Source organism: Cetorhinus maximus, chromosome 14 (assembly GCF_964194155.1).
Source record: "Cetorhinus maximus chromosome 14, sCetMax3.hap1.1, whole genome shotgun sequence".
Taxonomy (NCBI): domain Eukaryota; kingdom Metazoa; phylum Chordata; class Chondrichthyes; order Lamniformes; family Cetorhinidae; genus Cetorhinus; species Cetorhinus maximus.
The window spans coordinates 1,486,455-1,630,633 of record NC_135892.1 but is presented as its reverse complement, the minus strand read 5'-3'; the positions used below and the strand labels follow the sequence as shown (position 1 = coordinate 1,630,633).

The 144,179-nt window shown below is 40.8% G+C and overlaps 2 protein-coding genes across 2 annotated transcripts; one reads left to right on the top strand and one right to left on the bottom strand.

Moving 5' to 3' along the window:
- Positions 1 to 35,232: 35,232 nt before the first annotated feature.
- On the top strand, positions 35,233 to 36,867 carry nkx2.4b (NK2 homeobox 4b). The gene is made up of 2 exons (XM_078557567.1): positions 35,233 to 35,602; positions 36,203 to 36,867. Exons 1-2 carry the CDS (start codon positions 35,233 to 35,235, stop codon positions 36,865 to 36,867), a joined length of 1,035 nt encoding a protein of 344 aa, XP_078413693.1.
- Positions 36,868 to 56,605: 19,738 nt separating this feature from the next.
- Positions 56,606 to 143,135, bottom strand: xrn2 (5'-3' exoribonuclease 2). The gene is made up of 30 exons (XM_078556387.1): positions 142,906 to 143,135; positions 134,751 to 134,878; positions 134,556 to 134,667; positions 130,814 to 130,925; positions 130,500 to 130,558; positions 130,303 to 130,392; positions 127,814 to 127,886; positions 127,682 to 127,732; positions 127,350 to 127,507; positions 125,700 to 125,777; positions 125,479 to 125,612; positions 124,276 to 124,333; positions 124,082 to 124,189; positions 123,462 to 123,506; positions 118,123 to 118,269; positions 103,784 to 103,896; positions 98,822 to 98,957; positions 98,068 to 98,175; positions 95,767 to 95,856; positions 94,429 to 94,501; positions 90,322 to 90,405; positions 89,869 to 89,963; positions 89,705 to 89,784; positions 88,452 to 88,508; positions 88,260 to 88,328; positions 86,784 to 86,915; positions 85,310 to 85,446; positions 73,270 to 73,333; positions 60,219 to 60,360; positions 56,606 to 57,031 (listed from the first exon to the last, which is right to left on the bottom strand). The coding sequence occupies exons 1-30, from the start codon at positions 142,978 to 142,980 to the stop codon at positions 56,972 to 56,974; spliced, it is 2,868 nt and encodes a 955-aa protein (XP_078412513.1). The 5' UTR covers positions 142,981 to 143,135; the 3' UTR covers positions 56,606 to 56,971.
- Between the last annotated feature and the right edge of the window lie 1,044 nt (positions 143,136 to 144,179).

The window sequence follows — 144,179 nt, the reverse complement described above, 5'->3', positions numbered from 1 at the left end:
CCAGAGAGGTTCAGCAATTATCATGATTTATCACACCATTAAAAGCTCATTTAACCTCGAATGCACCAGCCCTAAATTTTTTCTTCCACCTTTAGTGGAGAATTAGTGGGCAAATACAACATTTCAAGTCGTTGCTGTGATTTCAATGCCAAGTCTATCAGCAAGGTCTGTAACAGCATAGCCTCTGGTGAAGTGGTGTATCTCTGACAGCAATCTCTGGATTTCCATGTTTAACTGCACATGTGTGGACACCAGAAGTTGCAGTCTGATTTTTTTCCCTTAATAATGGTGAGTGTTGTTAACCTCACCATTATTATTGCAACAAAACCCAGGCCATTTATTGAGGACAATGTTGTGCACTGTGTCAGCACGCTGTGCTCTTCCTTTGGAATTTTAATCCACTCCAGAATGATGGATTGCAATGTTTTGTGAAATTAACTTGGTTAGTCTTGGGCCAGTGCCCAGTGGGGGTAGAGCCGCAGCACAAAACTACCCTTACTTAGTGACTGACAATTTCACTCAGTAAAGGCTACAAGGGTGACTGGTGAGGGAAGAGGAAAGTGTTGCAGTGAGATCCTGCAGATTGGATTCTTCTGACAGAGACACTGAAATATTTCTGGAACAGAGAAATCTTTACTCTGTATACAACCTTGCTAAACTTGCCTTGTGTGTTCAAGATGACAAGTGCTCTATATAACAGCACTAATGTTCTCGATGATTAAAATTTACAAAAATGTTTATTTTAAAAACCGGTTGTTTAAAAAAAGCAATGATCACCACAAATTAATAACACCTGCAATTGTAACCACAAACATTTATGTATGGCACGGCAGAAAATGTGCTTTAAACTGTTATTTTCTGGCTCTCATTTAGTTCAATTGGTTAAATAGAAACTGATTATATAAACCCAAAAATATATTAAGAATTTAAACTTACACATTGATCCTTTCCTTTTCAAAATTCAGAACTAAACAGCAAATCCCAGCTGAAACCTCATTCTGAAAGACCCAAGGACAAGTAGAAGACTCCATTGTAAAGTCTTGAGAAGGAGACAAGGATCTTTAAGTACTGAACAACAAGGGCATCTTCTGCTTAAGGACCAGACAATTCTGAAGCCATAGCCAGTGACTAATCAAATAAGCTTTCAAGATGTAAAGCCACAATGGAGCGGAGTCCAGCCCTCCTCTTTACTTAAGGTGGCTTAGAGCTGAAATGCAGTAAATTCAATGAGATATCCTGTCTGAAACAGTTGAGACAAAAAAACCACATTCATTCAAGAGATTGGCAATTGTGGCATAACTGTACAAGTATAAAATATAGAATGCACAAGTTATAGGAATGTTAGGTCAGCTGAAAATACATGTTGTTAAGTAAGTACAAAATATATTGAACACCATTTAATAAATATTATTAAGGCAATAGAGGTCTGTAACATGTTCTCTGTCCTTGAATCACACACATCTAAAGCATACTATCCCACACTCCACATCCTGAAGTAAGCTGGTTTCACATGGTTGGCAAACTTCAAACATCGTTGATAATTCCAGACTCACAAGTACGCAACTACAAGATGAATGATATCTTTATTCACTAATAGCAGTGACGTTTTGTGTTAAAGCGTTAATTTGTTTAGTAGTGTACCCCAGTAAATAATGCATTCATTGAATATTTAAACCTATGTTTAAATCTCTTGGGGTTTCTTTCCATTGTTGTTGCCAAATCTGGCGTGTGCTTGTGAGGGAAAACCACCTAAAGAATAGGTGAGTCAGCCACAATCTGCAAACGAGAAAACATTTTAAAATTCTGAGATAATTCACAAAAGCTTTTGATGTTGCTTATCTTATCAAGGACAAGGATCCATTACATGATTTTCCTCTATTGTACAAATCGCTTATTGGTGGTGTCATGCTTTTGCTATAAATAGATGTGGCTGGGCTGATTTTAGTCCTCACCATTGTCAGATAAATTGTAAAATGGGCTGTCACTTTCCTACTCCTGGAATTTAAAAACTGCAGCATTTCAAAAAATAAACTAAAAATATTTTTTTGATGGCACAATGTAAATACTGCATCCATGTATTGTCTAATGCCTTCCTCTATGTCTCAGTGTTAATTTTTTGTCTGATTATGTGCCTATGGCAGTAAAGCTGCTCTATAATTGTGGATCGGTGTTGTATTGTAAAGGACGAAAACAATTCAATGCTGCAGGCCTCACTGATACATCTGAAAAACTGGTCTCACTATCCCTGAGGATCCACTGTTGGTCTTTCTGTGGGCTCCACAGAGATGACTAATCTCTCCAAAGGTGGATATGTTTAGATGTTAGCAGCTATAGGACTGGGCTGTTCTCATTCACTGAATGAATATGACCTGCATCTTTCCACAGGATTGATTAATCTCTTCATCTGTCCTTGCTGACTAAAACAAAACTTTGAAAATTCCATGGGGAATCAAGATCCTTTTTTTATAAGCACTGACTTCCTTTTTTTAATCATTTTATTAACAGTTTATACATTTCAGCATGAACTGGAAAAATTATGCCAAGGGCCATTAGCCTTCCAAAGGTAGCACATTTGTGTGAAATGCCTCTCTTCTATCTATTTCCAATAAATGGATGAACTGATCAACTGAAATTGAAGCACGGCAATTTCAGAACAGGGAATTAAAAGTCATCATGTGCTGGTATCCCAAGACAAAATTTCAGAGCTGATGTGTTTCCTCAGCACCCGCAATAGTTAATTCACCTTTAGATGACCCCATGATTGAATGTTAAGAATATCAAATGTCCCGGGCCATTTCTAGCATATTACTTCTTTAATGGCCTGATATCAATAATTTTATGCAGGCAACTTTATTAAAAACCTGTATAGCAAAGAAGTACACAAACTCCTGACTCCTGACTGGATACAGGATGCCTGCAAACTAAATGTTGAATTTTTAACGCAACTTGCTGATGACTTAATTCAGCAATAAGTTTATAAAGGTAAAATATTAAGTGTAGTATAACCACTTTGACATGATTAATTCTTCATTGAATGCCCTTCCTACCATTACAAGGCTATATACAATATCCATCAGTACCTCATTTTGTAAATATGACACTAATGGGTTAACACCACTGAAGAACAGCATTGACAGAGAAGTACCTAAAGGGCACTATTGGATATAATACCCTCCATGGAGTTCAACAATATGAGGATAAAGCCTCAGCAAAATGATGAGTAGTGCAGTGGTTCCCTATCCAGTAGCTTACGCAATTTCAGTAAAACATTTTAAAACTATTTTTACACAGCCAGATACTTATGGCACAAATAAATTGTGTACAGTTTAATAGCTGATACACTATTTACAGAGACATTGAAAATATTTAAAGAGCTTGCATCAATTCAGTAATCAGCAACAACATTTAATAGTTTTTGTATTATTGTTGCCCTTGAATAATATATTAATTTGCTGGCTCACAGATTTCTCTGGTTCCACTTTTAAACTGGTTGCAAAGAGGTGGCACATGACCAACACTGGCTGAGTTGTACTGCCTTCTAGTAATTCACTTAGAGTGCTGCTACCATCTGAAAACAGGCAGGTTGAGAGTCCAAGTCTTAGCAGTTTGTTCACCAGTGCACAGGGCAGTAATGTGCTCCACACTGCACATTGAAAAACATTTATTTTTCAAACTGTTCTATGAGTCAACAGCAAAGAAAAATCAAAGAATGCCTTCACCAGGACACAAATATCATCATTCTGAGGTGGTCAGATCCACTGGCAAATCGATATTTAGGAAATAGACCTTCTGTGAGCACAATGTTTGTGTTCAGGGGTTAAAAACAAATTATTTGCTTTCAGACATTAACCTACAAACAGATGAATCCACCCTTGAATCATCAGTTCCAGCAAGAATTCATCAACCTGAATGATTAGCTCTGTTCCTATCTCCACAAATGCTGCCTGACCTGCTGACTGCTTTCCTGCATTATCTATTTTCCTTTCAGTTTTCAGCATTTGCAGCATTTTGCTTTTGATTAAATCATTGTTATTTAATAAATTCCTCCATCTGATTACATAACAGGGAAATATATGTGCATGCATAGTGCAAGACATTGCATTCCTGAATGGAAAAAAATTGTTATGTTATAGTGCTTGTCTCATGGCTAGTTAATCTTCAATTTGCCAGCTTATCGGTACAGTTTACCAGATTTAAAGATTGACTCCAGGAGATAGCTAGACTTAACTTATTGTATTGGTCTGGTCAGATTTTAAAGTATTTTGAGGTACTGGTTCTTTGCTTTTCTAAAAGCTGCTTTTAAAATGTTTGTAATTGGAGTCAGGTGCATGCCTAAAAATAGAATCATGGAATGACATAGCACAGGAGGCCATATGGCTTGTCATGGACCTTTGAAAAAGTTAGCCAATTAGTCCCATTTCCCTGCCTTTTCCCAATTGACCTGCAAGTTTTTTCCCCTTCAAGTCTTTTTCCAATTCCCTTTTGAAAGTTACTGTTGAATCTTTTTCAGCCAATCTTTCAGGCAATACAATCCTGGTCATAACAATTCACTGCATAAAAGTGATTTTCCTCAAGACGTCTCTAGTTCTTTTCCCAGTTGTATACAGATGTCTGCTTACTAAGCACAGTTTTGTTTTACAACATAGTAACAGATCTATGGCACTGAATTAAATGCCAGGGCTCTGGTGATGACCACCAATGTTTGTTTTGTTCCCATGGTTGATAATATCCTCAGAATGTCTCCACTAAATTAGAGAAGCCTTGAAATTACATTGTGCGAGTATCAGTCAACTTTTAATGCATTTATATGAAGTTCCTTTGGCCATCATTTTAATGGAGTATTAATTTGTTTCTATTTCAATAGTTAATGCCTCCTCCAAACTAAAGGACAAATGAATTTCATATGACCATGTTAAGTATTTATTCCTTCCTTTTCTATAAAGTTTTTAAATCTTTAACATAATCACATAATTCAGATCTTTATGAGCAACCTTTTATTATAACATTTCCAATTTCTGAAACCAAATCACCACTATTTGTTAACACAATGGCATGTTTCTGATGGTCTACAACACATTTTTTAAATCTGTCTTGTTGCAGAACAGCTGGTGTTTATGTTAATGATATGTCTGCTATGTGCAAAATTGGCAGCTGCGTTTACTACATTACAACAATGACTACACTTCAACAAACATGTAACTGGCTGTAAAGCACATTGGGGAGGTCTGGTGGTTGTGAAAGGCGCTATGCAATTACAAGTCTTTCTTTCTGTTTTAGGAGATACTTACAAAATGTACACTTATTTGACTAAAACCCAAATTATTTGTTAAAGAATTTTTCTGTTGGATGCAACGAAGATGTCCTTTCTTGTAAATACAGTTCTTAGAGCTGCAGATATAGAAACATATCACTGATGCTGCCACATCTGCTGAGTATTTCCGGCACTTTCTGTTTTTATTTCAAAGAGAATCTGTGGGCAGAACCTTTCCTATGGCGGGTCTGGCTGGGCAGGAGCAGGCGGGGGTGGAGGGGGTCGCTGAGCCCATCGTCACCCGCGATTGGCTGCGAGCCGCCATTTTACGCGGGCGGGCCAATTAAGGCCTGCCCGAAGTAACGCATGGCCGGTAGCGCTCAGCACTACCTGTGCGGGCAGGGGGAGGAGGGAGAGTCCCCCCATCCAGCCTGCCCATGGATGAGGTTTCCTGAAAAACGCAAAGGTCGCTTGGGCTCTTCTCCTGCCCCCCAACCTTAAGGTTGGACAGGCAGTGTTGTTAACAACTTTAATTACTTTTTTAACGGCTTTAATAGGCCATTGACAGTTCGGTGGGCGGCAGCCATCTCCGGTGCGTACCCACTGAATGAAGTATTGAAATGACGCGGGATGACATTTGGACACACGCCGGACGTCATCGCACATCATTTTACACGTCCGCATGCCGGGCCTACCCCAGTACGCCAACGGCAACATCCTGTCCTGTGTTACCTCTGAATAAGAATAAATGAAATTGCCCACATCTAGCGCAATCAAACTGTTCTCTCAGGTCAATTTGCTAAACATTTAAGGTGAACTATCACATTAAATTTGCGGATGGATTATCAGCTGACAATGCCCAGATTTTTTAAAATCCTTCACTAGACTCAGCCATGGCTCAGTCAGTAGCACACCTACCTCTGAATCACAATGTTCTGGGCCCGCTCCAGGACTTTAGCACAGCAATCAAGGTTGGCACTCCAGTGCAGTACTGAGGGGATATTGCACTCTTGGAGGTGCCATCTGTTGGATGAGACATTAAACTCTTGCCTGCTCGGGTGGATGTAAAAGGTCCCGTAGCACTACTTTGAAAAAGTAATTAGCCATAGTCCACAAAGGGCCACAGGCATTTCTCTTCATTAGAGAAAGGAAATTGGATATATACAACTTGAGGGAAGAGGGGGGAGTTATCCTTGGATCCTAGACAATATTTATCCCTCAATCAACATTGCAAAAAACAGCTTAACCGATTGTTATCAACTTGCTGTTTGTGGGAGTTTGCTAAGCGTAAGTTAGCTGCTGCATTTCCTACATTTCAACAGTGACTACACTTCAAAGATGCTTCATTGGCTGGAAAGCATTTGGAGCATTCAGTCATTGTGAAAAGCAGTATATAAACACAAGTCTTTCTTTTCTGTTTTACTATTACAAAAAGAAACCTTAGAACTTTCCAGATCATTTCCCAATTGCTCTTAAACATTTTCCCATAAGTTAGCACCAAGTTATCCTCCCAATCACTTCTACCACTTCCAACAGAATATTAGTTCCTTAAGAAATGTTGTGTCTCTGCTACTCTTCAAACGATACCTCAAAGAACTGATACTTGGGATTAATGTGCTACATCCTAAGTTCCTTTCCCTGTTGCTGACCTACACAGTACTTTCACATCAGGAATAACCATTCAGAGACAATCTCTAAAAGAATAGTACTGCTTAGCATTGCCACAGTATAATGTAAAATCAACTACAAATCAACTCTGCATCATAACAAAATGCCAAGACCTGTGTATTTTATAATCTAACTAAGAATCAATTCAGGGGGAGATGGTGGTGTCGTGGTAATGTCACTGGACCAAAAACCCAGGCTAATGTTCTGGAAGATATGGGTTTAAATCCCACCATGGCAGCTAGTGGAATTTCAAATCAATTAATAAAATCTGGAATGGGCAGCTAATCTGAGTAATGGTGGCTATGACAGCTTTCATTGATTGATTGTTGTAAAAACCCACTTGGTTCATAAATGTCCCTTAGAGAAGGAAATCTGCCATCCTTACCCAGTCTGGCCTACATTTGACTCCAGACCCACAGCAATGTGGTTGACTCTTAACTGCCTTCCGAAATGGCTTAGTTTCCAAACTAAAATGTTTGTTTGCTGTTCTACCATAACCAATGTGGTGCCCGATTAAGGTGAGACTATTTCTTGTTGGTAAACTGAACACCATTTGCCACCACTTACTCAAAGGCAATTAGTCATGGGCAACAAACACTGGCTTTGCCAGCGATGCCCAGACCCCATGAAAGAATAAAAAAAGACTTGCCAACCATCAGCACTCTCTTCTCATGTAGTACAAATTGTTGTTCCCTTTACATTTGGTATTCTTGCAAATTGTCCTGATGAGTGCAAGATGAAAAGCTTCAACAAAAAAAGTCTAATTTTTCAGCAATAATAAAAAAAGAGAGCACTTGCTGCCTCATAATATAATAATAATCTATTGAATAGATTATCATCAACAATGGGCTAAATGATATAACTAGATCCAGACGATCGATCAGAAAGCATAACACTACATGTGGATCATTACACATATTCACAGATATTGACCAATATTTAAATGCTGGTGAAGGGACAATCATCCTGTCCACTCTTTACTAACTTTAGAAAACTGAAAGCAGTCTGTGGGATCTTTCTAAGCTTTAAACTTAAAATTTTAAAAGATTGTTTGCTTGTGATTGCTGTCCTACCTTGACCCATGTGACATCCAAGTGGGACAAGTCCATTTCTTGTTGGTGAACTAAACCTCATTTAGCACCAATTATATTGCAGATTTTACAGCATTGGAAAATCAAAAATAATGTTGTACTGTCGCTAAGTTGTCAAAGAAAATAGTGATACCTGCAAACCAAGGACCGCACCAAGCTGTTGTAGCAGGACCATCAATCACCATGCATTGAGTGTCAGCCATGTCTCAGTTGTTAGGACTGTTGTATTTGAGTCACAAGATTCAGGGTTCAAGTCCCACTCTAGAGCTGAAGCACAAAAATTGAATGAAAGTCACTGTAGTCCCATAGGCTGCTCTCTCATTAGAGGGAGATGACTGGTGGTGAGTTTAACCCAAGAGTCACCACACCTCAGGCAAGGGGCAAGGTTGAGAAGGCAGGGCCTTCATGGATGGCCTCAGCCAATATGGGTATTGAACCCATACTGTTGGTGCCATTCTGCATCATAAGCTAGCCATCCAGCTAACAGAGCTAACTGATCCCTGAAGAGTAAGGCTAACACTTCAGTGCTGCACTGTCAGAGATGCTATCTTTTGAATGTGACATTAAATTGAGGCCCCATCTGCCTGTTCACATGAATTTAAAAGATCATGTGGCACGATTTCGAAGAAGAGCAAGGGAGTTATCCCGAGGTCCATGGACCAATATTTATCCCTCAATCAACATCGCCAAAGCAGATTGCCTGGTCATCAACACGTTGTCATTTGTGGGAATTTGATATGTGCAAATTCACTGCTGCATTTCCTACATTATAGTAGTGTACACTTCAACAGTACTTCATTGACTGCTTCGAGGTATCCAGTGGTCTTGAAAAGGGCTGTATAAATGCAAGTTCTCTTTCCTTTGAAATGCTCTATCTTTTTTTTATTCATCCATGGAATATACGCGTTGCTGGCTGGGCCAGCATTCATTGCCCATCCCTAATCGCCCTCGAGAAGGTGGTGGTGAGCTGCCTTCTTGAATCACTGCAGTCCATGTGGTGTAGGTACACCCGCAGTGCTGTTAGGAAGGGAGTTCCAGAGTTTTGACCCAGTGATAGTGAAGGAATGGCGATATATTTCCAAGTCAGGTTGGTGAGTGGCTTTGAAGGGATCTTCAGGCAGGTGGTGGTGTTCCCATACATCTGCTGCCCTTGTCCTTCTAGGTGGTAGAGGTCACAGGTTTGGAATGGCAAATCTTCAATTGTTTTCTTTACATATTATCATAAATAATGTTTCAGAACTTCCACCCGGACAAAAACAAACCAGAGACATTGTACACTGGGGCCAAGGGAACATTACAGCACTAGTGAAAGATTAGAACCATATTCATGTGTGGATGAAAGTCTGTGATTCACAGATGCTATTGAGTAATATCAGTTAATGCAGCACGGGTAGGATTTTCCCCCCATTGGGGGGGAAGCTGAAGAGCGGGCGTGCACTGGTACGCCTCCGATTGGTGCCCCCAATCGGGGACACGGCACCATTTTACATGGGCGGGCCAATTAAGGTCTGGCGGGAAGCACTGTGCGCTCCCTGTGCGGGAGGGGGGGAGTCCCTAAATCCAAGAGTGCGCTCTGTCACGCATGCGCACGGAAGAGCGCACTCATCTCCCTGAGGCTAAGTGCTGCCTCAGGGCGATCGCCTCTACTGTCAGAAATATTAAAAATAGAAAAAAATTCCCTGACATGTCCCCTCATGTGACAATGTCACATGAGTTGGGACATGTCCATAATTTTTTTTTAAACTTTAATAAAATTCTTTAAAACCAACATGAAACCTCATCCCGCCGGTGGATGAGGTTTCATGTTTTTTCTATTTGCCGCTCGGGCTCCTGGCTGACCTGCTAACCTTAAGGTTGGACAGGCAGGTCCATTAATTAGCTAAATGACTCTGTCAATAGCCCCAAGTGGCCATTGACAGGTCAGCGGGCCCACAGCTGATTTTGCTGAGCCCCCGCCTACCTGAAAATTTAAATGGGGCGCGGTGACATCGGGAGTTCCGCCCAAAGTCACTGCGCATCATTTTATGTGTCAGTGAGTGGGCCCCGCACCGCCCCCAACTCGCCGACGGGAAAATCCTGTCCCATGACTTTCATTTCAATGTATTCCTTAGTATTGCCAATAATAAAGTGATGCTGCAGCTGTAAAAATCATTACAGGACAAGGGGGGGAAATTTCCATTATTCACTATTGTCAGGTTTAGAGATTTTAAGCAAAAACAAAACTTGCTGGATAAACTCCGCAGGCCTGACAGCATCCGTGGAGAGGGAGACAGAGTTAACGTTTCGAGTCCGTATGACTGGAGAATCAGATGGAGAGCAATTTTTATTTTTTTTTCAGATTTCCAGCATCCGCAGTATTTTGCTTTTATTTGAGATTTTAAATCTCTTTTTCCTTCACGGAAAAGGGTTTAGGGTTGAATTATGCTGAAGGATTGTGTTTTAAAGCAAAATGAAGTTTCAGGGGTTTAAAGGCTGCACTGATTGGAGAATATGTATTAAAGGATATCACAGACTCAAGTTTATTTCAAACTGATACAATGATGATATATTGTCTCATCCCCAGCATTGTAGCCAGGACAGCCAGCTCACAATCAGCTCACAATCAGCTCATTCAGCTCACAATCAGCTCATTCAGCTCACAATCAGCTCATTCAACTCACAATCAGCTCACAATCAGCTCATTCAGCTCACAATCAGCTCACAATCAGCTCATTCAGCTCACAATCAGCTCATTACAGGTATCAAAACATATTCACACCCATTGTGACAAGGACAATTCTATTCATGTGAGCACAGCTTGAGGTGTCAGTGGAGAAAATATCCCTGGGAGAGGTGGTAGTCAGTCTGTTGGACAGGTCTACTGCTGAATTCTTGCACAGGAACATATCAAGTTACCACCCATCTGGGGTCAGAATTAACAGAAAAGCAGGGAAAACTCATGGTATTGAGGCAGTTAGAATGAAGGACTGCACAACACAGTTCTTGACCCTGAGCTTGAAGCTAAAGATGCAGGAAATAAGGGCTTGGGATTAATATTAATATAAATTGTCTAAGGTCAAAGACATACCAAAAATATGAAAGCCAGTCCAAGACAAAAACAGGCTTATCCTTTTGTCCGATATTTTGAGAAGTAGGATTAATTGAATTAAATTGGGTATTAAATTTGACTGTTGCTCTATATGTCCACTTGCTGTCTGAAATAAAGCAGCTCAATGATTCACACCGGAGCTCAGAGGAGCTCAGCTGCCCAGTGCAGGAAGAGGGTGAATGATCTTATCCGTTCTGTCAGGGTAAGTCAACCACCTCATTACTCCCAACTCACAAACCCATCCACAGGGATCTCACACCTCGAGGGACAACACCACTAACTCTCACACACACCCTCACATCTCCATCAGGCTCAAATCCTCTGGAGCTCACGTCCTCATCCTGTCCATGGCTCCACCCACCACACAAACATTCCACACAGTGCCATGTGTCCTGCTCACACTCTCTCCATCTGTTTCCATGCAGGAGAAGCTGGTTCAGAACCTACTCTCTGATGAAGTGATGTCCAAATGTGGGCGTATGGAGGTCTCCATGGGTAGGATGGCAGACACCATGGAGACCCTGGTCCAGCAGAACATGGAGATGTGCGCAGACCTGCACTCCTTTGCTGGAGCCATGGGTGAGTTCCTGCAGTGGCAACGCAAGAGGGAAAAGGGGGGCAACAACATCCCTCCAGGTGCTCCTTCCCATCAAGGAGTCAGGCCAGGACCCCCGGGCACCCGCAGAGAGGAGCAGCAGCAGCTGAACACCCCTGGGTCACTCACTCAGGAATCTCAGAGGCTGTCCTCTCCCTCCGAGTCCCCTTTGCCTGTGACCCCCTCAGCCTCGTCCTCTGTCACCGCAGAGGGAGCAGCTGGCCCACAGGAGGACAACCAAAACAAGCTGGGACCCTCAAGGCCTCGGCTCTCCAGAGGGCTCAGGCCGAAGTCATCAGAGGCAACAGGGCCGACCATTGCACAGGCTGTCTCTACCCCTGCTGTGGATGTCAAGGCAGCACCTAGAAGAAGTGGTAGGCCTAAAGAAGTTAAGAAATTCTGATCAGAAGTGTTTGCACGGGTGAACATTTTGTCACTTTATAATCTGAAAATATATTCACTTTCACTGAATAATTTGTAATGGTGTCTTTCAGCTTCACTGACAGGCTCCGCGGGTCCTCCCCCTGCATCTCCAGCCACCCCCCCACCGCCGACTAGTTCTCATGCACGCAGCCAGACCACGAGTGATTCTGGAGGGAGAAGTGTGTGCACAGCAGGGCCTTTTGGAGCCTCGCACGAGCTTTCTCACATGCATCCGGAACCTTCCTCCATCACACTCACCTCACTGTGCTGAGCATTTTCAATGCTGCCTGCTGGAGCTCTCTTTCAGTTGTCCACCTGAGCTGACCCGCATCTCCACCCACCCACTGACTGCACTCCCACTCAGCAGCTGTGCTCATCCAGTATGAGGCTCTGCTCACTTTCGATTTGACAGACATGGACATGGTAAAGTTTTTGATCAGCTTCCTCGCCCTTTCCCCTCCCCCATGTACTTTCCTCCATCACTGTGGGCCCCCTGGCATCACCTTCCACCACCCACCATCACATACCAACTCGAACCCTTGTCATCCCAGGATGTCCAGGTGAACGTGCACATTCCCTACCTTCCTGAAAATCCTGCCCCCATCCATATTGACCTCCCCAACCTCCTCCATCCCAACCCCAGGATCCATGTCTGCCTCCAAGTCCCCATGAATGCACCCTCGCCATCCCACCCTACCGGCTCCCTCTGCCCCCTCTCACACTCACCATTCCTACTGTGCCCACCCTCAGTTCGGTCCCCAGGAGCAGTCATTGATTCCACCAACTCCTCCCTTGCACATTCACCTGGACATACTCCCAGCACCCCCTCTTACACCCTTCACCACTCTTACTCCCTTCACCACCCTTACTCCCAGCACCCCCTCTTACACCCTTCACCACTCTTTCACCCTTCACCACCCTTACACCCTTCACCACCCTTACTCCCTTCACCACCCTTACTCCCTCCTTCACTTTACTCCCTCCTCCCCTCCAGACACCTTCTGCACTCTGAACTTCTGCCCCCGCCCCCCTGGACACCTTCCCCTCTCTGAACTCCCCCCTCCCATGGACACCTTCCTCTCTTTGAACTCCCTCCCTTACGCCTTCCTCCCCCCCCTTGCATCTATCTCCCCAATTGCAGCATATTCCCCTGTTACACAGTCCTACCCCCATACACCCTCCTTCTCCCAGACACCCTCTTTCCCCCTCCCAACCTCACCCCCCTGACACCTTCGTTACCCCACTCCCAACCTCACCCACCCCCCCACAACACCTTCATGTCCCACGTACAACTAGACCATCCTCTCCCCCCGCTTTGCCGATCATCTATAGTAGCCTATGGCCAAGACCATGATGTTCTGAAGCAAGCCCGAGATATCAGGGGAGACCTCCCACCTTCCGTGAGCCGCTTCACAGCAGAGCCATGTCTGTGAGAATCCACCTAGCATGTGATGCACGTGTTCCTCCAGGGTCCAGTAGCTGTAGGGCTCCAGCATCTTCTTCCCCTCAGAAGTCTGCGATCTGAGCAAGGCCCTAACATTAAGTCCTGATTTCTGCACATCACACTTGTCCAGATGTGTTCTGGGCCCGTGTGTTTTCCCACCGGCGTAACTGTAAATCAGGTGGAGGGGGACGATTCTGGTCATGCCTTACTTTGCATCCCATTAGCCAGATACAAATCATGATCGTGTCGGCCTCCAGAGGATTCACGTTCCGGCATGGCGATCACCATCGGATGATACCGCTGAGATTTCACACCTGCGTGAAACCAATTTCTGCCCCTCCTGCCGAATTGTCCCCTCCCCACCCACCATGACACCCACCACCAATGGGAGCAGACGATTCCAACCCTCATGTCACCAGGCATCTTCAAAATGATCGGGGGAGTGAATATGATGACATGCAAAATATAATACCCAATTCGGGTAACAAGGAGCTCTTCTGATACAGCCTTGGGTTACACTATCATAATGTGGGCAGCGTGGCCGATTACTTAAACATTCAGACCAATCATGGAGTGACCAGCACTTCTGTATCCAAGAGAATATTTAATGCTATCTATAACATCAACAACTAATATTTATATAGAGCCTTTAATGAAATGAAATGCTCTAAAGCACTTCACAGGAGCATTAGAAAATGAAGTATGACACCGAGACACTAAAGGAGATATTAGGTCAGATGATCAAAAACTTGCTAAAAGAGATAGGTTTTAATAAGTTTCTTAAAGGAAGTGCAGGGAGGGTATTCCGGAGATTCTGCCAAGGCAAATGAAGACACAGCCACCAATGGTGGAGCAATTATAATTAGCGATTCACAAGAGGTCAGAATGAGAGGAGCGCAGATATCTTGGGGAGTTATGTAGTTGGAGCAAATTACAGTGAGGGCGAGGGTATGGAGGGGTTTGGAAACAAGGATGAGAGTTTTAAAATGTAGGTCAGTGAGCACAGGGGTGATAGGACTACTAACTTGCTATGGACACACACGAGCAGCGGAGTTTTAGCTGACCTCAAGTTTACGGGGGGTTAAACTTGCGAGAGCAGCCAGGAGCACATTGCAATAGTCCAGTCTAGAGGAAATAAAGGCATGGATGAGGATTTCAACAGCAGATGAGCTGAGACGAGGCAAAGTCAAGTGACATTACTTAGGTGGAAATTGACAGTCTTCGTGATGGTGCAAATATGAGGTCGGTAGCTCATCTCAGGATCAAATGTGACACCGAGGTTGCAAACAGCCTGACTTAATTTCAGATAAAAGCAAAATACTGTGGATGCTGGAAATCTGAACTAAAAACAGAAAATGCTGGAAAATCTCGGCAGGTCTGACAGCATCTGTGGAGAGAAAAACAGAGTTAACATTTCAAGTCCGTATGACTCTTCTTCAGAGCTAAAGAGAAGTAGAAATGTGATGGAATTTATACTGTTTAAGTGGGGTGGAGCAGGTGAAGCTGGATAGAAGGCCAGCGATAGGTGGGGGCTAAGGAGAGATTGACAAAGACGTCATGGACATAAGACAAAGGGAGCATTAATGGTAGTGGTAAGGGCTGAAGAAGGTGCTGAAAGTGGCATAAAGGTAAGAAAGCAGAATGTGTGAATAGCAAAACAGATTTAATGTCAGACTGTAGTCAGGAAGACGGATGGAGATGGTAGCTGTAAGTAAGTCATAACTGCACATGTAGAGAGAATATTTACAATTCAGCTATCAGTAGCAGCAACCTTGCCCCAAGGTAGATTAATATAGTTGTTTCATATTGCTTTACTTTTATGTTCTTATTTTCCATGCACATTTAATAACACTATTCCCAAATGACTTTGTTGTCACAAGAACACAAGAAAAAGGAGCTGGAGTAGACCATATGGCCTGTCGAGCGTGCTCCACCATTCAATACAATCATGGCTGATCTTGGGCTTCAACTCCATTTTCCTGCCCACTCCCACGTCCCTTAATTTCCTAAGAGACCAAAAATCTGCCTATCCCAGCCTTAAATATGTTCAACAATGGAGCATTCACAACCCTCTGGGGTAGAAAATTCCAAAGATTCACAACCCTTTAAGTGAAGTAATTTCTTCTGATCTCAATCCTAAATGATTGAATCCTCATCCTGAGACTGTGCCCACCACCCCCACACCATGTTTTAGGCTCCCTGACCAGTGGAAACAATCTCTCAGCATCCACCCTATCAAGCCCTTCAGAATTTTGTAGGTTTCAATGAGATCATTCTTCTAAACCCCAGAGGATATAAGCCCAATATACTTAGCCTCTTATCATAGGTCAATACCCTCATCACCAATTTTGTGAACCTTCGCTGTACAGCCTCCAATGCAAGTTTATCCTTTCTTAAATGTGAAGACCAAAACTGCACACAGTATTCCAGATGCGGTCTCACCAAAACCCTGTACAACTGTTGCAAGACTCCCTTATTCTTGCACTCCAATCCCCTTGTAAAAAAAAGAGGCCAACATGCCATTTGCCTTCCTAATTGCTTGCTGTACCTGCATGCTAACTTTCTGTGTTCCTTGTACAAGCACACCCAAGTCTCTTTGAACATTGACACTTACAATTTTCACACCTTTTTAAAAAATATCCTGCTTCTCTATTCTTAAGACAAAGTGAATAACTTCACACTCCTCTACATTAAATTCTATCTGCCATCCTGTTGCCCACTCACTTAACCTGTCTATATTTCTTTGCAGCCTTTGTGTCCTCCCCACAGCTTACCTGCCCACCTAGCTTGGTATCATCAGCAAATTTTGATATATTACTCTGTTTCTTCATCCAAGTCATTAATATAAATTTTAAATGGCTGAGGCCCCTGCATTGATGCTTGCGGCTCTCCACTATTCCCTGCCTGCCAACTTGAAAAAGCCCAATTAATTCCCACTCTCTTCTTTCTATCTGTTAATCAATCCTCTATCCATGGTAAAATATTATCCCCAATTCCATGAGCCCTTATTTTGCCTATTAAGCTTTTGTGTGGCACCTTTTGGAAATCCAGGTATACTATATCTACTGGTTCCCCTTTATCTACACTAATAGTTACATCCTCAAAAAACTCTAATAAATTTGTCAAACAGGATTTCCCTTTAGTAAAACCATGTTGACTTGTTCTAATCATGCTATGCTTTTCTAAGTGCATTGTTAAGACTTCCTTAATAATAGATTCAGAATTTTCCCAACAGCTGACGTTAGGTGAACTGGCATGTAGTTCATGGTTTTCTCTCTTCCTCCTTTCTTGATAAGTGGTGTAACATTTGCCAACTTCCAATATAAATGGGGCTGTTTCAGAATTTGAGGAATTTTGGAAAATCATAGCTGGCACATCTACTATCTCTGCAGTTTTCTCTTTAAGAACTCGAGGGTATAGGTCATCAGGTTCCAGTCATCCATCAGATTTTAGTCTCTTAAGTTTCGCCAATGCTTTTTCTGTGCTTTTATTAATTTTCTTAATTCCTTCACTCTTTTTAGCCCCTAAGTTACCTTCTATTACTGGTATGAAACTTGTGTCTTCTACTATGAAGAAAGAGACAAAGTATCTGTTCAATGTCTCTGCTGTTTCCTGTTAATTTCTCCTGTCTATGCTTCTACCGGACCAATGTTTACTTTAGTTACTCTCTTCCTTTTGATTCACTTATAAAAGCTCTTACAATCTGTTTTATATCCCTGGTTAGTTTATTCTCATTCTACTTTTTTCTCTTTTTATCAACTTTTTGGTGGCCCTCTGCTGGTTTTTAAAACATTCCAAACCCTCAGGCTTGCTACTATTTTTTGCAACATTGCAAGCCTCTTCTTTCAATCTAATACTATCCTTAACTTCTTGAGTGAACCACAGATGGATCTTTCTTGCTGAGTTTTTAGTTTTCAATGGAATGTATTTTTGTTGAAGATTTTGAATTGTTTCTTTAAATGTTTCCCACTATTCATTTACCTCCATACCTTTTAGTCTATTTACTCAATTAACATAATTCTTCCCTCGTACCCATGTAATTGGCTTTGTTTAAGTTTAAGATTCTTGCTTTTGATTGGAGTATGTCACTTTCAAACTTAAGATGGAATTCAATGGTATTATGATCACTATTTCCCAGTGGATCTTTTACTACAACATTACTAATTAACCTGCTTCATTACACAATATTAGATCTAAGATAGCTTTATCCGAAATAGGTTCCACAATGTATTGCTCCAAGAAACTGCCATGAAAACATTCTACAACCTCATCTTCTAGACCACTCTTGCCAATTTGATTGTCCCAGTCGATATGAAGTTTAAAGTCCCACACAATTAAATCCTTTCCTTTGTCACAAGCTCCAGTTATTACATTTCCTTTGTTAAAAGCTCTGCTCAACAGTATAACTACTGTTAGGGGGCCCATAAGCTACTCCCGCCAGTGTTTTCTTATTCTTGCTATTGCTAATTTCCACCCATACTGATTCTACTTCATGATCTTCGGAGGTCAGATCCTTTCTCACTAATGTCTTCATATCATCTTTTACTGTCAGTGCTAACCCTCCTCATTTGCATTCTGTCTTTCCGAAATATTGTGTACCCTGGAATATTTATTTCCCATTCTTGATCACCTTGTAACCATTTCTCTGTAAGAGTGATTAATTCTAAATCATTTACCTCTTTGTACTGTTAGTTCATCTATCTTATTGCAGATGCTTCATGCATTCAGTTAAAGAAGCTTTAATTTCAATGTTTTACTTCTATTCCATACAATGTCCTTATTTGCTGATGTACAATTTTTGTTAAACTCTCTGTCCCTTCCTATCCCACTCTGCTTGCCTTTACCCACATTGCTTTACTGTTCTGATGCCTCGACCTTTCTCTTTGGATTTCCAAATCTCCCTTCACCCCAACCCTTCCCCCCCCACCCCCACCTTTTTTAGTTTAAAGCCCTGTCCACGGCCGTAGATATGCAATGGCCAGGACACTGATCCCAGCCGGGTAGAAGTGGAGCCTATTTCACTCTTCCCTGAGTACTGATGCCAGTCCCTTACTCTATGTGGTTTGAAAAACCTGACTGCTTATATAAAGCTTCTGATGAATCACAAGCTAACTTAGCTCCTGCTACAGTAATTAACACCCATTGAACCAACTAGTTTCAGCTGATTGACAGATAACTGCCACTGCCATCAGCTCCCTGCTTAAAAAGACTATTTAACTCGCTTGAAGGTTAAAGTTCTATGTCAGAGCCTGATTCTTAATCTAAATTTAAACCTGCAAAAAAGGCTCCCCGGAAGTTACCATCTGAACCAAATTGCCAATTACACACTCTGTCTATGTTTCACTCCAGTGTAGTCTCCTCTCCGTGCATCTCTTACTCAGTGGAGTGTGTCCCTTCCTGTTGATGCAGTTAATATGGTTGCACCTAACAAAATGCAAGCATAAAGAGGAAGTACCACCGCCAGTACCCTTTTAAAAATAAAATTCTTTGAAAATCGATGATTAATTTTCACCTTTTGCTTTTACTGTGTGCTCAAACAGTGACTGCTGATGACACCATTAAGGAAATTGGCTGAGCAACACGAAAGACCTAAATTAACATGAACAATTCATGGCATAGTATCAATGCGTATGTTGACTAAGTGAATCTAGAAGATAATTTAGTTCTTCACAATGCTTGACTCGGTAACTCATCCAAGCAACCATCAATGCTGATGTCACTATTTTTAAAATTTAAAAATTCTATTGAAATAGATGGATGAGGAATTTGATCAAGATTAGCTTAACCAACTCAGATTTGAATTAGTATTATATTTTACTCTGAAGTGCAACTGTGGAAATTAATTGCCAACAATTATGCAGTAAATTTCCATTGAAGCAACTATCCATTTAGAACTAATATGAATTTGCAATGATGCTGCAAATAGGGACAGTGCCTGAGATGCTTAGTCACTTATATGGGTAATAATGCTGTTTTAATCAAATATTAGCATTCTGGATGGCATAGAAACTCAGGTAGAAATTGACCACTAGAGGATGTGACTGACATTCGATCTCAGCAACCTTCATTGAATAAGTTATAGCTATTCTTGGCCAAACCGTTTAATGAAGTATTGTACAGCAATGGATATCCAGTCCTTGTTTCGAGGAAATGTGAAGAAGAAATTCCTGTTGCACCAAATGCATCTTCTGCCATGTCATTTCGGAGCAGCAGCACGAGTGTCCATGAAGACCATCCATGGACAAAAGCATCTTACCCTCCTGACTAAAAAAACCACTACATAGTAACGAGAACCTGAAAAACAGAGAATATTTAATTTAAATAAAAGAAATGCAATAATCTCTTTTTAATTAACTTCCAGTGCCAAACCAACCTGGATGACTCTAGGCTCATCTGCAACTATTGAACTTTGGTCAAATTCAAACAACCTTAGATTTTGAGGTGTTCTATATGCACGCCGCCATTTTTCCTTGTCCTGTGAAGTGACAAACTGCTTTTCTTCAGATATACATCACCATCAGAGTTCATCATTTTAGCTGCCAAAAAATAACCTAATTGTTAGTGCTTTAATGAGTCATCATTAAGCGGTCATCTTATTCAGATTCTCTTGCAGTGAAGATATATCTGACCTTTAACGCTTTAAGTGGGGATGGTTGTTCCTCTTTTCACTGGTAAGAAACATATCTCTCATCCAGGCTCATCAATTGAGTGGAGGGGGTCTTTTACCCCATTGGACTCTAATGGTCAGTACATATCCAATCCTTTGTCCTTTTAACAATTTTCTCAACTCATTTTCTGAAAGAACTGACTTTTGCCAAGTTCCACAGACCCTGCTATCATATATCTTTCTTCATGCCTGAGCTCAAATGGTAGCTGATTTGACCATGAAGCCAACCCTGTTCTTTTTTCACACAAAATTTCTATGTATGCACACATTCCAGCAGATGTCACTGGACACACTTGCAAGTTGGAAGCTTGGTTGATTTTTATCATCTCCCAAACCGATGGGTCTTAAGGTTAATTAACCCCAACTGAGAGTAACTAATTGAGATAGACTAAGAAGCAAAGCTGTTTGTTTTAGGCTTGGAGTGGACAATGTCCTTACCTTAGCCACTGCATCATTGGGGAAAATTGGAATCCCATATCTGATGGTCTATTAGGGAGATTCAGTACTGCAATTATGTTGCCATCTTCTAGAAGCTCACAGTTAGTGATGGCATGTAAATCTCCCTTCACCACTGGACAACCAAGACCTAATACTCAAGACCCACAGCATAGCATATTCTAACAATGAGCATAATATACTTAAAACTACAAATTCACTCAGAACCCAATTTTTAGTATCCAATTTCCAGAAGTTAACCCAAAAGCAAATTTCTGTGGGTTTTGGAAATTTGAAATAAAATCATAAAATGCTTGAAATACTCAACAAGTCTGACAGCATCATTGGAGAGAGAAACAGAGTTAACATTTCAGGTTGTGACTTTTCATTAGAACTGCTGCTTCCCTGTTCTGACTTCTGACAACTGGTAAGCTTTTAAGTTAAAGAAAAGTACTATAAAAGTGGAAAGGACTTCAGATGGATTAGAATAAATTATCCACTGGATAAAGTGCTATTCTGCATTACAATATTGAAAGGCTATCCCAGTGTGGGATCCATTGTTTAAACTCTCCAAATCGCTGCCATTCATTCTTTGCAGAACAGCTGAGCCACCTGTTTAGCTGTTTGAAAGCTTTGATGGATAAATGAACTTATGGCTGCCTGCAAAGGCACTAATGGATTCTTCAGTTTTACACAGTTGTCCTGGGAAATGTGAGTTTAATTATCTTGACAGATTTATGAGCTTCTGAAGAGGATAATGGTTTTTCAGTGCCAATTCAAAGGAAGTTTTTTTTTATTTTGACAGGGTTGTTGATATTTTCAATGACTTAAAAATGTTGTTATAGCATTTGTGAGTTCTGTTTTTAAAGTGAAACTAGGACTGGTCAAAACCAACAAAGAGTAATTGTCTTTAATTGTTCAAGACTACACAATAAAAGCATTTGTTGGGAATGACATTCTTGGTCAATGCATATTGATAGATGCACAAGAAAATATGTATTAAAATTGTATTAAAAAGAGTCACAGAAAGACACAATGGGTGGCATTTAATGGAGGCAATGGGGGTCCCTCCCACTGGCTGGGAAGCCCATGACAGCTCCATGTCATCTCTTCAAGGGAAGGCCGGCCGAATTAAGTGCCAGTCAGGCACTTAACTGGACAGCTGCAGGCCTTCCCTGAGATCAGGGACTCTGAAAATGGAAGTCCAGCTCACCAGGAGCTGCCAGCCAATCAGTGGCTGGCGGGTCTATTGAACAGTAGCGCCACCAGGGATGTGGTGGCTGCTGCCAGTACAACACCTACCTAAGGCCTCAGACTGTTGCTGGATCCCAGGCCAAAGGTGGCGGGAGCACAGTCATGGGTGAGGACTGCAGTGGACTGGGGGCTGGCAGCAAGGGCAGGGGAGTGGGTCTGAATGCCTGTCCCCCCCCACTACCCTTCCTGATGCTGGGTTCCTCAAGCAGGCACTGAGTGCCTGACACCCCCCACCCCCTCCCCACCACCCCCCCACCCCACCAGGATTCCGTTAGCAACCCCACACAGGTTTGCTTGACATGTTCCCACATGGTGAGCCCCACCACCCCCCCACCCCACCTGCCTTTGGGTTAATACCAGTGATGGAGGGATGAGGCCCTTAAGTGGGCATTAATTGCCCTCAGTTGGTGGCGGGATTGGAAGGTCATCCACGGGTCTTCCCGCCATGGATTTAAGCAGGGTTGAGGCAGGAAGGCAGAGGCATCCCCATGCAACACTCCCTCCCCCACCAGATTAAATGCCCCCACCACCAAAGTCACCAAGGGGGAGGGCATAGAATTCTTCCCAAAGTGGTGTATTTTCCCAGTCAAGGGGAGGCAGGTTGGCTTGTGTGCCAGGAGTTAAATCCCCTAAAAGTGACATTGGGTCAGGATCCAAGCATCATCCTGCCCTCTTCCAGGTTTCATCAGAGCAGGTCTGAAAGCATGTGGGAAACACCCTTGGGTCTGTCGGGGAACCAATTAAGATGCTTAAAAAGCCCATTAAATACTATTTAACCCTCAATTCTGTATTTCATAGCCAGGACATGTCTCTCCTGACCCGTTAGCAAATCGCCAGGGTCACCAAGCACGTGCACAGTGGGAAGAACTTCTTCAGTGAAACTGCCAAGCTGCAAAGGCTTTGGTCAGTTACACTGAAGAGCACCAACCATGGCCGGGTAAGAGGCTGTTGCACTTCAACAACAACAACTTGTATTTATATAGCGCCTTTAATGTTATAAAACCACACTAGGTGCTGCACAGAGGCATTGTAAAATAAAACATGACACCAAGCCACATAAGGAGATATTAGGGCCGATGACCAAAAGCTGGCAATCCAAAATACAAACAGAAAGTGCTGGAAAATCTCAGCAGGTCTGGCAGCCTCTGTGGTGAGAGAAACAGAGTTAACATTTCGAGTCCAGCATGGCTTTGCTTCGGAATTTGGTCAAAGAGGTGGGTTTAAGGAGTTTCTTAAAGGAGCAAAGTGAACTAGAGAGGTGAAGAGGTGTAGGTAGGCTTAGTGCCTTGGCAGCTGAAGTCATGACTACCAATGGTTGAGCAATTGAAATCAGGGATGCTCAGGATGCTGGAATTAGAGGAGCTCAGATTTCACAGACGGTTGTAGGGTTGGAGGAGGTTACAGAGATGGGGGTGTCGAGGCCATGAGAAGAGTTGAAAACAGGGAGAAGAATTTGAAAATCAATAAATTGTTGAACTGGGAGCCACTGTAGATCAGCAGGCACAATAATGATAGGTAAATGGCGTTTGGTTCAATTTAGGACACACGCAGCAGAGTTTGGAAAACATCAAGTTTCTGGAGGGTAGTACATGGGAGGCCAGGCAGCAGTGCGCTACAATAGTGAACTCTGGAGATAGCAAAGGCAGGGGTCAAAGTTTCAGCAGCAGAAAAGCTGAGGCAGGGTGGAGGCAGGCAAAGTTACAAGGGTGGAAATAGGCACTCTTCATGATGCCATGGATATATGATTGAAAGCACATCTCGGGAACAAATACAGAGATTGTGAACAGTCTGGTTCAGCATCAGACTGTTACCAAGGATAAAGATGGAATCAGTGTTGAGGGAGCAGAGGTTGTGGCAGGAGCCAAAGGCAATGGATCCAGTCTTCCCAATATTTAATTGGAGGTAATTTCTGTTCATCCAGTTCTGGTTGTCAGATAGGCACTCTGACAATTTGGAGTTTGTGGTGAGGCTGAGAGGTGTGGTGGTGTGACAGAGCTGGGTGTCATCAGTGTGCATGTGAATGCTGGTATGGTTTCAGATGATGTTGCTGAGGGACGGCATGTAGCTGAGGAATAGGAGGGAGCCAAGTATAGATTCTTGGGGTACACCAGAGGTAACTATGCACGAGCAGGAAGAGGGGCTATCAACTGCGATTCTCTAGCTGCGATTAGATAGATAAGGGAGGAGCCAGGAAGGTACATGCAGCTGGATGACGGTGAAGGAACATTGGAGGAGGATGGTGTAATCAACTGTGTCAAAGCCTCCGAGCATGTTGAGAAGGACAAGGAGGGGCAGTTTTCCTTTGTCACAGTCACATGGGGTGTTATTTGTGACTTTGACAAGAGCTGTTTCAATACTGTAGCAGGGGCAGAAATCTGATTTGAGGGCAGGAATTTGGGAAGCAACAATGTGTTCAAGGACTTTGGAGAGAAAAGGCAGGGTGGGGATGGGGTGGTCGTTTGCATGGACGGGGGTCACGGGTTGGGTTTTTGAAGAGTGGGGATGCTGACTGCAGATTAGAAGGAGCATAGGATGGAACCTGAGGAGAGAAAGCTGTTAACAATCTCATCAAACTGGGAGCCAAGAAGGAAAGTTGCATGGTCAGCAATTTATGGGAGCCAGGAAGTGGGTCCATTGGAGAGGGGATGAGGGGATGTAGGAGTGAAACTAGAGAAAGATGCAAGTTCAGGGCTAGGACAGCCTTTAGGGGAAGTTTGGCCAGGTGGGCTAGAGGATGGGAGGGAAGGTACAGAGGTAACTGTCTTGATCTTGATGGAAAAGAAATTCAAGCTTTTCACACTTATTGTTGGAGGTGAGGTGAGGGTGGAGGGCACAGGAGAAAAGGATTAAAGGAGACAGCTTTCTGTCGAGAAAGGAAGTCAGGGATTATCTTTGTATTCCAGGATGATCCTAGATTAATGAGCAGTTTTCACAGATGAGCGCAGGACCCAATAGTGTTTCAAATGGTCCAACTGGATCTGGTGATGGATGGCTAAACTGGTTTCATATCTGTTCATCCATGTCCTTTGTACTTAAGGGAGCAGAGATGAGTGCTGGGGGGGCAGCCAGGATGAGAGAGAGTAATGGTTTTAATGGGAATCAAAGGTGGAGGTGAGGGTATAGCTGAGCAGATTGGTAGCTGCAGAAATGTCATGGTGAATGGAGGGCCAAAGGCTAGATAGCTGGGAATTTGAGAGTGCAGTTGCAAGTGATTGAGGGCTGGATTTATCCAGGGGTAGAAATAGAAGGAAGCAGGGTTTGGAGAGGGAAGCGGGATGTGGGTGGAGAACGATAAAAGGAAATGATCAGAAATGGCCTTATCCCAATTGATATGTTGGGGGCAGTGAGGCCACATGAGACAGCAAGTTCAGAGGGTGGCCAGGAATATAGTTTGGGGAGTTTACATAGAGGGAGAGATTAATGGAGGGCAGTGAACTCAGAGGAGAGAGGGGAGAAATTATGATTGAGGTTAAAATCACCTAGGATGAGAAGCCACTCGGGCAGAGGCTGAGGGGGAAAGAGCAGTGAAGATAATTTATGGAGAAAATTGGAATGGTACTTGGGCAGGTGGTAGAGAACCAGGATTTTGAATGAGAGGTGAGAAGGGTGGAACGAGATGAGATGCTCAAAGAAAGAGAAGAAGGTGTAACAGGACAGACCAAGGTGGGATTTGGTGATAACAGCCACACCGTCACTGTAACAGTCTGGGAGGGGAAAGTGGTGGAAGGTATAGCCAGGCAGGGAGGCTTCAGTTAGGAAAAAGGTGTCATCACCCCTCAGCCAGGTTTCCATCAAAGTCACAAGGTCAGTGTAATCACCCACAATAAGCTTATGCTTTAAAACGGCATTGTTCACGAGTGAATGGATGTTCTGAGCTTGACCACTTGTACATCAACAATGGGAAAGATGATTTGAACAGGTAGGAAATTGGCCCGATCAGCCCCATGCCAGAATGGGGAGGTCAGCGAGAGAGCAGGATGAGGTTGCTGGTGTTGCTGCTCATGAGGAGGCAGTGATAAGTGCCTCGATGGGCCTTTCAGAGAATGTCAAGAGAGGCACAGAGGGAAGCTGTAGGTTTAGCTAAGAGGGAATCAAGTTTGGAATGGCAGCAGGAGAGGAGGAAGGTTGGGAAGTACTGAAGAGTTGGGGTAGGGATTTGGGAAGGCAGAGCACCTGAATGGGTAGAAATGAAAGGAGGCATGATAATAGGAGAGAGGGGTTTGGAGATGCAGAGAGAGAAAAAAAATAGAAAGAGGGAGGAAAATAGTAAAGTAGAAATGGCAGTGATGGGCTCAGGTCAGAGCAGCAGCAAAATGTGCAGTTCCACTTACCTCCAGCTGCGTTTCCTTGGTGCCAGCTTTCAGCTTGGCAATGGGGGCAACTTACGCAGCTCCACATTGCACCTCAGATGAGGGGCAAGAGGAGCAGCAACACCAACACCAGCAGCAACAGGAGCAACTCTAGCAGCAACACCTTCTGCTCAGCCACATAACTCTCCACAGAGCAGGGGATGGACACGGCGATCCAGCAATGCAGCCACCAGAGGCCCTGGGTCAACATGGAATCCCAGGCCAAAGGCGAGTGAGGCTGGGATAGAAATTGCAGGGAGGGGGTCATGAGTGGTACGGAGGGTGGGGGGCAAGGGCAAGGGGGTAGTTTTCAGCCGCAACCCTCTCCCCCAATGCCAGGCCCCTCAATCAAGCACAGATTGGCTGATAATGGGAGACACCTCTTCCCCTGAGAGCCCGCTGGGCAGCTTTTGGGAAAGTTGTGTAGCTCTCATTTAATCCCTGAGCCAACACGAATGGTGGTGGGCTAAAGGATAATGGGTGTCAAATGGCTCATGAATGAGCCTAATTTACATCAGCAGCAGTGGCCATGAATCCCTCATCTCTCCCTTCCACCTTCCAATTTAATCGTGGGGGAGATTTCGCCTCTACCAGGAGATTGATGCGGGACTTCTCCCCCAATTAAGTGGGCCCAGCCATAAGGGTTCCTGTCAGGCCAGGCTGCATTAAATTCCACTTTATATCTTTCCTAAGGTGTGGTGCCAAGAACTGCTCATAGTGCCACAGGTGTGGTTTACCCAGGGCTTTGTATAGCTGTAGCATAAATTCTACCTTGTATTCTAGTCCCCTAGTTATAAAGGTCAGCACTCTGTGAGCTTTTTTAATACTTCTCTGTGCTTCATCAATGAGCTATGTAACTAGACCATCCAAGCCTCTTGAACCTCCACTGTTCCTAGTGTTGCACCATTTAGGAAGTACCCTCTTCTATCCTTTTCAGGCTCAAGGGGGATACCTACATTGAAATCTATCTGCCACAGTTTTCCCCATTCACTTAATCTCTCAATATCTCCTATGCTTCCACCAACACTATTTACAATGCCGTCTACCATTGTATCATTGTCAGATGTGGATAAATGGCTTTCTGTTCCAACACCTAAGTCATTAATAAAAACAGTGAATAGTTGAAGCCCCAACACAGATCTCTGTGGGACACCACTAGCCCCACCCTGCCAATTCAAGTACCTGCCCATTATCCCTACTCTCTATCTCCTGCCACTCAGCCAACTTTCTAACTAGATCAATAATTTGCCATCAGATCCAGGGCTTCAGTTTTAGTTAACAATGTCTTATGAGGGGTTTTATCAAATGCTGTCTGGAAATCTACATTAAAAAAACACCCATAAACAATATCCTGTCCACTACTTTAGTCACCTCTTCAGAAAATTCAATCAGGTTCATCAGGCATGGACTACTCTTTATGAATCCATGCGGGCTCTTTCTGATCATCTGAAAATTTTCAGTGTATTCCGTCCCCCCACCCTTAATTCTAGACTCTAGTAATTTCCCAATAACAGGACGAACTGGTCTATAGCTTCCTGGTTTCCCTCTCTCATCTTTCTTAAATAATGGAGTGACATGCACAATTTTCCTATCTAAAGGAACAGTTCCCAAATTGAGAAAACTTTGCAAGATTGTAGTTAGGCATCTCGTCTGCTTCCTTTAAAACTGAATGGTAACAAACTGGGGATTTGTCACTCTTTAGTGCCATTATTTTCTTCATTACTGTTAGTTTGCCTACATTAATTTTGGTGAGTGACTGTCCCTGACTCAATTTTAGTTTCCTTGGAATTCCCGGCATCCTAGCTTGTTCCTCTGCTGTAAATAAATGGAATTGGAAGCAACCTTTTGAGATAGGTAGGGAATTGGTTAGGACACAGAAGACACAGCGTTGGGATAATGTGTATGACTCCAATTGGCAGGCAGTGACTAATGGTGTTCCCCAGGGATCTGTACTAGGACTTCAGCTTTTCAATATATTTATAAATGACATAAACAAAGGAAGAAAAAGCTTTATATCTAAGTTTGCTGATGACATTAAGTTAGATAGCACAGTATGTAGTGTAGACTGGAGCAGTAAGATGCAAACCGACATTGATAGATTAGATGAGTGATCAAAACCATGGCAGATGGAGTGTAATGTGGGGAAGTGTGAGCTCATCTACTTTGGACCTAACAACATCTACAACAACGACGTACATTTATCTACCGCCTTTAGGATAATGAAATGTCTCAAGGCAACTTGCAGGGGCATTATAAAATAAAGTGTTACACCAAGCCACGTAAGGAGATATTAGGTCAGATGACAAAAAGCTTGGTCAAAGAGGTAGGTTTTAAGGAGTGTAATAGAGGAGGAAAGTGAGGTGGAGAGGCGGAGAGGTGTAGGGAAGGAATTCCAGAGCTTGGAGCCGAGGCAAACGAAAGCACAACGATGGAGTAATTAGAATTGGAAATGCACAAGAGGCCAGAAGTAGAGCAGCACAGAAGCCTGAGCACAGGTATGATATTTCAGTGTATTTCCTAAGTGGTAAGAAATTAAGAACTGAGGAGAAGCAAAGAAATTTAAGAGTTCCATATACAGAAATAAAAAAAAACTAGTAGACAGATACAAAAAATATCTTTTGAAATGTGTACAGGATGTTACAATTTATCTGAAGGAGGCTGGAATAGAAAGGGATTGAAGTTATGTTAGAGTTATACAGAGTTAAATAAACCCATTTGGAGTATTGTTCTGGGCACATCAGGAAGGACATGTTTGTCTTGGAAGAAGCTCAGCATAGAATCACCAGAATGATACCATCATCAAAAGGTTTAAATTATGAGGACAGGTTTGTTTAGACTGGTGTTGTATTCTCTTGAACAGAGGAGATTGAGGGGATGATGTAATTGAGCTGTTTAAAATGATAAGATCTAATAAAGTAGAGAAAGAAAAACTCATTCCTCTGTTGGAGGAGTCCAGAACAAGGCAGCATAACCTTAAAATTAGAGCAAGGTAGTTCAGCCTCTATGTCAGGAAGCATTTAATCACACAAAAGATAGCAGTAATCTGGAGCTCTTGCTTCCAAAATGTTGTTGATATTGAGTGAATTTAAACATTTCCTCCTCAAAAAATTCTGCTCAATTTGTTAGATGTTTATGTTGTATAAATCCAGGTTGACTCTGTTTGTTCTGTTCAGTTCATATTTGTCCATCTGCTTAGTCAGACCATACCTAATAACAAAATCTAGCAACTTCGCTACAACAGACATTGGGCTAGTGATTATAAATTCCTAGTTTATCTTTTTTGCCCTTCTTAAATAATGGAACAATATTGGCATTTTTCCTATCCAAGGCATCAACTTCTGAATGGAGAGTTTTATGAGATCATGACTTGAGCATCTTCAAATTCCTCAGTTTCTTATTTTAACACAGTGGGATTTAAAAAACCATGAGGTTCTGGAGATTTATTGTCCTTTAATCTCAAGGTGTTGAGGTAATATAAAGCGTACAGCACAGATTCGCCAGAATACAGCTTGGTATGCAGAAATGCAATGGGGAGAATTAATTGAATAATTAGGGCTGTTTTCATTAGAACAAGATGATTTTTTTAAAGTAACAAATTATAAAGGGATTTTACATAGAATTATATACAAATGAGTCAGTGTTAGGATTTCTACTCCATATAAACAACAGCCCTAATCACGTGCACTATCTTATTTTCAATAACCCCTTAGTCCTCTCTCCTTCAACTACCAACAAGTTTGACATGGGACAAAAATAAATAGGAAGAGACTGCCAGTGATGGAAGGAACCAACAGCAAGGGAATGTGAGTACAAAAAATTTAATGTAATCAATTTAAGACAGAGAATAGAAAATAATCTGTTTGCATAAAGGGTTGTGGGGCTGCAGAATGCATTGTTTGAGTTGGTGATTGAAGCAAAGACAATGTCAACATGTAAGAATAAATTGGATAGATGGTTGGGGGAGATGGAGATTAAAGGGGTATGGGAACACATGGGATTAGGATTACAGCTCAAGTAGAGGATAAATGCCAACATGGAGTGATTGGGCCCAACAGCCTTTATTCCATGATGTAATTTCTAAGTAATTCTGGGTAATCGCAGTTGATGAGGTGGGAGGGACAAACAATTGGCCTCAATGTCCCTGAGCTAGCGAGAGAGAAAATCAGTCAGAATTCCCATTTTAAATCACCGTCCAGTGACTCAGATCAGGCTCAGATTTGGTGCTCTCGATGGCCCAACTTGTTGGTTGATTAATCTTTTGTGCTGTCCCTTCTTAAACAGACAAAACCTACTTCTCTAAAATGCTGTTCGCACCGTTCTATAGCGCCTTGTGACTTTCACTTAAGGTTTAATTGGGGCTCGTGAGCATTTGCTGCAAATTGAGAGACTTGCAAATTGCAGATAAGTGTTAAGGTTTAAAATGTCACACCCCCCCCCTCCCATCCCCTGCAGGTTTGCTATCTTCTGGGTTGGCTTTGGTTAAACCGAACATATTAAGATAGGCAGAATGCAACGGTCTTTGTAAAGTGCAAATCAGAATGCAAAAATTAACACAGGACCCAGATTACAATGTCCAGGTCTGTACAAGAACGCCAAAAATTGAAATAGCGTCAAGGTTCGCTCTAAATTTGTCTTCTCCGCATTTCAGACAAATAATGGGGCAAATTGTACAGTTTGGAACTGGAGTCAGTTTATGATCATTACCGGTGGATATTGAAATACCCCGTAAACGCGGTGAAGGAATATGATATGTGCACGATATTCAAAGACAATATTTTAACATTTACAAATCACTCTGATAACCTAAGTCGATACATGTGAATTATGTGTTACTTATCGCTGTATACATACCTCTATTGGCTTTTGTTGTCCAGAAATCGAGTTAGCATTCATTGCGGTCAAAATTTCCAGATACACTGACTTACAAAACAGGTTAATGGCAGATCTGTAATCAACTGTGAGGTTTGAAAGCCAGTTTGTACAGAGTTCCTCAGGGCGAGGCAGTGTTTATGCCAGTCAAAACATTGAGGGGATTAAGAACAATCGCCAAAGACTGTTACATATATATATATATAACTTATTGCGTGTAAAATACCCATTGAATCAAATAGTTGACGGCATTACAAATCAAGCAACAACATAACTGGATTAATGTTCTTCCTCGCAACTTTACTCCTTGCCTCCTTTAGTAAAAGGAGTTTCCTGTCCAGCCATTTCAAACCTTCTTGTGCATGTTCTCAATGGGTTTTATTCCGCCTTCCTACTGGGGAAATTAAATATTGGTCAATTCATAGCACTTTCCTTTTACAGTTTATATACTGGATTTAGGCTCAACTCTAAAATGAAATTGTTTTAAAGAGTATTATGCCGTGTCTGTGTAAGGGATACCTAATGGTTGGAACAACTCGCTTAACTTATAAGGCGCTTTATACTGTCATTGCCTGACGTTCGTTCTTATTAGTTCAATGTCGCAGAATCCTTCGGAACAGTTTAATCTCCGGATTGCACGGTTTTACTACATCTCCCGCTAAAGTCGTGTGCACTGCCTATAGTTTATTTTACACAATGCACCGTCTCTTCGCGGGTAAAGCAAGTCATACGGCCTCTGCGTTAGCAGGTTAAATATGAAACCACCACATTCCCATTGCGGTGTGACGGGGGACATGCCGGTTCCAAAAGTTTAAAGTGGATTATTTTGACACCATGAAAGTCTCGTGACGGCTCATTGTTTTATGGACCACAGATTAAACGTTATAAAAGCACTCCGTTTCAAAGGAATTGTGCTTATTTAACAGCACATTTTAAATAGGTATTTGCAGGGACCAGCAGCAACGCTGTTGAGCTGAGTTTGTTATTTTGTTTTTGTTTTATTTCCAACAAATGACATGCTTTTATTTTCTCTGGCGATGTTAAATTGTAATGTTAATTGCTGTTTTCGACATGAGATCCCCGATTCATAATTTCAACCCCGATGGTTTTAAAATGCAATGCTGCATTGTCTGTACACAAAATACTAAATTTGCTCCACATCCACGGCTATCAATAGTTTGAGTAGCAACTAGTTTAGGGCCTTTCTGTCACTTTCAACTGTGCAATCCCAAATTAACGTACATGTTTAAATAGACACATATATACCCGATCATTTCCTAAACTTTGGTGCTGTTTGATTTCGGGGTTTAATATCGTAATGTTTCTCGTTAACAGCCCCCATTTCGTGTTTTTTTTTTAGCTGAGGTGATAGTTCTTAAAGATCCAATGATCATCGCAGCTTTCCCGATCCTCCGGGTTAGTGGCTTTATTCCCCAGGACCAACAACCGGCTCAACTAGAAGAGTTGAGATGCGGTTTGGTTCGTACATCAATATTAACTCATGAGGCGGCGCTGCCTTATGCGGGGCTTTTCCACCAACAAAGCCAATCGTTTTCTATTTGTGAGAATACACACCTGTTACAAGCAGTCGGAGCGGAATTATCTTATAATGACCTGAATATTTATCCATGGGCACTAAACCTGACAGTGCATCGCCCTGTTTGCAAACACTATTTCAAACCGGCCAGTTTGCTGTCCCCCTCATCTCCCCCACCCCCCCCACCAAACTCCTGCTCACCGTAGAAACATGATCACCACTCTACAGGATCCACTTGCTAATTGTGAGGCCTGTTGAGTTAGTTGTTCCTCAGCTCCTCTTTCAGACGGGCAAAATTGGCGCTGTTTTTAAGAACAGTCCCGTGTGTACTCGTCTGGCCGGCACCGCTTGTATTAAACTCGAGGTGCATAGTTCCAGGATTAGTGGCAACGTTTATTGACAAAGTCTTGCCTCTTCCTAACCTGTCGAGTGGCAGCAAAGTCATTGAGTCTGACCGGTCTCCTCATCTCAAACCATGGTTTGCAGGAATCCAGCATCAGGCAGTTACCCAGGCAAATATAAGTACTTCATTTTTCAACACGACTCATAAAGCAACAAGCGCCTCTTCATTGAGAGGTGTGGAATTATTAAACATTAATTCAGGAAAGGACAGTAATAATGAGGTTTTGCCGCGGCGATTACATAAACATGGGTGATTATTTTACCTGGAATACACTCTGGATGAAAGTGACCATCTTCCATGAAACTTCTAAACATCCCTTAAGTCAAAAAAAAAAACAGCCTGTACTAGACGCAAGATGATATTTTTGTTCAGTTACACCTTTCCAATGAAAATGAATCTAAAATTGGACCAGCAAATTCTAGGCTAAGGAGGGAATTAAGGGATCGCAGTGTTAGTCTCCAATTAACCAATGCTGGCAGTGAGCCGGTTGGAATTGATCACAATAATGACTTATTAAAATTAGGAACATAGCTTTTTCTCGAAATCATCCAGTTGAGTTTTGCTCCAACCTTTTTTTCTAAAAAAAAATATATCGTTACAAAACGCGCGTCGATAAACCCGCGGTGGAAGTAAGCCTGATTCCTCTAGCAGAATATTGTGGCTTTATCGAAAGCGTTGGAAATAGCGGCGCATCTCACAAAGCAACTAAAGTGTTTTTTTTAAATATACCCGCTCGTTAAATTAAGTGTAGCACTTTGATGGAGCTTCCGATAGCGGTACAACACTCGGCTTGCTTCTTCTGTCATTTTAGTACTGAAATATTGCGGCCCCAATCTCTTTTAAGGCCAATAAGATGTACTTCAAACAACAAAACTGAATCCTCTTGTCTAGGTTCAGCTTTCTAAGACCGACACAGATTTGGCGGGATAGCTTTGAACACCTAAGTGAAGAGAAAATATTTAGTAATGTATATATTTAAATATAAATCATATATATATAATACCACCTTAAGGAATAACTACCTTCAAAAATTGCATTGTTTAAAAAAATAGAAGACATTGTGCAGAATGTATTTTGGCTAAGATTTGCTGAAACTATGGTCAAATATTACAGCTGACACATTAGTTTCAGACACTATGTTATTCTGCTATAACTCTCCTAATTTCAGTCAAATCAAAGTAGGGATCATCTTTTTATTTTCCATTTAGTCAGCTGATAATTCGGAGAGGTAAGTGATCTCCCTCTCCCTCTCTCTCTTCATTTTGCTTCTTCCTCAACAGTAGTCCTGAATCACACGGCTCTATTTTGATAATATACATGCTCGCGTGTATAAAATAAACCAAGGGCAAGCGAAGTAATTATCTTGGCAGAAGGGAGCGCTCTGTAGAAGACACTCTGAACATTCCCCCATTCTTTCGGTGCATCGGATTTACTTACTGGGGGCTTATTTGCAAGTACCCCTCGGCTGCAACAAAATGATGCTTAAAGGATGCATAAATTAGGATGTGATACAAAAGAGAGGACCGTACATTCTATCTCTTTGACTATGCGCCCCTGGTGCTTTCCCTAGCGGCGAATATCTCTTTTAGCCAATACGCCGCATTGTATTCAGAATCTGAGAACAGGGGCATGAAACCAACTACTAGAAGCCAACAACCTCCCAGTTTTCAAGAAAATTGAATACACATTAATGAGAAAACCTCAATTACTGTATGTGACAATTCGTCATTTCGTATTACTCTGTGGAACATCACGATGTGTGTTAATCAGATTTATATCAAAGGTGTTACATTAGAGTCCAGAAGCGCTCAAAAAGTATTTAATCAAGTTCTATCCTGCATCACGTTTATCTTAATATGGACCTACCTACATTTACCTCAATTATCTTGGTAAAGATGTCAAGCGCTATTGTTTGCTCGCTTAGAGAGATGCTCCTCCCCCAGGGCTCTGTCGTAAACCTGGCGCCTGGTTAAACTAAATCAAAGATAAGAGGAATTGGGGCTCGCCTCCTCCAAGCCGATCAATCGGATCTCAGGCAGACTCCAAAACACCCTGTTACGTCGGCATCCACAAGAGGAGCGAGAGAGGGAGAGCTGAACACAACACACGGGTTGATCCTCTCAAAAAAAAAAATTTGTACCTGCTCTGTCGCTGAATCATGTCGTTGAGCCCAAAGCACACAACGCCTTTTTCAGTGACAGACATTCTGAGCCCGATTGAGGAGTCGTACAAGAAGTTTGGTGGCATGGATGGCGCTGGCAACCTCGGAGCCCCTCTGGGAGGTTACCGCCAACCTCAGGTCTCCCAGGCTGGTATGCAACAGCACACCATGGGTCACAACGCCACGGTGGCGACCACCTACCACATGCCACACGGCGTCTCCCAATTTTCTCACAGTGCCATGGGAGGCTATTGCAACGGGAGTATTGGCAACATGGGGGAGCTGCCTTCTTACCAGGACACCATGAGGAATAGCGCCGCAGCGACTGGCTGGTACGGGACTAACCCGGATCCCAGATATTCAACAAGTAAGACTCGCTCAAATCTTAAGTTTTATTTTCGCGGATAGAGCAACGATTTTATCCTGGTTCAATGGTAGAGTTTTTATTTTAAAATCAGTCTAATCAGCTTGATTTAGGTGCCCATTGAAGTTATTTCATTCACTATGGTCAATAAACTAACAATTGTTTCACTATAACTAAATTAAACTTAACATATATCAAACTTCAGAACTGCTAAGAAACACCATGGGCTAATATTGAGCAGGTCAGACCCATAGAGAATAATCTTATAATTGGTCAAAATAGGTTTTTTTTTGACATTTATCCGATGGTAAGTATTGCACATGTTTGTTAATACTGCACTACTGAGCCACTTAGAGTTTGGACGTTCTTAGACATTCCAACCAATTAACTTATAATAATATTTTAATAATAATTAGGTGTTGCTCTGTGTTATTCTGTTGCTTATGAAAAAAAAAACCCTTTAGGATGTCGCCGCGTATTCATGTTGTGTAAATTACAAAACTGTTTTGAAATCGTGCCACCTAATTTAAATGATGACTCTGAATAAGATTTCTACCTTGCGGCCTTTTTAACCACAGCATTTTCATTGCCACGTTTGTTTAGTCTCCCGCTTCATGGGAACGTCTTCAGGAATGAATATGACAGGGATGGGGACTTTGAGTGGAATGACAGACGCCGCCAAGCCCATGGCACCTTTACATGCTACGCCCAGGAGAAAAAGAAGGGTACTATTCTCCCAGGCCCAAGTGTACGAGTTGGAGAGACGCTTCAAACAGCAGAAGTACCTGTCTGCTCCCGAAAGGGAACATTTAGCCAGCATGATCCATCTTACGCCGACACAGGTCAAGATCTGGTTTCAAAACCACCGCTACAAGATGAAACGCCAAGCCAAGGACAAGGCTGCTCAACAAATGCAGCAGGAAAACAACCTGTGCCAACAGCAACAGTCCCCCAGGAGGGTGGCTGTGCCAGTTCTTGTGAAAGACGGTAAACCCTGTCAAAATGGCTCGAGCACCCCAACCCCCAGCCAACAAGCACAGCAGCAACAGGGGGCAAACGGCATCCTCCCGGTCGCCAGCACTACCATCCCCCAACAGCAGAATCAACAAGTGAATTCACTAGCTCCAGCTCAAGACCTAGGCCAGGTGTCCCCAAATCCATCGTCTCTGCACAATTCGGTCAGTAACATGTCTCAAATGGACACAGGGACTGCAGACTACACGGGGAGTATGGTCAATCCTGGTCTGCTGTACGGCAGGACCTGGTAGGTTCTTTACCAGATAAACAAAGACCAGCTGGAGGTCTGGAGATACGTGAGACAAATGCTTAAAATGCTTGAGCTGGCAAACTTTGCAACGCATTCCCAGAGCTTCACTTGTCGGAATTTTGGACGTGTTTCAGGACTCGAATTCTGGGGACAGGTTGACCTCCCGCACGCTGACAGGAACCTCTGAGCCTTTTGGAGGCTGACTCGGAACACGCTGTGTAAAAACAAAAACAAAAATATCGGTTAAATAAAGAGATATCTGTGACATTTTGGATTGCTTAGACACTTGTGTAATTGTAGTTACAAGTTAATGAAATAGATTGTGAATGCTGTTCCAAACTCGGGTGAGCTGGCCTGAGAGAATCAGCTGGACTGCAGGTATAACATTAAGATGGACATGCACCCACTTGGCAATGTCCCAGCAGTATTCCACTAGAAACACTAATACGTTTGAGAACTTTGTTGGCAATTAGCTGTATATTCTTGTAAATTAATCTCTGGATCGTGCAGTCAGTTCAATGTAGTAGTTTCATGCTTCAAGACTGAATATAGATCCATCTGTATTTTGATGGCGGTAACATTCGAATTTCTTCTGAGTTTTATTAATTTAAAAAGAGAGAGTGAGAGAGAGAGAGAGAGAAAGCAATGAACAGGCCTCTGATGTAAAACTGTTTTCCTTTAAATCAACGTTAAAGCCAAGAAATCGCTTCAAGTATAAATACATGCCCCACGCTTGAAGAATGTGCCTGAGACCGATTTCACTAAAGAGGTTTTATTGAAAACAAGTTGAACTGTAATTTAAGGTAGGTGTGATATAGCAATCGGCACAACGATAATATTAGTGTGTAATCTGGGGGGTGGGGAGGTTGGGGGGGAACAGGAATCAATAGCATGAAAAGGATAAGGATGTTTTGCAATAATTTGCTTCCATTGTCGCTATTACTGTTAGAATCGGTTAAAAAAAAAGCTATCAACGGTTTCTCATTCTTGAATTTGGCGTGCGATTTTATCTGTGGGCTGAATCGATACTCGATATTACATCCGCGTTTATCATCCAGATTATTTCTAATCTTAATTAATTGACCATCGGCTCTAATTGACACACTAGGCGACCCAGACCTAGTAGATTCTGTAACAAGTCAAACATGGCTTTATTATAAACGACTTCTAATGCGATTTTGAGGCATCTTGCATTTGATCTTTTTACAAAACCTGCGCCGGTGTTGGGATACCAGCATATCCCAGGTTTCTCGCGAAACTGTTCACAGCCGGGCAAAATGACAAATCCGAGAGAGTTGATATTGTTTATTTGTTCAAGTTGAACATAGGAAACGGACAGTCAAAAATAAGGATGGCTTCGTTTAATTGTTTGGTTATTTATAATTCAGCAAGCTTTTCAAATGACTGATGTAAAATCTACACTTTATAACATTGTCCTCATCGTCATGTTAGTTGGCTGTTGTTGACATTTATTTCAATGGGGGATTTCAAATAATTTTAAGTCTTGTTATTTATTATAATAGATTTTTTTTATTCATTTAAGATATCAAACGTATTATTGATCAAATGCATACACTCTCGCACAATTGTTACAATAAAAAAAAAACAAGTACTTCTATTAATGATGACACTATCGGTTGCAAAATAAACTGCACTGAAATCGCTAAACGCACATACAGGATGACCTGCAGCCGAAAGTGCATTGCCAAATCTAACTGAATAGGACTGGAAAGAACATTTGCTGGAAATGCTGCTGTCATTTCGCCCCGTTAAACGATTCTGTTTTTGCAATTCCAAAGCGAAAAGAGCTGCAGCGATTGGGTGCGGCGGGGTCATCCTAAATCCTGGGAACTGAAATTTGGTTAGATGTTGAGAGGGAAAAAACCGCGTTTTTCATCGCGCTATTTAATCGGGAAATGCCGGCGTCCCTTCCCAATGTGCGTGCATTCATTGGTATTGTAAGCCTATCACGCGCTTCTTCGCCTCCCGAGCCGGGAGTGTACATTCCAGTTTCCACAAGGGACCAGATATGACTGCAGAAGTGAGTGCTGTCTCTTTAGATTCAACAAGGGGCTCAATAATAACATCTCTAGTTGTTGACCTGCCTGTTCTGTAAACCTTCTGCTGCCTCTTTCATTGGGCTCTGTCTATAGCTCTGTAGCTGAGCTGGTCGGACTTGTTCACAGAGCTGATAAGATGATAGGTTTTAAAACGGGGGGCGTGGGGGGAGAGGGGCGGGGGGAGGAATTGGCTGAAAAAAGACCACGAACGCGTTTGGAACAGAAATTCAATTGAATTTTGTCTGGTTGCTCTATTTATTTTTTTGCTCCAAAATAATCGCGCAATAATTTTTCTATTTAATGTATCATATTTTCCCGAATTTGGGTAAACATGCTCATTCGGTCAGGGTAAAAAACATGTCCCAAATAGTCCCGTCCAATACACTATCTCCGTAAACAAATGTCATCTTCGCTTATGGCCAACAGCAGTTACCTTAGTTCCAGATCATTCAAGAGAGTCTAAGCCACTGTTAATTGTTCATTTAAATGATTTATAAACGAATTCGAGGCAAAAGGCACTTGTAACATGTGTGGGGCCCCTCAATTCATGGATCCTGGGCGCAATACGTGGAGTAACACATAACAACTCTGTTCTATCAATGCTGCTCAACTCCCAATTGTCTGTTCACTCGGGGAAATGTCCTTAAAACCCAGGTCATTTTTACACCGGCTGATTTTTCACTAGAATTAGAAACCATTGAGTCCATTCGGAGTTGTTCTGTGCAATACATGAAGCCCTGTTTTACCGTCGCATTAAAATAAGCATTTTCCTGACGGCACGGCCTGTGTGAAGGGTTTTTTTTTATTTCTACGAGTTTCATCTGCTTATGGTGCGTGACCGCCTCTAACCTCTCAAAGACAAGATTTCAGCAAATCTCGAATGTATTTGCTTATTGTAATTTGATTGTGTTTTTTTTTAAATCTCCACTATAAACATACCTGGTAGATTTGGGAGAGTAACCCTCATGTAAAGCAAACGGGGATTCGAGTTTCCAACTCGACCTAATATACATTCAAATTAGACTTCCAAATGTTTTTGTGTCTGAAGACAAAATGGAAAGCACCAACTGCTTAACCTTTACATCGGCACAGAGGTGTCAAGGGAGCAATCCTCCAGGGCACGTTCAGCTTCCGATAGATCATTATTTTATGTACATGTGTGTGTTCTTGCTATATTATTTGTTTTGTCAAATTTACGTATTTATGTGCAATTATTTGGGCCTGATATTCCTGTTAGTGCTCAGGCTCCTGTCGCGTCCCCTCTGGTTAACCAAAGGCTCTGGCGTAAAGTGCGTTTGAAATGTACGCGCTGCACTCGACCATTTCTAAAAGGGTTGGAGAATCCGCATAAATGGACTCTGCAGGGGGTCCAGGTTTTAGGTCATGGATAGGGGAAGCTGATAGAGTCATCCACCGCCTCCTACCCCCTTTTTAAACAAATTACAAATGATTTAATCGTGCCAAGCCAGTATTTGTAAAATGACCCAATGTAAGATATTGTCTTGCTTCCCTCCGTTTTGATTGGTGGAAACAAAGTTTTCGATCGTAACCCATCTTGTGCTTGATTATGATTTCCTAATTACAAAAAAAAAACAATTATCAGTTCAACAGACTGGCATTAAATCTTCGGATAAAGAACCTGATGTGTAATTGTATTTATTTGATATAAATGGTGTAGTTGAATTTCATGTCAAAATGTATTGCTTCATATTTTAAAACCCACGCATAATTCTCCCGGGGGTGATGGGGGGTGGAGGTATATCCAAAATCTATAAAAGGCATTAAATAAAGATTTTTTCCCCCCGGTTGCGAAACTGAAATGATTCCAAAGCACTCACTGTAAGATATTGGAAAGTGATTTGCTAGCCACTATTCTAATACAACGGGCTGTGTACAAAACCTCAGGAAATCAAACGGTGAAATGCAGCATATCATTGATCTAATGTACCATCCAGTTAGCGGAGGAAAACCCGATTCAAATTAATCCAGAAGGAAACAAACTTAGACCAGAGATAAAAACAAGAGATAAAAACAAAAAAACTTAGACCAGGCCGGTCTTCTAATAGTTTTAATAAGATGAATTATTTAAAGCCCAGCTAATGCCCTCAGGAGCAAAGTGGCGAGTCATGTTTGACTTCTGAGATTGGAAATGTTTGGAGCTCCCTACACAGCAGATGGAACCATGGCGGGCAGGACAACATGACTGCTCCGAAGCTGAATAACCTGGAGAAATACTCCAGGAAGCTTGACCCTGGTTTCCGGGTATTAGCCCCCTCCACCTCCTTCGACATTTACAATTCAGGAACACGATTGGACACACACTTTATGCCAATGTTCCAGGACCTATGTTGATCATGGGAAGGGTTTACCCGAGCCCCTTATAAAAGCTGTAAAACACTCTGCATAACCACAATCAAAGGGAACCCTCACGTGCCCCGATGGTTTGTAAATGTTGATTATTTAACCATTTAGACTCTTTGTCCAAGGCTAATTGAGGAAGGGTTTGGCTAAAAGGGTTCAGAGAAACTAAATTTCAAGTGTCATTTCTAAATGACATTTCAATGCCAACTAATACAACGGATCCAGGTTGAACAACAAGTAACAGCTTCCTCCACCAATTCGGTAGAATGCTTATGTGGAACTTGTAAGACGGGAGTGACGTTCGGGCTAAGGAATATCCAGTGACAAACCAGGTGAAGGTTCGGTTGTCACTTATAACTAGAGTGAAAGTTCTAGATCACGGATTATGCCGAACTTTGTCACCACCCCACCCCCCTTCTCATTTTCTCCCTAATATGCAACATCCAACGAACTACAATTGCATGAAACTAGAAATGAGCACAAACACACATTGAAATAAAACTGGAAGCCAATGAATTTATACACAAAAGTGACAGCCTGAAGTCAAGTGCATCAGTTCAGTACTTTTACTTCTCAGTGTCGGTAACGCGGAATGTAGGTACCAATATTAGAAACAGAATATTCCTTATTTAGAAAGGGGGTACTGATACAAAACACATCAAGTAAATGACATATGGGTCAGGTAGGTTTAAGAAAACGATTGATGTACATTACTTTAAACATCTCTGTAAACTTGTAGGAAACTGGACAATGGTTATTATGAAAAGAGGTGCAGTCGAGAAGCCATTAATAAAGCGACAAGAGTTGATTGGCTTGACCCGCAGTGGTACAAATCCCACATGAAGTGACCGAGGCTGCAATCTCCTGTTCCCAATTTCCACATGCAGGATCTTCATTGTCTTTAACTGTACGAGGTAAAGTTAACTTCCTTCGGCTCAGTCGTTGGCATCTGAAGCTTTATTTTCTGAACCAAAAATGTAGGTTTTATCTCATAAATCAAACGCTTTTTTTTTTACAATGCGATTTTAAAAATGGTTTACATTAAAATTATCGTCGATGCCACTTGGACTTCTCTTATGAACCTAGCATCACTTCAAGGCACGTGTTTAGACAAGGTACTTTAAATTTCAGATTATGATCCCTTGCACCGCGGGTGTGGACCTTCCCCAATACTTTACCTGTGGGTAAACAAAACCTAAGCCCCATATTAAAAAGCTAAACCGTTTAGAGGGGGAAAAAAACCGATTTCCTAAAATGTGGTGGGTTTTCCGGTGCCCCTCGGGCAAGAAACATTTCAAGAAATGTAATAACTTGTATAACATGAACACCTCCTGAGGGGTTAAACATTCTCTTTACCGCTGGACTTGTTATTTACAAGGTGAAGGGTGAGCGGCAGAATGGAGAAATCACCTAATTGTTATCTGATATGACTGGGCATCCTCTCATTCCCAGAAATCGTGACTTCGACGTAACCACATTGTCTGCATCCAGTCCATTTTAACAGCAATTGGCATCGTTCGCTGACAGCGAGAAGCTAAACGTGAAACGGCATTACCCACCTCAACACAGATTATGCAGCTCTGCTAGGGGGAGATTCGTGTTTGTACCAGTGCTCTGGATTTCTCAACACACACATGTGTGACTTGTCCAGCTTTATAGAATAATCCAAGGGAAGGGGTATACGTCGTTTCTCGGAACCCCCCACTCAATTCTCGCATAACTCAGTCCTGGTTCTAGAGGGATACTTACGGGTTTTGTACTTTGTAGGTATTTTACAGACTTATGGAAGTGTGTAACTCTTGGCTCACACCGCTCAGTCACTTAATCAAAGGCTTGATTGGCACATAGTAATAATTGATTTGGATATTTCGCCAACTGTTGCTCTTAAAGAAATAAAACATGTTAATCCTATTGGTATCTAAACACTCGTTCTTTTGAGTGTGAAATGGAAGGGTAAAACTACGGGACCATTTTCAGAAGTGATGTCAGGAGAAGGGCAGAGAAGCTGAACTCGGAAGCTGACATTGGACAGTCGAAAATCTTTAACAGTAACCGAAAAGGCTTTAATCTCAAATACATTTCAAACCGACCCAATTTATCACTTTAATCCTTGTACTCTTCCACAAAAGTATTTCATTGTAACATTTCTATGATTAGTACCAAAAAAATCATTTTCCAGAATACCCACTTTATAAGGAGAGTAGAACTACTCTAAATGGGTTCCACCCCAATTCCTTGCTAATGAAGATTAAAGTGTATTCAGGTTAATTGTATTCAAATCCAAACTAGCAGCAATAGTTTTATTCCCTGTCATTATCCACCTTGTTAAAAGCGTTGCACTTGTTACTTCAAAGGTATCAGTACAGCCCAAACGTGACAGGTCTACTTTGTTGGTCAGCAGTAAAGTGCCATATGACCTCGCCCTCACGCCCATTCAGTATTGCAATAATAGATCAACGGCAGCTGTTTCTCCCTTTAATTTTTTTTTATTTGTAGATTCGCATTGTTCTGAAAGCTAGCGGGAAAAAGAACGATCAAATTGTGCAGTTGGATACAGATACTGCGGCCATTTAGCCCCAAACCTCATTACTTTTTTACCATTTCTCGAAGCATTCTCTAATTCCATGCGCTATGCCCGCTCTTCCTGTGATTCCTGTATTGTGTTACATTCTCAATAAATAAGCGCCTCATCTTTCAATATGGTTAAACCTGAGGCGTGTTTCCTCCGATTGCACATTTGCCTGCCAGGTAACAGAAGGAACCAATCGACAGGGACTATTCGCGAGAAGATTCAAACCTCAACCATTTAGAGCCAAGTGAGGGCGGGACTTCAGCTTCCCCCAAAACGAACGGGCCTAGAAGGCGGCGGAGAAACAGTGGCAGGCATTTAAGGAGATATTTCATAACTCCCAACAAATGCACATTCTCCTGAGGAAGAATGACTCTGCCAGAAAGATGCACCAGGGTAAAGATTAGTGGTAGGCCAGAAGATTGGGTAAGTTTTAGAAACCGGCAAAGGATGACCAAAAAAGAAACCCAAAGTACTAGAGGAAATCACTAAGAAATATAAAAAGTCAACAAAAAAAACTTCTACAAGTATATAAAAAGGAAATAATGGTTAAAGTGAGCATTAGCCCCTCAGAGGGTGAGACTGGGAAATTAATGGGGAATAAGGAAATTGCAGAGACTTTGAACAAATATGTTGTATCTGTCGTCACCGTAAAAGACACACAAAGCATCCAAAGAATAGCAAAAAAAATCAAGAGGTAAAAGAGAGGGAGGAACTTAAAACAATCCCGGTCACTAGGGAAAAAGTACTGAGAAAACTACTGGGACTTAAGGCCAGTGGTGTAGTGCCAAATTTTGAGGTGCAGGAGCTCCAAGAGAATGTGTTGGCCATATCATTTCTAAATCTATGACATTGTTTTCCTAAGTATTAATCATTTGAGTCCCCAAATATCAATAAAACTATGCTTTTTAAGTGAAAAATATTAGTGCCAGTAGGCATTTTATTTCCAACCGTGTAGTATTTTGAATCATTATTAGTCTTTAGCATAGCTAGAATTTCATTATGCAACAGTTTAATTCAATGAATTACAAAAATAATTACTTTCAACTGGCGGGTGGTATATAGAGAAGCCACTGCTTTTCTTGATTTATATTTACAACCTGGACCAGGCCACAATTTCAAAATCTAAAGATGACACAAGACTTGGAAGTATTGTGAAGTGTGAGGAGGATAGTGGTAGGCTTCAAGAGGAGATAAGCAGGCTAGAGGAATGGGCAGACACATGGCAGATTAAATCTAATGTAGAGAAATAAAAGTGATACATTTTGGTCAGAAGAATGAGGAGAGGTGACATAAAATGAAGGGTGCAATTCTACAGGAAATGCGGGAGCAGAGGGACCCGGGTGTGTATGTGCTTAAACCATTGAAGATGGCAGGACAGGTTAAGAAAGCAGTTTTATAAATAGGGGCACAGAGTACAAAAGCACGTGAGTTATGAATCTTCATTAAACACTGGTTCAGCCTTGATGGGAAGGATGTGAAGTTTTAGAAAGGGTGCAGAAAAGATTTGAGAGAATGGTTTTGAGGATGAGAGACTTCAGTTATGTGGATAGATTGGCAAAGTTAGGGGTGTTCTCCTTGGAGAAGAGAAGGTTGAGAGGAGATTTGTTAGACGTGTTCAAAATCATGAGCGATCTGGATAGTGTAACTGGGGAGAAACTGTCCCCATCAGCAGAAGGCCAAGAACTCTAAATGAACTAGAAGCAACATGAGGAAAAACTTCTTTATGCAACAAATGGTTTGGATCTGGAATGCACTGCCTGAGTATGTGGCGGAGACAGATTCAGGTGCAGTTTTCAAATGGAAACTGGGTAATTACCTGAAGAGAAAAGATTTCACAGGGCTACAGGGAAAAGGTGGAGGAGTAGGACTAGCTGAGTTGCTGTTGCAGAGAACTGACAGCGACAATGTGCTGAGTGGCCCCCTTTTGTGCTGTATCCATTCTATGATTCTAGTATAGATACATTCAAGGAATTTGATAAGCACATGAGAAAGAAAGAAGCTGAAAGTTACCCTGATAGTATGATCAAGAAGGGTGGGAGGAGGCTTGTGTGGAACATAAACACCAGCATAGATGAGATGGGCCAAAAGGCCTGTTTGTGCTGTGAATTCCATGTAAAGCTGCCAGCAGAGAATACAAATTCTGTACCATGTTTCACATTCTCAGGCTATCACAGTCAAAGAATTGTGAATCATTCTCTCTCCCCACACTCACTCTCTATCCCCTCCAGACTCTCTCCTCCCCCACCCCCTCACATTCTTCCACCCCCCCCCCCCCCCCCCCACCACCCCCTCTCTCTCAGACAGTCTCCAGCTACTCACTGATACCCGTGTACCCCGCTCTGGCTCACCTGGGCACCACTCCAACTGCCTCGTGCTCCACTCAGGCTTCCCTGGGCCCCGTTGCTCCAGTTGCCTCCCCCTCCCCCTCCAGTCTCAGGCTCCCCTGGGCCCCGTCGCTCCAGTTGCCTCACACTCACGAGTGAGCTTATCAACAGCAAATGCAGGGAGGAACTAGCCTGTGGTTGCACAAGCAGCTTTACAGCATTTTTCAAATATATGTCACTTGAATGCCCAACAAGTTTGGCAGGCTGCTTTGAGTTGGACAAGTCTGCTTCAAATAGAAGGTGCCGGAGCGGCACTCCAGTGCTCTCCTGCAGCACTACACCACTGCTTAAGTCCGACAAATTACTTGGACCTGATGGCCTGCATCCTAGGGTCTTAAAAGAAGTGGCTGCAGAGTTAGTGGATGCATTGGTTGTAATCTTCCAAAAGTCCCTTGATTCTGGAAATGTCCCAGTGAATTGGAAAACTGCAAATGGAACACCTCTGTTCAAGAAAGGAGGAAGCCAGAAGGCAGGAAAATATAGGCCAGTTAGCCTAACATTTGTCACTAGGAAAATGCTAGAGTCCATTATTAAAGAGGTAATAGGACATTTAGAAAATCTAATACAATCAGGCAGAGTCAACATGGTTTTGTGAAATGGAAATCATGTTTGACACATTTATTAGAGTTCCTTGAGGATGTAACAAGCAGGATGGATAAAGGGGAAGCAGTAGATGTGTATTTGCAATTCCAAAAGACATTTAAAAACGTGCCACATAAACACAAGATAAAAGCTTATGGTGTTTGGGGTGATATATTAGCACAGTGAGAGGACTGGCTAACTATCAAGAAACAGAGTCAAGGTTAGCTTCAGGGTAGCAAACAGTAACTAGTGGTGTGCCACAGGGATCAGTGCTGAGACCTCATTTATTTAGAACCCATGACTTGGATGAAGGGGCCAATTGTATTGTCACCAACTTTGCTGATGATACGAAGATAAGTAAGAAAGCAAGTTGTGAGGAGGATACAAAGAATCTGCAAAGGGATATAGATAGGTTAAGTGAGTGGGCAAAAAATGACAGATGGAGTATAATGTGAGAAAGCGTAATGTTGTCCACCTTGGCAGGAAGAATAGAAAATCAGAAATGGAGAAAGAGATAAGACTGCAGAATGCTGAGGTACAGAGGGGCCTGGTTTCCTTGTATATGAACCACAAAAAGTAGGCATGCAATTGCAGCAAGTGATTAGGAAGGAAAATGGAATGTTGGTCTTTATTACAAAGGGAATAGAGTATGAAAGTAGGGAAGTCTTGCTATAACTCTTGCTACAACTCTACAGGGCATTGATGAGTCCACACCTGGAGTACTGTGTACAGCTTTGGTCACCTTACTTAAGGAGGGACATACTTGCATTGGAAGCAGTACAGAGAAGGTTCACTAGACTGATTCCTGGGATGAGGAGTTTGTCTTATGAGGAAAGATTGAGTAGGTTGGGTCTATATACAATCGATAGCAGAATGAAGGGTGACCTTACTGAAGACCTTATATATTCTGAGGGGGTTTGACAGTGTAGATGCTGAGATGTTTCCACTTTTAAAGAAATCCAGAACTGGGGGGAGGGGCTGTTTCAAAATAAATGGGAAGCCTCTTAAATTGGAGATGAGGACATATTTCTTCTCCTACAGGGTTGTTAAGTCTCTGGAATTCTCTTCCCCACCAAGCAGTGGAGGCTGGGTCATTGAATAAATACAAGGCTGAGTTAGACAAATTTTGATTCATGAGGGAGTTGAGGCTAATGGGGAATAGGCAGGAAAGTGGAGTGAAGGTCACAATCAGATTAGCCAATATCTTATTCAATGGCAGAGCAGACTTGAGGGGCCAAATGGCCTACTCCTGCTCCTATTTCTTATGTTCATATGATTCAAAAGCAGATTCTTTCAGTAGTTCAGACCTTTTCCAAATGATGCAAAAGTAAATGTCCTTCATTTTGACAAGAGTTTGCATGTTACCAGAATCATGTCAGGGTAATCACAATTTGCAGTGCTAATATAAATTTCATACTCCTCAAAGCTTTCTATACAATTCCCAACATTGTGAACTGGTTATTTAAATGGCTGTTAATAAAAATGAAATGCAAGAAAAGGCTTTGTGTTCTTGCTGCCCATTCATGCATTGTTAGTAAGAAAAAAACTGCCTTAGGTCAAACTTGGGAGAACAAATATTTAGCACGCAAAGAAAATGATTGAAATCTTGAGAATAAAAGTCATATTATCCACTACAATAAAAGGTCATAGGTATCTAATATGTCCTATCAGCAGTAATATTTGAATTACATAAGCAGTTTTTATGACAGATTCTAAAGTTTCGGAAAACTGATCCTATTTTGTAAAAGCAGTTAAGAGATGAAGATTAGTATAACAGTGGGATGGAGTAAAGCTTTATTTTTGTCAGGTGGTTGATGTGAATGGAAACCCATCATGTTTAAATATCTCCAAATGAAGTTCACAGAATCACAGTGCAGAAGAGGCCCTTTGGCCCATCGAGTCTGCACCAACACATGAGAAACACTTGACCTACCTACCTAATCCCATTTACCAGCATTTGGCCCATAGCCTTGAATGTTATGACGTGCCAAGTGCTCATTCAGGTACTTTTTAAAGGATGTGAGGCAACCCACCTCCACCACCCTCCCAGGCAGCGCATTCCAGACCGTCACCACGCTCTGGGTAAAAATGATTTTCCTCACATCCCCCCTAAACCTCCTGCCCCTCACCTTGAACTTATGCCCCCTTGTGACTGACCCTTCAACTAAGGGGAACAGCTGCTCCCTATCCACCCTGTCCATGCCCCTCATAATCTTGTACACCTCGATCAGGTCGCCCCTCAGTCTTCTCTGCTCCAACAAAAACAACTCAAGTCTATCCAACCTCTCTTCATAACTTAAATGTTTCATCCCAGGCAACATCCTGGTCAATCTCCTCTGCACCCCCTCCAGTGCAATCACATCCTTCCTATAATGTGGCGACCAGAACTGCACACAGTACTCCAGCTGTGGCCTCACAACAAGTACTGCACAATTTATAAAAAACACACCCAGGCAGATTCGTTGTAATTTTTAAAAATTCATTTACAGGATGTGGGTGTCACTGGCTAGGCCAGCATTTATTGCCCATCCCTAAAATTGTAAATGTTATACCATATGACAATAAACATTTGAACATTATAACTAGTATGTCATTGCTGATGTTTTTCAACAAAAAAGTAAAAATGATAGCTTCCTGTACTAGGTTGTAGAATTCTGTATTTTTGGTTTATTATAATGTAGTGGTTAAGGCCCAGCAAATAAATAGGGAGGGAAGTCTCTAGGGGAACCAACCCTTTTTCTGAGCCAGAATCGTGTGACCTCTTTCCACTTGTCTGTGCTCTAGACATGGTTCCATCAAGTGGTAATTTCTTATAAGCAAGACAAGGCAAGATGACAAGAATAAGTGGAGAAACCACAAATCAATAGTAATAATGTAAAATGAATCAGTAATATTTAGCAATGATCTTTAAGCAATGCTGAGCAACAAGGCTAAATTTATTACCTATTTTGTAGCTGTGTTTCAAGGACAAATCAGACAAAGGTATAGTATAATTAACTACATAGCTATGGTAAAATGCAAAAACTCAAACTAAAAAATGCCCGATAATTTAAAAGCAAGGCTCAGAGGGAAGGAAGCAAGGTAATTTGCGTGTAATCAGCAATTGATTCTGACACATAAAGATAAATGATCCAACCTACTTCATTAATTATGCACTGCATATTATGCAAAACTCTCACAGAACCTTTGAAGAATGTTGTTTTCATAGTTAGTATTTTTAGATTGCTATCTACTTAAAGCATCATGGAGCTAGCAGGTTCAAATTCTACTGCTGGCTTTGTTCAAAGTGAAACTTTGTCTGCTGGTATCCAAATGCTGATTAAATTTTAAATGTTGGTGAAAAGATAGAATGCTGGAAATTAGTCTCAGGCAGTGACACAAAATGGGCGGTATCAGATTAGCTGCGCCTTCTATGTAACACCTGATGCTCAGTCCCATTGACAGCGATGGGACTGAATATCAGGATTTGGGTGTAACAGGCAGCCGATCCAATACCGCCCGTTTTGCAACACCATCCAAGACAAACTTCTAGCCCATAGGGTATAGATAGGATTCAGAGAAGGATAAGGTGATTCCTAGACTCAAGGAGCTCCAGTTATGAAGAAAGGTTCACGTGACTAAACTATTGTTTGCTGGTAAAAGACCGAGGGACACATGTTGCAGGTATAACATGGGCTAAACAAGCTTTTTAACTTGGGGCTATACGGATAGAACCTTGAACAAGATTACAAATCAGTTAAACCTTAGTTTTTTTTTTACCCAGAGACCAGATACATGGGGCAGATTCCCAGAGAACGTGGTTAAATTGGGATCAACTGCCCCCCCTTAAAAAGATTGGACTGATCTTTGTTGAGAAGAGGTAACACAATGGGTCAGATTTTGCTGTTAAGCTGATGGTGTGATTAATGATGCTCATGATTTATGTTCAAGTAGCACAGCAACTTCAGCTGAGGGGCAGATGTGCGGATAAACACAAATCAAAAAAGCTCACGTCCGATGATGCCACTCCTCCGCTAACCTCGCAAAAATGACATGCGTCGCCCGACTCACCATTGAACTACACAATGGCACAAAGTTGCTGTACTTTGTATCTATCACACAAATAAAATTACCAGAGAAAGTTAAGCCAAGTTATCTCAAATCCAAGTACCCTTTTTATAAAGCTATAAGCCTTACAAGTAACCTCTCAGAAACACAGAATGGTTACAGCACAGGTCTTTCAGCCTGTCGTGCTGTGCCTGCTCACTAAAGGAACAATTTACCCAGTACTATACCCCCCAACCTTCTCCCCATATATTCTTCCTTTTCAGATAATAATCCAATTCTCTTGAATGCTTCAATCAAGCCTGCCTCCACCACACTCTCACGCAGTGTATTCTGGATCCTAGCCATTCACTGCATGGAGCTCTTCCTCATGTCACCATTGCCTTTTTTTGGCAAGTACCTTAAATCTGTGCTCTCGTTCTCAATCCTTACCCCACTCAGTTTTTCCCTAACTACTCATGATTTTGCATTCTGTCAAATCTCCTCTCAACCTTCTCTTTTCAAAAAAAAAGTCCCAACCTCTCCAATCTAAGTAACTGAAGTTCCTCATCCCTGGAACCATTCTCATGAATCTTTTCTGCACTCTCTAATGCCTTCACATCCTTCCTAAAGTGTAGTACCCACAACTACATGCAATACTCCATTTGAGCCAAAATAGTGTTCTGTACAAGTTTAATATAACTTCCTTGCTTTTGTACACTATACCCTTATTAAAGCCTAGGATGCTGTAGGCTTTAACTGCTCTCAACCTGGCACTGAAAATTAGCTATTAAAAGTGTGGAGTCTCATTCTTTCAAGTATGAATTGCCTGAGATTTTAAAAACTTTTCCTTAGTGTCTTTTTTCTCTTAATCCAATCTCTTTCCCTCCCTTAATTTCTTTATGTACCTGATTTGACATTGAATTCTCCCACTCTAACTTACACTTGTTTCTCAACACAAAAACACCTGGAAAAACTCAGCAGGTCTGGCAGCATCTGCGGAGAGGAACACAGTTAATGTTTCGAGTCCGAATGACCCTTTTGCTTTTATACACTTGTTTCTCATTCATGCAGTGTTAACTCCATGATCTTTCAATCCAATTGGGTAAGGAACTACTAGCTGCCTGCCCCATTTACTGGAGTCACAGATGCTTGCCCTGCTACCAACTTGCCACACACAAAAAAGCAAAAATCTAAATTTGCAAGGGCAAGGCTAATTGACAGTGGATACCATTAGATGCCCTTCAACCAAACCGGGGTCAACATTTCTAAATTGTTTGTTAATCCCTAAGCAAATTCAAATCAAGTTTGGTTAAAGAGTAAGAGTTACTTTACGTGGTTGCTTTGTACTAATGTAGTCATTTAAACTAACATGATTTTTGAACTTAATTATTTTAAGTGACTGCTAATTAATCCAAGAGAAATCTATCTCCAACAGCTGGTAATCGTAAAATGAACCAACCAACCGTCTCTCAGTGACATTGTTACACATCTTCTGTCATTTGACAGATTTTTCTGACAGCCTTTGTTCCAATTTAATACAACTGCAGTCTAATCATAGATGCACTCTAAGATTCAAATTCTACTTGAAGCAATAGATTTACTGAATCTTTCAAATGTTATAAATTAGAATATCAAGGAATATTGGCAGTGTTCCCAGTCAATTGTATGGGATATTAAATGGATGATAATTGCATTCTAATGGAACCCGGCCTTAACTTTGCCATTTTCTTACCAATCTTGACTTTCTGAATAGTTAAATTATCTAGAACTGTAATTTCAATATCCGGGGGTGGTCTTATTCATGGAAAATCATGGTGGCCCCCCTAACAAAACAACTGGTAACCTTCATAAATCAGGCAAGATCTTTGAAAATTACCCTCTCTATTCACACCACCTACCTCATCTCAAATTTATTGACACTATTTCATTGCTTGATAACTGCAATGTTGTGAAATTCCCCATAATGCAACTGTCAAAAGATAAGACCTAAGGTTTTTGCTGCCTTTACTTCAGTTACAGTATGCAGAAAAAAAAGTGAGTTTCAGCTCTTTCATGAACCTCAGAAGCCTGAGCAAATTAGGAAGAAAGTTTAAGGTAGTTGCACCAGCTATAATCACGTGGGAAACCTCCCCAAGATAAGTGTCCGGGCAGCTTAGAAGGCTACCTATTTCCACAAACAATTCTTTCAGGCTTTGCCAATACCCGTTATCAATATAGGACACTGAAATTTAATCTTTCGTCAGTTCCCATGCATCTTCCAGATGAAGTTATTGGCATGGTCCACTTAAAGAGCTGACTCATATTGCCACCGGATAATCTGACAAGTAGTCTCTGTTCCTAAGTACTGAGCTGCTAGGAACACTTCATATATGTTGCCCAATCACTACAGCTTCTCTGAAGAACGAGGGACCTCATTCCCATGTATTTGACTATAGCTGGAAGACTAGTGCTGCTTGGAGAACAATTCCCTTGGGTAAGAACAGATGTTCAGTAATTTTAAAGTACACACACTGCTATAGTATTGCCTTTTCTTTCTTTCACTGATAGCCACATACATGGCAGATTCATGGGGGAAATGCAGTGTGTATGTCTAGAGGGGAGGTTGGTGGGAGGGAAGGAGTATTGATATACTTTTTTTAAAAATTGCAATGGATTCACGTGTGGACCATTCACAACTCAGATGCCACAATGAGCCAGATTTCACATTACATGGAATTAAACTTGGGTGAGTTACGAGCTTAAAAGGACAACCTTTAACAAAGGTGGTAGATTTGGATAAAAACAAAATCAGATATCTCTTTGAATTAGTACATTCTGTAGCCTATCAATGAAGGCAGGAACATAAAACAGGCTCTGATTGAAAGAAGTTGGGTGTGCCTCTTGCTTTCTCAATCGCATCATCTTCTGTCTAGGTCACAGAGTATACTTAAACAAAGAATATGTAATTGATAGAACTGCAGTCTGCTGGACAGCACTACTCATCTGAGGATATCATTGCCAGGCTTGACATAACCAAGCTATCAAAAACATATTTAGGGACATTGCAGAATTTATTGTCCATTGCTAATTGCCCTTTTTGAACAGCTGCAGTCCACATGATGAAGGTACTTCCATAATGCTACTATGTAAGGAGTTGACCCAGTAATGAAGGGGGGGGAAGAGTAATATATTTCCAAGTCAAGGTGACACATGAATTTGCAGGAAACTTGGAGGTGATGGTGATCCTAAGCCCTTGTCCTTCAAGGTGGTTGGTCACAGGTTTGGGAAGTGCTGTCCAATTGGCAAATGGCTACAGTGCAGAACTGAACTCAATTGGTAAAAGTAATTTAAAAATGCGACAGGTACAGAGAGAGGATAAAGGGAATTTGAATTTAATTAATCTGGAATTCAGAAGTCAGTATAGTAACAGTGACAGTGACCAGGATGGCCATAAAAATCGATACGGTTCACGAATGTTAATGTCCTTTATGGAATGAAATCTGCTGTCCTTACCTGGTCTGGTCCATATGCTGACTCATAGCTGCCCTCAAATGGCCTGTATTCAAGGCAATTCTCCTCCACCTTATCAAAGGCAATTAGGAATTGACAATAAATGCTGGTCTTGGCAGTGACACCCAACTCCCAAAGAATGAATAAAAAAATCTTCCAATGGCAGCTAAAGCAGTGATGGACAAAATCAATTGTACCAAAGGGGTGTACTGGCTATGGTAGGTGTTGCATAGATAACCTACATCTACAAATCTGGATACTCAATGAGCTGTTCCCATCCTATATTCTGTATGCAAAGCCTCCCGACCACTACAATAAAGTCAAATTGCTGTATAAGACTCTAGCCTTCATAAACGGTCCTGACACTTTCAAAATGAATGCTGACTAAGCTTGGGAAATATCTGTGATTTCAACTATTTGCACTCCTTTAGTCAATACTTTAACCATTTTCATACATATGCCAGAACTTCCAGTGAAGTTGAACTTGGTGTTGCAAGTAAATTCCCCATGGCTAAGGTTTTAAAAAAAAAAGGCGAAAATAGATTCTGAATAGTTCTGAGAAAAACATTTTACGCTAGCAGTGGTAAAGTTTTGTGGGGTCGGGGGAGGCTGTGAAAACATGCCTAGCTCTGCGCATTAATCTTCGATTGTTGTCAAACCTGTCTCATTAGCCCAATTCCAACAGTAAAAAGCAGTTCAACAGCTTGAATAGCTTAAAACCATCTTCACACATCTGCCCTTGGTCTTGTGTTTCCAGAGAAACTGCATGCTTTCAGTAGAGTACTACAGTTAAACCTCCCTCTGGTGTTGGCTCAGTGGGGAAGTTCGAACACACAAACAGGATGCACAATATTGCTGCCCATTAGATGCAACACCATGCAGAACGAGGCTTTGTTCACAAGGAGAACTGTATTTTTGTGCCACAACTACAAAGCACCAAATATAACGAGTTGCATTTTATTGTATTGCCTAATTGGTTTAACAAATTATTCATTGGTATTTGGGACTGACTAAGGAATAAATCTGTTGCCAAGTATATCAAATATTTAGTTCAGGTAAAATGCACAAGTCAATAAATTAGCATTTTCAAATGGGTGTAGAAAATTGTCAAAACATTGGGATAATTTTGACTTCATAAACTCAGCGGAGTTGTACGAGAGGCTGCCGATTCATTATTGGCCGTTACATTATTGCAGTCAAAATTACTGCCATTATGTTGAAACAGGCAGTTTTGATATACATTCAAAGATTACGTCTAAAAAACCACTTACCTATCTTTACCAAAAATCCAATTAAAACGGCATTTGTACAAGTGACAATTTGCTTAAATTACAGATATTTCTCCTCCCTCAATGGTCCCACATCCTAGAGAGAGCTGGGCAAGTTAACCTGCTCCCACCCAGCATCCAGAAAGTACAAACTTCCCATATTTTTAAGGGAAGGCACCTGGTTTCCATTGCATGTGCAGGAATTCATCGAAAAGCTGGTGGCCTAATGTCATACCACCTCCCACGCTGGCAATGTTCCTGAAAGCCAAGATCAGCACATAATAAAGTAAGTGTTTATTCCTCATTAAAATCATTCAACATGAAGCTTTTTTTTAAAAAAAAACTTGAATTGTTGATTTCTGTATGTAGCGATGCCCTCCCTCATGTTTTCAGACAAGTATCTTGAGTGATCAAGCGTCTGATCACTTGATATCACTTGCTAGAAAACACTCGAGAGTAAATTTTAACTTTCGTTGCTGATGTTGGTTGCCGATCACTCGTCATCCAATTACTTCATGTATAATGGACAGCCGATCCACTAGTGCCAGTTTTCCACTCATGAAGAAGCTTAAAATCTACCGTCAACAAAATTTCTTCAAGCCAAGGCACATTGTTCAATTCTCATTCATCTAATTCAATCCACCCCAAGAACGTACAGGAGTATTTAAAAGAAAAATAAACTGTACAACTGCAACTGAACAAACAGAGCTTGATGGTATTTCTGCACTAAAAAGGTGTTGTGTATAGACAGCTTTCCAACAATCAGATATTTATACGCATGAAGGTCATAAAATATGTTCCTGCAGCTATACACGGTGTGACAGCTTTCAAAAGTCAGCACTAATGAGCAAAGCATGTTTCAAAAAGTGAAAAATCCACCTCCCACATTTGAAACATAATAAAGCTTTGCTTACAAATGTGATTCATTTGGATCTCAGCAGATATATTAACTTCAAGAAAATTGTAAGAAGAAAATAATGAAACAGGAGAGGTATAGTAAATCAAAGATTTCAAAGCATTTACTAAAGATCACTTCTGATGTACAGTGTACAGGCATAAAAACTTAATTTCACTAACCAGTTTTGAGATATACCAACTCATTATGATGTTAACAATTAAACCCAGCTGTATACATTCTGCAATATATCTAACACGCCCCATCTCGACAGTTTAAAAAAAATGGAAACTGCAGAATCCATTCTACAGCAATTGAAACACCAAGCACAAAAATACGTACAAACACGTTAAAAACTAGGTCAGCACTGTTTACGGGTATAATGGTTAAAATTCAGCGTGGATGTATGCTCATCAATTAACTGGACTCTGTAAGGCACAGCTTGTGTTGCAGAGCCAGGTAAAGGTTTCAATTCCAGCTGTATCTTCCAGAATCTGGTGGCAATGGGTAACGCCGGTCAGGATACCCCTGAAAAATGAAATGTTGCCAGATATTTAAAAAGATTGAATCACCAAAGACTACCACTAAAATAAATACATTAAAGCACAATTATGTCATTGAATTTGATAGATGCAAGTCTAAACAAAAGATGGTATACTGCTGTCATGTGCTGGGGTTTTTTGACCATTTTTCCACAGAAAGGATTTGGAAACAAGTGACATTTAAGTGGGATGTTGTAAATTAAAGCTGTTCAGAATTCTCCTGAAAGACGTATGCTGCAGCACTATGACAAAGAGGGAACTGGTGTGTTAATGAGTCAATTATCCAAATGACTGGATACAACAAGTAATTTGTAACCTCAATTCAGGCTACCAGTGTGCTACTCAAGCCAGTATACTCTGAGCAGGGTGTATGCTGAGAATATGAGCTTGGACGTTTGGTTGACAGGCTTACTGGTGAATCCCTCAATGGAGAAGAATCACAGGAAGGGAAGAGAAGACAGCCTTTCCATTTCGAATCACCATTGAAAAAAAACTGGGGGATCCAGCAGTCTTATTAGTATGGACTGATGAGAAAAAACCCTTACATCATAAGCCAAGGGCAGTCACAACTAAGAGACTGCTCAGAAAAAGTTCAGTTAGCCCAACGTGGGCAAGTGTGATACCTTTTGGAAAAAATAATTACAGGCATCTGAATTTGCATGAAGCAAGTTTTCATTACAATTGTCACATTTCATTATAATTGTCACATTATAAGTTTAAACAACTGGAAAATAAAGTCATTTAATGATTCATACTTGATCTCATCTTACCACCTGATTAATTTCAGTCCACCAATCGAAAGATTAGAGAAGAGTATGTGTTTTGAGAAAGGCATGATATCCAGTTCAAATCACAAGGAGCGGAGAGGGAAGGGGAGGTGGGCCGTGGCAGAGCTGGGGGAGGCGGCCCAAGGGGGGGTTTAAGAGGGGGTCCCCAGGGGCGGGGTGAGGTGGGAAGGGGTGGGGAGCAGAGTTGCATGAGACTGTGTTCAAAAATTGTATACTTATAAGTATGCCTAAATCTTTTCTTTTTTAATTTAATAAACAAGACACCATTTACACTTTTAACATGGAAGCATTTAAAATCTCAATTCATAGTACCATTCATTTAAAACTGTGAACATTTTTGAAAGGAAAGTGTTAAATGTACTTTTTAAATAAATGGACAAATGGAGTGGGATCTCCTAAACAATGCAACCTCATCACTTTTTAATTTTTCTACCTCTCACCTCCACTTCAAAAAACACGCAATATAGCTATTTACTTTGATGTTAATTCCTAAAATGCTATTAACAGACACAATGGCCAAATGGACTTCTTCGGTGCCATAAATTTTCTATGTTTCAGTGCAACACCATCTGATGGGCAAAGGGCAGAATTTATAGAGTGTTCAATTGCTGAGCCATATGGTAATGAGACCTAGTGTTAAAATTTACCTTGCTAGTTATCTTTGGGGGTTGGAAATGGGAGACATTGCAATGTAAACCTATGGACAGTCGAACATTTTCTAGCATAATCTATTTTGCTGGCATAACACAACAAGACTTGGTGTGCAGGACACAACTTCAAATTTGCAGATGACAAAACTTGGAAGCATTGCAAAGTCTGAGGAGTTAGTGATAGACTTTAAGAGGACAAAGACAAGTGGTTGAATAGGCGGATGAGTGGCGGATGTAATTTATTGCATGGAAGTTGATGAATTTAATAGTAAGAACAAGGAACGGCAATATAAAGGACACATTTCTAAATGAGGTTCAGGAGCAGAGAGACCTGGGGGTATATATGCACAAAACGTTGCAAGTGGCAAGGCAGGTTGAGAAGTAGTAAATAAAGCATATGGGATCCTGGGCTTTATAAATAGAAGCATTGAGTACAAAAGCAAGGAAGTTATGATAAACCTGGATAAAACACTGGTTCAGCTTCAGCTGAAATACTGTCTCTAGTTCTGGGCACCATACTTCAGGAAGGATGTGAAGGTATTAGAGAGGACGCAGAAAAGAGTCACAAGATTGAAGTTCCCCATCCCTCGAACCAGTTAGTCGACAGATTGGAGAAGCAGGGACTGATTTCCTTGGAGAAGGCAAAGAGGGGATTTCATAAAGGTATTCAAAATTCTGAGGGGTCTAGACAAAATATATAGGGAGAAACTGTTCCTATTGATCTTCTATGTTGCTATCAGATTACAACAAAATATTTCTTTGTGCATCCTATCATCCAGGTAGCATGCTGCCATTGTTAAGGGTAGAGGACGTCAGTTGAGTTGAGGCAGCAATTCTCCAGTTTCTAATATAGATTTAAAAATTATTATTTAGTACATTTATCAAGGTCCTTCAGATCAGCTACGGTATGGATCAGATTTACTGTAAAGTTTAATTACTTTGTCAATCTAATCACTTCTAAAGATGTGCTGCACAAGATGTTGCATGTTGCAAGTTTAGCTTACAATGAGTACAAATGCCTCAAACTTAAGTTCCTACAGTGCTTTTTCCTGAATGAAGTAGTGCCAAAATTGAGAGCAGTTTTCTTCTTTTAACTTGGCTTCCAAAACTGGATTAAAAAGAGACTGAAATAAATTGGAGAATTTTTGTGGGCTGTATTGAATTTTAGCAAAACAATGGATGATAAAATAAAGGCAACAGAGATGTGGTTTCTGAGATGTATGATGGAGGATTATTCGGACAACACACACAACAGATGAAGCTTTGAGGAAAGTTGGCACAAAAAGAACTTTTGTAGATGATCACCAAGAGACACCACATTTCTTTGGGCATGCACTTAGGAGAGAAAAACTAGACTATCTGGTAGTGGCTGATAAAATTGAGGGTAGCACAGCAAGAGGGTGACAAAGGAGCATTTACACCAACAGCTTAAGAAGGACAGGTACACGGTTCGAGAACAATGGCTGCTATCAAGGACCGTGAAAGCTGGACAGCCATGATCATTGTAAAGTATGGCAGCTGAAGAAGGAACCCCACACAGAAGTGGGGCAGCCATTCATTTATAACGTAGGGTTTGGAAGCTGGATCTTGGGACACCTTTGAATTCAGGTAATTCAAGTCACTTAGTTATCCAAAAGGATCAAATATTCTTTTGAAATACTAATGCAACATCAATTAACCACTGTAGTTAATGAAAAGAAAAGCAATTTGTTTATATTGTTGTCCACTTTGTTACCTGTCGCCCTCTACGATCATCGTGCCTCTGTTGGTAATGACTTGGCATTCCTGATCCAAGCCTGTAATGACTCTGCTGGAACACATCACTCTGAGATTGCATGATACGATTCCATGCCAACTGCTGCTCAATCCCCTGGTTTCTATGAAGTAAAAAAAAAAGTTAGTTTGCTGTTAATACTTGCTTTACATTTAATTGTCAAACCCAAACTTTATGTTCTACAAAAAAAAGCACATTTTGTGGATAATATAGGAGTCAATTGAGAAATCAGAAGGGAGAGTTTCACATAGACAATCTCTGGCATCCTCTAGCAGTTAGTTAGAGGTTCATTGACAACAGACTGGGAACAAGTTATTAACTTGCTTTCCAACATTATGGGTTAAGAAGACAGGCAATGCCCAAAAATCCATGTGAAAGGCAGACAAAAGGACTATACAGAAGCAAAATACTGCAGATGCTGGAAATCAGAAATAAAAACAGAAAATGATGGAAATGCTCAGCAGGTCTGGCAGCATCTGTGGAGAGAGAAACAGTTAACATTTCAGATCAATAACCTTTCATCAGACTGCTGAGCATTTCCAGCATTTTGTGTTTTTATTGTGCGAAAAGAATATTCTGTGCCAGCAACTCATTGGAGGGGTCTGTTCCAGGATCTCTAGCAACAAAATTCTACCTAGATGTCTGAAGATTTCAAAAGCAATTGAGGGAAATTTGACAAATCTATGTTCTCTTCCTTTAAAGGGCAGGACTCTTCAGTGGCTCTGCAATGCAGTAGGCATTTAAAACTTAATATAAGGAAAATTATATATTACACAGGTAAACCTGAATCGAAAACTGCCGCTGCCTTCCCCCACCCCCCTCCCACAAATCATAGGCCAGGATTTTATAGCCCCTCCCGCCTGGTGGGATATTATTGACCTGCCAAACTGATTGGAGGTTTAAGTGGCTTGCCTCATCCACCGGAGGTTTGGGGGGGAGGGTGGGGGTGAGAGACGCCATGGCAGGGCCATAAAATCCCAGCCATTTTTCTGTGGCAACCAAACAGTGCAGAGAACGTACACATTCCCCCACCATATTCTAATTTGCTACTGGAATGCTTTTCTGAATGATTGAAATATTCTTTGTGTTATACCATGCAGAAATAAAACTGTTCAGCACCAATTCAGGAGAAGTCAAGTAGATGCTACAATATGTTTCAGATTTTGTTCTCCAAATCCTCAGTTTCAGATTTACTGACCCAGAACATCCTGGCTGAGCCATACTTTTGAACTTCATTTTCAATAGCTATCTTTCCTGACATCTAAGATCAACAACCAACATCATGATTCATGTGTACATCAACAGTAGTTCATGAATATTCAAATACTGGTTTTCCAAATGTGCATATACCACACTAGAAAGCTTAAAATCGTAAAACATATTTTAAAACCCCAATGACAGAATAAGACCAAAGCATAATTACAAAATCAAAATTGATGGGTCAAAATTCTAGTTTTGAAATTTAGCTTTTATGATAGTTGGATGAGAGCAGTGTCTTATTCTTAAATTTCATCTTGCCCAGTAATTTTGCATAAAAACCCTTGGATTAATATGCCAACATGCATTATTTATAACTGCTGAACTCAAGCCCTTTTCTGATAGCTCCAAGAAGGGGAAAACCTGTTTTGGCCAAAGCCAAAAAAGACTACAATCTATACAAGTAGTAAACAAATCCACCCGTAGAAGGGGGCTTTATTTTCTAAATAGTCAGACACTTTCATGAAGCCTATTCTTTCCAGTTAATTGCAGGTTGTAAATGAATTCTTACTGCTGAGTATTTTGAATCTAGGGTAGGGCCGTGGCTGTATTTTCCCATCCATTATGCTACTCAATATGTCAGAAGGTCTGATCGGGAAGAAACCTTTTCAAGTCCTATTGATGCAGTTTCAATTGACCGTGGTGACCTAGCAACACAAGCACTAATTGGCACAGACTGACTGACATTTGGTGTACAGTTTATATGGGAACAAGAATCCACTTCAATTATTACCCAGTTTGTCAGCCGAGATTCCCAACATGAAGAAATATTTAATTGTCACTATCATCCTTAAGATGTAGGAGGAACAGGTATGAAAGCACTGGAAAAGTATTAAGTGCTAAAAAATTAAATTGCACCAATCTACAACATTAAATCAAGCATTCAAATGTGTCTGCAAAAGTTGCACTGCAAGTTCAAGATCCTCAAATCTACTGGTTTTAAATACAAGCAATTGGTTAAAACAGAATTTTCATATACTAATTTAAGGTTATTTTAGCTCCTTCGCTTAGTATCAAATAAAAAAATACACAAGCATGACCACTGTGTATAAGTTTAACGCTTCTTAAGGGGTCAGAGTTGCAGCCTTCTTGACAAAGATTCCCTCGTTCAGAATAAACAGTTTCCCAGATTTCAAAAAGGTGGTGCATGTAGTCTACCCTCCCCCTCCACTTTACAGAGCTCTTGCTAAGGAACTTCCCTTGTTCTCACTTCACGTACAATGATTAATAGACGAGCACTTCCTTTGAGAGAACTTAAAAGCGTGGATAAAAACTACTTTGGATCTGTAAATATCAAAAGGTTTTTGGAAAAACAACAATTCGTCCCACTATATTGTGTTGCAACAGTAAAACTGCCCACTTTGAAAGGTGGTATACAAAAAGGTACAGCATTCATCCTGTTTCTGTAAATTCAAATTGGCCATGTACAAAATGATTGCAACTTGTCAGTTATTGTGATAGCTGCCACTTAAGCAGCTCCACAGAACATTACAAGATGTGATCAATACATGATTTGTGCATCACAAAAAATAGATAACATTACACATGCAATGTTGGGTTAGTATAGGTGGTGTTAGGGGTATAGATTATAATCACTTCTTGACTCAGGACAGACAGTGTCTTTTTATTTTGCAGAAATAAATCAACTAGACAAGATACAAGGTTTACTGGATCCACCTTTTCATTGATGAAATGACAATGGAGCACAAGTTGGGTCTATTTTTTCAAATTACAGCACGAGGAAGAAAAGCTTACAACCTTAAACTGAAGGTGGTTATTCTGTGCAGAAATATAATACTGCAGAAACATCTTGAAGCTGTTAACCTTAGTGTTATTTATATGGGCTCTTCAAAGTAGAAATATTAACATCCTGAAACTGAAGCTACTAAAGGTGCATCAACACTCAGGAAACATTTTCGCTTAAATTTACAAAGTTAAAACAATTTATTGTACTAAAATTTCACATTCATGCCTTACATATACACATACACATCCCTTACAAAATCCCTTATTGCAAAACCATGTCACATTCATTCTACTGCACAGTACTATTGAACTTTACAAATTCAGTAATCCTCCTTCAGGTTTCTTCTGTATTTAATTCAGTTCAATCTTAAGTAGTTAAAGAAACTGTTTTCGGTTGCCACTAATAACTACTGACCTACAGTGACACTGCTCCACAATAGGCTTGTCAGGCCTGAAAAGTTGTACCAAAGAAGCTGATTAGTACTTGAAGAGGTTTGTAGCAAGAATCAATGGTTCGTCTGTACTAATACTGTGGTTCCAGCACAAAATGATAATAGTGGGACACATTAGTTATGCCTCATTAATCTTCACGATTCTCAAAAGAAATTTGCTTAGCCTACCCAAAAATCTAATGCAGATTTAAGCTTCCAATACTGAATTTTATAATTACAGACACAACATTCAATCAAGTCATAGCTAACAGACCTTAAAAGGAATAGCTTTCAAAATAAGAGGTGATTTTTGTCAAGATTAATTTAATACCATAATAAATGCATTATGTATGTAGCTTAATGAAATAAATTAAATAGGTTAATCTTTTCTAGTCATAATATTGAATATGGGGAAGGTTAAAGCAAATTCAATTTTAATTATAGAGTAGGAATTGGTTAAAAACAAAAGACACTGTTCTGAGTAGGGAGAATGTTAGGTAGAGATGGTTAGTTAAGAACACCTGAGTAACACTACATAATCACTGGAAAAAAAGTTTAACAGGCATTTGGAAAGGTAGCCAAAAGTTGGGATTTTTTTCTTTTTTTTTAAAACAAATGATCTCAACTTTGTGTACTTTTTACATTTAAACTCATTTATTCATGGCTGCTTTGCATTAATAAATCCACCACAGTCAAGTTCATTAAACCAACGCTAAATAGAATGCAATAGAGTGAAAACGTTCAAAGAAGAGGGTACTTTGTTAAACTCATTTTGTGCCAATCTATGTAGTTTATGAAAGACTAAATAGAATAAAGATCAAAGAGAGAACAAATCATTGTTAACTGAAGGGCCAAATCTAAATGTTAAATGATTACCTAATGTAGATTTGATCCACTCTTTAAACCACTACCTTAACTATATGAAGGGAATCTACCGGCAAGGCATAACAAGAAAAATTAAATTTTCTTATGCGGAATTACTTGTTTTTAGAACAAAGAAGCTCAGGGATATTTGGTCCGCAAAGGTCTACATATTAGAAGTAGAACTGGGCATTTCCTAATTGGGGCAAGAATTATTTTCCACATAGAAGAACAGAAGGGAATAACCTCCTTGATGCAGTTATCCAATGAGTGATACCTAATCACTCACCTACTATCCAGGAAGGCAGTCATGGAAAATCATCATTGGAGCATAGAGGCATCAGTGCCATCACGTCCTGCTTTGAGTTCTCAGCTGTCCTCTGGCAGGACCTCAAAATCTGGACATAAAACCTACTCTGGCAAAAAAACCTGTTTGTCCGGCTGCAAGTAAAGCTCAATGGAATATATTCGGGCTTTGCTGGTGTTTCTTTTTTTAGTAAGGGACATCTACAGCACTGTTCATTTTATCACAAAAGAGAATGTTTCCCTTCAGGCAATGGATATCCTGAGTAAGATGTTGGGTAATCTATTGGGTAACAGCCTATTGAGCCTCATATCTAAACCCTATAATCAAAGGAATTAAATGAAGCCTGCAGATAAAGACAAGCAATCTGATTAACCATTTTTAGCTTGGAGAATATCTTTGAGAGGAGCAGAAACTCGACTTACAGTAAATTTTAAAAATTCATTCACGGGACGTGGGCTTCGCTGGCTGGGCCAGAATTTATTGCCCATCCCTAGTTGCCCTTGAGAAGGTGACGGTGAGCTGTCTTCTTGAACCGCTGCAGTCCATGTGGTGTAAGCACACCCACAATGCTGTTAAGGAGGGAGTTCCAGGATTTTGACCCAGTGACAGTGAAGGAACGGCAATATATTTCCAAGTCAGGATGGTGAGAGACTTGGAGGGGAATTTCCAGGTGGTGATGTTCCCATTTATCTGCTGCCCTTGTCCTTCTAGATGGTAGCAGTTGTGGGTTTGGAAGGTGCTGCCTAAGGAGCCTTGGTGAATTCCTGCAGTGCATCTTATAGATGGTACACACTGCTGCTATTGTGCATCGGTGGTGGAGGGAGTGAATGTTTGTGGATGTGGTGCCAATCAAGAGGACTGCTTTGTCCTGGACGGTGTCCAGCTTCTTCAGTGTTGTAGGAGCTGCACTCATCCAGGCAAGTGGAGAGTATTCCATCACACTCCTGACTTGTGCCTTGTAGATGGTGGACAGGCTTAGCGTAGTCAGGTGGTGAGTTACTTGTCGCACGATTCCTAGCCTCTGACCTGCTCTTGTAGCCACAGTATTTATATGGCTAGTCCAGTTCAGTTTATGGTCAATGGTAACCCGCCAGGATGTTGATAGTGGGGGATTCAGTGATGGTAATACCATTGAACATCAAGGGGCGATGGTTCGATTCTCTCTTGTGGGAGATGGTCATTGCCTGACACTTGTGTGGCGCGAATGTTACTTGCCACTTGTCAGCCCAAGCCTCGATATTGTTCAGGTCTTGCTGCATTTGGACATAGACTGCTTCAGTATCTGAGGAGTCGCGAATGCTGCTGAATGTTGTGCAATCATCAGTGAACATCCCCGCTTCTGACCTTATGATGGAAGGAAGGTCATTGATGAAGCAGCTGAAGATGGTTGGGCCTAGGACACTACCCTGAGGAACTCCTGCAGTGATGTCCTGGAGCTGAGATGACTGACCTCCAACAGCCACAACCATCTTCCTTTGTGCTAGGTATGACTCCAACCAGCGGAGGGTTTCCCCCTGATTCCCACTGACTCCAGTTTTACTAGGGCTCCTTGATGCCACACTCGGTCAAATGCTGTCTTGATGTTAAGGGCAGTCACTCTCACCTCACCTTGGGAGTTCAGCTTTTTTGTCCATGTTTGAACCAAGGCTGCAATGAGGTCAGGAGCTGAGTGGCCTTGGCGGAACCCAAACTGGGCATCAGTGAGCAGGTTATTGCTAAGCAAGTGCCGCTTGATAGCACTGTTGATGGCCCCTTCCATTACTTTACTGATGATCGAGAGTAGGCTGATGGGGTGGTAATTGGCCGGGTTGGATTTGTCCTGCTTTTTGTGTACAGGACATACCTGAGCAATCTTCCACATAGCCGGGTAGATGCCAGTGTTGTAGCTGTACAGGAACAGCTTGGCTAGGGGCGCAGCAAGTTCTGGAGCACAAGTCTTCAGTACTATTGCCGGAATATTGTCAGGGCCCATAGCCTTTGCAGTATCCAGTGCCTTCAGCCATTTCTTGATATCATGTGGAGTGAATAGAATTGGCTGAAGACTGGCATCTGTGATGCTGGGGACCTCTGGAGGAGGCTGAGACGGATCATGTACTTGGCACTTCTGGCTGAAGATTGTAGCAAATGCTTCAGTCTTATCTTTTGCACTGCTGTGCTGGGCTCCTCCATTATTGAGGAAGGGGATATTTGTGGAACCTCCTAGTGAGTTGTTTAATTACCCACCACCATTCACGACTGGATATGGCAGGACTGCAGAGCTTAGATCTAATCTGTTGATTGTGGGATCGCTTAGCTCTATCTATCACTTGCTGCTTATGGCGTTTGGCACGCAAGTAATCCTGTTTTAACTTCACCAGGTTGACACCTCATTTTTAGGTATGCCTGGTGCTGCTCCTGGCATGCCCTCCTGCACTCTTTATTGAATCAGGGTTGATCCCCTGGCTTGATGGTAATGGTATGTGCCATGAGGTTACAGATTGTGTTCCAGTACAATTCTGTTGCTGCTGATGGCCCACAGCGTCATGGATGTCCAGTCTTGAGTCGCTAGATCTGTCCCAAAACCTATCCCATTTAGCATGTTGGCAGTGACACACAACACGGTGGGGGGTATCCTCCATGTGAAGATGGGGCTTCGTCTCCACAAGGATTGTGCGGTGGTCATTCATACCAATATTGTCATGGACAGATGCATCTGTGGCAGGCAGGTTGGTGAGGATGAGTTCAGGTATGTTTTTCCCTCTTGTTGGTTCCCTCACCCCCTGCCGCAGACTCAGTCTAGCAGCTATGTCATTTAGGGCTCGGTCAGTAGTGGTGCTACCGAACCACTCTTGGTGATGGACATTGAAGCCCCCCACCCAGAGTACATTCTGTGCCCTTGCCACCCTCAGTGCTCCCTCCAAGTGATGTTCAACATGGAGGAGCACTGATTCATCAGCTGAAGGAGGGCAGTAGGTGGTAATCAGCAGGAGGTTTCCTTGCCCATGTTTGACCTGATACCATGAGGCTTCATGGGGCCTGGAGTCGATGTTGAGGACTCCCAGGGCAACTCCCTCCTGACTGTAAACCACTGTGCCGCCACCTCTGCTGGGTCTGTCCTGCCGGTGGGACAGGACATATCCAGGGATGGTGATGGTGGAGTCTGGGACATTATCTGTAAGGTGTGATTATATCAGGCCTTAGACTTGACTAGTCTGTGAAACAGCTCTCCCAATTTTGGCATTAGCCCCCAAATGTTAGTAAGGAGAACTTTGCAGGGTTGACTGGACTGCGGTTGTCGTCTTCGGTGCCTAGATCGACGCCGGGTGGTCCGTCCGGTTTCATTCCTTTTTTGTGTCTTTGTAGCAGTTGTTACAACTGAGTGGCTTGCTAGGCCATTTCAATGGGCATTTAAGAGTCAACCACATTGCTGTGGGTCTGGAGTCACATGTGGGCCAGACCAGGTAAGGACGACAGGTTTCCTTCCCTAAAGGACATTAGTGAACTAGATGGGTTTTTACAACAATCGACAATGGTGTCGTGGTTATCATTTAATTCCAGATTTAAAAAAATATATTGAATTCAAATTCCACCATCTGCCATGGAGGGATTCAAATTCGGATCCCCGGAGCATTATCCTGGGTCTCTGGATTACCAGTCCAGCAACAATACCACTACGCCATTGCCTCCCCTCAATGGACCCAAAAGAATGCCAACCTCATTTATTTGCTCAAGGCAAGCTCCAAACTTTTCATCTAGTCTCAGTTTCTCTCTCTTATTTACAGAAACTCAAAAGTATTGTGCTTCAGCAACTATCTGCAGTTTTGTTAATCCCATCACATACAAAGCAAGGCACCCAAGGAGTTGAGTTGTGAATCAAAGCTCTTTTAAAAGCTATGGAGAGCTATAGATTATCCCTATGTGAATACTGGTTCCAGCTACAAACAAACTATTCAGTCTTGGTCTCCACCTAAAAAGTGTTTAGGACCGTGGGTGATACCAGCACCAAGGTAGTTCACCAAGAGTTGCTGTGAAGTTAGTCAGCCCTTCTGGTTTAAGAGTTTAGAGGAGAAAGAAATAATTCAAGTAATGGGCCAGCATGCTATCTACTATCAGCATCAGTCAAAAGATCTTTCACTATAATGCACAACTGTTTCTTCATCATTTCCTTCTATAGATAATTGATGTAAACACATTGTGGCAGGAAGAGAAACAAAACAAAGGGCCCTAGAAAATCATTTACAAAAAACTTACAAGGAATGCACTTGTGAACAACATCTCGTGTTCCAAGCACACTAAATTCATGGTTCATCTCATGGTCCACTGTGTACACATATATATGGGCTGTATGTATGGCCCAAGACACACAAAAGTGATGCCTTTTTATGCACCATCTTATCTATTGGTTGTGCACAACCTGAATTGGCCAAATGGTTGAGCAAATTGCTGCAACCAGTTCTGAGAAAGCTTTCCACGTACACACTGAAGGATTCCTTCACCTTTCAACGGCCATACTGGACTTGCATATCGATAGCAAAGCCATGGCCTTGTGCTTGTTTGACACTGCTTGCCTATTCACTAATGTACCGCACAAAGAAGCTGTAAGCATATGCACCACATCACTATCATGATGATCCATACGTGACCCCATTGTCTGAATCTGTATTTATTACATACAAAGGAGCAGGAGTAAGCCATTCAGCCTCTCAAGCCTGCTCCGCCATTTAATAAGATCATGGCTGGTTTGATAGTAACCTCAAATCTGCATCCCACCTACCCCTGATAACCTACCAACCCCTTGCTTACCAAGAATCTATCCACCTCTACCTTAAAAATACTCAAGGACACTGCTTCCACCACCTTTTCAGGAAGAGAGTTCTAAAGACTCTCAACCCTCTGCATGAAAAAATTTCACATCATCAGTTTTAAATGGGTGACCCATAGTTCTAGATTCCCCCACAAGAGGAAACATCCATGCTGTCAAGACCCCTCAGGATCCTATATGTTTCAATCAAGCTGCCTCTTACTCTTCTAAACTCCAGCAGATACAAGCCTAGCCTATCCAACCTTTTCTCATAAGACAACCCACCCATTCCAGGTATTAGTCCAGTAAACCTTCTCTGAACTGCTTCTAACACATTTACATCCTTCCTTAAATAAAGTGACCAATACAGATCTACACAGTACTCCAGATGGGGTCTCACTAGTGCCCTGTACAAATGAAGCATAACCTCCCTACTTTTGTATTCAATTCCCCTCACAATGATAACATTCTATTAGTTGTCCTAATTACTTGCATAATTTATTTAACTTATGAACTCAACAATTCATGCAGTTGAGTTCAGCTTTAATGGCACCATGTATTCCTAAATAGATGTGCTTGCCATGGGATCCCCTGTAGGCCTAGCTCTCGTTAACATCTTCGTCGGTTTCCACGAGAAGCGCATTTCAAGGATAGGTTCCCTAACCTCCTACCCCTTGTGTATTTCTCATATGTAGATGATATGTTTGAATCTGCGGCTGTATGTAAGACTTTCCTTACACGCCTTAACAGATGCATATTCTGAGCAGTCAAACAAGCCCCCTTTCCTCGATGTGCTAGTTGAGAAATCTGCCAATGGGTTCTCTACTACTGTCTATAGAAAGTCCACTCTGACTGGTCAGTATACGCGCTGGGATTCCTACTGTTCCACACCCCATCAGATTGGCTTCATCAGCAACCTCGTAAATAGGTCCCCGAGCCATTTGCTCGTCATGCAGGCTTGATGCTGAAATAGGGTGCATCAAAGCTATCCTGCAGGATGATGGCTACCCTGTTCAGCTCATTGCTCGCTGCATATCACACAAACTCATGAAAGGTCCATAGGCAGATCCTTTCGCTCCTGAAAAAAGTCTACCTCAGATTGCAAGGATAAGGTGTCTCAAAAAATTGAGCAGCAGACGAAGTTTCACACTGCTATTATGCAGTAGCAACACAAGTGGTATTCTCCACTAACAGGATACTGTCGTCAAGCCAAAAAGATGTTCTGCTTGCCACACAAATTAGTAAGGTGGCATATGAATTTCAGTGCTGGTGTGATGCCAGATATGTAGGCCGTTACATCCCAACGACTGGTGGATCATACCAATCAGCATGTCCCTTTGGCTGCTCGCAACATGCAGAGTGCTGGCTGTACTCAACCAGCCTGTGCTTGTAAAACCAGAACATAAGTGTCCAACATTAGATCCGCCACTGGACAGCACTTACTAAACAATCCCAATTGTGCTAGGAATCACATTAACAACTAATTTGAGATTATGAGTTGGGCTCACAGTATGGCTCACTTACACGTGCTAGAAGCTATATATATTCATGCACAGGGCCCTGTCTTTTGTAAACAGAAAAAAATGTCCATACATTGCGCCTTTTTCAACTAAACAAAAACTTGGGGACAGCCATTCTCTGGTTCATTCCCCATGGCAATGCCTTGGCCAAAGTCGACTTGCCTAGTTTGAATTTAAACTAAAGCTTGTTAACTGCTCCCTGGTGCATTCTCCAAGGCAACGCCGCTACAAATTAAAGTCCACTTGCAAACCAATCAGCAGCTCTTCTCATGCAGTATAAATTGTTGTTCCCTTTGAGATTTGGTGTTCTTGCAATTCCATCCTGATGAGTGCAAGTCGAAAGGCTTCACCAGCATGTCTCTTTCATCAGGAATTTAGAATGTTATGGGGTGATTTGATCAACGTTTTCAATGGGAACAGGTAGGTAGGTAAGAGAGAAATGAAATATTTCTACTAATTGGGGAATCTAGGACTGGGGGCATAGACTACAAATTAGAGACAGATCTTTAAGGCGTGCAACTAAGAAATATTTAAACACACAAAGAGTGGTAGAAGTTGGGAACTCCCATCTGTAAATGGCAATTAATGCTAGATCAATTGTTAATTTTAAATGAGATTGATCAATTTGTTATCCAAAGGTACTGAGGGATATGGGGCAAAGGCAGGATATGGAGTTAGGTCGCAGGTCAATTATGATCTCACTAAATGGTGGAACAGGCTCAAGGGGCTAAATCGCTGACTCCTTGTTCCAATGTCCCGAATTAGGTTTGAAGTTGTACACATGTAGCCTTATTCCAATTTTCATAATTTATTATGAAATTAACTGAAAGCTCCCATATATGCATATATATTTTGCATATAAACAACTTCCACTGAAGCTTAGTTGAAAGTTAACAAATTGTTTGGGAATTTAACTGGTTGATAGTAAGCCATGCCCCTTATCGTCATTTGTTGCCCTGAATGCAAGCCTACATGAGTACCTAATTTTCTATTCCCTAACGAGTGTACAGTGGTACAAGGCACCCACTGCTCTCCAGCACCTCATCCAAGTGGTCACTACTCAGCCATAGGCCTCAAAAGGATATAAGATCAGAGGGGCACCATTGTCAGCATCCACCCAACCACACATGATATAGGGGTCTCTAGATGCCTATTGGAAGCAAGAGTCCTCCCAGTTTTTTTCTCAATTCCTTGCAAGATATGCCAACGCTAACAGTAGTGCTCAAGTGGCCGAGATCACTAACAGCATACCGATTCATTAGATATGCTCAAATGCCCCATTTTAAAGGATTTAAGAACAAAAAGCATAGAGCTAGGCTTTAGTGGCTATAATTCATAACACAGCAAGCCAAACATCAGTTCCTCTAGCTATACTGCAATTTGAGAACCAACGAATTCAGGATACCCTGAGCAGGATCCGTCTTTTCAGATAAGGCTCCGAAAAACTCATCTGCGAAGTACATCAGCAAAATATATATGCTTTTTTAAAAAACATGTACGCTCATTTAAATGAGACACCACTTCAAAGAAAGCCCTGCTTGAACAAGTATGGCACAATTTGTATACCACAACAGTTGAAAATTACAAAAACGAAAAAAATCCCAGCCTTCCTCCATAAAAGCACAACAGCTTTTCCACCGAATAGACTGCACTGAACAGAATAATTTCATTTGTGGCTGATAACACAACTATCCATACAAACTAGAAATTAACTACCATAATGTACTCATAGCAGGTCTCACATGCCCCATCTAAACACAAGATCAAAAATTAGATAAAGCCAATATAAGGTATTAGAAAACAAAACAAAACTGATGAAGGAAACAAATCTGCATTTATATAATGCCTTTCGCATCATCAGCATTTACACTTAATGAAGTACTTTTTAAGTAACGTAATGCAGGCAAACACAGCAGCCAACTGTGCACAGCAGGGTTCCATAAACAGCAATGAGAAAAATGACTAGTTAATCTCTTTTTGGTGGCGGTTGTGAGATATTGGCCAGGACAATAAAGTAAATAAAAGCAAACTCATTATACTACATTCATTACATTGGTTTTCTAGATAGATTAAATAAACAATAGCAGTAAAATTATATGATTATTCTTACCTCTGAGGTATAAGCTGCTGAAAAAGCGGTTGTGGACCTCGCCATGAATCTTGGGGTCTCAAACCTGTAGATAATACAACTATATTAGTAGAATTATGATAAAGAAATTCTTTACTTTTTTGCATTAGAACACTTTTAACATTGGGATTTGGTGAAAACAAAATAGACAACATAAATCTGTTCAGTCCTTATATGGAACATCACAACTAAGCTTCACTTCTTATAAGTTTTCATGAAATCCCATGTATTGAATAGAAAATTCCTGCAATTACCTTTCCATTAGTTGCAAAAACTTGTTTAAAATGGTGTTGCTTTGATAAACTTCTAGGTGCACAAAGGCATTAAAACATGATGTCTTTGCTACATGTGGTTCTATATAAAATGTCTTATGGGGATGGTCATTGCCTGGCACTTGTGGGTCGCAGATGTTACTTGCCACTTATCAGCCCGAGACTGGATGTTGTCCAGGTCTTTCTGCATATTGGCACCAACTGCTTGAGTATTTGAGGAGTTGCCAATGGTACTGAACATTGTGCAATTATCAGCACATATCCTCACTTCTGACCTTATGATGGCGGTAAGGTCACTGACTTAGCAACTGGAGGTGGTTGGGCCTAGGACACTATCCTGAGGAACCCCTGCAATGATGTCACGGGACTGAGATCATTGGCCTCCAACAGCCACAACCATCTTCCTTTGTGCTAGATATGTCTCCAACCAGTGGCGTTTTCCCACTGATTCCCAATGACTTCAATTTTGCCAGGGATCCTTGATGCCACACTTTGTCAAAAGCTGTCTTGATTTCAAGGGCAGTCACTCTCACTTCCCCTTTTGATTTCAGCTCTTTTGTTCATGTTTGAACCAAGGCTATAATGAGGATGCTCTTGAAGCTCTCTTTCTGTTCTGCACATAACTATGCCAACTGGAAAGTGCTTGATGCTGGCTGTAGGTTTCCAAAACGGCACATATTAAACTTCCACCTCAATCATCCCTCACCTCAAGCACAAAACTTTGACAAAAGGTTCCAATTTGGTTTATCTGAGTTTATTGTGCTTTGGATTAGTTTATTACCCTTACGGTTCAGGCATATTTAGTTTATCATTCAATTTTTGTTTGGCCTTACTAACAATGAAAAGCAGCAAAAGGTTTAACTAAATGGGATTACACTCAGAGCAAATTGTCTCAAGTTTGTTCAGTGGTTAAGCAGCCTTGTCATTTACAATTTAAAAAAAAATTCATTGGGCCAGCATTTATTGCCCATCCCTAGTTGTCCTTGAGAAGGTGGTGGTGAGCTGCCTTCCTGAACCGCTGCAGTCCATGTGCTGTAGGTACACCCACAGTGCTGTAAGGAAAGGAGTTCCAGGATTTTGACCTAGTGACAGTGAAGGAGCGCCGATATATTTCCAAGTCAGGATGTTGTGTGGCTTGGAGGAGAACTTCCAGGTGGTGGTGTTCCCATCTATCTGCTGCCCTTGTCCTAATAGTAGTGGTCATGGGTTTGGAAGGTGCTGTCTAAGGAGCCTTGGTGAATCCCTGCAGTGCATTTTGTAGATGGTACACACTGCTGCCACAGTGCGTTGCTGGTGGAGTGAGTGAATGTTTGTGGATGTGATGTCAATCAAGCGGACTCCTTTGTCCTGGATGGTGTCAAGTTTCTTGAGTGTTGTGGGAGATGGACTCATCCAGGCAAGGGGAAGAGCACACTTCTGACTTGTGCCTTGTAGATGGTGGACAGGCTTTGGGGAGTCAGGTGGTGAGTTATTCGGTGCAAGATTCCTAGCCTCTGACCCGCTCTTGTAGCCACTGTATTTATAAGGCTAGTCCAGTTCAGTTTCTGGTCAATGGTCAATGCACTTACAAAAAGAAATTAGCATATAGGGAAAACATATATTAATACTAGAATAGACTAGGTCATAAATATAAATACTTTATCGATCAGCCATTAATCAGATTCTGGTGTAACACTAGAGATGGAGCAGTTGGATGTACTTTTGGATACTTATATACTACAATACTTGCTTCTCCTTCACCCATTCTCTCCTGTTAGGTGCTCTGACATCAAACCTAGACTTCATATTACCCACTAGGAGGTACATTATGGTGCTGACCAACAACTCTTCCTACCACGGAGAGATGCATGCCTTTCACCTAGCATTCATCACAGCAATATTTCAGAAAGAATTGAGCAAAAGGGTAGAGGGAGTGCCCACCATTCACTCAGTCAATGCACAATGGTACTCTAATGTATCACCATGTAACAAGACACCTTTTAAGTAAAAGAAAATCAATGCAATTGGAGGCAGTGTGTGTTGGAGCCTCAACTATTCACTATATTTATTCATGACTTAGATGACAGAATAGAAATCAACATACTCAAATTTGAAGATGATACAAGGAAGTGGCATTGTAAGTAATATAGATGGAAGCATAAAATTACAAAGAAATGTTAAGTGAATGGGTAAAATTGTGGCAAATGGATTTCAATGCAGGCAGAAATGGGCTCCACTTTGGACCTAAAAATGATGGAACAGGGTACTTTCCAAATGGTGAAAGCTAGAAACAGCAGGAGGCCCAAAGAGACTCAGGGCTCCAGGTACATAGATTGTAATGTTCAGGAACCAGTACAGAAAATAACCAAAAAGGCTAGTGGATTGCTGGCCATTATATTTAGAGGAATAGAATATAAGGAGATAACAGTTATGCTTTGGCTATATATATATAGCCCTGGTTAGACCACACACTGAGCAACAATTGCTCAGGATTGCTCTGAACAATTCTGGGCACCACACCTTAGGAGAGATATATCAGCCTTGCAGGGGGTGAAACGTAGGTTTACCAGTGTGATACCTGATCTTCAAAGGTTAAACAACGAGGAGAGATTACACAAACTAGGGTGATATTCCCTGGAATTTGGAATGTTAAGAAATGACATGGTTAAATTTTTCAAAATATTAAGGGGGCATAAATGGGGTAGATGGAGAGAAGTTATTTCCACTCTTTAAGGAATCTAGGATTAGAGGGCATAGTCTAAAAATTAAAGCTAGGCCTTTCAGAAGTGAAATTAAGAAACACAAAAGGGCAGTATAAGCTTGGAATTCTTGTCAGGCAATGGCAACTGATGCTGGATTTAGCCTCCTCTGTTATAAGGAAAACAACCCTAGCCTATCCAATCTCTTCTCACAGCTGCAATTTTCAAGCCCTGGCAACATTCTTGTAAATCTCCTCTGCGCTCTCTCCTGAGCAATTATGTCCTTCCTGTAAGGTGGCGACCAGAACTGTATGCAAAATTCCAGCTGTGGCTTAACGAGCATTTTATACAGTTCCATCATTACATCCCTGCTTTTGTATTCAATACCTCGCCCAATAAAGGAAAGCATTCCATATGCTTTCTTGACTACCTTGTCCACCTGTCCTGCCACCTTCAAGGACTTGTGGACATGCACTAAGAGGTCTCACACTTCCTCAACCCCTCTTAATAACTTCCTGCTTATTGAGTATTCCCTTGCTTTGTTTGCCCTCCCCATATGCATTACCTCACACTTTTCCGGACTGGATTCCATTTACCACTTCTCCGCATACTCAACCAAACCATTGATATCATTCTGGAGTCGACAGCTATCCTCTTCACTATCAACTACATGGCCAATTATTGCATCATCTGCAAATTTCCCAATCATGCCTCCCACATTAGTTTATACCATTAATACATACAACAAACAGCAAGCGACCCAACACGGAGCCCTATGGAACACCACTGGAAGCCATTTTCCATTCGCATTAAAAAACATCGACCATAATAACTTCCAACCTCCAGTGCCGGTTATTTTCTTCAATATCTTTATCCACACCTCCAAGAGGTACAAGCAGCGAAAGGTCTCCCATGTCGCCAAGACAGAAACTATTTATTCAGCTTCCTGTTGTGTCCCATCCCCACACCCTTACCCACCAAGCCAAACTTCCACCTGGGTCTCTCTTTCCTCATGCTGAATCATCTCCAGTTTCTCATGCGTTTTCCCCTACCATCTTTTCAGGGTTCATTACATCTATGAGACCCACCTGTTACGCTTTTGACCCCTTTCCATCAACCTAAAACGTTATTTGTTTCTATCTCCACAGATGCTGCGTGACCTGAATACTTCCAGCTATTTCGGTTTCCATTTGTCTCCTCAAATGAAACACATATTAGTTACCAGTTGAAAGCTCAATTAATCAGTACGAGCTAGAATGTTCGTTAAGTATTTGAGGTGGAAGAGAGGGGTGAAAGGGAAAAATATGAAAGTTGGGGGGGGGGGGTGAGACTGGTTGAGGACAGGGATGTCTTTGGCCTTTTGCAACTCACCCTTGAATGGATTGAATTAGAATAGATGGAATATTAAGGCTGAGGTAATTGATAGCAGAACTGGGAAGAAGAAAAAAAAAATGACCACGTGCTGGTTCAAAGGTAGTGTTGAGGCAGCAGGAAGGGGACTGGAACATGGGAAGGTGAAAGTACAGGATTCACAGTGGAAGCAAGAGGCAAGAGAAGAATAAGTGATTGAGTGACAGGATGGGATCTTCCCCACAGCCTGCCCAAATGCAGCCGAAAGTTGTCCTTCCCTTACTAGACCATCCCAGGGCTGAAAGGAAAGAAGAAAAAGGCTGAGACACACAGATGATGACAGAGGGAGAAACAAAACAAGTTAAGGGAAGAGAAGCTCAACAGCAGAGAAAGAAGGAAAACAACACAGCAGAGTGTAAGAAAATAATCACATTTGCCAACTTACCATTTTGCAAAACCATGGGAGATCAACTAACGTGCATTTAAATGTGTCACATCTGCAGCTCCAGCTGAATTTTTATATTCACTGAATTGAATCAAATTGTAACTAAACCAGGGACTGCACTAATGAAGTAATGACAAGTAGAAAAGAAAATTGTTTCTCAAATTCAAAAAGACAGCCAACAACAGCTTCACTAAAGTAAAGGATGAACCAAGTAAAAATAATTTTTCCTGCCATCTTTGCTTCCCACTATCCTCTGCATATGCTGTTGGAAAAACCATTTGCAACAGGCCCAAAAGGTAAAACGAAAAAAATTAGCAAAGTGAAATTAAACTCACCTATTTGGGAAACGCCTGTAACAATGCTATTCACAGCAAGCCTGCAAGATGCCTGAACCTCGGGTTCCTATAAGCCCCCCGAGCCATTTCTGTGAGCTGAGACAAACTATTGCAACTGCCTACATGGCATGCATCAGTTACAGCTTTTAGAATTTTATAATTGACAAGAACAGGCATTCATGATGCAAGCTAATTTCTAAACCTGTTCATCCAATGGAAAACTGAAAATACAGATTCCGGGGGAAACAACTGACAATGAAAGTAACTGGAATCTGTCTTTAGTTTTGCATAAAGACAATACGAACTCCCAACTCTTTTTTTTCCCTGAGGTGTTTATGTTTCTGATCATAAGTTACATGGTTATATTCAAAAGGTTATTTCCAGCATGTTACATGTGAGAAATGAAACTTCAAACCATGACAAATTTCAAAGTGGAATCTTAACTTTAAAACAGTCCCAACCATGTGAAGTGGGTTCATTTGTTCTAACGCAATTTCCCTGTGATACGTGGTGGAAACTGCTCAAAGTCTCCACTTTCTGAATGTCTTCCATAGTCGTTAACAGTGGGAACATCTGACTAAGGTGCCTGAAATTTCCATCAGCTGTTTGGGCTGTGGACAATTAAGAAGCCAGTTGTTTACAGTACACACAGCTGGCTGAGTCTGCTTGAAGACCTCACGCTGCCTGAAATCAGTGGAGTGTTTAAATCGATAAGTACTAGGCCGCACGAAAAAGCTGGCGCACTTGATATGTTTTAAACAGTGTCTTTGTAATTGACGTCTATGGTGATGACAAATGGTTGATGAAGATGACTTTCCATGACGAGTGCGATTGGAAGTAGTGGGGACTGTATTCTAAACTAATACAAAACTACCTTTCTCATTCGTACTGAGAACTCAAACAATTGTATATTTACACGGGTATCATCTCCTGCAGCACTATATTATTCATTAAGCTTTGGGGGATGTTCTGAAGCATCCTATGCTCCACCACCACACATCACATTGTGAAAGTGCAAACAACGATTCGCTGAGCAAAGTTACTGGCAATCTGTATGTGCCTCCAGAAGTACTTTGATTCATATTCAGTATAAAGATACACTGCACAGGAATGAGCTTGCATCAAGCTCACAAGAACCATGCAAATCTCACTCGAGGAAAGACCATACATTGAGATCTTGTAATATGGTGTTACAATCCCCAACATCAGAAAAGGTTTCCCAGTAACTTAATTGACACTGCACTACATTGTACTTTGGCAAATAAAGAACTCAAATATAGCTGATCCTGGTTCAAATGTATAAAAATATTATTTCTGGGAAGGTAATATTGTACAAACTGCATGATTTACCTATTAAGTGCAGTATTTAAATAAGTCAATGCAGATGTGCTTTTTGAACATTTGTGCAATTTTAATACATTATAGAATTTCCAAATTGAAAAAGCAGCCAACATTACGAACTAAGTTTCTAACATTGATTATTATTTGCTGAAACTTGTTACATGATGTTAATCACTCTGCTCACGCACAAGCTTCACGCACTTTCAAATGAGGATTTAAACTCAAGTTTTTCCATAACTGAATAGGTTTTGGGCTTGTGAAAAATCACTTTAGAAAATTCTTGGAACAGTTATCCACATTTTGTGAGGATGGGGGTAAAGAAATCAAGATACCAATCTGTAAAATAAAAACGTTGATTTAACTTGAGCAGCATAGGGTACATTACAGGAAAATACACTGATCCACCTAGAAGCAGTGTCAAGTTTAAAAAAAACGCTTCCTTTTATACAATCGAGCACTAAATTGCAGAGAGAAAAGCTCATCACTTCTCAATGCTATTAGGCCATATTTTTAGACGTTTGTTAACATTTCCACTGTGAACTGAAGTGAGAACTCTTCTAATCAGTGTGACAATCAGGAAAAGCCTTGGTGTTTACTGATTGCACTAATCAAAACCAATTTTCAAATGTAGTTAATTGGCGAGCTTACATTGAAATGAAAGCATGTCATAAATCAGATTCAATTTTGGATTGCAAAAACCAAATATGCTATTCACATCGAGTGCTTGCAGACTGCACTTGACTCCCACAAGTTATCAGCGCTCAGACAATTCATCAGCAGCACATAGACTGAAATATCCTAGTGAAATCAACGACTGCTGATGGAAACACCCACAACATATATTTTAGGGTGGAGGGGGAAAGAAAATAACACTGATTGACCGCACTGTCCTTCCACTATCTATAACCAATTCTCAGCACCACTAACCTTTCACATGATTTTCCAGAGGCAGTAAGTAGGGGGGGGGGGGGGGGGGGGGGGTAGGGGTGCAGATGACAGTAGAAGAATTACTATGATTCTATTGCATTAACTATTCCAAATTAAATGTAGGAAATGAATGGAAATTAACTGGCTGTATTCTATATAAATTTGAATATGTTCTGGCAACTGGAAAAGCACATGAGTTCTCATAACTGTGCAAAACAGAAATACAACAGGAGATGCACTCATGCCAATGAGAACAATGCAGATGTTATTGACACGTATTAGTAAGAGTGAAGCGATATGTAGGGAAAACAATGGCAAGATCGCATGACCAGATATTTATAATCTTCTTTGAAAAGGCACCAAACTTTTAAAAATGGTCCCCAGCAACGGCCAGCATAGAAACGGCAGAATGTGGGTTTGTACTTATGCTACTTAATGTCCCACAAGTGCTGAAATCAGTAAAAGCCATTCAGGGCAGAGGCGAACAACCCCCCGGGTGGATGAAAAGCATTTGAATGCCACTTTACCTGTAGCACAATGCACTGTAGTCACAACATTGTGTTGCGCACAAATCCAGCACACATAGGTTTACAAGTGCAGATTATAATAGTCTTGAAAATGGACAAGATCTGCAACTTTTTAGTTTTTTTCATAGCTATCAAATTGAGAATTCAATTACTTGCTTCAATTCGAAATCAACCCACCTGCTTTAAATTGACAAATAGGACTGCCATTATGAAGATTGCAAAAAGCTTAAATCAACATCCTGTCATCTTCAAAGTGGTGACTGTTTTATAGTTTCAATTTTAAATACAACAGTATAACGTTAAATAAACTTTACCAAAAGCATGGAATAACTGGATCCTTAATTGCAGCAATTTCAAATAACTGTGTGCCAAGAAACATATACCAAAAATGTACTTCTGACACAAATGGGAGAAATGCAATAAAAAGTCTAGAAGTGAACAACATTTTCTAAATTAAAAACACTAAGTCAATTAAATTAAGGCACAAATGAGCTCTAGTCAGGCACAGTTGGGCTCCCATCCCGATTAACTCATTGTGAGCAGCATACTTATTGCTTTGAATTCTTAACATGGTGTCAAAAGCGACGTGATGTTTCAAACTTGATCACTGTACTTGGGGTCCTCAATTGAGTGAAAACCAGTCCAGTTTTTCAGTCATCAGTGTTTGAGTGTTAGTAGTGAAAATGCAGCACTCACTACTACACGGAATGGTCTAAATGATGCATTTAAGGGAAACAGGATAACTGTACGGAGGAGAAAGGAACAGAAAGAAATGTCGATAGGGTAAAATGAAGTAAGGAGGGAGGAGGCGAGTGGAGCATGAACACTGGCTGAATGCTCCATTTCTGCGCTGTAAAATTCTATGTAGCATTTTGATGTGGGTCCCAGCTTCAGCCAGGAGACAGAAGGAGAGAAGAGCTTAAAAATTAGAGTTAAAATTGAAACAATAAAAAATGCCTGAAATATGCAGACGGTGCGCCAGCATCTGAAAGCATAAAGGCGGGTGAGCATTTAGGGTCCACACCCATCAGATTTCCAGCACTTACAATTAGAGTTACAGCTTTAAAAAAACATTTGATTACAAAAGAAGAAATGTGGAGCAAGTGCAGAGAACCTTAAGTTTTGTAGCTACAGCTTTACATTATAGCTGTGTATGTCAGGCTGCACACAATGTCTCTCACGAGTACACAGTGCTGTTACAAGGAAACAAAAACAGGAAAGACAATATCTGCACAGCAACAGTGATGAGACTTAATGGAGAGGGAGGGGGCTGGTTGAATAATTCAAGAGAGTCTGCACCTCACGCTCACTTAAGTACAAGCAGCTCCTTTTAAAAACAAAGAAACACTTGGTTCTTTCCCTTCCTCATCCTTCTCTTTTCAATTTTCAGCTTTCTCATGTCCATTTAGGCTCTATGCAATTACTTCTTCCCTGTTTTTCTGTGCAGCAATTCCAAGTAGAGAAAATAACTGGGCGGCAGGGAGAGTAGAAATAGTCTTGGGCAGTGAACTCAGCCTCTTACGCGCCCAGTCAATTTTGAAAATCAGACAGGGCTGCAAGAGGAGACAACAGGCTATTTTCCGCCACGACCCAAATGACTTCCATAGTGCCAAAAAAGCCCAGACATAAAGTAACAGGGAAATAGAACACTCCTTTGATTGCTGAGGATACTGCAGCATGTTTTTTTAAATTATAAGATGCCCAAGCAAAGGTCTTCAGATCACCAGGATGGCTAACAATCATACATCCACATATAAACCTATTGGCTTAAATATCACTTCAACTTTATTTTTTGTTTTAAAAAAAAAACAGCAACTTGCATTTATATGGAAGTCTTCATGTACAGGTAAATGCCTGAGCACCTTTCAATAAGGAGAAAAAGAACAAGCTTGACACTGGACCGTGTCAAAAAAGCAGCAGGGAGAAGCACTGACCTTTCAGTGCATGCAGGTGTGGAGGCATTGAAAACTTCACAACCCAAGGGCATGTTCCAAGCATTATTGCTCAAGGAATGGATCAGTTGCCAAGCTGAAGCCCTTAAACAAGGGGAGACCCAAGTGAAGGACAGTTGAAGTATTGGAAGGGGGAATTTACTGCATTTAAAAACCTCAAACTCCCCATCGCATCCTTTGTTTTTTATGCCCTCTCCTGGGTCCAGTGTCAAGCTTGTTCTTTTTCTCCTTATTGAATGGTGCTCAGACATTTACCTGTACATGAAGACTGCCATATAAATGCAAGTTGCTGTTTTTTTTTTAAACAAAAAATAAAGTTAGTGATATTTAAGCCAATAGGTTTATTCGCAACAATTCCTACTGCACTTCTGGTGGATGACTGAGACTGAAAGAGCTCAAGAGTCTTATGTACCAAACTGTACATAATTAAAAATCAATTTCCACATCAACACATCACAATCAAGGATTTGGCAGAAAATGTGTTATCCATGTTCAACAACTTGTATTGATACAGGACATTTAACCTAGTAAAATTCCCCAATGCGCTTCAAAGGAGTTATCAAATAAAATTCAACACTAAGTCACTTAAGCACATATTTGAACAGGTGACTAAAAGTTTGGTCAGAAGTAGATTTCAAGGAACGTCTTAAAAGGGGGGTAGGGAGGTAGTGAGACTTAGGAAGAGAAACTCTAGAGTTTAGAGCCTAGGTGACTGAAGAATTTGGCACGAATGGTATAGTGATTAAAATTGGGGGCGTGCAAGAGACCAGAACTGGAGGAACACCAAGGTCTCTGAGGGTTGTAAGGCTGAAGGTTTCAGAGATAGGGAGAACAGTAAACACAAATTTCACTACTATAACACATATTTGCATAGCACCATTAACATAGAAAGGCATCCAGTTACGTGGGTGGTGTACATACAGAGATATGAATTATGAGGATGCCACTCAGCCCTGCTCCGCCATTCAAGAAGATCATGGCAGATCAAATTGTAACCTCAACTCCACATTCCCACCTACCCCTGATAAACTTTCACCGCCTTGCTTATCAAGGATTTATTTAGCTCTGCCTTAAAAATATTCAAGGACACTGCTTCCAACGCATTTTGAGAATAAGATGAAAATGGACGCCAAGACAAAAGAAGTGGCTTTGGTTAAAGTGGTGGCTTTTAAGAAAGATCATGAATGAGAAGGGATAGGAAGGGAATTCCAGGACTGTAATGTTGACATATGATGCTAAGGTTGCAAACAGTGTGGTTCAACCCAAGACAATGGCCAGGGAGGGGGATGGAGTTAGCAGAAAAGATGATAAATTTGAGGTAGAGTTGTGCACAATGACTTTATTCTTCCCAAGGCTTAGCTAGAGTTAAATGCAGCTCATCCAAGGCTGTATGCAATCTGACAACAGAGCAGCAGTGGAACAGCTGAGAGTTGGGACAGAGGCAGAGCTGGATGTTACAAGCATACAAATGAAAGCTAATCCTATATTTTCAGACATAGTTTCCAAGGGATAGCATGTAGATGAGGAATGGGAGGCAGCTAAGAATAGAAGCTCAGAGGACTTGAGATCATGTTGGAGTGGGAAGAGGAACCATTGCTCTGGGGGGTTTGATGGGCAAGATTCAAACAAAGCACGAGCAGTCCCGCTGAGCTGGATAAGTCAGGAGATGTTATAGTTGACTCTGTCAAAGTCTGCAGAAAGAGCACGAATAGTGCACCATAGTCACCATTTTAGAGAACATCATTTTTGCCTTTGGTTAAGACTGTTTCAATGCTGTCGCAGAGGTGAAAACTCAGTAGCGATTCAGGACATTGAGTTGTGGGCAAAATTAGCATAGGTTTGGAAGCCATAACATGTTCAAGTATTTTGGGAGAAAAAAGGGAGATTGGGTGTTAGTTTTCAAGGACAGCGTGGACCTGTTGAGGGGAACCATTTGCTATGGCAGTTAGCATGGATGTCGGGAAGGGAAGTTTAAACTGATTTTCCAGTTTTTTTGCAACTCATTTTCAAAATGGCCACTGTTTCAACATGCCAATAGGCCATAGGTTTACTGCCGCTGCCAAGAGTGTTTAACTATTCACACAAGTTTTATTTTTGATTTATAAAATAGTATCCTAAATCTATTAATTTTAGGCTTTAGTTTACAATACGTTTACTACTAAATCTGTAAATCACAGGTTCATCAAATAACTTACTTGGCAGTGGGACAGTAAGAGATGGTGGTGCTCTCATCAGTGGGGGACGAGAATTTTTCCCTTGTTGATAAAGAGGCGGAGGGGTGTAACTGTAAACACCACTTCCTCCTTGAGAGCGATCTTTTGACATAACATGGCTAAAACAAAATTAAAGAAACAATATGTACACTTGTGCATGTAATACAAACTAGGTTACTCTTTTTACGTTAGAACAATTTAACTAATATAAAAATGTAATTTGCTCTGGGTATTGGGAACTGAAGCCATCAATAAATCTGAGAGAACAATGGTCCAGAAATAAACAACAGTCACTAATAAATCCAAGAGAGAATTCAGGAGAAAGTTCTCTACCCACAGAGTAGGACCTACTATCACAAGGAGTAGTTGAGGTGAATATGCACTTAAGGGGGGGGCTAGATAAACACGAGAAAGAGAGGAAAAGAAGGGTTTGTCAACATGTTAGCAGGGCAGGAAGAGACTCATGTTGAGCACAAACACAGGCATGAACCAACTGGGCCACATGGTCTGTGTCTGCACTGTAAATATTATGTAACGTAACACTATGTAACTTTTCAGTCTTGCTGTCCCCAAAGAGGTACTGGCACATAGCTTGCACATCACAACATGTTAAAGTTACACAGGGGCCTGCAAGTTGCATGTGAAAAGAAAATATGATTTACACGCCAAACAACTTCAGGAGCTGGTGTGCTCTTTCAGGATCTACTAAAATCTTATCAATATCATTTCCTAGATGACTGTAAGGAATTTACATGTTCTGCTGTCTTGGCCAATATCACAATGGATCAAAGGTAGGGCTGATATCTATCCAATATTGGAGAAGATTATTTGGAAAGAGCTTCACCCTCAAGTCTTTACAAGTTCAATTTTGCAGATTTCTACTCACATTCCAATCTCGGTTTGACCTGGTGTTGGAGAATCAAATCCCAAATCCCCATGCATGAGTACAAAATCATTAAAAAAAACCAAACATACTGAAAAAGCATTGTTTTCACCCAACAATTCAGTTAATCACATCAAGCTCTGCAGCAAGTTTCAATGTGGGAAAAGTCGTGCTACGATGGAAGGTAACAAGGACAGCAGCTACAATGATGGTATCAACTGGGATATGGCTAATGGATGGCGATTAGGATAGGCAGTGATGTGACTAGGCTGTAGAGTACTTCACTCTCTACGGAATAAGCCTTCTTACAAGTACAGTTTAATTGTAGAATTAGATCGATTCTGAGCTGTACGTATAAGTTTAACAAATTGGCGGAGGGGGGGATGGAGGGAGTCATTTGTATATGCTATGCCAGCATTGAGACAAGTAATTCCTGCTTTTAGTTTCTATCCTAAGTAAACTAGGAGGCAAAGTCAAAGCTGGAGAGATAGTGTGACAGATGCTGAAATGTTCTTGCTAATCGTAACCTATTTCATTACACTCTTATATTTGATGGCTTGGAATGTCACTTACCCCAGTGTTCTAAATGCTGACTGATCCAAGTGCACCTGATGCCGATTTGGGTTAAAGCCAAGTCGAGGCCTCCATGGCTGCTTTGAGTTAGACTGCTCCCAATCACCTGGTTTCAATGATTTGGGAGGCTTTCTGAAAAAGAAAGGTGAAACCAAACAATTTAATGATTTCACAGAATCATAGGATCTTACAACACAGAAGGGGGCTATTCAGCCCATCATATTTTTGCTGGTTCTTTGAAGCTCTCCAAATTTAGTTTCACACTCCAGCATTCTCCCCCCTAACCTTGTAAATTAGTCCTCTTCAAATACATGCCCAATTACCTTGTAAAAGTTAAGAAATCTAATTCCACCACCATTTCAAGCAGTACATTCCAGAACTTAACCTGTGTGAAGAAATCTCTCACTTTCTATCGACACTTTTACCAATTATTTTAAATCTATGATCTCTGGATATCAACTCACTTAACGGAGGAAATCAATACTCCCTGCCTGTTGTGATAAAGCCTCTCACGATTTTGAGAAATCTCCAGGGCAACTCCCCTTAACCTTCACTGATCTAATTTCTTCACATAACCAATGTCCTTCGTCATCTCAGGAAACATCCTCTGTACCCTCCCTGTGGTCTTGACATTCTATCTAAAATGTGGTTTCCAAAATTGCAAAATACTCCAGTTGAGGCCTAATCAGAAGTTTGTAAAGTTGGTTGAAGTCAGTAATGCCCTCTGCCTCTAGAAGATTTCCCTAATTGTTCCCACTATTTATTTAGTTACATTTTGTAGGAGATTTTTGGGATCCTCTGTTATCCATTAATCTTTTCTCATATTCTCTTTTCCCTTCTACATCACTATCTTTTTCAATTTCTCCTTGCACATTCTGTATTCTGCTGTAAATGAAGGTGATTCTTACATGAAAGGAAGTAAAATTGTAAACATCCACCTTGTAGATACATCCCACATACTAACTTCTACCCACATCCCTTTCTACAAAACTATTATTTTAATCCCCTCCTTATATGCTCCTTTCATATATTAGGCAGTTAATATTGGAATATTGCAACAATGGCAGCAATATCTTTCTCAACTCAACCTGGAGAGTACTGCCTGGTGATGTGATTGTGAGAACTGAGGCATTCATGAGTGTCTCACACTAATCCACTGTTCAAACAACTATGCGCATCAGTGGACATTGACCAAAGCAAGAGCCCTATTTCTTCCTCTCTAGCCAAGTCACCAGGAGAACCCAAATTGGCTTACTTAACATAGACCTGAAAAGGAACCCAATACCTTTCTTTGAATAATTTTGTGGTTTCTCACAAGCAAACGTGTGCTGACATGTTAACAGTTTTCTCAACAAACAAGACATAAGCATTGTTGGTGAGATTCTTTTCATGATTCAAAGTTGCTACTTTGAATGATTACCCTTTTAAATAAAGTTCAAATCTCAAGAAAAATTTGTTTTAAGAAATGCAACTTACACTGCTGTAGGTAACAAACAAGCTTTGAATATGTAGTCATCGTCAAACTGAGGATCCTTGAATAATATACTGCAACGAGGGAGGAAAAATTGTGTATTAAGCGGATTCCTTTTATTGTACGCAACAATAAACAAACAGACTGATTCTGTGACCGGAAACAAGAGTAAGGAGAGCTATAAGTTTTCCACTCACCTGCATGCATTATTCTGAACAATGTTTTCCAATGCTGGTATAGGAGAATTTACTGCTCTAAAAATAAATACATAAAGAAATTCATGTAAACAAATACCAAAGGTGTGCCTTCCTATGTTTGTTTGTCTTTTTAAAATTGATTTCTTTCCCTTGCATTCGCATTCAGTAAAAAAAACTAGAGCACTGAGCTGATGACCTGTCCAATTCACCAGCAGGAGGTAAGTGCACAAGTAGATACATCCTTTCTCCTTACACCTCCAGAAACACTGGCCAGAACATAACGCTCATTGGGACCCGACCGAGCGTAAAATGACACGTGATATTCCAGTTGGCGGGCACACACAGGCAGCGCACCCGCTGACAATTAAAAGGCCTATTAAGGCCATTAAAGTTATAATTGAAAGAAATTTTTCGCTGCCCGTCCAACCTTACAAGTGAAAATACCGTTGCATTTTTTAGGAAACCTCATTCACGGGCAGGATAAGGCTTCCAACAGCATATAAAAATAAAATATAAATTTTAACATTTCATTAATAACATGTCCCTGCTTGACAGAGTCACATGAGGGGGCATGTTTTATAACATTTTAAAAATCTTTATTTTTAATATTCCAAACTCTTTATCGCCTTGAAACAGCTCAATGCCTCAGGGAGCTTTTCCAGTGTGCACCCGTGTGCATACGCGAACCTGTGCTCTCCTCCCCCACTCCCCCAAGCAGCGCTGAGCGCTGCCGCGTGTGTTTCACACTGGGCGGGCCTTAACTGACCCACTAGCATGAAATCGCAGTCCAGCCCCAACTGTGGGCGGCGGTCGGCTTCCCAACTGCTCCCGCCCGACAAGGGGAAAATCCTCCCCACTGTTTCCTCCCAAGTATACATTCAGGCAAATGCACACCCAAGAACACATATAAGGTTGTTCAAGCAACTGGGAATTCTCGATCCCAATATTCTAGTCCAAAATCAAGCACTTACCCCTAACTACTCAGGGTGCTTTTAAAATTGAAAAGGATTTTCATTTTTTGAATCAGGTTTATCTTTCAATCCCTCCCTCTATCTTGCAGCAAATTAGTCTTAAATATATTAAGCGGACCTTAAAAAATTTGAAGATAAACTTCTCTTCTCCACCAGCCGAAATTCACAATTGTCAATACATGGGTCCCAGTAATTACTGGATTATGCAATAAGGCATTGTCTATAAATACACTTTACATTATTACACAAAAACTATAATTACCAACAAAAATGAGCACCTACTTTCCTGGTTTTATTACATCGCTCTGCAATGTTAGAAGACCTTTTATACCATGGCAAAGCTCGGGAGGCATCTCTACGCCCTATAATCACAAGTTTCATTTAGTAAGCACACTTATTTTGTAAAAGCAGTGAGCAGCAATAAAATTACACTACTGCATACCTACCTGAGCATCACCATTTTGCAACTCGACAATGAAGTCAAACAACTTGTGGTTTTTCCCAACAAACAGCACATCGCTTCCAAGACTATTTCGTCGATCTACAATTAAGACATTCAAAAGTTCAGTTTTATCAAACTATTTCCAGCATCTTTTGTTCAGGATTCAATCATACTGTGTTACATTTGATTGTGGATATGGTAACTGGAGAGGAGATTCTCAAATAAAGAGGCTTAAAACCAATACCAAATTATTTTCATAAACACGGGAGCAATTTTTAAAAAGATTATCTTACACATTACACAAAGTAGCATTCATTAAATCAGACATGGGTACAGTGAATACATTGAATCAATAACACTGATCCATTATTGGCTTTTTGATACTTAAATAACTCAAGTATAAATTTTAAACCTAATGATTACCCAGTCAACCCAATGCAGTTATCATAATGCTTACTTTCATCCTGATTGAGATCAGGGTAAACCGCTTCCAGAGCTGCTCTAAGCCGTCGCTCATCAACAAATGGCAGAAGTGCAACACCTAAAGGCAGATAATTAATTAATTAATGCTGGAAATAACTAGGCCACAGTTATTGACTGTGCTTGCATAAACAGTTGAACTTCCAGTCAACCTTTCAATCTATAAACACAGAGGCAATCCAAGCTGGATACAGGTGCTGCCAAATTCAGCCCCATAGAACCAGGTTTTTTGGTAGTTCCAAAATGGCGTCTGTATGACCAGAGGGGCATCTGCCAGAAGTATGTAGAATAGGCAGATTGTGACATCAGTTTATACCGCTGATTTGACGTCAGCACTGTCACTTTGGAGGTCAATGCTCCAGCTAATGCTGTCTCTTAAACATGCATATTTGAACACAAGTTCAGCAACAGAATGAACAACCCACCAGCAGTATTTAAAAGGATCATTTAGTTGATGTAGCTCATGAAGTTGCTCAATGATTTCTACGCTACAACTGTATAAGTGTTTAGCGGTTTCCAGAGTTGATTAAAGTTGAAGTCTACAGGGGAGTGTTGTGATACATTCTGAAGGACTTGGTCCTGGCTTCAAGAATTCTGCACATGACTCTTGCGCCCTGACATGGGTGCAGTAGTTTTGCATTCCTTTTGGCCTACAGCATACAAGAATTAGTAGATGCCACGAAGTGCAGGACATGCTGCTGGAAGGAGGACAAGTTGGGGGAGCAGGGCACACAGCTGGTGGCCATACCCACCCTGGGTATTCTGAAGAAATTCTCCTAACAGAACCTTAGCGAGGAACAGTGCAACTGACATCCCCATTTCACTAAGGAGTCATCACTGAAATCTGCCAAATTGTAGCCACAGAGCTGGACAAGAATGGCATTGCCAATGGCTGTGCAGGTGACCACATCCATGAACTATTATGCACTTGGGGCCCCTTCTCAGCCATAGCTGGGGATATTTGCAACATCTGCCAGTGAGCCATTCACTGATGCATAAAAGATCACTGAGACTCTGTGTTCCAAGAAAGATGAATACATTTCATTCTCTCTTGCCAGGGAGAAGACACAAGTGAGCATGCAGATGGAGGCAGATTGGAGGCTTACCTGTCATACAGGGTGGCATTAATTGCACACAGAGCTGACATGGGCAAAGCGATGAGATATACCGTTTCGTCCAGCTCATGTACCATTAGAACAGAGCCCATTAGGCAGGTATCCTTACAGCAATCATGATGCCTTCACTGTTGCATTTAAGCCACCTCAACAAATAGGAGGCTGGCTACTGAGCAAAAAGGGACATCCCTTGATGGCATAACTCAATTCTGGGGTGCAACACACACACGGGCAGTATGCATATAACCAATGCCATGTTGCTACAGGAAATGTGACAGAGCACATCACTGACACGTTAAAACAATACGTCTGTTGTCCAGATCGTTTTGGAGGAACAATGGAATATTTGGCAGAGTCGGTGTCAAGATTTATGGTGGCCTACTGCACGATACAGAATTTCATATCATGAGGGCACAGCCCTTGCTACCAGCTATACAGTGGCCAGCTAGGAAGAAGTCAGGAGAGGAAGGGAGGAAGCAACCAACAAAATCACTTTCTGGTTGAATTGTCCGTGATCTACTGATCTAACTGAAATACTTATGAACACAATCCCAATTGTCCATTCACTGACATTTACACAACTTTACATTTCCTTTGTTACTATCGCAGCATCTGCTTGGTCAAAAATAAAAGCTGCTACAAAATAAATATTCCAACCAAATTTGTAAACCAAACAGTGCCATGTTGTATACAAACTACTCACCACTGTGCATTCCTTTAATACTTGTTTTTTGTGGCCTTATCCTAGCCTAGTGCTCCACATCATGCTATCCCAGGGGCTGCAGCATCTCTGGTGGGAGGCTGACTTTCAGTGGGAAAGACTGCAGAGGACCTTGCAGAACGTTCTTAAGCAGCTCTGGGCCTACAAGGGCCAGCTTCAGACTGCATCAACTCAGCTTGGGTGGCAGATGGGCTGGCAGGCAAAAGCAAGTGCACTGGTGGAGTGGAAGAGGTAGAGGACAAATTCTGTAACCATGAGGGGACAGCAGGTTCACACTCCACAATGCCACTGTCACACCCCTTCAGCAGCACCTCAGCAATCTTAGCAATGAGTTGGAGCACAGATTACTGGACTGCTTTGACACGCTGGAAACATCTTTGAACATTGGTACCTGCAGCTATGGTGACAGCAGTCTAAGTCTGCATGGCAGCAAGCTGGGCTTATATGACTTTAGTGCGAGCTTCCACTACAGCACCCAGACAGTGGATGGCTGTTGGTGCTGAAACTGAAGTTGAGATATCAGCCATCACATGCTGCATCATGGATAGATCCACAAGTGTTCTCAAGAAGTTGGTCACCACTTTCACACTAGGGAGGATGGGTTCCAAGCTCTTGTGTAAAGCCCTGCACACGGATGTAAAATGGTCCCTGAATATCCATGAGTCTGACCTCATGGGTATCAAATGCATGGACTGGGGATCAATGGGCATTGGTGAGGTAGGAAGAGGGCATTGAATTAAAAAAATCATTTCACTTTTAGAAGTGTGTTTTGACAACCAGATGTTTAGGCAATACCTAGTCAGGAAATTGTGGGCAAAATCTTAACTGCCTGAACAGTCCTGTTTAAGTTTTCTTATTGGAAATTCCAAACACAGAAGTGCAGTGATAACCAAATTAAATTTTCTTGGCTTGTCCTAATTTTCGTGATGGGATCTGCAGAACTAAGGAGAGCAAGCAGTTCAAGTATCCTTTGGTAAGAAATTAGAGCAGCATAAAAACAGCCATGTGAGAGAAAGCTTCAAAAACAAAAGCTGAGGACAGACTATCATTATCCCAGACAGAGAGACAAGTTTGTCCATTAACTATCATAACAGCAGCTTATTCCAACATACCATGGAGAAGAAATAACACTACTATCCAAACTGGCAGTGGCTTGCAACAGGAAATGAAGTAACTAAAGACGACTGGATTTTGAGAAATGGTTTGAATTTTTCAAGCATGTCTATTGTGCACATTTCTCCGATTTGCATAAAATGAATGCTTTTATTGCAAGGTTCATACAGCACAGAAACAGGACATTCGGTTCAACAGGTCCGTGCCAATGTTTATACTCCACATGAGCCTTCTCCCAGCCTCTTGAACTAACCCCTTCAATATATCCTTCTAAGTCCTTTCTTCATGTGCTTATCTAGCTCCCTCTTGAATAGATCCATGCTATTCACCTTAACTATTCCTTTTCGCAGCGAGACACACACACTACAGTAACAAAGTTTTCTTGGACTTCCTGTTGGATTTATCAGTGACTGTCTTTAGTTACGACCCCTCGTTTTTGCTTCGCCCCACAAGTGGAAACATCTTCCCTATATCTGCCCAATCAAATGCTATCATAACCTTGAAGACCCCTCGATCAGGTCACCCCCACAGACTTGGCTTTTCTGTAGATGAGAAGTCCAGCCTGGTCAATCTTTCCTAATTAGGTATAACCTCAAAATTCCAAGCAATTCTTTTTTGCACCTCCTCCGGTGGCTCTACATCCTTTTTAATATAGAGACCAGAACTATTCACAACACATCAACGTACTGCAAAATTTCGTCAAGTCAGAAAATTATAAGTAAGTCTAGCTTTGAATTCTGCACCTAGGAGTTAAATGTTTATTTCTGAACTTGTGGTTGAATATCTAGACTTAGAGAAAATAAAAGTATTTTAAAATCCAATTATAATATCATCGCCAAGTAAGGAACAGAAACAGAATTAATCTGTTTCATTCTTATTCATCTGTCAATAATGACAGCCAAAATCACCCACTCATTGTTGATCCTTGTTCAGCTCCTGAATCAGAGCAGTCAAATTACTTCCAGTAGTTTTCTCAAAGCTACTTCTGCTTTTAATTTGAACACTGGGTCTTGCATATCTTACTGCTTTTCCCTATAAACACCTACAAAACACAGCTGTCTTCAATCCACATTTAAAACCGCAATATTCAGAGAAGCATATTATGATAATGATATACTGAAATCCAAAATCCTACCTTGCCACGCATATTTCTTTCCATTTAAATCGAGAGCAAAATCATCAGGATAGAAATCAATGATTGAAGATTCCTGTTATAAAAAATAAATGCTTCATCTGCTGCTTTGTCCAATCTCAAATTATAAATATACTCATCCACTTTTTCCTCCAGGAAAAATCATCTCAATTTGGATCAGTATTTTATGTAGCTTACTAGAATCTAATTCACAGCATATTCACGTTACTTTTCTGTGGGGAATCATACAAGATATTCTTGTCAATTTTCAGCCCATTTGTCAAGCAATTAACAGGAATATGCATTTAAAATGGTTATTTATACCAATCTTTGTTCTCATTAAGGGGCATTAGCATTTGCTCCAGAAGATCTATCAATTTCCTATGAAAATCAAATGACCAAGAATTGCAAATTACAATTAAAATTAAAACTGAGTTTCACATTTTATAAGAATAGAAATGAGCAGTTCAATCCAAGGGTAACTTGGATGGGAAAAATCTTAGTTCTAGATACATTACTGATTATACTTGCAGAAGTGTCTTTGAGACTTATTCAACAGGACTCAGTATTAATTGTCCTGCAATTAGCTAGTTTTGAGATTAAGGGTGGCATACTACAAGTCATGTAGCTAGGGAAATTAAAACAAAGTGCACAATTTGTATTCAGTGCATGGTTTGGGTTTTATTAAAGGACGGCTTATTTACTACACATTCCAAATTTTACACCAACCAAGTTGAAGTGAACAGCATTTTAATTTTGTTGATCTGCATGTTAGTGAAAGCCAGGTTACATAACCCATCTTAGAGAAATGCAATAAATACTTCAAGTTTTGTATTATCTAAACCTCTCGCCTTACAATGCACTGCAGACTGTTAGAATCTTAGAAAGTTTATAGCACAGAAAGAGGCCATTTGGCCCATTTTTTCAGCCAGCGCAGGCACATGAGTCACCCAGCCTAATCCCACTTTCCAGCATTTGGTTCATAGCTCTGCAGGTTACGGCACTTCAGGTGCATATCTTATAAAGTCAACCTTCTAAATGAGTTGAGGGTTTCTGTTATCCTATTTCTTTTTATTTTGACTATTTCCACAATTGATTGAGAGCAACGTACATGTAACTCTAATGTGGAAGGGAAAATGAAAATCTTCATTTGGACAGAAAAGTCAAGTAATGAAAACGAATGCGATTACATCACCAATTGTTCAAATTTTAAATCTAGTTGAAAATTTGAAGTATTAATTTCCATCATCTTCCATATATGCATACGTTTACATGGGTAGATCATGTAGAATATCCATTTTGAGTAACAGTCATACCAAAATTTCATTTAAAACAACCTACCGGATTCACCATCAGTTCTCTCCAAGTCTCAGGAAGGAAGTTGCCACTCGCTGCAGGAAACACTCCCATCAACTGTTCCAGTGGTTTGAACTGCAAACAAAGATTCAAATATGTTTACATGCAAGTATTCAGGACAACACATTTCATACTCATGCAACGAAATGTTCTGCCTAACTAAAAAATTATTTTTGTAAAGGATGGAGGAGGAGCAGGGGCAAGAGAAAGGCAAACAAGGGATGAAAGGAGTGGAGAATAGCAGAGGGAGAAGGCAAACAAGTGCTGAAATCTGGATCATCTGTGGGATGGGGGGGTGGTGGTAGGAGTGCGAAAATGGTGGTCAAGGAGGCTAATAAAAAAAGTGAAAGCTTAAATTAGGACTAACGATTGTGTGAAGATTGTTCACTGCAAGTGTTTGTTTACCAAAACCAAACATCCAAAGAGGGAAGCTTATTCAGCAATGTGTAAATTAATCTCAATTTAGTTAAATATTATCTGCCTTGCATACAGTATTTTCATTATGTTCGTGGCATTAGGTTAATAAAAGTTCCAGAGCATCCCTCTCTTGCATCAGGGGGCTCAAGGTTAAGCTAGCCTGTTTACGGTGCTCAAAGGGAAGGTGGCACTAGGGGCAGAGATTAGGAGGCCCAGGCAATGTCAGAAGGAGAGGGGGCCAATTTTATGAGTGCTACATTAACATTAAAAAAAAATCATACTTGTAGGATCCTGAACAACCTCATAGGTGCCACCTGGAAGGGTGACTATGACTGAAAGCAAACCTACGAGATGAAAGGAAAATGGCATTTAATTTTTAAATTGTGGAAAGGATGGGGAAGGGAGAGAGAGTTAGGAGGGTTCAGGGCTCTACAAAAGCCAGTATTAACATTTAAATTGAGTGTAAAAAAACACAAAGAAAAATGATTAATCTAACATGAAAGGAAAGCAAGATGGCCCTGACTTTTTCAGAAAGGAAGATTCTAAGCTACCCAGTGGTGAATTGGTGCAATTACAGCACAACAAAGTTCGAGGGAGAATCCATTGTCCCAGTATTTGATGGAATGAGCATCTTGTAGCAAGCCCCATTATTAAGACGGTTTTTTCTTTCACTTCAGTTCAAAATTTTTTCACGTGGAACTGTGAGCTGGTAATGGGGGCAACAGCGTATCTGGGATCTTGGAGAACACAGGGACCAACAGTATATTTCCTTAACCAATGAGATTTAAGGCTTGAGTAATAAACAAATGAATGACATAGAAGGTGAATTAGAGTCAAATCAGGTACTTAGAGAAATAAAGTGAAGGAAAGGTATATTGGGTTGAGAGAGAAAAAAACTGAAAGGAAAAGAACTATATATTTTTTAAAATTTCTAACAAAAATTCACTAACTATAGGAATGAGACACCACAGTTACAAATGTTTCCTTTCTGTGTCACAGAGTTGAGTGGCACTGCAGAACATAAAATTCATAATGTTAAAAGCTACTTGCACTGTTCAATTCCAGCCACAACTTTCTGGGACAACTTCAACTGGAAATTAATGCAATCTTTCGAAACTCACGGGGAGGTGATATAAGCTGTCGTTTTTGCGAGGCCAGCAGCAGAATAGTGTGAATTGACCAACAACTTGCACCGATATTAAATTCATGTGGCATCTCTTCCTTGTCCTAAGTTGCTGGACAATTTACATGTTAATAATGGTATATGCATTAAATGCACTGCTACTCTGGCAGCAAATTCTGGTCAATAGCAAGTGAGTATAAGAATTATGATGGGAAAAGTTATCAGGAACTGTGTAGTCAGGAAGCCTGTATGGTGCTACAATATAGCCACATATATGTAATTATATATCCATGTATGTGTGAGCACACACACTTGCGCACATACACAAGCTCCCATCTGAGAAGTGCGTTCCTGTTAAATTACTGTCTTAAAAAAATATGTAATGTGAACCATTGTAACAATTCAGCAACAAATGCATGTTTGCATATCAACACTATAGCTTACAAGTGTTCAATGTACAACACTGGAGACACCCGAACCTGAAATCTTCATTCCAGTATACATTGGGGGTGACATTACCTAAAAAATCACCATAAACTTTACTTACCAATACTAAGAATTCCTTCAAATCACACCTGGGGCCCAACATGGTGATTGGTTACCCATGGTGATTGTAGAGTTCACTAAGTTGCATCTCAAGACTACAAACTTCTCAGAAAGTATTTCACCATTTTAGATGACGGCAAGCCAGCATAAAGTACAGTATGCACTTATTCCTGAGGGCTGAACACACTGTAAAATCTTACCGGTTTTGTTCCCTTTTCAAATGTGGAAGGCATATCTTTAATGTCTGTGAAGTCTGAAGCGAATGGTGCATAGTGGAATGGGTAGAACCACTTCCAGGAAGCACACCCCTGTGAACAGAATTTAGCTTTTTAAAAAAAATTAGAAGGTTTTTTTTATATAGACAATCTTGTTAAGGTAGAGGGAACTTACTTATAGTACATGGCATTTACTTTTTAAAACCTACTGCACAGACCCTGAAATAGGATCAGTCACCATTTTAGACTGCCACTGGGGCACATATTCCAGGGCATGCACTGGATAGCTCCATTGCAAACAGCAGTTGCCACAACTTCAAACTATTCCAAGGACCAAACAACCCACAAGAAACTACTTTAATAACTAGGAATGCAGGCCATCCAGCCTCAAGTATGTTTTCCTTGAGCTGGGTAGCTTTTGGATGCTTCGAAGTCTCTTCTTTCCCTTCTACTGTTTGCAATGAAATGCTCTGAGGCACTATCTGTAACTTGGGTCACCCAGAAGAACATAGGGGGCGAGAGAGAGAAGAGTGAGACACTGCCTGAGTTGACCTTGTTTTGTAAAAATATCAATATTTCTGATAGGAGTTATTTTATTCTGTAAAAGGGAAACACTCAAACAAATACTCCTCCACACTATTCCTTCCCTTTTAATATTTGTAAGAACTCTCAATTTGGAATCCACCATGCGCTGCAACTTAACTCCAACAAGAGGTCAAGAACAAAAAAGCTTACGTACCTGGTAATAGTACTGAAGAACCCAACACAAACCTTCAACATACGATTCTACAACTTTTCTGCGGAATTTTTCATCAGAAGCATCAACATCAAACTTGTTTTTATAGTAACGTTGTTTCCAACCCTCTTCCCAAAGCCTGTATCATAAAAACAAGATTTTATAACATAAAGAGCACACCAACCTTGCAGCAAAACCCAAGTCAAAATGCCTACAGAAACCTATCTAGTTGTGATTCGGTTGCCCTCATTCTTTGAATGCAGTTTATCCTCCGCATAAGATAAGGCAGATGGTGGTCAACCTGCAACCCCTGCAATCTAGCCACTGAAGTCAAGGCAACTTGATCCTACAGTATTTTCACTCATTCCTTATGTGCTGGCCTGTCCTGCGACAATTGCTGGGCGTGGAGCCAAAAGCACCTCATCCTCATTTAGCACAATCACCTCATCGGTAAATAAGTCATAATCAGAACATTACGAGCTAGTATCAGCAACTCAACATTTCTGAAAATTAATTGAAGCATTTATTGAAGCCCCATTTGCTCCCCCTTCCTCCGTCCCCTCCAGGTGCTGTGATCACACCAAAAGAGCTTATAAATGGAAAACACTTGGCTGTTCCACCTTAAAGACATTAACACAATTCTGCACAGTCAAGTTGAGAGAGGCAGGGAATAAGTGTTTTAAAATCAAGAAGCACTCACTGGAAGATGTTTTTGCGTTTATCAACAAGATATGGAACATTTTCTCCATTTCAGGTACCAACCATCCACATCAAGTGCACCTAGGTCAGGTGTGGTAAAGCAGCATTCCTCCATGTTCCAATCAATCGCAGAGTGCCCTCAATTACAGTGTGATATTTCCATTTTCCACAATAGTTATTCTTGAACTGAGCATGAGACTGCCCGGTTTTAATACCACTGGTGACCATCAGGAACTGGTTCAAGACTGTCTAACTCATTTGGTTTCTAACTCTTATAACCGTATAAGAGCTTTACAAACATTCCAGAATGGATGAATTCTAAACCAAATTCCAGGGATTATATCAAAATGCCACAGCATCACGATATGCACAAGCAGGCACATATTCTGCAGATCACGCAATACAGAAAAGCTCTAATTTTGCAGGCAGCCAGAGCATGATACAGTCAAGGTTTTAAGAGGTGAAATTCAAAAGGCCACTGTGCATTGCCAGTATCAGCTGTGGCTCAGGAGGTAACACACTCGCCTGAATCAGAAGGTTGTGGGTTCTAGTCTCATTCCGGAACAGAAAAATCAAGGCCGACACTCCAGCTGAGTACTGAGGGAGTGCTGCACTGTCAAAGGTGCCTTTTTTTCAGATGAGACATTAAACTTAGGCCCCATCTGCTCTCAGGCAAAGATGCACACAGTCCCACGGCACCATTTCAAACAACACCATGGGAGTTATTCCTGGTGTCTTGACCAATGTTTATCCCTAAATCAATATTAGTAAAACAGATTATCTGGACTTTATCACATTACTGTTTTGTGAGGATTTGCAAATTGGCTGCCACCTCCTACATTACATAGTGACTAATCTGGCTTTGGGTAGTTGTGCCGGATGCTATATAAATGCAAGGTTATTTCTTTTTGGAAAGGTGCTATATAAATGCACGTGCCCTTTCAAAAAAAATAGTTTCAAGCTTAAATTCTGCACTCTCCTGCTATGTTTAAACATTTGTAACTGTCTGGTGGCAGCAAACTATGGTCAGAGTTGTCTAGAATACAGCACCTATGAAAAGCCAACCCTTGACTGGCTTTGGTAGGAATTTTCATCAATTTACACAAAATCGTAGACACTCTGCTTCAAGGGATGCAACTCGAGCATTGTAGCAGTAGAGGGATCATAACTTAGGGTGGAGCCAGCAGTTGTCGGGTTCCCTGTTCTTGATCACTGCCACATTAAGTTACAATGCTGAGGATTGCAGGGGAGGATCCTGCCTACCTCTGCCCAGAAAGTCTCTGCTATTCTTGCAGCCAGCAGGACATTCACCAACAAGAAGCAGGCCTTCTGCATGTGGACCACATTAAGAAAGTTCCTAACTGCAAGCAGGGTCAGATTGCCATGAGGAAACACATATGAAAGAGAAGCACCCAAATTGGAGAACCCACAGTCACAATGCCCTGCCGTACATCTGGCAAAACAGCAAGAAGCATCTCAGAAACCCTTCCTGTCAGGTAGGAGACTGTGCAGCTAATAAAGTGGGTACCTACACCTATTATGTAAATATACTTAATCCCAGGATTTGTGCCAGTTCTGGCAGCTCAACAGCTCTCCAAGGATAATAATACAGCAATTCTCAGAAAATGCCTGAGGAGCCAATCACTGATCTAAATACCGGCATAAAAGAAAGCTAGTCACTAGAAACAGCACTTTATACACACTCAAGACACTTATTTCAGGTTAAACTGGTGATCTTTGTGTTGACAATTTACTCTGTTTCAATTTGGTTTATGGTTTTATCTTTCCCCCCACCCACCCCATACTAAAAATAAACATCCTCAAGGTCTGCAACTGCTACTGTAACAGAATACCATTGGCTTGAAAATTTTCTTCAGGAAGTGACAGAGAGCGAGCACACAAGAATTGAGAACACAAGTCAGTCAACTCGAGAGGAGAGAGAGAGAGAAAGTGAGAAAAATAAAAATTAACAAAGGAGACAGAAAAGGAGAGCATGAACTTTCATTTATTTGCACCTTTCACACCTTCAGGAAGTCCTGAAGAGTTTCCTAGTCATTGAAATACTTTTGACGTCACTCATGTAGGAAAATGCAATAGCCAATGTGCACGGTAATCAAACAGATGGCCAGTTAATCTTTTTGGTGGTACTGGTTGAAATAGTTGCAAATCTGGACAAAAGCAGAATTGTCTATTCGATTTGTGCCATGCTACATTTCACGTCAACCTAAACATGTGGACAGGCATGGTTTAATGTCTCATCTGACAGGGTGCATCCTCACTCCTGTACTGAGTTGTCAGCCTAGATTATGAGCTCAAGTCTAGAGTGAGACCTTCTGAATCAGAGGCAAGTTAGATACTGGTGAACCAATCTGACACAAGAGAGTTGTTTAGGGCTATACGTTTCACAATGGCTGGAACCTGCTCTTTCTTTTAAAACAAACCAGCTATTTTCTTGGCCTATATTAGTTTACTTCTATGCCCCATTTCTGTACTTCTAGAGCCAAAACATTCAACGTGTTTTGATTGTCTAAGGGATAAAACAAATTAATAAAAATCTTTGAGCTAGACAATCTCCTTTGTCCTATTATTAGTAGCTGCCCCCCCCACAAAAACTTGATTTAAGAGAAAGGAGACAGAGGCCACCTCAGAAGCAATGTTCCTCCAGCCCCACCCCACTCAGTTTCCCCATTTACACATCAGAAACCCTAAAGGGTTTTCAACTGTTCTCAATCTTTTTTGACTTCATCCTCAGGGTGTGGGCATTACTAGGAAGACCGCTCTTAGTTGCCTTGAGAAGGCGGCAGTAAGTCTTCTTCATGAATCGTTGGTTTGATACAGTTGAGTAGCTTGTTAGGTCATTTTAGAGAACACAAAGTCAACCACATTGGTGTAGGACGGGAGTCACATTTGGGTCAAACTGTATAGGGAAAGCAAGTTTTCTAGTCATGTTTACAACAATTTGAGAGATTGTTGATCACCGTTACATGATGTTCGATTTCAAGTTTCTTTCATAAATAAATTGAACTCAAATTTTAAACTGCCATGGTGAGGTTTAAACTTGCATTCGAAAAAAATAAGAAATAGGGGCATTTGGCCTCTCAAGCCTCCGTTGCCATTCAATAAGATTCTGGTGGAGCTCCTACATCAAGTCCACTTTCTCATCCAATTCCCTGATTCCACAAGCACCCAAAAATCTATATCTGAGTTTTGAGTATTTTCATTGACTGAGCATTCACAACTTTTTGGGGTAGAGGATTCCAAAAAGTGCAGGTATACATATTGGTTGGAGTCCGTAACTGAGGTAAGCAAGTTGCTTATGGTCGCAAGTATACGCAAGTTGCTTCCAGCTCACCCAATATTGAAGAGTGATCAGAGACAAAACATCAAAAGTAAATGTACAAAATGACAGAGGCAACGTTTAATGGATTTACCTCCCCCACTCTTTAACAATGTCTGTCTGTTTTCAGAGAAGGATGATAGAAAAATAAAACTCCACCACTTCAACCAAGATGTAAATGATACAATAGCATGTCGTAGAGAGCAGAGTGTGAAAAATGTCTGGACACATTCATTCAATTGCCATTTATTTTAGGAGATTATCAGGATCATCTGGAGCTACACCTAGTTCGGAATTGTCAGCTCATCAAGAGTCTGTGCATGTCACTGGATTACAACCACAGTACTGATGCTAAAATGGCAGTATAAAATAAGCCTTCAGTATAAATTAACATTACTTTTTCTTTCAGCCATTACTGCTGTCAGACAATTATTTTAATCGAAAACCAGTGCTGCTTCCCAAGGGTCAACCTCAGTTCATAATATTTAGTCTTAAAGTATTCAACCCCAACCTTCCCCTCCACCCCCGCCACAGCACTGTATGCATTTTATAGTCCCCAGTGATAACTATTCAATGGAAATGGACAGAACTGGTTAGTGCCTGTACAGGCACTCAGATTGAATATTCACATGTGCATAAAAAGGAGAGTTGTCTGTCTAATTTAGAGTTTGATCTGAGAGAGAGAAGAGACTTTTAATAGAACAACCTACTTGCATTGCAATTTCACTACTCAATCAACAGCTCCAATGTCTCAAAGTGCTTTGCTCAGCATTCCTGTACCTTCCACATTAATTACTACTCGATAAATGGTAAAGCAGTTATGGGAGAGATGATGGCATTTGTTACTTCAAATTAAGTGGTATTAATTAGTGCGCCTATTTTAGAAATTTGCTGAACAGATAAACAAGACAATCAACCAATAACTGTACCTGATGTTGTCTGGTGGCTCGTCATCATCTTCATCATTATCCCCATTCTTCCTCTTCATTCCTAGAGGCACTGGGCTTCCGTCTGAATTCGAACTATTGTTGGGAGCTGATGCCTAGAAAATTAAAAAGGGAAAATTAAAAATAAACTTTACACATTGCTTTGTAAGCAACAAATAAAAAATCGCAACTTAGGGTGAAAGTTTGCCTGCAACCATGTTGGCGTTCCATGTACTTCTGTTTAGAACCAAGACCTAGCAAGTCACAGAAATTCATGTCAACATGAAGTGTCACTGAGATCAAAAGAAAAGCAACAGTAAAACAGGCCTACAATCTCACAATCAAACAGCGTCTATACATGATTCAAATATCACTTCAGTCAGTCGGGCATACTGCTGCCTTCTTAAAATAATGAGCACTAGCATATTTAATTCAAAGACCCATACATCATCATCAATTCTGGAACATTTCCTTTCAGGCAATATTCCGTAACAAGAATCATCACATGAAGAATACCATCTTGCATCAATTTTATGCATCTTTGCTACTGCTTTTTTAGTAAGTTAAACTTCTAATTTCATATCAATGGAAGGGAACAAATTTTGTTTCCATCCAAAATCAGCATTACATGTTTGCTGTTTAAGTATAGCAAAAGTTGGATGAAAGATACTCCAGCAATTGCTTCAAGTACATCCCTATTACTGAAGTGCCAAAATTGAATTTTTCTCACTAGTGAAATGTAGCACAACTCAGTAAAGAACGCAAACAAATTATTCACAGGAATGATTCCCAGGATGAAGAACTGGATGAAAAACTGTACTTATGAGGATAGATTGGAGAGGTCGGGACTGTTTTCCTTGTAGAAAAGAAGGCTGAGAGGAGATCTGATAGAGGTATTCAAGATCCTGAGGGGCATGGATAAATAGTGAAAAACTGTTCCCACTCAAGAGAGCATCAAGAACGAGAGGGCACAAATTCAAAATAATGGGCAAAAGGAGTAAATAGGAAGAAACTTTTCCCCTTAGCGGAGGTGTCAATAACCAGGGGGCATAGATTTAAGATAAGGGGCAGGAGGTTTAGAAGGGATTTGAGGAAAATGTTTTTCACCCAGAGTGTGGTTGGAATCTGGAACACACTGCCTGAGGGGGTGGTAGAGGCAGGAACCCTCAATATTTAAGTAGTATTTAGATGAGCACTTGAAACACCATAGCATACAGGGCTATGGGCCAAATGCTGGAATATGGATTAGAATTGATAGGTGCTTGATGGCTGGCATGGGCACAATGGGCCTGTTTCTGTGCTGTATAACTCTATGACTCTAAATGTGATTGGGTGAAAAAATTTTCCTTAAGGGTGGTTGGAGTCTGGATCAAACTTCCTGAAAGGGTGGTGGAGGCAGGTTCGATCAAGGTATTCAAAAGGGAATTGGATTGCTATCTGAAAAGAGAGGATGCGCAAGCTTACAGGCATAAGACAGGGGAATGGGACTAGGTGGAATGCTCTTGCAGAGAGCCAGCAGACTCGATGGGCCGAATGGCCTCCTTCTGCACTGCAAAGATACTGTGATGCTGTGGATTATCCTATATTTGCATTCTGACAATTTGAATTGCTTCATGCAGATGCTGCATAATAATGGCTTAGCAACATTGCTAGTTTCCTGGATGAAAACAATCAAAACCTGCTCTCTATTGACAGTGGTTAATTGGCAGTGAACAACCAATGAGGATGGGGGGGGTTGGAGTTTGTGATTCAATCAATCTGCTGTGTTGAACTTAGCTGATCTCACATGCGGCATCACAATTATCCTTAGCGCCAAGTGTGGAAGACCAGAGGAACACAAATATTCTGAGCCTGGGGTCCCGTTACAGGTTACTATCCGTTAACCGTTACTATCCATTAACCAGTGCTGGAAATATGTCTGTATAGACATTAGGTGAACACTATTTATCGTGATATTCCCCATGATCGATAGATAGCTAGTCAGCGCAATGTTTACGCTCACAAGAAGAACGTCCACTTGCAAAAAGTGTCAGAGGCCATGACTCGCCTATGGGACTGTATCCCAGCAACATTTGCAGAAACGACTGGAAAAAAACTGATGGAAGGAATAATGGAGTTTAAAACTGAAAAGATATACTATGAAAAGTGATGCTCAATGTTTCCTAGAAATACTTTGTTCATGAAGTTGTCCCCGTACCCTCATTTACATGAAAATATTCTCATTTCACACCAGAGGTAAAAATCAGGTTATGCTATAATACTAGAACACAAAGACATTCGTATGAAATTCCTTTGTCAACCACTTTAAAGAAAGCATTTGCATATTTTAAATGGGATAATCCTCTAGTAAACTCGCAGCCAGGAGTTTCCTACAAATGATTTAGTGCATGCATGTGCTTATAATTGCACAACATCTGTTTCTTTTACCAGATCCAGATTCCTTTAGTCATGCAATTTCATGGAATTGGCCTTTCCCTTTTTTCTTCAGGATACTTTGGAAATATCTACAGGATTGGGCAAAGTCAACATGGATTTGAGAGAGGAAGATCATCTTTGACAAACCTACTGGAGTTTTTTTGAGGGCGTAACTAGCAGAATAGATAAGGGAGAACCAGTGGAGGTGGTGTATTTGGATTTTCAAAAAACTTTTGATAAAGTCCCACATAAGAGGTTAGTGTGCAAAACTAAAGCACATGGGATTGGGGGTAATATATTGACATGGATTGAGAATTGGTTAGCAGTAGGAATAAATGGGTCTTTTTTGGAGTGGCAGGCAGTGACTAGTGGAGTACCATAGGGACCAGTGCTTGGGCCCCAGGTATTCACAGTATATATCAATGATATGGATGAAGGAACCAAATGCAATATTTCCAAGTTTGCTGACGACACAAAACTTGGTGAGAGTGTAAGTGGTGAGGAGGATGTTAAGAGGCTCCAAGATGATTTCGACAAGTGGGTGGACAAATAAATGGCAGATGCAGTATAACATGAATAAGTGTGAAGTTATCCACTTCGGTAAGAAAAACTGAATGGCACAGTATTACTTAAATAGTGAACGTGAGACTCCAGGCGCACAGCAATGTGGTTGGCTCTTTTTAAAAAAAAAAGCCCTCTTATTCTTATCTGGCATGAAAGAGAAGGGGCAGATCAGCCATGATCTTATTGAATGGCAGGGCAGGCTTGAGGGGCTGAATAGCCTACTCCTGCTCCTATTTCTTATGTTCTCTGAATGAGGGCAATTAGGGTGGGTAATAAATTCTGGCCGAGCCAGCGGCGCCCACATCCCATGAGCGAATAAATAAGGTATGGCGTTGAGATAGAGGATCAGCCATGATCATATTGAATGGTGCAGCATGCTCAAAGCGCCAAATGACCTACTCCTATCTTCTGTGGCCAGAATCTTCGGGACAGTGTGCGAGGGCGGGTCCTGCTTGCCGATGCGTCGAATGACGCGCTGTGATGTCGAGCGTGCGTCCCGACGTCTCCGCGTGGCGTTCCAATCCTCAGTTCGGCGGCCGCACACCGGAGTCAGCGGTGCGCCCGAACTGTCAAACGCCTATTAAGGCCATTTAAAAACTAATTAATTAAACTAATTAAAATAATTAATGGAGCTGCCCGTCCAACCTTAAGGTTGGCGGGGGGGGGGGGGGGGGGGGGGGGGGGGGGGGGGGCAGGTGAAGAGCCCAGGCGGCCTTCACATTTATCGTGAAACCTCATCCACGGGCAGGGTGAGGTTTCATGAAGTGTTTATAAAAAGTGAATAAAATTTTTTATTAAAGTTCATTGACATGTCCCAGCTCATGTGACACTGTCACATGAGGGGACGTTTAAACATTTTTTTTCTTTATTTAAATTTTTGATAATCAAACTAACCTCCACGAGGCAGCTCTGTGCCTCAGAGATTTCTGCGCTCTTTCACGTGCATACGCAGCCTCCTCCCCCCGCCCGCACAGGGAGCGCTCAACACTTCTGGGCCTTAATTGGCCTGCCCACGTAAAACGGCTGCAAGCCCGCCCAGCACCCCCGACGGGGAGAAAATTCTCCCCTATGTTTCTATGTTCCAGCTATTGCTGGAGAATGGGAGCCAGTGACTGCACACCAGGCACCTGCAACTGCTGCTCAAAATGAGTCATAAAAGCAGTCCTGGAACGACTGAGCCAGATTTCCAATGTCATGATCAAAGTTAGGGCTAGTGGACATGAACCTATACCTGCTGCCTGTGGTACAACATAGCTTCTGAAATTTAATTATAACTTTTGCTCAAGGGCAATTTACCAGTCCAATTCCATACAACCTGTTTTTGGGAAACATTTTTCCATCCAATTAAATAAGTTAGAGCTAAAACACTATTGCAGCTTCAGGGTAGCACTGAAACATGTTTCACTGTATTCCAAGCTCATTGAGCTAGAAAATTTAATTCATCCCACAGAAATGCTTAGGGTGGCAACAAAAAAAAAGGGTATTTTACAAACTGGGGATGGTATTTCTCTGAAAACATTTGAAACTAAATGAATAGTTTATTAACTTGAATTAAAGGCAACAGTTTATTTAACTAAAATAATACAGCAGTCAAGGAATTTAAGAGGAAATTTTCCAAAACAATGCAGCAGTCTCAGAAATAATCTTGGTTTCAAATGAGAGATTAGATCGCCCCGTAATTAAGGGGCCTACATTACTCTTTACAAAAAATAGGAATAGACCATCTGGCCCAGCGAGCCCGCTCCGCAATTCATTACAATCATGGCTGATCTTGGGCTTCAATTCAACTTCTCTGCCCATTCCCCATATCCCTTAATTCCCTGAGACACCAAAAATCTGTCTATCCCAGCCTTAAACGTATTCAATGATAGAGCATCCGCAACTCCTTGAATAAGTAACTTCCCCTCACCCCAGTCCTAAATGATCGGCTCCTTATCCTGAGGCTGTGCCCTCGTGTTTCATGTTTCAGATTCCCCGACCAGCAGAAACAATCTCTCAGCGCCCACCCTATCAAGCCCCTTCAGAACCCTGTACATTTCAATGAGATCGCCCCTCATTCTTCTAAACTCCAAAGAAAATAAACCAAGCTCTTTCCCACCCTCTAAGATTAGTAAAAACCCTGTAGTATTGCCCTTGCTATCCCTTGAAAGAATTTTCACGTATTCCTTTTTGCAACTCTAATCATTTTATCGTCTGTCCAGTCATCAATTAATTCCTGCCTCATCCCTCCAGTCAGCATTGCTTCAAATCTAAAGCCTTCGTTTGTGACTCACCCATCTCTCTCAGAATTCATTCTATCATATTTCGGTTATTGTTAGCTAGGTGTTCTCTTAGCATCAGATTAAATACTTCACATTCATTACTTATTATTAAATTTTATTATGACATGTTCTGTTTTTGGTTCAAAACATGTTGTTCCAGAAAAGCTGCCAAATACATAAAATTCACTGTCTTTGGGGCTCAAGCTGTTTGGTTTCCCCCGTCAAAATAAAAATTAAGTCTTCCATTATAACTAGTCTGCTTGCGACAAGTTTCTCTAATCTCCACTTTTATGGATCCTGCTACTTTATCACTGCGATCCGAAGGTCTATAAATAACTCCGACCCAAGTCTTGCATCCTTTTCTATTTTGAAACTCTATCTACAGTATTACTGATAATGCCACGATAATCTCTTGTTCAATATTGCTATTCTTCTTTTTCCAACTTTGTTCTTTCCAAAGTCCTTATAACCCAAGTATTTATCTCCCAGTCATACCTAACTGGTAGCCATGTCTTAATGATGGTGACTACATCACATCCTTTAAGATGAATCTGTAGTGCTAATTTGTTTCATTTCTTGTGCTACCTGCTTTCGAGTATAAAATGTTTAACTGGGCAACGGACCCTAACCTGCCTTTATGCACTCATGCTTATAACACACATTTTAACTTACTCCACTCTTAAAACAAAAATCACTTTTGTTCTTTTTGTTAAATCAGTTATTTTATTATTGCCTATATATTTTTTCTGAATTCTGAATATATAGTATTTATATTATCTTTAACACTATTGATAACCTTGACATCACTCTCATCCTTTTTAAAAAAAATCTTTAGGCTATTTTTATTCCTGCCTGAGCCAATATTATTTAATAGACAAATCATATTGATAGGTACCTACAGGGATTACAAATGCTGAATGATGTTATTGGGAGGTATTCAGAGGACATCAGGCTAAATATTAAAAAAAGGACAAGCAAAATAATTTTTCTTTGAAACACTTCCGTGAAAATTATACTATTCATGCTGACTTTGCCATTCTTGTAGCCTCTACTTTCCCCACTGACCTTGCAGCAGCAGTCATCCCAGTCACATACCAGTCAGTTGTCACTTACCATGTGGCTCAAGTTCCACCTAAATGTAAATGTGGAAAAGTGCTCTTTGCAGCATAAATCATGACTTGTATCATGTGTTTTAGGATGTGTTGCATCTTTGGGTTAGAATAACTCTGCTCAAAACAACACCAAAACCGTGAATCAATTTTAAGTTCAATCATCAAACCACACCCTTGCTATTCTATAATAATGTCATAAATGATTCATTCAATCTTTTTTGGTGTTAAAGAACATCAAAACAAATGAGACAGCAGCTCATGGTCAGCAGTACACACATTGAAATAAACAGGCCACCCACTCAGGGAGCTCAAGTGGGAGGCCAAGCGGAACATCAAACCCCAACAAGAAAAGCGCAAGCAGCTGGAGAGAGTAGGAAGAAGTGCAGCTGTGATTGGAGGAGTAGGGACCTCGAGCAGAGGGCAAGGGGCATGTACCCGGAAGTGAGATTCACAGAGAGAAGGGTGGGAGGGCCAGGAGCCCTAGGAGTGATTGAGCTTCAGAAGCTGAGAACGTCCCAGATTCAGTAGTCAAAGCTTGTGGGAGGGGAAGAGAGACTTGGAAAATTTTCCAGGAAGCAGATTACTATAGGGGGAGGGCTGAATTGGCTGACTGTCATGGGGCCTGGGGCGTGTATGGTTTTTGACCCCGAATTAGAGTTAGATTCAGAGGTGCTCCCCATTCCACAGCTCTTAACTGCCCAGGGCTCAGCCTGGAGCTCAATGGCCCAGAAAGGCTCACAGCAACCAAAGCCAGGGGGCACATCTCATCATGGCCAGATGATGGGTTGAAGCTGATCAAAGGATTTAATCTCAATGAACACAATGGGCAAGGTTATAATGCAGATTGGATTATTGATCATATATGGTGCATGGCCATTAAGACCCAAGTTTCACTTTGGCTGAGCCACATACATCAGCCTGGAAGCCCAAAGTTCATTGAAACTATGTAGGTTAATGGATAATGGATGAGAAACAATCCTAATTGAGACTTCATTTCACTGTTTGCTGAGGTGAACGGATTTTTAAAATTGTTTATGATCTAAGCATGGACTGACAAGCTGTCCACACACACGTATGAGCCCTTGTGTCAGAAACGGGAAGCCAACAGTTCAGGTGTGGGATGAGAAGGGGAATGAGCCCTGTGGGAGGAAATGAATGTTTCCTCCAGGGTGCATTGGTATTCATTGAACAAACTGAAATGTATCATGCATTGAATTAAACAGGCATCTCAAAACTGTATGCAAGTTCAGTAACTTTTATAATGTAAGCTACATAAGGACAAAAAAGTGATGCTCAGATTAATTTATGACCTACCCAATACAAATAAAATTTAGAGGGAACATTATTTACTGAAATAAACCAGTAACTTCATAGCAACAAAAGTGAATATTTTGACAGAGAATTCATTTGTTGCATAATTATCTATCATTGCAATTGGATTTTTGAAATAACTTCATTCCTTAGATGTTGCAGGTTATTGAATTTGAATTTCCATCAGGGGGGCAGGCATCCTTGCTGGAAGGCAGGGAAACTTCCACTGTCTGAAACTGTGCTCTGCTCATCTCAGTCACCCTGTCTCACCATCAAGTACTGCAAGGTCAGTTATTGCACAGTCATGTGCAAGGCAAAGCTCCCTCCACGGTGCCCCTTTTCTCACTAATGAGACTGCAAAATTATTATTAAACTCAGCACAATTTTGCAAAACAAGCCTGCCTACTCAGGGATAGATAGAATCTGCCCAAACTCAGTGGCCCCTTGTAGCCACAAAGAAAAACTTTAATCTCATCATTCTGGATTTGAACCCAAGTTCCAGAAGTGCGCCACCAAGCCCAAACTTTCAAAACCAAGCATTATAACAGCAACTCAGTTACTGAATTAGGCTCCATTGGGTCACCGTGCATTCAACACCAGTCTTCTCCTTCGTTTATAAACAGCTAAGAAGCACATTAAGCAGCTCCTAAACAAACTCCACAAAGTCTAGTGCATGTACCCTGCTTGGCCAACCCATCAAATAAATCTTCTTTTCATTTTAAGCAAATAATGGGGGTCTCATGCTTCGGATTCTTTTTACGTTGGTTTTGAAGTGTGCAGACTCTCCAGGGACAGGATAGCACTGAAGAATAATGAATACAAATACGCAGACACGTAGCCCAACAAACCATTAAGTAAAGACGTTGTACAAAATTCCTTTATCAATCTTTATTTTCCAAATTAACAGAGGTTAAGAGCTTGGAATTTATTCTATACATTTGCATCCCTTATATCAGGTACATCACATGATGTCTACCACAGCTGTCATATTCATAATTCTCCAATCAAGGTCTCACCTATGCAATTAACTCCCCTCGAAGAATTCTAGCCCAATTTCAGGGAGAAAAGCATTACAGTTATTAGGGTGGGACTTAAAGGCCACCTGGTCTACCATGTTTACTCGATCCATTATCTGAACAGCCCCATTTTCATCTCTCCTGTTCTACCAATGTTCACATCTATTTATTCAATACAAGATCAAAAATCATAATTCATATTAATTTGCTCTTTTTAAATACTTTGATAATTATATAATTAGTCGTAAATGCAGAAGGAAAAGGAAGAAAAATGGCAGAAACTTAAGGAAAACCAGAAAATGAACCTCAAAAATTACAATTACAAGCCTCACATTGACTTAAAAAGGAATTCAAGAATACATATAATATTTTTCCAACAAAGGAATAAACTATTCTAAACCTGCTATTGTGCAATGAGACAGGATTAATCAGTAACCTTATAGTAAAGGAGCCTCTAGGCGACAGCGATCATAACATGACAGAATCTCATGTTTAGTTTGAAAGGGAGAAATTTCATTCTAAGACTAGTGTTTTAAACCTGAATGAAGGGTTTGAAAGTAGAGGTATCTAAAGTGAACTGGGAAACTAGGGTAAAAGATAGGATAGTAAAGATGAAATGGCAAGCTTTTAAGGAGATATTTAATAACTCTCTTCAAGATTTATCCCAGTGTGAAAGAAAGACTTTGAGATGGATGCATCATCTGTGACTAAATAAGGAAATTAAGGGTAGTGTCAAATTGAAAGAGAAACTGTACAACTCTGTGAAGTTTAGTGGCAGGTCAGAAGATTGAACATGTTTTAAGGACCAGCAAAGAATGACTAAAACAATAAAGCAGGAAAAATTACAGCATGAGAGAAAGCTAGCTAGGAAAATAAAGACAGATAGTAAGAGTTTCTACAAATGTTTAAAAAAGAAAAATGTAACTAACAAGTGTTGGCAAGCTGTAATAAGCGTAGTGCCACAGGGATGTTTCCTCGTGGGGGAGACTAGAACTAAGGGACATACTTTAAAAATAAGAGGTCTCCCTTTTAAGACAGAGGTGAGAAATTTTTCTGATGGTAGTTGGTCTGTGGAATTCTCTCTCAGAAACAGTGGAGGCTGGGTCATTGAATTTATTCAAGGTGAGATTTCAATAGATTTTTGATCATTCTCTTTTAAAACTGTGTCCCCTAGTTCTAGTCTCCCCCACAAGAGAAAACATTTTCCCAGTATCCACCCTATCAAGTCCCCTCAGATCTTTTAGTTTCAACAAGATCACCTCTCATTTTTCTAAACTTCAATGGGTAAAGGCCCAACCTGTTCAGCCTTTCTTCATAACAAAGGCCTTCATCCCAGGAATGAATCGAGTGAACCTTCTCTGAACTGCTTCTAATGCAAGCATATCCTTTTTCAAATAAGGAGGCCAAAACTGTACACAGTACTCCAGATGTGGTCTCACCAAGGCCCTGTATAGTTGCAGTAAAACTTGCCTACTTTCATATTCCATTCCCCTTGCAATAAATGCCAGAGTGCCATTTGCCTTCCTAATCACTTGCTGTACCTGCACACTAACTTTTGTGATTCATGTACCATGACATCTGTATCACCAAGTTCATTATGCATCTTATGTGGGACAGACAGGAAAGTGGAGTTGAGACCACAACCAGATCAGCCATGATCTTATCAAATGATGGACTCGAGGGGCCAAATGGCCTACTCCTGCTCCTATGTCCCTCTTCAAGCCTATATCTCCAGGTGCTAGGGTCTGTGGCAACCTCAAACATGTTAATACATGAAGTTATCCGCCAGACTAAAATTATATGAAGCTGGAACCTAATTTATTAAATATCAGTCTTTTGAGGAACTATGTGAAATGCTTTCTGAAAGAAAAGGTTTCAAATTCATATTCTCATCTACTAACGACTGTATACAGAAGAAATTCAAAAAAATTGCGATGCATTGTTTATCTCCCAGAAAGCCATGTTTGTTTTCCTTTTTCCAGATACTTACAGTTTCTTCCTTAACTCCCAAAGTTTTCTCACTAACGATGTCAACCTAACATGCCTATAAAATTCTTTATCCAGTAAGGAAAACATTGTCAATGTTTTGATGCTCAACATCCTTCAAAATTTCCTCCACCCTAATTTCTCTGTGTTCTTCAATTGTTTTCATATGGGTCTGTTGCTTTATGTATCTTAAAGTAATCAATTTTTCCATTATCATTTCATCACTATTGTCTCCATAAATTCAGGTATTTGCAGCACTATACCAACAGCTTGTATTTATATAGTGCCTTTCACATAATAAAACATTCCACGGTGCTTCACAGAGGCATTATAAAACAAACTATGACACCAAGTCACATAAGGAGATTCTATGCCAACTGGCTAAAAACCTGGTGAAAGAGGTACATTTTAAGGAGTATCTTAAAAAACAAAAGTGAGGGAGAGGGGTTCAGGGAGCTTATCTACTTGGGGAGCTTATTGGAGTACTAAACCATCCGAACTTTTACAGCCTTTACCCCTGCTGATATAGGAACTGTTCATTTATTTTTTTCATAGTTGTGAGAGCTGCTAAGCAAACAAGTTTCTGAATTTATGGCATTGCAAATTTTACTGCTGGCTACCATGTCTCCCCAGGTGGCTGACAGAAATATACAGGGGCCAGGCCAGAGTGCTCAAACCCACTTCTATTGGCCAGGTCAAGTATATTGCATCTCTCAACTTATCAGCACCAGAAAATATGGCTGCCTTTGCAGCAGCTGATTCACCTGCTTAGTTAAGCTAGATCTCATTCAAGACAACATGCTACCATGCTGGAGGGGCAATTGTCACAACAACAGAAAATCATGTTTCCTGACAGGAAATCACATTTTACATTTCCATTTAGCCCAAAGGTATTGTGGTCAAATTCCTCTGAATTTGTAATTTTAGACATGGCACTTAAATCAAAAGAATAAATGCACAGATCAATCACACCCAAAGAGTTGCTGGTATACTTCTTCTATCCAATACTTAACATTTCACCTTTTGCTTCTCCTTTACATACTTATAGAAAGGGGGCTGATGGCACAAACATGTGCACACAGGGAACATAGGACATTGGAACATAAGAGGAGTAGGCCATTCAGCCTCTTGAGCCTACTCCGCCACTTAACTGGATCATGTCTAATCTTCTACCTCAGTTCCATCTTTCCACACTATCCCATATCCCATAATGTCATCGGTACCTAGAAATCTATCAACCTCTGCTTTGAGCATACTCAATGACTGAGCCTCCACAGTCCTCCGGGGTAGAGAATTCCAAAAACTCACCATCCTCTGGCTGAAGAAATTCCTCTTCCTCCCAGTCCTAAATGGCCTACCACTTAATCTGAGACTGTGTCCTCTGGTTCTAGATCCTACACCCAGGGGAAACATCCTTCCTGCATCTACCCTGTCAAGCCCTATAAGAATTTTGATCTCTTATTTTCCCATTGCCCCTCCCTCAACCCTCTCTAATTTTCTAAATTTATGGACTGGCTGATTTTTAAATGTAAAAGACAGTGTCCATTGGAGAATGAAAAATGCATCTGCTTTTTACTCCCAGTATCAAGCACACTTGCCTCCAATATTCCAATAAGCCACTTTAATCCCAACCAGAGTTGCTCCTCTGCAAACCTTATGTATTTTCCCAATTCTGAAACTACTGCCGATTATGACCTCTCAATTTGTATTAAACTGTGGATTGTTAAGCGATGTGGTTTCAAAACCCATTCACTAACACAGTGAAATAGGCTGGACTGAAAATCTAAAGTGAAAAAGTCATAAACCCACCAACTCCCTATTCCTGATCTTTCCCTACCCGCGTTTCAACACACTTGTATCAAATTTCCACGTTGAAATAACGTTTCACTAGCCCTTTGCTGCAGACATCATGATCATTCACTTCCAATTTTATCCTCTTGTACAAAAGAAAATACACAATGGAATTACTACCAAGCCATTTTCCCGACATTGCCAATTCTTTTGCCAACATGAATGGAGCACTTCTGGAAAGCAACTGAGAATCACAGATCTCCACAAGGACTAAATCAGATTATTTCCCAACAGTGGCATATATTCTGAAATGAGATCAAATGGGTGGGAAAAAGGAACACTTTACATACAATTACACCTTCTGGCCTAGCTTTTCCAATTCAAGTTACAAAACTTTTCTTCCACAGCAGTTTATTTTCCTCCCAATCACCCCCCACCCCCCCAACCCCCCCAAAAAAATACTCCCATCAGATAATCTTGTGATGCAACAGTTCTTTAAAAAAGAAATAGCAATCACACTTTCGGTGAAAATGTCTTCAGTATGAACATTAAAATAAAAGATAAACTATAATTCTTCCTCCCAGAAATAATATTTTAAATGCTCAGGATGCAAGGGGAAAATCCAGACTCAGCATTTAAATGATCAGATGGGTTTTAAACAAAAAATTGAAGGACTTCAACATACACCCTTTAACACTTTGCCATCTACCTTTAACTCCACATTAAGGGTCAAACCCAAGCTGCACAAGGTAACAACATCTAGGCCTGACTCTGGAATTATGTTGGTACAAGCATAAATCACTGTGCATTGGCAATAAACCTAAGAGTATAAACAGAGTTAGTTTTTGGATAAAACAATACAAGCACATTTATTGCCAGGAATTAAGGCATTAAAATAACATTTATTGTAAGCAACACAAAATTGTTAGTAATCGTTAACTAGAATATGAATGGGCTTGGAATACAAAGTTACAGCATACACAATTGCAAATTACAAAACTCTTTAAATTATAAGTACAGGGCATCAACATTCAAATTAACAGCAACTGAGATATTCAGCCTCTTAAAGTAACAGAAGTTACGTGTAAGATATACGCTACTTGAAAGATATACCAAAGGAAAATAATCAGAACTTCTCATAAAGGTATTTTTCTCGTTGAGGGAGGTGGAAAGAAAGAGGAATTAGAGTTGCTGAAAAAGCTACAAATCAAAACCATCAAAACTATTAAAATATTGCTTTCATCTGAAGCATATAAAATGGTAAAAAAAACATGAAGAACTAAGAACTTCTATTCTGTTCAGATTTCTCCCCCCAATTTTAAAATGATCTTCCTTACAGATCTCCTTCAATGCAACCCTATAAACATTTATTTCAATAGCTTGTGAGAACAATGTGCAGAGATCAAGTGCAGCTGGAGGAAATCGCCTTCAATGAGAATGCTTTAAGTGCAATATGCAACATTTAAGAAAACACAGCCACACTTTTAACCTTAGATCAGCAAACTATAGCCCATTCTGTGGACTGTTCAAAATGATGCTTCCAGGGACTATAGATGAGCTTTATAACTAAAATTCAAATGTTAGTGATGAGGTACCTTCTTTTATTAAAAGACAAGTTACTACATTGAGTCTTTATTTCTGGAATTAAACCCAAATGTGTTCCATATTTTAAGAACAAACAAGACAATGCTTTCATTAAGCTATATCCCTAACAACATAATTTAACTTTGAAGCATCTTAGTGGAACTGTATAAGAACCACAGTATCTTAGAACATGGTTAGAAACATGGCCTTCTGATGTAACAGTTGTTACCTCCTTAGGCAAACAATAAAAATATCTGATCATAAACATTTGCTTTCCCTTCTAAAACCTATCATATTCTTACCTTGTTTTGTTGATCTCTACCCTGTACTCTCATTTCATAAGCTGTCTGTCTTGCATTCTGCATGGGCTGTGGTCTACCTCCACCACTCCGTTGACCCAGAGGTTGCGGGGCAAGCTGTCCACCAGGAACAAAAGATGCTGCCTCGGTCTGATGAAAGACCAAAGGTGACAGGGTATAGTAATGGTTAAAAAATGAAAAAGTTGCAACTAGCCAACAAAAACACAGCTTCAAAATTCATAAACAGGATACAACAGAAGGAGAAAACATGTCAAATTTCGATAACAAACCAGGGGGTAGATCGGTGAGAGTCGTACAAGCTTCACAGAAAAAAAAAATCAGGAAAGTTTGTGTTCTATAATAACCATGGAGGACTTTAATCTTCATAGAGGCTGGTTAAATCAAATTGGCAAAGGTGATCTTCTCAACAGTTTCCTGGAACAATACACTATGAAACCAACTAGGAATAAAGCTATTTTAGATCCAGTGTCGTGCAAATGAGGCAGGTCTAGTTAATAATTTCATAGTAAAAAAACCTCTGGGGGGGAAAAATGTAATCATAAAACATAAAGCAACATACTCCAGTCCCAAAAAAAAACATTAAACTTAAACAAAGGCAATTACATTAAGTGCAGCAAGCTTCATTAACAGGTACGCTACCCACCGGAATTCTCCACGAACCGGAATTTCTGATGTTCCCTTAACACAAATTGTCACTTACCAACCTGAAGCGATTACAGAGTTATCCGTGACCCATGAATGTATACTGTATTGTTTTATACTTTATGTTTTAATGTACTGCTGAAGGTTAGAAGTAAACAGAATACTTCTCTTTACATCCTGAGTGCTTGCATGTTAGTTCATGCTACAAGTATTGCACTGTATGTCATTGGTAAATGGAACTCTGTTAACCGGCATTTTGATAACCAGCACCATGCATTCCCTACGCATGCCAGATAATAGATTTTACTGTTTAAGGGGAAAGCTGGCCAAGATAAATTGGGTAAATAAACTGAAAGGTATGGTGATAAATAAACAGTGGGAAATTTAAAGAAACAATTCAAAATGTTCAACAAAAATACACTTCATTAAAAACCAAAATCTCAGCAAGAAAGATCCATCTGTGGCTTAGCAGGGAAGTTAAAGATAGTATTAGAGGGAAGTTAAAGATAGTATTAGATTAAAGAAGAGGCTGATAATGTTGCAAAGAATAGTAGTAAGCCTGAGGATTGGGAATGTTTTAGAAACCAGCAACGGTGACCAAAAAAAGGGAAAACATAGAAAATGAGAGTAAACTAGCAAGAAATAAAAAAGACCAAGAACTTTTACAAGAATATAAAAAGATCAAGGGTAGCTAACGTAAATGTTGGTCCCTTAGAGGTAAGGACGGGAAATTACCATGGGAAATGAGGAAATGGCTGAGAAGCTGAATAAATCTTGTGTCTGCCTTCACAGTAGAGGATACAAATTACATATCAGAAATAGAGGGTAATCAAAGGGCTAATAAGAGTGAGGAACTTGAGGTTATTGATATCAACAGGATAACAGTACAGGGAAACACAAGGGGCTAAAAGTCAACAAGCCTCCAGGACTTGATGGCCTGCAACCTTGGGTTCTAAAAAGGGTAGCTGCAGAGCTAGTGGATGCACTGGTTGTGATTTTTCAAAATTGCTTAGATTCTACACCGGTCCTGGCAGATTGGAAGTTAGCACATATAACACCACTATTCAAGTAAGGAGAGAAAGCAGGAACTACAGGGTAGTCAGCCTGACTTCAGTCGTGGAGAAAATGTTGAAACATTATTAAAGAAGTCTTAAAAATGCACTTAGAAACATATTATGATCAGTCACCATGGTTTTACAAAAGGAAATAGCGTTTGACAAATTTATTAGAGTTTTTTGAGGTCGTAACTGGGAGGGTAGATAAAGGGGAGTAAGTAGATATACTATACTTGGATTTCCAAAAAAAAACATTCAATAAGGTACCACATAAAACGTTAATGACTAAGATAAGGGCTCATGCAGTTGGGGATAATACATTATCATGGATGGCGGATTGGTTAAAGGACAGGAAGCAAAGAATAGGGTTAAATATGGCATTTTCAAGTTGGCTGTGATTAATGGAATGACACAAGGATCAGTATGGGGCCTCAGTTATTTGTAATCTATATTAATGACTTAGATCAAGAGAACGAGAATAATCTTTCCAAGTTTGATGAAAATATAAAGCCTGGTGAGAATGCAAGCTGTGAGAAGGATACAAGGAGGCTGTAAGGAGATATAAACAGGTTATGTGTGTGAGCAACAAGGTGGTAGATGGAATATAAAGTGGAAAAGTGAGAGGTTATTCACTTTAGCAGTAAGGATAGAAAAGCAGGATATTTTTAAAAGGCGTGAAACCATTAAATGTTGTAGTTTGGAGAGACCTGGATGTACTCAAGCTGTAATCAAAATTAGCATGCAGGTACAGCAAGCAATTAGGAAGGCAAATGGAATTTTGGCTTTATCGCAAGGTGATTGGAGTACAAGAAAAGGAATTCTTAATACAATTGTATAGGGCTCTAATGAAACCACACTTGGAGTCCAGTGAGAAGTTTTGCTCCCTATATCTAAGACACACTTGCCTTGGAGGCAGTGCAGTAAAGATTCACTAAATTGGTTTCTGGGATGAGAGGGTTTGCTACCATGAGAGGCTGAGTAAATTAGGCCTATATTCTCTGGAGTTTAGAAGAATGAGGGGTGAATTTATTGAAACATAGGGTTCTAAAGGGGCTTGACAGATTGACACAAAGGTTGTTTCTGCTGGCTTGAGAATCTACAACACGGGGGCAAAATCTCAGGATAAGGGGTCGACCATTTAGGACTAAAATTAAGAGAAATTTCTTCACTCAGAGGGTTGTGAATCTTTGTACTTGCCCACCCAAAAGGGTTGTAATGCTCCACTGTTGAGCATATTTAAAACTGGGACTTAAATAAGGCTGGTCTTTAAGGGAATCGAGGAATATGTGGAACAGGAGGTAAAGTGGAGTTGAGGCAGATCAGTCATGATCACATTGAATGGAAAAGCAGGCTTGAGGGGCCACACGGTTTACTCCCACTCCTATTTCTTATGTTCGTAGGTGGACAGACCGAGTGGACGAACTGGGTCAGTAAACTTTTAGGAAGCAAAATTGTGCCAGGGCCTCCATTTTCAACTTTAATTCAAATAAAATGAAACTGAAATCTACGGAAAATTTCTAGATGTTCCAGCAAATTTATACAGATACTAAAATACTTTACTTGAACAAAAACTAGTATAATTTGCTCTTCATTTCTTCAAACTGCTTTTTAAAATCTTTTCAAATCTAATGCTTTGATATTTTCTAACACTCAGTAATGTGAAAGATCAAATTAACGTCACAAATAATTCCAGTCTCAAACAAACATGGTATAAAAGTTCGGTTGGGAATCCTGATCCTGCTTGGAAAACAAAAAAAAAAGGCAGTTCATCTGCTGACAGGTTCCTGCATGTTAACTTCCTCATTATTCTGAATAAAACACCCAGTGAAAATACTAGCTGTACTTTCCCTCCACGATTTTGTCATCAAGGTGAGTAATAATACTGGAGAGTGGGGAGAGGGAAAGGTGGATATTACTTAGCTTCATTGGTTCTTAAACAAAAACAAAAATTGCTTGAAAAACTCAGCAGGTCTGACAGCATCTGTGGAGAGAATGTCAGAGTTAACGTTTCGAGTCCGTATGACTTCTTCAGAACTTTTCATTGATTCTTAGTTTATTTTCTACGGTGTAAAGAACATATCTTTTTATTTCTGTTGGATTGTGTATTAAAATTACAATGGCTGCAGGGTAAGGGACATGTCTACTGGAACAGTGAGTGTGAGGGATATATACAATGTTGCTATCCTGGAACAAAGTGTGCCATGAAAGACAGGATGGTGCCGAGGAGGAGTCTGGTTTAATAGGGAATTACCCAGCAACAATGTTTTAATTGGCTCCTGACCAGGTGACAAGGGTTTGCGTGAGGGCAGTACAGCACAATGGCTCCTAGTCTGAAAGGAAAAAGACCTAAAACCTTTCTCTTGTGCAAAATTCCAGTAATTCTACAATAATAGCTAGCTGGCTTTTTCCCCCTCATATTTCTATAACCTGCTCTCTCTCTGAAAACCCCTGTCAAGAGGAAAAGGGAAAAATCACTGTTAGAGACATTGAAAGGCAAGTGCTCAACCAGTGAACTAAAGACTGAAAGTGCTAGAAGGCCACCTCGTGTCATCAACAAAGAACTGAAAGGAATTTGGAAGACATCGATCAAAGTCAGCCCATCGAATCCTGTACTCTGGATTGATGCTATTGAACTGTTTTATCTCACCCTTAAAATCCATGTTTTTGTATGTCTTATGTGTGTGTGTATAGTGATTTGAGAAGGGGTAGAGTTTAGGTCATAGTGTTACAAGTTAGCAGTTCATATTTCTTTCTTTTGCCACTGGTTAAAGACAATTTGTTCAATAAAGAGTTATTTACTTATTAAGTTTACAAACCTGGTGCTCGGATTCTGTTAACCTAAATGAAACAATTAGGCGGGTTGATCAAACTTTTTCACATCTGTCACGGCTCAGGGAGCAGTGGGACTTGATATTGCAGCGCATTATCCCCAGTGACAACGGGAAAGTAGTCCAAATAAATTAAGTGACATCACTAGAGAAATTGCTTTTCAAGATATTTGGATCAAAGATTTATGAGACAGTGGCAATGTTGGGGCTTCACATGCAGTCAATTTCAGGATCACATAAAATTCAACTCTTAAAGTCATGATTAACTTCGTGTTTTACATAAATCCCAACTTCTCTCTCGTACTATCAAGGAAATATATGATTTGAAACAGCCAAGGTATCAAAACTTCAATAGAAGTAAAAAGCAGAAACAAACAACACAGCCGGCAACAGATGTGCACTATAGATATGTATTTAGCAATGACCTTCTGATCTGTGCATTTTCTTTTGTAGGCCAATTCAAATACCAACATTTGATAAAAATGTGAGACTTGTTCTGGATACCAGCCTAATAAAGGCAGAAATAGAACATGGCTCGGCATTAGAAAGTGCAGGTATGGCATGTTAAGTGCCACTCACACTTTCCCTCTTGTATGAAATGAAACATCTGTCAAAAGAAATTCAAGGTCATGGATTTTCGTTCATTTGATCAAAAAAACAGCAGTTATCTCATTACCAGTTAGATAGACTTGATTGAAAGTTACTCTATTTTTTAAATGCTCACTTTCAAACTAACAGAATACTGGATACTCCAACTGTTGAGATTCATCTCTAACAGAATTAGGGAATAACTTACTTTCATCCTTTTATTTTTTCCCTTTTGTCTTTTTCTGAACGACACCTATAAAAGTAAATGCCAATTATATTACATGCATGTTTAACAGATCATTTAAAAGCAGCTATTTACTGTAGCTTCCATAAGGGCTCATTCACACTATGACTATAACAATAGTGCGGAGCATTGCTTGCAGCTTGGCTCCAATATTGTAGTTAAAGCATAAATACAAGCCTCGGTCCAGCGCTGGAAGCAAAGAGGAGAAAGACTCCCTGGAGGTAGTAGTCTCAAATAAACTTCGGAGTCAGTTCAAGCCTTGACAAGCTTTTTACACTCCACCAGTTTAGTAATGTGAAACTAAGTAGGCAGTAAACTGTGAAAGCAACGTTAAAATAACAACCCCCACTCAATAAACAATTTATTATTTCATACAGGCTTCAACAACCTTGTGTGCGCTTTTATTTTTGAATGGTTACTATTGAAAAATGAATATTTACGTGGCAATTTTATGCCAAAATGATAAAATCAAAATAACTTATCTGAAATAGTTGATCAAATGTAACTTTTACCATAAACAGATAAAGCTATAAGAGGCATATCGTTAAAATATACTGTAAGTTGCAAAACCAGAGGCAGCCTACGTCATCATCTCTTCTCTTCTTAAAGATGTTATCCTCAGCTTCTCCGACTGCAGCCATAATCATTTGCACTCGCTCTAACTTGACAAAACCATTCTCTGTAAGGTAACCCTAAAAGAAACAAAAACTTTGCATTTCATTGCAAAAACAAAATTCAAAAAATTGCAAAGGTTGTCAATACTATGCACTTTACTTACCCCAGTCTTGTGCACCACATTCTTGTAAATGCCAACCAGTCGATCAATCGCACCCTCCCTGAGAAACAGACACAGTACCTAATTCAGCTTCAAGAACGAGGTGCTAAAGATCAATATTTTAGTCACCAGTTTTTAATTCACGAAACAATTTTGCAGAATTGCTTGCATTGAACAATATAGTCAAACTTTTTGTAAGACAACCTGGCCCACAAAATACTGAACTGTACGTAGTATGTGGAAACACAGTATAACAGTGTGCATTCCTCACACGGAATTTGGCTTGCACAGACATAAAAAAAGTCCAGTGTCTTCTGATTTATGCAATATCAACAAACTGCAAACAATTAAAAATAAATTTGAATCACCATGAAATTTCTTTTTCATTATGCAATGTTGAAAGCACAATAGGAAGTTTTTTCTCAAATGAAGTTTTTAAAAATATTATTCACTGCCCTCGCTATTAACTTCACCTTGCTCCACCACTACATCCCCTCACCCTGCCAACCTCCCCCAAGGACAGGCAAGGGTCGAGTTAAAAATAAGCCAGGAAACGTATTCCCAACCCAGCGGGTGCACTTTTTACAGCTGTGCATTGTGAGGGGGGTGGGGGTCGCGGCTTTCATACCTTCAAGGGACAGGACACTTTGTTAATGGGTATGTTTAAATCAGGGTCCTGCCATGTAGTTGACAGCCCGTTTCAATTTAACATCTGCCAAATGAGTCTTGTGAGGCTCTTTGAAACCCAGAAGCAAAACGGAGGGGAACACTAGAAGCTGCAGTAGGTATGTGTTTTTTTTTTAAGACTAATCCTTATAGGCTAGGAGAAGAAAGAGTCCTGCCCCCAGCCCAGCAACGAAGCCTTCGACCTCCTTTCTGTCAACTGCTGCCTCTCCTCTCTACTGCGATCAGCAACCGACCCCCCAAGAAACGCTAAGGTATGACCAGGCTTTAGACACCCTACAACATACCCAACCAAAATCTGAATAAACTAGATCAAGATTGTTCCACAATTGTTTCATTTTTAAGGAAGTAAATAATGAAACTTTAAATTTGTTTTTTCAATTTAAATTTCAAGTGAAAACCATACAGAAACTTTAAAAAAAAGTATTGGCAATCTTGATAATATATCTTCCTTCAAGAAATCAAACTCAACACGAAAACAAAAGTCAGAAGATACTGTCATAATTAATTGAATTGGCATACCTAATTTCCAGCGATGGCAGATGCGGCAGGAAATCATTTCCCACAAAAAAACACATAAAAACCCAGTCATCGACGCTCCTCTCAAAATCGAATGTGAAGGGCAGGCTTGCCATAGTTAATTCTCTTTCCAAGTACTGGTTAAAATGTTACAAAAACATCTTTAGTTGAACTACACAGCAAACAAACATCTTATCAGGATAAATATTTTGAGATCAACCTACCTCACGCAAGACAGCTAATCGGATAAATATGAATTCCACTTCTGAGCCAATTGGAGAATTACTTGCCATTTGGTCGAACTGAAGGAAAAAAACCAAAAACATAAGTTTGATTCCCACTGATTTTAACCCAACTGTTTTCTAACTAAGGCCATATTTCTGGCTACTGTTAAAATTTATTGTACTCGGTGGAAAATCTCCATTTTGCAGCAGTAAAACGTTGTTGTCACATACATGCCCTCTTACACGTTCATGGTTTTTCTTCTCTCCACCACTGGCTCCTGTGTTTTCAGCTGCCTTAGCCCCAAGCTCTGGAGCACCTTCCTAAACCTGTCCATCGCACTTCTTAAAGCCTACCTCTTTGACCAAGCTTTTGGTTATCTGTCCTAATCTCGCCATACAAATCTAAGCATTGCAAGATGTTTTGAGGGCACTATTATGTTAAGGATGATGCATAAATGCATGTTGTTTTTGCTTTATATTTCTGTGATCTGTGTAGCAGGAAGTTAATAATGCAAACAATATGCCAAAGAATTGTTTCTCTGGAGCAACAGCAACAGAACAATGTTACTATAACTGCAGTAGCATGAATGTTTTTGAAAAGCAGCATAGGTGTGGAAAATAAAGCTTAACAGAAGATAAAGACTGCAGAAGAGCTATCCCATTCTCATTAGCATAATAGTAGCAAGCAAAAGGGCCAAATGTAGCTTTTCTTTATTTCTTTTCTGTAAATGCTGCTCTTAAGACAGTTGTGAACCACTAACTGGATAACTACAGCAGTATTGTGCAATGTGCTCAAAATATTTTTGGTAGCACTTAGTTTACAAAAATGGTTTGTGTTGAGTCAGCATTTTCTGTAGCGGGGAAAGCAAACAGGAGTGCGATAAGTAGGAAATGATGCCCAGAGAGCAGCAGCAATTTAAGTAGGGAAATCTGGCAATGCTGCAATGAATAATAGTTGAAGTGATTTGCTTCAAAAATATAGCTCGTTGTTGATTACAGGATTCAGGTTTAATAAAATTGATATGCTGAAAAACTTTTGCTTATCAAGCACCCTTTAATTGGATTATTTTGGGGGAATGGAGGGGTCATGTGCGTGTGGCTTTCAAATTGATAACATCTAAAAATAAAGCATTTTCAAGGTAAGAAGTACTGTCTTTTCTGTAGTTGTAAAACTAGGCTCTATTGGGAAGAGGTGTAGGAAGAAATTAAGAGAAATCACGTAAGGTGTGTCATATGGGTGTTTTAATCTTAAACATTCAAGTGAAGTCTTTTCTTTATGAAGCCCAAAGTTCAGAGTTTAAGATGAAATATTTCTAAAATATTAGTTTCGAGCCAAGTCTTGGAGATCTGCAGCAGATGAGAACAACCGAGACCATTGCCACTGTCTGATTTGCACTTACGAACAGAGCTATAAGCAACAAAAACTTTGTTCTAAACAATCCTTCAACATGCAAGCTATAAAGTACTAAACTGTTCTAATCTTCATATTGCACAGTTGCTTACATCTCAAATCTTTCCTGATTTGATCAATTAAGGAAATCTCATACTTAAAATATCTGCAGTGATATTAACTTCCAGTTATTTTCATATTGGTGAATGTAATTGACAATGATGTTGACAGCAAAACTTTACAGACTTTTGTTACTGTACCTCTCCTTGTTTTTCTCTTGGCAAACCCAGGCATTCTTTGATTTCATGGCCAACCTGACCACAAAGTGCACATGGCCTAGGCTGGTTGGGCTTGAACTCTTCCCTGATTATAGTGAAGTTTGGTTCGTGAGTTGCCAATCCCAACATGATAAGATCAGCTGTTGCAAGAAAATAAGTTTAGCACCAGAAAAGAGGCATTTATATACAATCATAATTGCAGTCGAGATTCTTAAAAAGCAAAGGCAATTCTTAACAGGATACATGACAGTGAAAGCTGCTTTCCATTAGAGCTGCACAGTTAACAGAATGAAGACAATAAGATAACTACTCACCATCAGCCCCGCACAAACAATGATGAGTGTTTGGGTCGTGGTTTGGCTGAGCTGCAAAGTGAAGATTAACATTTAATAAAAGACTGCTGCCAATATTCCCCTCAAATCTTGCCCAAACTTAACCACACATACCTCGTTGTCGTCTTATGTAATCCATGATCTTGTGCTCACCCTCACCAGGAACACTTGCATCTGACAAAATAACCTGGTAAATTTTTTAAAAAGCATTTCAATTATGATATCGTGGCAGAACCTAATTTTGATGGCATGATAAAGATTACCAATCCACAGAAGATTCTTTACTTTATAGATGCAAATTCTTTATTATAATTCCCTTATGATATAATATCGAGCATGTGGCACATGTTTTCATTCTGACACTGCATAGTAGCAGCAACAATTGTTATAACAGTGTTTTGAAACCTACAAACTATGTATAGAAAAAGAACCCGGTGCCACCATTTTGAAAAACTAACTGGGTCACAAACATATAGTACCAGCCCACTTTAAAATAATTCTAATTGTTTAAAAATGTGTAAATCAGTAAAGAGACACAGTATAAATGTGATTCTGATTCCGGGTTATATTTTTAGGAAGGAAGCAGCAGCTGATAGAAAGTACAATCTAGTTAACCTACTGAGAACAAAACTCCTACTACAAAGGTGAAACTGACTTCATCAGAAGTAGTCACTTGCTCCTGGAGAATCTGTGATTAGACTATTTGCTGTTTTGGAAAATAAATTATTGTGTTGGTATATTTTAGGTGTTTGGTTTGGACAAAATGAGGGAGGGTTAATCTGGGTGTTAGAGTGCGAGGTTGAGCTGCCTTGACTGGAGTGGGGTGGGCACCTGGGGCCTCAAACTGGAACATGAGTTACAAAAAACACAGTAACAACAGGATGAGGAGCTCCCTAATCCTTCTACCAATTATTTTAAATCTATGCCCTCTGGTTATTGACTGTTCTGGTAATGGAAATAAGTCCTTCCTATCCAATCTATGTAGGCATGTCAATTTTATACGCTCCAATTAAATCTCCCTTCAGTTTCCTCTACTCCAAAGAAAACAACCCCCAGCCTATCTGATCTTTGCTCATTGTTAAAATTCTCCATCCCTTGAAACATCCTTGCAAATCTCCGCTGTACCCTCTCGAATGAGATCGCATCTTTCTTGTAATACAGTGACCTTAACTGTAGTACCCTAGCTACGGTCCAACTCACGTTCTATACAGTGCGAGTGTAACTTCCTGCTCTTATACTGTACACCTTGGTAAATAAAGGAAAGTATCTCATGTGCCTCCTTAACCACTTTGCCTACCCTCTGCAGCTATTTCAGGGATCTGTGGGCGTGCACTCCAAAGCACCTCTGTTCCTTCTCAAGATCCTACCTGTTCCATATTCCGGTCCTTGCTGCCCTCCCCAATTGCACCACCTCACCTCAATTTGCCAGATCAAATTCCATTTGTCACTCATCTGATCACCTGACCACTCCATTGGTATTTACCTGCAGTCCATAGCTTTCTTCCTCACCATCAATTTTTGTATTATCTCCAAATTTATTAATCATTCATCTTACATTTAAATTCAGATCACTGGATTATGTGACCTAAAATTGTCCTGAATCTTATATATCAGTACTAAAAATTTCTTTAGGTCACAAATGGGACCAACAGGTTACCCATGATAATGACTAAGTTCACTAACTTTTTATCTCAAGGCTACAAGACCTCTCAAGGAGCTTTTTATCATGATAGGTTATGGAAAGGTCAGCATAAATTACAGTATTCACATTTGCCTGAGGGTTAAAAACATGCTGCAAAATCATGTAATCTCTCACGCCTTCCACCACATCACAGACCTTCGCTTTTGCTCTCTCTCCTTGCTTAAACATTCTGGTATCTCTGTTTCCATTTCTGACAAAAGCTCACCAGCCTAAAACACCAATTCTCTCTTCACAGATGCTTCCAGGCCTGCTGGGTATTTCAAGCATTTTCTGTTTTCAGATTTCCAATGTTTGCAATATTTTGTTTTCATTCCCGTCTTTTTAACTGGAATTGCTGACATGAGATCTTTCAGCCCGTTAAGTTCCTAGCTGCTTTGTGACCTGCATGTAAAGGCTGTGTTGCAAGAGCCCCTTTCCTTGGCATTTTTTTTGCTTAAACTCTTGAAAATAATTTCTGTTACAGCCCACATTTTGTTGATAAAAAGAAAATCGAGCACGCCAACTTTATTTTCAATAGACAAAAATTATTGACAGGAAGAGGGAAGATGATCTCTATTTTTGTGATGAATGGAGCATTTTATACAAAATAAGGCTCGGAAGAGTCAGAGGACATGATTCAACCAAAGGCTGAGTGCAAGGATTAGTACATTCATGCTTACTTTGGATTTATGGAACAGTCTGGCACCTAGTGGAGTAGGTGTTTCAACAGTTGAAGAATTCAAAGGAGAAAGATTCACGTCTAACTCAGCAGGGAGCACAACAATGCAAAATACAACAGAAATATCATAAAATAATATCCAGATATGCGACCAGCTTGACAAAACAAATGAAACAGGCCAAATGGCTTTCCCTCACTCAACATTGTAAATGCTATTAAAGTTTAAAATAAGCCTATACTTACAGTTAAGTCTTTCCAGCCGGGGTCACTGTTTAACCGATCAGCAACATAGTACCTAAGGCATTGTGCAAGGTTATCCATGAATTCTGTTCCCTTGAATAAATCAAAAGGAGCAACTCAATACTAAAATCTTGTAACCCGTAGCAAACACAACATAGAATGGAATTTTGCATGTCCATTCTCAAATAATTAATACTTACTGGAGTAATGCAGTTACTGTCAAACCGCTCTTTTACTTCATCTGCAGGCAGATATCCGCCTGCAAAATGGGAATGTCAGTTTCACGCAAGAGTGGAGAATAAGCACAGAATCTGCTCAAAGATAATCTTTGTGTTCATTCCTTTAAATACCACTGAAATCACATTAAACTTAGTTTATATTATTTGATGTTCAGTCAGAAGTTTGGCACATACGAATTAGCAAGAGTAGAGGTTGATCAACTGTTGCTTCCAACAATATGATGAATCAGGAAAAAGGGAAGAGAAATAAATGCCATGACACAAATATACTGTACCTTTAGAAAGCACTTCTTCTCTCATTTGTTTCTTCTCTTCAACCAACTCTATTCCTTCCTTGGATGCACGAAACCGTCTAGATCGTTGCTGGTTCATTTTGGCACGAGGAGCCTAGAATAATCAGTATGCTTGTCAGTTATACGCTTTTGATTTAAACTCTGTTCAATTCTACCACTCTCAATATGCAGCTGTGGACAAGTATTAGAATATTTATATTAATTGTCACTTGGTAGTACAGAACTTGAATATTGCTGAAAAGAGAGATGTTACTGAAGCTTTTTGGCTTGCACTCACCAGGACAAACGCAAGAATGCCAAATTTCAAATGATCACAACAATTTATACCACAAAAGAAAAGGATGCTGATTGGTTGGCAAGTAGACTCCAATTAGTTGAGGTGTTGCCATGGAGAAAACAACAGGGAACCATAGGGTCCCCAAGCTCCTAGCTATTCAAAAAATGCGCAAAGCTTGAACGCATTCCTTTTGTTTGCAGAGAGCAGGTCTCTGCACATTCATGAATGTCGCTTATAGGAAGCGTAAATGAGATACATTACAAGCTCAATTGATTATCTTAAATTGGTTGCTAGTATTGCTATTAGTGCACTCAGGATTGTTCAGCATGAGCTTCCCATTCACAGAATCGCATCTAACAGTAGACGTTTTGTTTTGGGTTTTGCAAGCATGAACTGGTGGAGTATGGCCTGTACTCTGCTTATTACCAACAACCAAAAGGATATGCTATTTGATTTGATCAGCCAATCGCTGGGACGTACAGCCTACATACCTGGGATCACACCGGTTGTTCGCAATAGGCAGAGTATAGACTGTACTCAGCCAACTCATGTTTGCATAAACCAAAATAAAATGTCTACTGTTAGATGTAATTCCGCGATTGGGCAGCACTTGTACAATCCTGAGTGCGCTTATAGCTACACAAACAACCAATTTAAGATAATCAGTCAAATTCATAACATGGTTCATTTACAGTTGATAGAAGCAACATTGATCTATACGCAGGGGCCAGTTCTCCTCAAATAAAAGGAATATGTTCAAACGTTATGCCTTTTTTGAATTACCCAGAAGCTTGGGGCATCTATAACTCCCCGGTGATTTCTCCATAACAATGCTTTGGCCAATCAGTCAACCTGCCAACCAATCTGCACCCTTTTCTCCTGTGGTATAAATTGCTGTGATCGTTTCAAATTTAGCATTCTTGCATTTGTCCTGATGAGTGCAAGGCAAAAAGCTTAGGCAACATGTCTCTCTTTTCAACAATATTCAAACTGTTGCTCTGTGTTCTCTTTACTTATGAGCATTGGCTTGTATTTTTGGCTATCATGAATATTAATTACTCCAAAAATAAATTCTAATCACTCAATTTTTCTTTGCAGATTATTTGATGCATATTATAAATTTAATTTTCAGACATAGTCAACAACTTGAAAGGGAATGGTGCTGCTAAGGTAAGTAGGATCAAAATATTTTTTGACTCCTGCGTTTTGTGCTCAAATCATTAAACAGGTCGGAAAAACACCAATGCCTCAGCAAACATCAGCCTCTACCATCAATGCCTGTGTGATGGGAGATTACTAACAAAAGTAAAACTGACACTTAAGAGTTTACTGTCTGGTAAATTAGTACTCCATGCTCACATTTCTTAAATTTATAGCATTGGAGGATTGTTTTTATGACTGAACATGAAGTGTGTGGGATATTCCACTTAAAAAGTGAATTAACCGAGAAGCCCAATGAAGTTCACAAAAGCCACTATGCTGCTTAAAACTTGTGAAAATGCTTTGATCACTTATGATCTCTTGATATTTGCCAGTTTTTTTTGCAATTGATACATTTCCATTGTGATACATGGTCTAATAAAATATATGAATTAAATGTTCACTTGTTTTAGACTCTTATTTGGTATTGCTGTGCTGTATTGAACAAAAATCTGTGAAATTCAGTTTGTTATTTTTCATGAAGTATATTGATCTGTATTTTAATGGAAGCTGCAAATCCACAACGCTTCTGTTACATTACTAGGTGTACATTTTAGTTAACAGGACAATTAATCTACTATAATCCTAAGCAATAAACATTTCACTGGAGTAGGAAATGAGTGCTTGCCAAAATTTAAAATTCTGTCTAAATCATCACTTACCACCCCGCGCTACAATTTAACAATAATTATTTTTGTGGACTGTCTATCTCTATAAAAATATGTTTACTACCAGTTCTCCAGTATATTCTAAAATATTTCTTGCAACACAAAAAGATAGATTCTTGGTAGCAAAAGAAAACATATCAAATGAACTCAAATGCACCCGTATTAGGAATAGGCTAACTGTAAGGAACATATCTTTTTATTTCTGTTGGACTGTTGTAAAGAACATGTCTTTTTATTTTCTGTTCAGCTGTGGATTAAAATTACAATGGCTGCAGTTTGAAAGACATGTCCACTGTAACAGGGTGAGCGATATAAACAATGTTGCATCCTGGAAAAGAACATGCCATGAAAGACAGGATGGTGCCAGGAAGGAGTCCTGGACCAAGGGAGCTGCCTGGCAATGACATTTTAATTGGATCCTGACCAGGTGACCAGGGTTTGTGTGAGGGCAGTGCAGCAGGATAGCTCCTAGCCTGAAAGGAACAAGACCTAAAACCTCTTTCTCCTGTGTGTGGAAGATTCCAGTAATTCCAGAATAATAGCTAGCTGGCTTTTTTTTCTCATATCTCTATAACCTGCTCCCTCTGAAAACCCCTGTCAAGAGGCAATGGGGAAAATCACTGTTAGAAACATTGAATGGCAAGTGCTCAACCAGTGAACTAAATACTGAGAGTGCTGGAAGACCTCCTCCTGTCATCAACAAGAACTGAAAGGAATTTGGAAGACATCAAAATCAACCCACTGAATCCTGTATTCTGGAATTGATGCTACTGAACTGTTTTATCCCACCCTTAAAATCCGTGTTTCTTGTATGTATGTTTTAGGGATTTAAGAAGTAGTAGAGTTTAGGTTATAGAGTTGGAAATTAGCAGTTCATATTTATTTCTTTTGCCACTGGTTAATGACAGTTTGTTCAATAACAGTTATTTACTTATTAAGTTTAAAAACCTGGTGCTCGTATTCTGTTAACCTAAATTAAACAGTTAGGTAGAATTGGGGCAACCTAGAGGTTTGATCAAACTTTTTCACATTTGTCGTGGCTCAGGGAACAGTGGGGCTTGATATTACAGCGCACTATCCCCAGTGAGTCATGACATAATATACTCCAAAGGCCTTTTAAACACTAATTGCTCATCTAACAACCTTTAAAGTGTATAAAAATACTACACATTAAAACACAATCAAACACTGACAACACAAAACAACACATATACAAAATATCAATTTTAGCACAGTCAGCAAACTGCAATTTACATGCTAAAACTTTGTTATAAAATGCAAGCCTCCCTATCTTATTTCCAAATTCAAATGGTGTCACTCACTACAAACAGAACATGTTACATATTGCAAAAAGACAAGATAATAAGTTGGAACTTGTTGTTTAATAAGTTAATACTGCAACAAGCGGGATCTTTAAATCTGTACTTAACAGGCACAGATTCATTGAAATAGGTTAAACGTGTAAAAGGGATAATTCTGGTGACAAAAGTTAAGAAGCATACCAATATTTCAGACAATGCTACATGACCCTAAAACCTCATGCAACCAGCCTCTTGAACCAGGAAAAATAGGTACTTACAACTCCATCTATTGCCATATAGAGTAGGCGCCTGGGTCTAACGATGTTAAACAATCGATCAATATATTCAAATATGGCCACCATCATTTCATCCTCATTCTTGGGAGCTGGTCTGCAAGGTACATTCAAAACAAGAATCAGAATTTCGTCCCAATTGACGCAGGGACATAAGAGCTATTCCAAGAGAAATATTACTTGTTTTCAGGATGTGTGCACGGATGAATAATGCCGTTCATGTCCAAATACAGATTGTCAAATTCCACTTCATTTGGATTAGGTTTGCTGCCATCCACAGGAGCTTTAACTCCATTGACTTCTTTTGCCTGCATAGGGTACAAAAAAGTCACAATACATAAAAGTTCTGTTAATGAATCCTCTCATAGCGATCCCCTAAAAATTAACACAGGAAAGAAACTGCACGTTAACACAAATGATGTAGAATAGCGTCGGTGCAAAGGCAACCAAGTGCAACTCGGCCAAAGAAGACAGGCTATCTCCACAAAGTATCTGCACACCATTTGAACTTGGCAGGTAGATATCAGGAAGAATATCGCAGCCTTGGCGGTGGGGAATGACGGTTTGGGAAGGGGGTGGGGGTGGAGTGGGGATGGGTGCAGCTCAGAATCATCAGAATGGATACTGGCGGCAACAGAATTGAATTATGAGAAAAGTAGTATGGGCAAGGCTTGTATTCCCTTGAGTACTGGAAGATTAGTGGGTGATCTAATAGAAGCATACCAAAGGATTTGCTAGGGTTGATAGAATGTAATTCCTCTGGCGAGGGAGTCCAGAACAAGGAAATATAACCTTAAGATTTGAGTTGGGCTATTCAGGGGCGATATCACAAAACACTTCTGCACACAAAGGGTAGTGGAATTCTGGAACACTCTCCCTCAAAAAACTGGAGCTAAATGAGTTAAAAATTTCAAAACTGGAATTGACAGATTTGTTATGGAAGACGAGTCAGGGATTGGTGCAGTTAAGATACAGATCAATAATCTAACTGAAAAGCAAAATATTCTCGAGAGGTTGAATGGCTAATGAAGTGGAATAAATTTTCCCACCATTAAGTCTAAAATAATGTAATAGGAACATGACTGTGTCAGTCAGTCCCATCATTCTCCAAGACCGTGGTTGATCTTGTATCTGTTATAGCTTAAAGCGCTATCTCAATATCCCTCGATTCTCTTAGGATCCGAAAATCTGATATCTGACTTGAATATAATCAACTGTTGAGCATCCACGGCTTTCTGCGATATAGAATTCAAAGGTTCACAACCTTTGGAATGAAGGAATGCCGAAATGGCCACACCTTATTCTGCAACTGTGACCTTTAGTTCTTGACTCCTCAAACAGAGGAAACATTCTCCCAGTATCTATTTTGTCAAGTCCATTAATAATTTTCCATTTCAAAGCGATCACCTTTCATTCTTTTAAACTCTAGGAAGGGTCAGTACATCTCCCACACTGCTGTTCACAAGTTATAGGATCCAAGTTTTACAAGAGATCCACTGCCATGTAAAATAAAATGAGCGAGAGTCCTTTTAAATCTAAACTGTGTAATTGCTCTGCATTCATAAAATGAGTGGTGGTTCAAAGAGCTTGCATTCATATAGTGCTTTTCACAACCTCAAGACGTCCCAAAACAGCTTTTGAAGTTCTTTTGTACTGTTGAATTGCAAGAAATGTGGCAGGCAAATACAGTTCAACAGTCCCAAAAACAGCAATCTGAAACATGACCGGATAATTTGTTTTCGAGATGTTGATTTGAGGGAACTGTCATGAAAATATAATGAATCACTAATAATCTGATTTATTGTAAAAGTCGGTTAATGGTAGAGTTTGGATAATGTCTGTGTGTGTGTGTGGGATTTAATTGAATTGGAGACAGCTGGTCTGGAGGCTTTGAGTCATCAACAAGAAGCTAGATTTGAAATGCTAAATACGTAAACATGGCTGAAGTTTTGGAATGTGAGGTAAGAAAAATTTGCATTTTTAGATAAATTAGAGTAGTTTGAATTTCAAAGAGATGGTAAGATGTTACACCTAGCCAGAAGAAGCTAAGCCAAAGTGTGTTTATTTTTCCCAACGGTTACTGATAATATGAACACTATGAAAAGATTTATATTATGAGAAAGGTAAAGTTCCAAAGGCATGTCAAACAATGGAATTTGCATTAAAAAGGGAAAAACATGTATAAAGGAGATAAGGTTATGTGTCAAAGGAGAAGGCATTCTAAGATCCAACACACATGTGAAAAGCCTCCTTCCTCTGTGCATCAAGTTGCTGTCCACAGGAACTGAAGCCAAGAAAATTCACTTTCAATATCACTGTCCAGGGTATCCTGTTGCTTTGCCTGGGTCCGTTTAAATGTTTGTTTTTTTGCTGTTACCTCAATGGGGGTGTAACTGGAAGCCAGATTAATTAGGGGTTTTAGGAATTATTATAGTCGTAATTTGTAGACCTATGTATATGCTTGAAATCTTCTCTTTTGTTAATAAATGTTTAATTTAGTTTTCTAAAAACCTCTGAAGTTGTGGTAGTCTTATTACTTCTGAATTCAGGGCGCGCATCTCGAAATAAAATACAAATTCCAAACAGTTGTGACCGCGTGTTCAAGTTTCCTCGTGGATTTGATCTGCTTGGCACACATCATCTGTCACGTCATAACATGCACATTGGGGATTGCTGCTAAGCTTCTATATAGTTCAATCTACCAAAACAATCTTCTAATGTCTTGGATAACAGCAAACTGGCCGATTGGTTCTCTAACATTAAAATTCAACCAGCATTCTAATGAAGAGGTCCCACTGACACAGGCATGTATGAAGATGCATCATCCTTAATTACATGGATTTTTCCATTGACTCGTCATTAGTTTTCTAGCAAATAACTTTCAATTAAATTTGTTGCTACAGTCTTGTGAACCAATATTAATTACCAGGCTATTTTCTCAATGATGTTAGTCTAGAGTTACTGCTGCAAGGTAACACAAGCATACCGGCTTATCACGTCTTGAAATGCTTCATGTACAAAATTATTTTGAAATCCTTTAATTGTTATGAAGCCAAAAAAATTATTTGCAATTAAACAGGAAATATTAAAAGTTAAGTTACAACCTAATTGCCCTCAAGCCAGTTGCCTGTATGCTACAAAAAAAGTGTGTGCAAACTCTAAATTTTTTTGCATGGCTACGCACATGTGTTAACTTAATAGGGCTGACATGGGCACAGCTCCCCCACAAACTTTTGGGTTGCTGCATAGTCACACAGCTTAGACGGAACATTAGTTATAACTATTCAAAAAGTAATTTTCTCAGTTAATAAATACAAACAATGACCAAAACTATGTACATAGATTGTTCTATCGATAGAACAATTTTCTACAAACTTGAATTCAAAATGCACTTAACATTTGTCTGACTTAAGTGTTCCAAATCAATTAGCCTATTAAACCACATGAACCTCCCAACAAATGCTGCATCTATAATTATATGATTCACCCACATAATAGATATGTCTTATATTGGTATGGGACTAAAATATTTACCTAACTTTCCTATGAAAGTTGCAAAGAACTCTGTCACAATCATTTCATATGGCAATGCATTCCCTGCTCCAATAGTTTGCCACTTAAAGAAATTTATCTTAACTTCTCTTCTGTGTTCATAATCAGGTCTCATCTGTGTTAGTAATCAGGTCAATGGATGCAAAGTTCCAAGTCCAGTTAACCCCACCTAAGTTATACTGAAGACTGGGATTCACTGCCTACCAACTGAGTACACTGATGCCAAGTTCCCATATGGTGGAATATTTAAACATACTTTGAATAAAAATAAATCCTCCATAGTTCTAATGTGAGCCCACAGACCTCTGCAGTAAAACTGAAGGGGCAGGGTAGAGCACAAAACCCACCACGATAAGGCTGCACCACAACATGATATCAAATAATTTAAACAAACAGAGAAAATGCTGGAAACACTCAGCCGGTCAGGCAGCAGCTGCAGAGAGAGAGAAAGAAACAGTTAACATTTCAGGTCAATGATCTTTCATCAGAACTGGAAAATGTTAAAGATGTAGCAGATTTTAAGTAAATAGCGAGAGAAGCTGGGGAGGCGGGGATGGATGTGGGAAAGAGAACAAAAGGAAAGTTCTGTTATTGGGTAGAAGGCAGGAGAGAATAAAGCAGAAAACGGATGATGCGGCAAGGCAAAAGGAGATGTGAATGACCCAAATAAAGAAACAAAAGAGTGGGCCTATAGGAGGTGTAAATAGGAATTGCAGAATCAAAGGCTGCCATCTGAAAGAAAGATCTCAGCTTTTAAATCTGCCGGCTGTAAGATACCAAATCAAATGATATGGCTCCTCAAGCTTACCCTGAGCTTCATTGAACAATGTGGGAGGTAGGGGACAGAGACTTCAGACAAGGGCGGAGAATCAAAGTGACAGATGACTAGAAGCTCAGGTCACACAAAGTGTTCCATAAAACAGTTACCCAATCTGTGATTGGTCTCCCCCAATGTAAACTAGATCACATCATGAGCCTCGAATATAGTATACTAAGTTGAAAGAAGTTCAAGCTTCCATGGGCTGTTTGGGACCTTGGACGGTGAGAAAGGGCAGGTATTGCATCTCCTACACTTGCATGAAAAGGGGAGAGGTTGTTACTGGGTGATCGAGCAGTGTACCAGGGGGTCACAGAGGGAACAGTGGCTTTGGAATGCTGAAAGGGGAGGGGTCAGAAAGATGCGATTGGTGGTGATGAAAAGGGATGATCCATTCATTCCGTTCGGTGGGATGGAAGGTGTGGGGGCATTTTGGGTAAGACAACTGGAAACTGCTAAAGTGGCAGAGGACATTGGAAGAGTCGAATATGCATCTGGGAAGAAATTGGACAAGTAGAGAAAAGAAAAGTTGAGATGGAAATAAATCAGGTTTGTGGGCAAAAACAGGCTAAAAAGATGGGTCCAACAGGGCAATCTGTTTCTGGGTCTTGGGAAGGAGATAAAAGAGATCCGTGATGGCTTGGGGAATTGTAAAATTGAAGGCTTTGGGTGCAAGATCTCCAGATGAGATGAGATCAGTGACAGTTCGGAAATGATGGCTCCGTGTTCAGTGGTGGGGTCACGGTTTGGGGGAAGGTAGATAAACTTCTGCTAGGTTTACCAAACAACATCACCATCTTTGTCACCAGGTTGTAATGACAATTATAAGGGTTGGACTTCAGAGAACAGAGTACCGCAAGTCCACTGCCTCCCATCCTCCTTCCTGGAACAACTCTCATTACACTTTCTTACATTCTCCATCTAACCCATTCTGATACCAGTGCTTCAAACAAGTACATTTTCTGCAACTGAGGATTTCCCCCTACCACAGTTGACAGGGCCCTCAAAAATGTCTGTTCCATTTTCTGCACATCTGCTCTCACCACTTTCCCTCCCTGGTGAGAACCACAATGAAGTTCCCTTGTCATCACCTTTCACTGCTCCAGCCTCCATGTTTAACAGATCTCCCTTCGCCATTTTGCCACCTCCAGCGTTATGTCACCACCAAACATAACTAGCCTGACCCCACCGCTCCCCATGTCCACTTTCAGCATTCTGAAGTGACCATTCCCTCTGCGACACACTGGCCCACTCCTCATTCACCTCCAGTATCACCTTCCACTTCCCTCCAAATAAAGGAGTTGAGGCAACAATCCTTTTATCTCCTCCCTTCCCATTGCCCAAGAACCGAAATGCTCTTTCAAAGTAAAAAAAGTGAATTACTTGAATTTCTTTCAAATTTGTATAGTGGCTGTGGATGCAAGATCTCCAGATGAGATAAGATCAGTGACAGTCTTGAAAATGATGGCTCAGTGGTGGGGTCACATTCTGGGGAAGATGTAGAGTTGACATCAGCCTCTGTAGGTTCACCAACCAACAGCACCAGCCTTGTCACCAGGTCTTAATGACAATGATACGGGGTGGACTTCAGAAAACAAGATAATGATGTCTCCTCTGCACTGGGGAGGCCAAATGCAGATTGAGTAGCCGCTTTGCGGTTATCACTTGGGCATGTGCAGATTAATTAAAGAAAGTCAGCATGAATTTGTAAAAGACAAATCCTGTTTAACTTGACTGAGTTTTTTAATGAAGTGAGAGAGGGTTAATGTGGGTAATGTGGCTGATGTGATGTACAAAGACTTTCAAAGGCATTTGATAGAAGTGTCATATAATAGGCTTACCAGCAAAGTTGTAGCCCATGGGTAAAAAGGACAGTGGCAGCATGGATACAAATTTGTCTGAGTGAGAGGAAAGACAGAACACAAAATGGAGAAAAATACATAGTGGGGTTCCGTAGGGGTCAGTACTGGGACCATTGCTTTTTTTGATCTATATTAATAATTTATACCTGGATGTACAAGGCACAATTTCAAAATTTGCCAATGCCAAAATTTGGAAGAATTGTGTGAACTGTGGCTTCAAGATGACATAGACAGGCTGGTAGAACAACAGGACAAGTGGTAGTTGAAAATTAATGCAGAAAAGAGTGAAGTGAACATTTAGTAGAGTGAGGAAGGGCAACAATAACTAAAGGATACAATTCAGAAGCGGCTGCAGGAAGAGAGGCACCTGGGGGTACATGCGCACAAATTGTTGAAAGTTGCAGGGCAGGTTGAAAAAGTGGTTAAAAAGAGATACAGGGTCCTGTTTTCATAGGTGATTCAATCATAGCTTTCAGAAGGGAATTGGATAAGCATCTGAAAAAAAAATGTCAAGTTAAGGGGAAAGAGCAGGGGAGTGGGACCAGCTGAGTTACTCCTGCAAAGAGGCATGGAAATGACAGGCTGAATGGTCTCTGTGCTATGCTCTGATCAGATATGATTCAATGATTCTAGAAGTTCAGCATAAGCTGGAGGAACAGGACCTCGTCTTTCAATTAGGCATTTTGCAGCTCTCCAAACAACACGAAGTTCAACAATTTCAGGTCATAATCTCCGTCCCATTTTTTTGAACAGCAGCTGTTGAGAATTCTGCTATTCCCATTTACACCTCCTCTGGACTGATCTTTCATTTCTTCACTTAACCTATTACCATCTCCTTTTTCCCTGGCAAGATCATCCCTTTTACCAATAAATCTCTCTTGCCGTCCCACCCTATCACTGTTCATTTTTCCTCTCCTCCCCGCTTCTGTCCTTATTCGAAACCCTGTTACTCCCCCCCCTCCCCCCCTCCAGTTCATGGATCGGCCTGAAACGTTCACCGCTGTTTCTCTCTGACGCACACATACACGGATTGCTGCCTGATCCCAGCAGCATCAGTTATGTCGCCCCTGTACCGAATGGGACTCTCAGCCCCATCTTAACCTCCCAGCTGCAAAGAACAGTCAGTCCAGGGAGGGGGGGGGGGGGGGAGAGAGAGAGAGAGAGAGAGAGAGAGAGGGGGAGTTATGGGATGAGGGGGGGGGAGGGGGTTGGGATGGGGGGGGAGGGGGTTGGGATGGGGGGGGAGGGGGTTGGGATGGGGGGAGGGGGGGGTTGGGATGGGGGGAGGGGGGGGTTGGGATGGGGGGGTGAGGGTTGGGATGGGGGGGTGGGGGTTGGGATGGGGGGGGTGGGGGTTGGGATGGGGGGGGTGGGGGTTGGGATGGGGGGGGTGGGGGTTGGGATGGGGGAGGGGGGGTTTGGGATGGGGGGGGTGGGGGTTGGGATGGGGGGGGTGGGGGTTGGGATGGGGGGGGTGGGGGTGGGGATGGGGGGGAGGGGTGGGGATGGGGGGGAGGGGGTTGGGATGGGGGGAGGGGGGGTTGGGATGGGGGGAGGGGGGGTTGGGATGGGGGGGGTGGGGGTTGGGATGGGGGGGTGGGGGTTGGGATGGGGGGGGTGGGGGTTTGGAATGGGGGGGGAGGGGTTGGAATGGGGGGGAGGGGGTGGGGATGGGGGGGGATGGGGGGAGGGGTGGGGATGGGGGGGGATGGGGGGGAGGGGTGGGGATGGGGGGAGGGGTGGGGGAGGGGGAACTGAAGCGCGGTCGAAACACTGATGCAAAAAAAACCAAAGTCAAACTGGTTTCTACATCTCAGCTCCGCCAAACGGAGATTCAATATTAATAAAAGGTTCCGAACTGAGATCAAAGTGGGCACCGGCTTCCGCTATATCACGTGACCCGATTGCTGTTTACTTAAAGTAAGTAAATAAATAATCCAAATAATCTAAGTGCAAACCCCCTCCCCTCCCCCGGGTCTCAGGTCGATCCTCTCCCACATGTGGGGCGGAGGGACAGGGAACCACACAAGGGGCCAAGAGACAGGGGGGAAGTGAGGGAGGCTTCAGGCCTAGTCACACACACCAGGCCTCGGCCATCACGCACCTTCTCCTCCACGCAGTGCACCACGATGGACGGATACTTGCGGCTCAGCCAGCGGAAAAAGGCCGGAACTCCCATGCTGCCGGTGGCGGGTCCGAGTCGGAGCCGCCGCTTCCTCAGGGGCGGTCGGTCGGAGGCGGGAGGGGGTTTTCCTTCTCGCTCGGTCTCCGGCTTCTCTTCAGGCTCCGCGCCGCCTCTCGCGCTGACCACAGGCCCCTCCCCTCAACTTCCGGGGGCACGCGCGAGGAACTCTGGCCCGCCCCCTCCCCTCTCGACCAATGGGAGAGCGAGGTTCCCCGCCCCCGCCGCCAGCGGCGCGTATAGACCACTTTCTGGCCGCGTCACCGGGCCAAAGGTCAGCCCTGAGCCGGAAGTCGTCCAATTCGTGGCAGTAAAATCGCCTCGAATTCCTTTCTTCGATTCCAATTTTCTTCTCCCCGCGTTGTCGATCCAGCCATTGTGATGCGCAGGAATAAGGAACGCAATGAACACCTTCACGAATGTAGGGACAAGAACATCTCTGTGCAAAGCAGGGTGAGACCACTAATTGCTGCATCTGGTCAACGTTACCCTGTGGCTGCCACAGTCGGAATGTAGGCAAGACAATGGAAGATAAACTAAAGGAAGCAGATATGTGGCTTCTGAGACATTTCATGAGGATTAGTCAGACAACACACACACAATTAAGGAGGAAGTTTTAAGGAAAGCAGGCACACAGGAAGAACTTTTGTAGATGATCGCCAAGAGACAGCTACAATTCTTTGGGCACGTACTTAGGAGAGAGAAACTAGAAAATCAGGTAGTGACTCGTAGAATTGAGCGTAGCAGAGCAAGAAGACAAAGGAGGAAATGCACCAACAGTTTAAAAAGCAGAACAGGTATAAGATTCGAGAACAACACCAAAAGTAAGGCCGCTGTCAAGGACCAGGAAAGTTGGAGAGCCATGTAACACTGTAAAACATGGCATCTGAAGAAGAAGAAATGCAGCGCAAAAGCAAAGAAGTACACAAAACCATTATAAAATAGCAGTCAAGCCCCAGTTTGTGGCCAAATCTCGTCACCATACTGAGAAACCAACAGTGAAGACATGGAGATTTCAAAGGCTTCATTGAAGAAGAAATATTTGAAAGTGAGAAGAGAGATGTGGGCTACAATACTTTCAATGCCATGATCTAATAAACACCAGATCTGTACTTGGAGGCAAATTAGATACTGACGACATCAATGCATAGCTGAATATCAATGCCCAAGAAGCTACCAATGAGATAGTGACAAAT

Bases quoted from the DNA above. Each gene is read 5' to 3' on its own strand.
- xrn2 (XM_078556387.1), bottom strand. From the start codon at position 142,980: ATGGGAGTTCCGGCCTTTTTCCGCTGGCTGAGCCGCAAGTATCCGTCC. The intron at 127,508-127,681 runs GTGAGTAGTTAT...TTCTTGCAACAG, and splicing joins TTGTTTGTGCGGGGCTGATG to CTGATCTTATCATGTTGGGA. The intron at 98,958-103,783 runs GTACAGTTATTG...TTTATGATACAG, and splicing joins GAGCCACCAGACAACATCAG to GCTTTGGGAAGAGGGTTGGA.
- nkx2.4b (XM_078557567.1), top strand. From the start codon at position 35,233: ATGTCGTTGAGCCCAAAGCACACAACGCCTTTTTCAGTGACAGACATT. The intron at 35,603-36,202 runs GTAAGACTCGCT...ACGTTTGTTTAG, and splicing joins GGATCCCAGATATTCAACAA to TCTCCCGCTTCATGGGAACG.